The 144,179-nt window shown below is 40.9% G+C and overlaps 3 protein-coding genes and 2 long non-coding RNA genes across 5 annotated transcripts; 3 read left to right on the top strand and 2 right to left on the bottom strand.

Annotated features, from left to right (window-relative positions):
• Positions 1 to 12,809: 12,809 nt before the first annotated feature.
• Positions 12,810 to 55,296, top strand: drd2a (dopamine receptor D2a). The gene is made up of 8 exons (XM_069668281.1): positions 12,810 to 12,927; positions 34,870 to 35,175; positions 42,896 to 43,005; positions 48,909 to 49,045; positions 51,341 to 51,549; positions 52,583 to 52,669; positions 52,931 to 53,318; positions 53,798 to 55,296. Exons 2-8 carry the CDS (start codon positions 34,903 to 34,905, stop codon positions 53,992 to 53,994), a joined length of 1,401 nt encoding a protein of 466 aa, XP_069524382.1. The 5' UTR covers positions 12,810 to 12,927; positions 34,870 to 34,902; the 3' UTR covers positions 53,995 to 55,296.
• A 21,195-nt stretch (positions 55,297 to 76,491) lies between these two features.
• Positions 76,492 to 84,856, bottom strand: ankk1 (ankyrin repeat and kinase domain containing 1). The gene is given in 11 exon segments (XM_069669136.1): positions 76,492 to 77,623; positions 78,678 to 78,918; positions 79,417 to 79,450; positions 80,758 to 80,879; positions 82,821 to 82,976; positions 83,415 to 83,464; positions 83,794 to 83,945; positions 84,064 to 84,346; positions 84,520 to 84,719; positions 84,721 to 84,757; positions 84,759 to 84,856. Coding segments are annotated over 11 exon segments (2,403 nt in total). The 5' UTR covers positions 84,854 to 84,856; the 3' UTR covers positions 76,492 to 76,590.
• Positions 84,857 to 110,138: 25,282 nt separating this feature from the next.
• Positions 110,139 to 126,344, bottom strand: ttc12 (tetratricopeptide repeat domain 12). Its single transcript, XM_069669072.1, has 21 exons — positions 126,287 to 126,344; positions 125,691 to 125,845; positions 125,411 to 125,432; positions 123,888 to 123,965; positions 123,648 to 123,769; positions 123,471 to 123,530; positions 122,962 to 123,033; positions 122,557 to 122,617; positions 121,373 to 121,561; positions 119,093 to 119,162; positions 117,038 to 117,126; positions 116,486 to 116,654; positions 115,947 to 116,042; positions 114,980 to 115,043; positions 114,723 to 114,857; positions 114,451 to 114,543; positions 114,027 to 114,095; positions 112,228 to 112,329; positions 111,816 to 111,915; positions 111,337 to 111,565; positions 110,139 to 110,313 (listed from the first exon to the last, which is right to left on the bottom strand). The coding sequence occupies exons 1-21, from the start codon at positions 126,336 to 126,338 to the stop codon at positions 110,244 to 110,246; spliced, it is 2,097 nt and encodes a 698-aa protein (XP_069525173.1). The 5' UTR covers positions 126,339 to 126,344; the 3' UTR covers positions 110,139 to 110,243.
• Positions 126,345 to 133,094: 6,750 nt separating this feature from the next.
• On the top strand, positions 133,095 to 133,875 carry LOC138597454 (uncharacterized). The gene is made up of 2 exons (XR_011308603.1): positions 133,095 to 133,256; positions 133,432 to 133,875. It is a non-coding gene; the product is annotated as an uncharacterized lncRNA (long non-coding RNA).
• A 3,802-nt stretch (positions 133,876 to 137,677) lies between these two features.
• Positions 137,678 to 139,168, top strand: LOC138597215 (uncharacterized). Its single transcript, XR_011308599.1, has 2 exons — positions 137,678 to 137,939; positions 138,114 to 139,168. It is a non-coding gene; the product is annotated as an uncharacterized lncRNA (long non-coding RNA).
• The last annotated feature ends 5,011 nt before the right edge of the window (positions 139,169 to 144,179 follow it).

The following is a 144,179-nucleotide window of genomic DNA, read 5'->3' as shown; positions in this document are numbered from 1 at the left end:
GCAGAGGGTGTTTTCACAGTAAATTCTTAATGCTCTGAGGCGGCAAATAACTCCAGTCCAAGCCTTGACATGAAAGGCGACAGGCCGAAAATAAGAGCCGTGTTGTAATGCAAGCAGGTAAGTCTAAACCAGCGTGTGCAGCCATTACACTGTCATGAAAATCAATGTGTGGCCTTTGACTCGGACTGTGCATGCTTCAGTTACACTCCCCGCGTTGGAGCTGGATTGTCTGTGAGGGACCGTGTCTTAGACACGGTTCATTTCTCCATCTTTCATGCGTTTCTTGTTTGCTGACACATTCGCAGAGGTCCGTGCTCCCATGCCGTTCAGTTCATTATTTTTCCTCAAGAAATGCACAATGAGACCTGTTTCGTCACACTTTCCTGGCTTTGATAATTGCAGGCATAAATTAATACATTTTCTCAAATAACATCCCGTATGGAGCTCCAGCGTGACCTTCACTAGCAAATAAAATGTTTAGCCGGAGCTGTGGATCCACTTTTAACTAATTACAGAAGGCCACTGCTGTCAGGTGGAGAGATCCGACAGCCTGCGGGTCGCTCAGCAGTAAAGGGCAAAGGCCTTAATGTGTGAGATAGATGGCCATGAAACTATGTTTCAGTACCACATATTTATTGATGAGCAGCTTACTATTAAAAATAATAGATTGGCCGTAACTTATTTGTCATTAATAAAGTAATTAAGTTACTTTCCTAATAGTTTAACAGTGTTACTTGTTACATAATTTCTTTTCAACCGGGTTCAAATTACAATTCTCAAGACTGTTGACATGTGGTGGATCACGTTTGGATTGACTTCTTCCTGGCACTGCACCAGGGGCATGTCCAGAGTTTTTGGACTGGGGTGACCCAGTTGGGCCACTGACTTATGCACGGGAGGCATTAAGAAGTGTGCGCTTTTATTTCCCTGTTCCCGGTGTACTAATACTAACATCGAGATATCATACAGTTGTTGCAATCCTGTGTAAAGGTGTTTAATTAAAAATAATAACAGCAGCAGACTGGCAGCATATAAATCTTTGGTGCTAAATTTAAGGACTCAAAAAGATGTATATCCAAAAGTCACAGTAAAAGTAGAAAACTAACAGTTATATCAAAGCCCAATGAAGCAGTTGGAACCTAAGCCCCGCCTTTGACCGGAGCAATAGCCAATCATACTTCTTGGGGTGGAACCTGGGGTATAATCAGATTTCAGGGGTGGCCCATGTGCGGATCATGAGACAGCGTTGTGCAGCCCTTAGCAGCATGTTCGAGTCATTTGAGTTACAATTAGAGAAGGAAGCAGAAGCCCTGCTGTCTTAAAATACTCACTTCATTTGGTCACTGAATGGTGAGTTCCAAAAAGCTTTGCTATGCAAATTGTAGTTAGCAGTTAGCATACACATGCAGCGTTAGCTGAGATGCCCCCATTTGTTCTCAAAGCTAGGAATGCAATGCTAACAGCTGGCCATGTAGCATTAGCTAGTGTTATAATACTACTGAACTGAACTCTCCCTGCCACCGAAAATAGATCATCAACAGCCCACTCTAAGCACAGGCAGCTGAAAAATAGACAACCACAGTGGACACTCAACAGCTTCACACATCAGAAGTCACCTGCAAACAATGCTAAAGCTAGGAGAAGGTAGCCTAATAGCTGCTGTGTTTCTGTTTCTGTAACTGATTCACGTAATTTGTGGATTAATTTCAGTTAAATATTATATATATTTCCAATTTGGGCTGAAAACATATTCTAATACTTTATAGATACGTACTATTGTGTACATAAGACCCTAAACAACTTGGAAGCTAATGTAGATTCGGGTTTCCAGTGGCTTTAAAAATAGCCCACAAGGTAAAGCAGCAGCACTGCAGGCCCAGCCCTCACAGTGTTTAAGCTAGCGTCGCTAACGCAAGTAATCCACTGCTGCATTTTCTTTCAGTAATTACCCTGTTTTAAAAGTTTATCTGAATGTGACGTGCTGCAGTGTTGACTTCAGAGGAGGAAAAGGTACCCAATGCAACAAGCTGACTGGCAGTGGTTTCCAACTTCTGTTGGGGTGTTAAAAGCCACACTACTCATCCGACAAATTAAATTGGCACACAGCGAAAGCACATCCCTTTGATCTGCACTCAGGCATCCATCTCTCAAACACTATCTAGCTACTGCCTTCACCAGGTAGAGCAACAGAGCACCAATGGCCCCATTTCTCATGTTGCCATATAATCCAGCACAGGAAGCACCAGGTGCTCCCCACAGCGCTTTCTGACATAGATGAATTGCATCACTATAGCTTTACTCCTCGCAGCTTAGAGGAAGCAGTGTCAGTGTTTGACCTGGATAAATCAGATTATTCTCTTATTTCCCACCAATTTAAAGTTGGACAGTTACCTTCGCTCTTCATCCATCTCTCCTTCAAGCCACTTGTGCTTTTGCACTTTGGTACTCTTCAGGTGTTGTGCCTAAAAATGTGTGAAAACACCAGCCGTCCTGCTTCCCAAGGTGCTCAGGAGGTTGTGTTACTGTTCCTCCCGTCTTTAAAAAGCAACTAAAACCACTTCTGCTCTTCCATCTTCAGCTTGGTTGACCTTTTGCGCAGATGTTTTGACATCGTGAGATTGAAAGGGTGAAGCAAGTCCCGTAGAGCTGATTGATTAGTTCTTGTCACATGGCCTACATTGTTCCTGCTGCAATCGAAGAAGTTGAAATTTTTCCTTTTCAGGGCGCCGTTAACACCACAAATGCGCGGCATGAAGGCATTGCTTTCTCTTTTAAGTGTTTGTCCTTTGCGTCCACTGAAAATATTGAATTTTTGTATGAAAAGAATGTAACATTTGAAGGCCCCTTTGAGCTGATCTCACATTTTTTACTTACTTGTTTCGCCATCTCTGCTCATTGTCCCCTCTCCTTCTCTCTCCCCTCTCTCACTCAGGAGGAAACCTCCACACTTGTGCTAATGATCACATCATAGACTCACTTCTCTGCACTCACTAGCTTCCAATTACAGTCAAGAGTTGGCTTCTTTAAAATAAAGATCCTTATCCTTCTGATACCAAGGGCACTTCAACTCCTGCCGCCTTCATTACCCGAGGTTCTTTGTCCGTACGCCAGCCTATCTGTCCCATCTGCCTCTCGTTTCATGTCTCCCTTTCCTTTGTTGTTTGTTTGTTTCTGACTTTCTTTAATGGAAGAAACTTTTTCTGAAAACTAGAAAAGTCTGATGCAAACTCTAGCCCTCTTCATCAAGTGATGCGAAGCATAGCATAGACCATGACTCGCATAACTTTTATTGAAGTTGTCATCAACAAAAAAAGTCATTTCTCATGCGATGTAGAAGAAAAACAACTTCTTTTGACTTTAGCTTTGTTTCCTACCTGCCATAACGATGGCTCAACACATGGGACACGATTTACGGCAGTGATTTGCTGAAAAAGGGAGCCCACCTGAATGCTAATAAGCTAAGCACAGCTGGGAGGAGAGAAATTTGGAAGAATTAACAAGCTTTTTGTTCGGAAACTTTGGAGCTCAATCATTGCGGTCAGGCCTGTATGTTGTATGCATTTTATTGCGTAGACTGTTGGGAAAGACTCTCCAGCGTATATTTCCATCAGCCACTGCAGCTGTAAAAGAAAATGAGGCTCTTTCAGACAGAGGTTGAAAATAATGAGTCAATCTGGGCTTTAAAAGGGAGATAGAGGGCATTTGGAAGCAGCACACTGCTGGGGTTAAAAACGTTCAGATTAAATATTCAGCAGAAATAGTTCATGTGTGCACGTTTTTCACTAAATGACAGAACTTACTGACATATAGATGACTAATTCATGATTCTCACAAAAACTGCTCCATTGTGCCGTTGTGCATTACCCTCCAAGAGAACTAAACGTGGTACATTCAACTTTTTAAAAGAGAGGCACATGCTAGCTTTCACTTGACATTTGTGAAAGCTGAATGCGGCAGAAGCCATGTTTTTATTTATTTTTTGCCACCACAGTGATGCAATGGACCTCAGAGGAACAGACGCCGAATGTAAAACATGTTCCCATTCTTAACTTTTTTACGCCGCTTTGCTTCACACAGAGTCTCTTTATATTCATTCTGCTCTTTTCTCCTTTGTCCCACACGCTCTCCTTTGGATTGCAGAGCACATAAAAGACGAGTGTGAGTCTGTGTGTCTGTGTGGTTAAAAACCACGGGACGTCAGGCTTCGTCACTCTGGGAAATCAAACTGTTGCTTGTTCTCTTGTCTCAACAGATGTTACCACAGAAATATCAGAGTGAAGGTAAGGCTCGAGCTGCTGTGCGACTGTCCTTTTTATGTATGAAAGATAAAAAAGCTCAAACATAAGCTGTCTATTGTTAGGATCAAGTTGGACAAATTTGTGCAGTGTGTTCTTTTTGAAACAATACATCATGTTTTAACAAGGATGTGATGGGTAACAGATGGCAGATAGTGTGTATGCTGCTTTATACGTTATGATTTGACTACTGTCATGCGTTTAGCTGTTAAAGTGATAATCGAGGATTTTCATTTAAATTCGAAACAAATTCGACGCTCAGATGAAGGCAAACAGTCTAAAAAGGAAAACGACTGTTACGAGGAAAATGAAGAGTTACTACTGTGACAAAGGGAGCCAACTGTCGACGTCTGGTTATGACGGAAGTGTGCCCCCGCAATTACCGTTTATGGCCATAAGGCGCTAAAGACAACAAGACAGAGATCTTCAAGATTACATTTTTAAAATTCGTTTCGGAGAGAGAGTAACATGTAAAGATCAATACAACTCAGAATTCTTCCTTAAAAATAAAAATGGATCCAAGAGATGGTTAGCTTAGCTTTCCCTATAAAGAATAAGAACTAGACGATAGCCTACAGCTAGCCTGGCTCCTTCTAAAGACAACCAAATCACCATAAACAGCAGCTCTGAAGCACATTAGTAACACAATTTATGTGCTGATTATACAAAAATATTTAACATTTTAACTGTTAAGCTTTAGAAGAACTGAATAAAGGATTTTGTTAGCTTTCAATGCGGCCTAGCTAGCGGTTTGCAAGTGTTTCCAGTCTTTAGACTAAGCTAGGCTAACCAGCTGCTAGCTTAAACTTCATGTTGTTCAGACAGTAATGCAGCACTGATCTTTTAACTCTCCTCTTACAAAACCTTCCTGTAAAACTAACTCAGAGAAAATTACCCCGCTCATACATTAGCTTTATTTTAAATTCTAACATGACATGCGCTCCACTGTGGTATTTTTTTGACTTCCTAAATATGTAGCTGGCACAGTATTGATTAAATTCATAGAGATATTAATGTGGTGAGGAGAGGATGGTAACTAAAAGTCATGTAATATAATATAACATGCGTCTGCCTCTGCGGTCTGGGGTCCACATGGAGCTGATTAAACCACCAGTGAAGCAATGCTCCAGCCAGTACCGCCCGTCACATGCTGCACAAGGTTGGGTTTTTTTATACTTGTCCTTTTATCTACTGTTTATGTGCAGAGGAGGCTGTCTGCTCTATCTTGATGCTCGACTACGATTAAACCATTTGCCAAATGTGCTTAGTGATGTCTTTGCCGTTTCTCTAATAGAAGTATACAAGTGAGAATTCTATTATAGGTTTATCTCTTTCCCATCATTTAAAAGATGAAACTAAAAACCTGGGAAAGCAATAAATACGCAACACTGTACGCGAGCAAAAATAAAGTTAAAATCTGACAACAGGAAGTGCAGACAAAAGGCAAAAAGTACGAAACTGTTTTGGGCTCAATCAAGCTGCTTTCCTATTTGGCCTCAGGATTGTGCATAATCGCTCCAAACTCACCGAGGGAACAGCTTTTGCAATTTTAAATCAGTCCGCAATCAGTTCCGAGCAGACGGAACAGGATACATGAAAGCATCGTAACAAATTCATTGCAGGCGAAACACTCTCTGTACTCAGTCAAAGGCGGCCATAAGGCTAACAAGCTTGTTTGTGAATGCAAAGGCAACTCCACTGTGCCCCATCACACTGTCCGCATGCTGCTCGACTTGGCAGCTTCAGCGACGAGTGACCTTGAAGATTCACAATTACCAGACCGTTACTGCTCTCTTCTCCGTCTCCATGTTCTGACAGAAACCACAGCCTGCATGCGATTCTCCTCGTGGACAGAGACTCATCGCCCCGGCCATCATGAAGCGATAAAACTGCGAGGGATAAGATTTGAAAATTTCCAGCATGAATTATTTACCTAACAGCTCCTCCTCCTCCTACACTTATATTTCATTCAGGACATCTCTTTCTTTCGCTTCCTACCTACCGTGCTGTAGCATCGGATAAAATGCAACAATGAAATTAGATGGAAAGTTGCCATGGCTGCTGTTATGCTGCACTCTGTAATGGGTTCAATCTCTCTCAGCACGGGAAATGCTACAACTAAACAGGCTTATGAAATAAACATAAGTCCTGCCTGCAGAAGGCAGAGTCTTCCTAGTGTTGACGCCGGTTCCATCTTCCCTCCATTTAGTCATCTAAAGTGCATAATTACACTGCCCGAGCAGTAAGCATACAGCACTTTTCTATGGTTTTCAGTGATATATCGCTAATAGAAGTAGATTTGACTATTTAAGTTTCATCTGTATCCACATTTTATAGTTATAGTTAGTTAGTCTAATTTTCTCTCTCCCCTCACTTTTTGTGGTTATCTCCTAAAACCACAAAACAGTTTACCTTTGTTTTATGTTTTCAGGAAAAAGTGGCAGGTTATCCAAGTTGTTGCAAAGCACTATACGAACAGGACAGAGACTAAGTGTGGTTTGTTTGGTTTTAAAGCTGTTTGACACCAATCTAAAACATGTAACAAGTTCTTAGTGCGCCTCTCAGTGCTTCTCTACCATATCTGTAGCACTCAATCGAAAGCCCATTTGTTCCTACTTTAGACGTTCCACACATGTTAAATAAAAAAATCATGACAATTATACAGTATATACATTAATATTTAAACAACAGCAGTGCATGTGAGCTTTACTTATGCACAATAATATTGAGCTAATGCCTACATGTTAACATGTTTACAGTTAAAATGTGTATATGCGGATAAGAAGCAGGAATAATGTTCACCATCATATTAGTTAATAGTGTTAGCATGATGGTATTTGGTACTAATAGCAATTGAGAAATATGAAAGTATAGAGAGTTTTACTAAATTTGATCATAAACCCAGGTACTGGAGATCTTAAAACTTTGACCTGATACATCAGAGGGTTCAGACAAGTCCTACACATGATCCTGACGGGATAATGAACTGTTCCATGTTTCATTGCATTTTATCCACAACTTATATCTCTTCATTCTACTCGTTACCAACAACATCAACCTACTGGTGGCCATAGAAGGAAAGTCATCCCATTAGAACACAGATTGTCTTTAAGAAGTGGATGCCACTGTGGCGTCAACTATTCATTTTTAGACAACCACTTTGAAGCTTTGAATTATGCAAATTGTCGTCCCCCATGTTTTTTTAAGCAAAAAGTGACCATGCAGCTGGAGAAGGCCACGAGATGAGCAAACCTTAAGCAAAGTAATACGATTTTCATGTAAATAAACGCCTGTTAAAGGAAAGGTTCTGTATTTTTAAACCCGGGCCCTATTTGTACAAATTTGTGAGTCGAAATGACTCATAGGAACAAAAACCTTCAGAATAGGAACAGCAGGTATGGCTTCCGCTGTAGCCGCGATACGGACTAGGGCAATTGCGCCCGATCAAAGTATGTCCACTAAAAAGTGTTTGTTTTTACCACTGACAGTCTCAGATTGTTACTCCAGGTGAAATGATCCCAACAAAGATTGTCCTTTTTGTGGAACCAGAAATAGTGACATTTCTAGGTAAAGAACCGAGACGCATGTAAATATGTTAGGACGACTTACATGATAGAAAGTTGCCCGTTTGGTCCCTGTGGTCTTGGCCGCCTCCTCTTGTTCATTTTGGGAACATGAAACAGCGTCTGCAGCACAGCCTGTTGATGAGAGGGGGAAATCCTCTGACGTGGTTACACAGCATTGTGTAGCGTCCCAGGTTTCATCCCTGGACACCCCTGGCCATCGAATTCAAACTCCTCATCTTCATCGCCGAAATCAGGTCAATATTCAGCCATGGCTTTTGAAATATATTCTTGCTGGCAGTCCTCTACGTGAACAAATCCTCTCCCCAACTCTAACTCACGTTTCCACCGTCCTGTTCAGGTAACATCTCACCACCCATGGGATTTCAGAGCGAGACAATCTTTCCGGTATTTGTAGAGATAATAAGTCTGGACCAAATCTGTGATGCAAACAATTGTCTGACTAACTGACGTCCTTAAAGCCAAATGTTTTCGCTGTGCTTTAATTAAGGATTATTTTAAGCCACAGATTAATACAACTTTGTTGAGCTTGTCAGTGGGACAGACTCAAAGTATACCACAGTGTTTATGGTAATGAAGGAACATGTCGACCAGGTGGCTCACTGATTTGTTTTAAAAAGTTTTTTGGACAAATACGGAGTTGTGCAGCACAGAGGAATAAGCTTCACCAGGCTTTGGCTGCTTTTTTACGAGGATTGGCTTAAAATAAGAAAAGCAGAAAATATTGGCAGCCTTATCCTTCAAATACCCGTCTTTCCCTGGAGGAAATGGAGCTGCTAGTAAATCTCTTATATCCGGATATCTCCTCTGAGTGTCTCTCTCCTCAACTCCCCTCCGTGGTTCCTCTGCTGTCACCATCGTCTTCCAAGTGTACTATGTCAGGTTACAGTGCGTGTGCCAACAGGGAACGAGCCTCGGCGTCAGGAGAAGTCTGTGACACATGCTTTTATGGAGCGAACCAGTGGTAATGTCATAAATTAGTTATAGGATGAGATCATCTTAAACGCACATGGAGTGTGTGTTGCATGTGTTCATATGAGTTCTAAAAAAGAAAGTGTGACTCTTGTGTGTCACACTTACGTCCTCCTTCCTGCCAGGTCTGTGCTTTCCCCGCCTCACCTCAAGTCGGCATCGGCTCACTGGCGGTGGCTCTGCGACTTGGCCCGGCTGAGAGAGCAGCATGTGTGTGTGTGTGTGTGTCTGTTTCTCCAAGTCCTGTTAAAGACGAGGCTAAAACTGAAAGCCAATTACCCGGCTACCCTCTGACATTCAGATTAAACGCAATATTGTGGATCTCGGCTGAGAGAAACCCTGGGTGGACTGTGGAACATTAGATTAGCGTCCCACGAGAGAGAAGCTGGTGTGAAATAGCATGAACTAAACACCGTCATCTATGATGCTGTGATTTATTTAGCATTCTGCCAACATCTTCTCATCAGCTCAAGTTAATAGAGGCCATATCAGGCGGCACCAGGCTGCCTTATGGCAGTCAGCGTTAGATGCGTTTGCCTCCCACACCAAGCCTGGGGACTGTACATGTTGGTGTGTTCACTGTATGGGCGTATGCGCCTCAATGTTAGTGTGATGTGCCAATAAGTGAGAAAGTCTAAACTGTGACTTGGCTCTTTGCGAAAGTGCACGAGTCCCCACAAAAGCACAAAAGTGAGAAAAGCAAAGCCATTACTTGTGAAAATGACACGCGGAGGTTGAATCATTAAGTAGCTCTCTTTTTAGAACCACTGACTCATTTTGTTTTGATCCGTTTTAGGGATTTAAGATGCTAATTTTTGTAATATCTCACCTTCTTCTGCTTGTGTTGCTCACTCTCCATTACTCGCTTCCTACATCTCCCAGAATGCCTTTTGGCAGCTTTGAGGAACACCTCCAGACTTGTTGCATCCAGCTGGATTTGAAAGATAAACAGCAACAACATGAGATAATATCAGCGGCTTTAGAAGGGAAACAATACAACAGTACATGGAACACAATATATCTTGCAGTTGAGTGGAGTCATGGGGGTTCAGCGTGCAGACATCTGTTCCTGCTCGGGTGAGTTTCTCTCTTAATTGGGATTTTTTATTGTCTTTAATTAAAAAGTTTTTGCCTTTATTTGATAGGACAGCTGAAGAGAGACAGGAAGTAATGTGGGGAGTAGAGAGAGGGGGAAGACATGCACCAAGTGATCGGCAGATCAGGAGTCGAGCCTGAGATCAGTGCGTTGAGGATTGTAGTCTCTGTACATGGGGCGCCCGCTCTACCAACTGAGCTAAACAAGCGCTCCTATTAAAACATTTAAGTATGATCTACTCTTCTATTCTTACTGCACCAGAAAAATATCTTTAAATAATGCCATGTTTCTGTGGTTATCAGCAGGAATGACTCAAGTGCCAAAAAATTGCACCCAAGAATTTAGAAACTTTACTTATAAAAGTATCAATATCAAAACGTAAATCCTCCAGAGATGTGGACTTGAGACTTAGTGAATTGGACTTGAGGCATGATGACTCGGATGACTTGCGTGTGTTCACAAGTTTGAATGTTAGCTGTTAAATATAAAATGATAAAATTCAATGTTGTCAAGCTTCAGTCTAACTAACAAGTATGTACGCAGCGCAAACTGGGAATCATGATTGGACGACTAAAGCTCCCCAGTATGTGATTGTCATGATTGGATGACTGGCTGTCAGTCAAACTCCTCGCTATGGCAACACGCTACATCAAAGCCCCCTGCTACCTGATGTTTTTTCCCCAAAGAGAAGCCTCATCAGTCAATACTGTCTCAGAGCAGACCATCATCATGGCTGTGTCTGTGCCAAGGTAATACAGATACAATTCATTGTCATACTTTTTGAACAGGTTATATAAATTGGCCAATAATATCATTATTAGACGGCCTACTAATACCTTCTCTTTTCTCTTTATAGAGACCGGATACTGCAGGTAAGAGTGCTGTATCTTAGGTGGGAAAAAAGTGACTTGTCTTGGCACTTGACTTGCCTTAACTAAGGACTTGACTTGACTTGCCCAAGAAAAAATGACTCGATACTTGCTTGAGACCAAATGATTTGAGACTTACTTTGGACTTGAGCAAAGATGACTTGCTCACAACACTGTAATCCTCTATTAAATCTTTTGATGCACAGACAGGGAGGCATTAGCTATACAATCTACTCATGTAAAAGTGCTTCTACTGAAATATGAGTTTGTAAATGCTGAAAGTAACAGAGCAGGCTCCAAATACATTATCCTGTTTTTTGTTATCTGATGCAATTTAGCATAGATTTTAAAAGATCCATTATGGCGTGTAGCCGTGAAAAAGTAAAGTGCAACATGAAAAAATAAAACATAAAATACTTAAATCAAAACCTTCTTAAGTGCAAGACTTGATTAAATGTTCTTACTTTAAACATGAAAATCAAAAGCAATGTTTCTCTCCCCTTTTGCGTCTCAGTGTCACACAGATATATGAGTTTAAAGGTAAAGAGCAGGTCAGCTAATCTTACTGAGAGGTCCTAAAGGTACCCAACTGTTTAGTGCTCTCCCACATTGTATCTCCTGGTAATGAGAACAAGGTGCTCTATTGATTACACTGTGTTGTAACATATGTTAGCCAGATTGCGCTTTGACAAAAACCCTCATTGAAGTCGCACCTGTGTGAGGAAGCAAAGCTGGCTGATGAAAAAAACACTGGGTTTTTACAGTCAACACATAGTGTATAACTCTCTGAAATAAGGAGATTTGGAATCAGCACTGTCACTGCTTCTTTCCAGTAGGATGCAGACACAACAAACTGGTAGCAGAGACTCAACATGCAGCAACATGTGTGTCTAAATTGAAAATGCTGTTTCATTCAAAAAACTATTTCTGTATCCGGCTGTCCTTGTATCCTCTTGTAAACATCTCTGATACACACTCAGACTGCCGGTTTCACGGTCAAAAATGGGTCCAGATGCAAGAAGAAATTAAGTGAGTAGCCAAACTGCTCTTCTCTTTAGATGCACACACTGAATCAGGTGTTCTGTGTGCGTTTGAGTTGGATGCATCTCAGGGTTTAAATCAATCAATGATGTGAAATTTGTGTTACGCTGTTTCTCGATGGTTGTCCTCAGGGCACAGAGCACAACTGGCTTCTCCTCCCAGCTAGTTAATTGCATTCACAAAGCATCCCATGTGGAAACTGGTTTCTGATGAGGTGAGGAGAGCCAGCAGAGATCTGAGGAATCACGTATTAAATAAGGACAGTGTGAATCAATAGATGAAAATAAAATATAAATAATTCAAATCAGCCAACCAACCACCACAGTCCGCCTATTCTGTCTTTGATTTCCCTCTACATCACAATCCCCGTCTTGCACTAATGCACTCAGTCCATCACACGCCCTTACATGAATATGTGCTCATTAATTAGAAAACGGTCCCTCTTCCAGATCTCGTGCTTCATATTAGAGATAGAAAACGTTATATTGTTAAATTGAACCTCTCTTTCCATCACTTTCTGATTGATAAAAAGCGCAGCGCGTGGCGCAAAGTAGAGGGAGGTTAATGTAAGGTGATGTAAGGTCTCACCAATTACAGTGACACTATAGGAAACATACGTTCCTGCGAGCGTTTAAACAGATGTAACCCCGCCTTGATTTCCCTCACTTCTTTACAGTCGCCGCGTCTCCTGCTTCCGTCAGTGCTGAAGGTAACTCCGTGCGTAAAGCTCCTCCACACCAGACGGACCCCGCGCAGTTACAACCTCTGCCTATTTCTCTTGACAGAAACAGAAGAAAATAGTTCCTCGAGGTTTTTGCGAAACAACCAGGAAAGAAGTTTGATTTAAATCAGTTATTTTATTGTGCGAGGGTTTTTGATGCGGTTTCCCCCCCCTAACAGCCGGTACTGATGCCTCGCACACGCGCCGCTGTCACCGACTCGATTCATGTATAAAAAGTAAACAATGTGAGAAGCAAATGAAGGATACTGTGGGAGCGGACTGTGGATGCTCTTGGATTTAACAGCCGGTGCCTGAAAAACAAAGATTCGGTCAAACTTATGGCGTGAAGGTAAGACAATCATTTCTCCTGTGTGACGCGCCGAAAACAAGATGATGCCCAAAAACAAGATTATCTTTAATTTCAATCTGTTTAAGCCCTTATGTTATACTAAGGTGTGTGTGTGTGTGTGTGTGTGTGTGTGTGTGTGTGTGTGTGTACACAGCATTACTAACCAGCAGGAAAAGGTGGAGCGGATCAGCCTACCTAATGGGAGATTCAGGGTTATACAAAGTGATTTATGGGCTCTGATTCTCGAGATACTAACTTTCAAGGTGAATTGCCGTGGCTCTTGGCGGACCATTTACGCGTCACCTTTCACCCAATATTTGTTCATTTCCAAATGAACACCAAGAGTCTGAGTGTGAGAATAAGAGCGCGCGCCTTAGCGCTCGAACTATGCATGTGTCACACACACACACACACACACACACACACACAGCTATGCACTACAGGGAGGATTTACGAACATGTCGATTGTTTACTGGAGACTATCGATCCGGGTTTGACTTCGATGTAAAACAACTAAAAGCAAACATTTGCTCTTCTCCGGTCCAGAGAAGTGCTCCGTGTGAGCTCTAGTGTAAATCTTGAAAGGTGGCAGTGTGCCTGTGTCAAGCTGTTCCTCCCAACCCACGGAGTGCTGATTTTAGATCTGTTTGTGCTATCCAGTTTGCAATTAGTGCCGGGTCCTCCAGAGGCTGCGCGTCCTCCACACAGATCTGCGCGCAGGGCAGGTGCACCGGCTGCTCTGGTGCACGACCTGTCCTGTACCCAGCTTTAACAAGTTACAAACAACGGGCGATGTGAGTGGAGGAAAGGCCTAATGCAGTTTTATGCCTAGTTTATCATTTTGAAGATGAGAACGAGAACGATGATAATGCTTACAATGATATCCAACTATTGTTATATCACACAAGAAGAAGAAAGAGAAAAGAACAATCACATGACAGGACTGACATTTTAGTAGCTCTCCTGTAAGTCAGCAGATGTGAGGAGCTCAACAATGTTCACACCCGGTTCCCTTATTGTTTGCTGTCAATAAAAAGGATACCGTCAGGTTTAATTTGACAAGAGAAAGTCATGTCAGCTCTCCTCGATGCTTTAATAATAGAGAAAAGTGAACAGCTAATCCTGAGAGAAAGCATGTCTACTGAGACTGGATGTCGTGTGCGTATTCGCTGTCCGTCCATGTGACTGTCTTCAGACATATTGTTCACCCATATGGATCCTGCTCCTTCCTGTCGCTGATCTGTCACATCTCGTCGAGAGGCAGCCTCGCAGAGCAGCCTGATGCCGCGCGTGTCAGGTCCAGCTGTTTGACACAGACAGCTTTATTGAATCAAATCACCTGGAAGCTCCAGACAAAGCGGATATTTCTCTCAGCGTGAGTTTCTTGAAATGATATCAGGAGAAGGCAACACTAACAAGGACTCAGATTCCAGAGCAAACCTTCAGCAGGTCTGCTTTGAAAGACTGGATTACATAGGGATATTTACTTTACAGTGGTTCACAGGTTTTCACAGGATTAGGGACATTATTAGCACAATAATTACAGGGTTTAAAGCCAAATCGCTTGATGCAGCTGGTCAGTCAATAGTGACATTTGGATTCAACATGCAGCTCCCAGGGGAGATGACAGGGATTCAACAAAAACAACAGCGTGTCGCTGCCTGTGCTTATTAAATCCAGTTACACACCGAAACAAATGTTTGTTGACGCGGCACTGGTGCCCAAAATTGATGCAGTCTGTGGAATCACAACCTCATTTAGTACATCTGAAAGCCATATGACAACATAACCTCGTAGAAGACTGACAGCAGCATTTCTTAAATTAGCGACGCTGCACACAGGAGGCAAAATGTCCTCGTGTCTTCACCTTCGCTCTGGACAAACATCTGAAACGTGGGGGTAATGATGTGAAACCGTCATAGACTTGTTAAAGCACTTAAACTACTTGGTTAAATGAGGAGAAAAGATCATGCAGTTAAAATAAGAATGATACTTAGTGTTACATCAGCTAGCTAGCATTAGTTAGCTAAGCTTTGTACATGTTTTAGGTAACGTATTGTAACGCTGGGTATAGTTCCTGTTTATGTTTGCTGTTGTTTTGCAGTTGTTTATTGTGGGAGGTGTCCACCTTAAGCACTTTTTCCACTGGTCAAAAAACCCACTAACACCCGGCTTGTTTGCTTAGTAGGAAAGGCTTCAATCGGCATTCAGACCCGGGTCAAATGACTCTGCAGTCAACCCGGGTAATTATTGCCTTGTTTCGGATCGACATTGATCGGAACACAAAACACGTGTCGACACGCTGATCTCCGCCCCCCTCTCTGGCGCGATGCTATGCTCTGTCGGTAACTTCTGCGACACCTCGTCATCTCATATACAAATTCCGGCTGTCTCCATCCCAGCAGCGCTCGATCGTCGTTCAGAATTTGTGGGCGGCAAATTTGATAAATAGACTGAATGAGTAATGGATACAATAAAGACCAAACCACCGTAACATCTTCACTGTTTACTAACCCTGTCTCCAGTGCGTTTGTGACGTCAGATGGTGACGTGGCAGAAAAGAGACCGACAGGAGTATACTCCACTGGCAATGGGAACAGAGACAATCAGCATCTATAGGCGGGCCTTCTCGGGTCTGAAAAACCCGCGTCAGCGCTTTAATCCTGGTGGGAAAGGGGTATTAGTGGAAGATGGAGTTAGCCAACCTGCTTGTCGTTTTTCCAGGGACACCTCAACCTCGGGTTAGCTCTTGCTGAAACAAGGAAATAAATCTGGGCTCTGATGAGCTAGCAACGCAAACCGCCTCTTCCTCATTCTTCCTTCATCGGTCTAGCTACTCCACAAAGCTACAATATGTAAATGACATTAAGCAGCTTTAAAGAACTCAATACTGACTCTTGGTTTTGAAAGTCCTGTGTCAGTTTGACTCTTTCATAGCCCCCGACCAACTAAATCGTTCTTTAAACTACTTGACCGGACATTCTACTATTTGCATCTTGCATTCTTCGATGTTCAGTTAAACCCAGAATGCAGTGGTCGTTTCCCACAATTGTGTCAGCGTAAGCCATAGAAATAAAGCTCAGAGGGAGCATTGTTTGGACCAGAATAAACAGAAAAGGCAGAGGAATGAACACCGGAGCTTCAGTGACCTTTGCGTGTGGTTCTGTCGGAAACATGAGTGAGCTAAGATGAAATAAAAATAGTTTGCAGCTGAAGCTAAAACACTCACTGGAAGCTCAAAATGGCTTAAAAGTCGCAGACACTGTTAACAAAGACTCCTCTAATTAGCAGAGGGATTATTGTATATCTTTATAACAGTTCATGGAGCACATGTTACAGCACACCATCTCTGAAAACACACCCCCGCACAGCTCTTCCATTATGTCTTACAGAATGAGTTTGTGGTCCAGCAGCCCCTTTGTGTTTTGACAAGTAAATCCTTTAATTGTATTGGATGTGTGTGAAAGTATCCTGGCCTACATTCTTTCTCTCTCCCTCTCTCTGTCTATATACTGAAACCCACTCCCTAACATGTCAAATACGTCAGCACCCTGGGGAGCGGCACCATCAGTGAAAGGGTGGAGGAGCCAATTAGGTCCTGAAGCCAATAGGAGATCCATCAAGATCTGGTTATGCTCCAGGTTACAGTTATATGCTGACAAAGTTATGTCACATGGCGGGTCGGTCTGAACATTAATGGTGTGTCCATGTTACATATCCATCCTTGCAGTCTATATCAGCAGTATGGTGCTTTCTGTAGGAGGAGTGTTTTGTTGCAATGGTCCGCCTGTGATTGTTGTTGTGTTTTCACAATATTCATCTTTTTAGCTCTCATTATATATGCTAATACACCTACAGTATTTAAAGTGGTACTGCAGTCTTGTGACCAAACAGATCCACAAATTCATCTTTAGATTTAGAACACATGCACATATACACATTTAAAAGCTGCCAAAGTGACTTTCTTACCGTTAAAAAGAAGAGCAAAATAACTTCTACACGCCTAAGGCTCTGCTGGTCAGACATGCTCCATATCACGCTTTTAATTTGAAAAACTGCCAGTTGGTGTCAGCCTTTTGCAGCACGAGCACCACGCAGTCCAAGCGCAGGGTGCGTTTAAAGAGCAGTGAACCTTCCCATTGGCTCTTTCTCCCTAGAACTACGCACAATACTCCCCTGAGAGGTGTGTGTGCGCGTGTTAGCTGCAGTTAGGCAGTCGGAGTGTAACAGGACAACGCACAGTGTGTGTGCTTTGAGACACACGTGCATTGTGAATGTCACTGGACAGGGAGTGTCGAAATATCAGAGGCTAGTGGCTTTAAATACTACTTCCTGGCCGCCTTTGAACCTAGCAGCAAACAATGCCGACCACCTGGATGACAGACAATGTGCAACGATTGACAGGGTGACTATTAGATCTAAGTCCGAGGAATGAGGATTAATAGCAAAGGAAGATGAGAAAAAAGAATTTCCCAAGAGAAAGATCCTCCCAATTATCTCGCTGTGTGGCGTCTTTGGTCTGGAACAGGACGTGAACGTGTAGTCCATTCAAGAGAGCCTCTCTGTGGACTCGAAATTAGCAGCACTAGTTCCAGATCATTCGAACTCCGGCAGATGGTGCCTGACACACACAATGCCTCAAGGTGTGGAAAGAAAGATTATTTATACCGCTCTCTCTTAAGCTCGTCTTTTGGCGCTGAATCTCAGCCTTTAAAAAGGATGAAAAATTAAAAAGGTGAAAGTAAGCTGAAGTAGGGTGATGCCTCTCTTGAGTCAAGTCCAGAATCAAAGCTGAGGTCTGACTAAACAGCCTTTCAGTCGTAGCTTCCTTGACATTTCCTTCAAGTGTTTGGGAGTCCTTTGTTTGCAGAACAAAGCGAGCATAGATGCTGCTGTCTGTGTGACCTTTTGCTCTTTTGCGCTTTGATAGATTATTATCCAATCAAACATTTCCTGTAGCAAATGCTAATCTCTGATAATATCAAGGCCTACACAAACACGGCTTTGAACTAATCAGCAGCAAGGCCTCCAACAGATTACACAAATGAGAATAGTAAACAGGGTGTTTAGTATTTCCTGTATAAAACCCCATTAACCAATATTTATATTATTAATGTTGAATCAATTACCTCCGGTTTATGGAAATGGTTGCCCACAGTGGGAAACCCACTGGGAGTAAACAGTTGCAGCTACTGTCAGCTCGTTCTGTTCTCCACTCACTGTGCGCTTGTGTTTGCTCCCTGATGATTCCCCCTAACCCCCCCCGACCAAAACAAAAGGCAGCCATTTCCAGCAGACCATCTCAGATTAGCAAATGGTACACTTCCTGCCCAGCATGAAACGGCAGAGAAATAAGAGGAAGTGGTGGCTGCTGAAGGAGGTCATCGAGCATTGATTATCCTGACATGTTCCTCAACACATTGTAAGTCAAAGCAGGGGGAAAAAAGCAGTTGCTTCTTGACTCAAGGGAAGGTTTTACCACATTCTGTGTGGATGTCCAATCAGTGGTGATGGTAAATGTTGTCAATTGAGGCAACCAAATCCTCAGCTTAAGCTATGCTGACAGAGAAAGCTTAGCTCTCCTGATTGCGGAGCCATGTCGACAGGGCCTACAAGAATGTACTACGCGCTAACAGCCTCGGCCTTGCTAAGATTTTTCCTCGTCCACAGCATCCTCTGCACTTGTCGATGCTATTTTTGCTGTTCATATACAGCATAGTTACACAGCTAGTTTGCAATACAAGGAAAGTCAGCGACTGTTATTCTTCAAGGCCTCCAACTACATTAAATCACAGCGCAGCATAATGCTCAGCTGGGCCCGAAAGACTCGAGGAACATCTGCAACAACGGCAGGCAATTATCACACCATAACCCTCATTCAGATTCAGAGCTGAAAATTGGCAAAAATGTCTCTTTATGTACATCAGGTGGCCAAAAATGTCTCCTTTGCAGGATGCTCATGTTGCTCTATGTCTGTAATAGGTGATCTGTTTGTAATTATATGAGGATTTTGTTGGGTTATACTCGGCTGCAGACACTTTTAGCTGCCAGGTAAGGTGAAATAGCTGCTCTGTATCAGCCTTGTGTGTGATGTCAAGCACAGATAAGGACAGACAGGTGTTCTGGTAGTGTTAGGAGCCTATAATGAGGGGATTTTAGGGCCGATCTGACTTGTAAATTAAATGTTAAAGCAATAGGCTGATTCATAGCACTCACTTATGAATCAAGCTCCTTCATAACTGAACCCTGCAAACCACCACGTTTGAGAAGTACCAGGTTATTTTACTGGGTGCAGTGATGATTCTGATGATAATCCTTGTAGTCTTAAAAAATTTATCGGTTTTTCTATCGTGCACACCTCTCAGTGACCACAAGGCAAACCCACATCTCTGCACTTACCTGGTTAAAGCAGTTTCCATCGTCTCAACCTATCTGTCTCGCTCGTGACCTTTTTGCAGGATCACTTGTTGCATCGTTAGCTCTACTGTGTTTTCTTTTTAACTTCCTGGTGGCAGAACCGGTGGGAGCAGCTACTTTAAATTAGATTTTAACAATCTGGGCGTAAAGTATCACATATATATTTATATCCCATGTTCACAAAGAAACAACAAGATATTCTTCCTTATTAGCTTGCAGCATGTGACAGGGCACGCCACTGACACGAGCCAAGCTGTGATACTCTAACTTTTTAATTAGAAGGAAGACAACTTTTATATGATATGAAGTAAGTTACCAGACAATTTAGGTGTCAGCTGATATTAGGAGATAAAACTAAAAATAACTCACAAGTCACTGAAATGTGATTGGGTCATGCTTTTCTTCCTCTCGCTTTGAAAGCAGGCCTGTTTTTCTACCATTAATTAAAGCCACCAGCTTTGCCGCAAATATTTCAGCTGGGCACAGTCTCATTAAAAGGACAGGATATGCAACAAAATATGGAACATTTCTTGTATGCTCGGTCTGTTGTTTGGCAACTGTGTATATTTAGCTACTATCAATACACTGCTATGAGTCTGCCAAGCACTAATGCAAAGAATCTGCCTCCATGGTCGACAGCAGCATCCAGGTCAGTGCCGGGCTGCAGGATAATAAACTGCCTCAGATGACTGTGCAGGAAGCTCAGGCACGGATCAGGCAGGGAGAAAGCCTGACCTCAACTTTCTTTCTAATAAAAACAACACAGGGCCCGCAGACAGGTACAGTGGGGCATGCCACTTGATTTACCTGGGGCTTACTTTGTAGAGCAGGCAGGGCGTGTCAGGAGAAGGCAGGAGCAGAGACCCCGTGTGTGCACCTGCATCCATTCCTATGTGTGTTTGTCCGTGTCTTGTAATGGAAAAGGAGCCGTGTGTGTGTGTGTGTGTGTGTGTGTGTGTGTGTGTGTGTGTGTGTGGAGTATGCAGCCTCACAAGAGACAAGTCTGGTTGTTAGGTTGGAGCTTCCCTACGACCTAATGAGGTCGATGGAGGCTTGTTACCAGCCTCCCCTCTCTTCTCCGTGCAGTGGGCGGGTGCTCCACCAGTCTTACTCTCATGGCTTGATTTGAGTGTGTAATGGCTGAAATCACCAGCACCAGTAACCTTTATGTCTCACGGTATCAATAACCCTGATGCGTAGGTTGAATTCGTACCCCGAGGGCCTTTCTGTTTGTGGATGCTACATTAGTGCTGCTTTTATTTAGCCCTTTATGTCCCTCTCTCTTCCCGTCTCTAAATGTGTCTTGACGCTTCCTGGATGGTTTCCAATATTTCATTTGGTTGTTTTTCACGTCCGTGTGACAGCGTCGCTACAGTGAAAAAGTCCCCTGTCAGTGTTAAAATTTGCACTCAGGATGCCATTTCCAGAGAAACAGGTTATTGCATATGTCAATCAAATAAATGACTGAGTGCCCTCGTTGGACTTTATCAAGTGAGGTTGCAATACTGAAAACAAATTTCCTCCTCTTATTCTCTTTATTTTTCAGTGTCAATATGAATCACATGTAAGCCGCCTTCAAAGATGGATTCATCGCATAATCAGTTGTAAACACCGTCTATCAATCTGCAAACGTTCGACTGTACATGTTTTATAAAAGCTATTAGTTTACCTGTTACAGAACAACAACACAGCACATTATCTTTCCTAATAAACGGTGGAAATACATCATTTCCTAATAACCATCTTCCACCTTTCCCGTGTCTAAATTGTAACTATTTATTACCTCTCTCAGGAACTAAATCGAATGCAAATGCACCTTCACATATGAGGGATGCTGAGAGAAAGGGGCCATAATTGCAATGCCAAGATAATGACACAGTAATTGCTACTCTGGATGAGCAGGTTTATTTTCAGCACAGCAAAAGTCGAAGCAGCTCCCACCTACACAGCCCGTCTGCAGAACAGGGCCTTCACAATCGTGATAACTTGCCTCCTCTACTCATTCAGCAACAAAGGGGAGCTATTTTCCCGGGGAAAGGGAATTCACAAGATAGTCATTGACTTTACCGGCATCAGTGATTCAGACCTGGAGTCTAAGAGGGCTGCTGGAGATAGAAAACTAATTAGGATAGAGGCTATCGCAGGGCGGAATCAAACACTTTGACAGTATTGACAGGGCGGTATCAGCTGGAGGTTTGGCTTCCTCTTTGCATAGACTGGGAATAAGGGAATAGGTTTCATGCTGCAAACCCTATTTGTAACAACGGAACAGCATATTATAATACAACTCTATGAGAAAATGCGGTGTGAATAATTGGCATAGTCACATTGGGGAAGACAATTAATCATGCAAACTTGATGAGTGAATACATTAATCAAAGACACTTGTCAAACAAAGCCTGAAGCTATAAAGAGAACATTGGGATTTGGGATGGGATTTTTTTTGTGTATTGTCAGGTGAAAAAAGGGCTGTAGCTAATGTGTGTTTCTGTTTGTGTAACTTTCTGCTACATCCATGCACGGTATATGTTCTTTAGTGTGCGACATGTATGTAGCCGTGTCTGTGCATGCTCGTGTGTTTGAGTGAGCTGCACAATCAAATCCCAGGCCTCTGTAACCGCGGTGATTCAATACAACAAAATTATTGATTAAATGCGGCTCATCGTAAGATTAGCTCCGCAGTTTATTGCGGGGTTTAATAAGCTGACTCCTGCATCGCTGCCTCATGATTGGATGACATTAGTACTCAGAAAGGAAAAAGGCCTGATTATTAGTTTTCCCTCTGCCTGATGCCAGCTCAAAAAAAGCATTTAAAATTATATGGGAGGTTCGGCTGCAATTACAAAACGGTCCCTTTAATGGAAGCGCGATAAAAGCAGCTAATTTGAGAATAGCGGCATCATTATCTAGTTGCAGCGAGATTAAAGGCCTAAAATCATGCTGTAAGTGTGCTCTAATTAAAATAAGACAATACTACAACTACAAAGACATAGTTACATGGAGGCAAAAGAAGAAAAAATGTGTGTTAATGAGCATATTAGAAAGAAATCATGCTTTTTAATTAGGATGAGCCAATGAAGGCTGAATAAAGTTATGCCTCTTTCGCTCCCAAACTAAATCATTCTATGTTGTAATTATGATGCGCCCCTTTATTAAAAACATTATCAAACTATAATTACTGTTGTAAAACTGTAACAAACAAACACCCTTAAATTGAATCTGTTGTTACACACCGTTATCTGATGAGAAACCCTACATGGAGGACGTGTAGCTACTGGATACGAGACAAACACTCTCACATGTGCGTCTTATCTGTTTCTGGTGGTCAGTGGAGGCCGCCGAGCTCGCCGCTCTGCAGAGAAAAGCCCCGTCACTACTGTGGAGATCCAGGAGAGCCAGATAATGCCTCTTGCTTTCATAGATCAGTGCCGGGGGTCACCTGGGAATAGGAGGACGCGGTTAGATGCAAGACTGAGGGATTGTGGGTAGAAGGTGAGGTCAGGCTATTTAAGGATTACATCCAGGACAGGTCAACTGCTCACAATAGTGAGGTCGCCTGGTTGGCTGCAGCACTGTTTAGCCTATTAAATGATGAGGGATGGATGCAGTGTGGCTGCTGCTCTGTTCTCTATCCGCTGAATAATAAAGAATGAGAACACAGGTGTGCGTACATTTGTGACTGGCTGTGCTGCATGTGAAGGTACCGTCACAAATTGATTAAACTTTTAATATGTTTTTCTTAATAATGCTGTACGTTTATATGCATCGTATTCCATCAGTTTAAAGACCCTCTGTGCCCATTAACAGCATCCCGCTTCTCAAAGGAGCTGATTTGGATCTTATGAGCCAATTAAATGGCTGTTATCAGTTGTGTTCATGGGTTAAGATATAAAGTAGTAGGGCCTGCATTACCTCCTAGTTGTTGGTCATTATTAACTATAGAAGTGTGCAAAGACCTAAAGTTATATATTTACGTGTGGGCACAGTAATGATGAAGCATACTAGGGTATACAAGGCTATTACCTCACAGCATAATGATTTTAATAAAAGTTATCTGCGTTGACTTTGGCCATTTACCCCGATCCTCGTCTCTAAGTACCTCAGAACTGGACAAACTCATAAAGTTGATGGATGTTTTCATAAAAACACTGAGTGAGACAACAAACAGACATATTACTAAAAACATTAGTGTGCTCCTCTTACAGCCTTTGGAGTATTTAGAACATTTTATGTCTTAGAAAGTCATTACATTTTATTATCTACCCACAGCGTTGTTCCAAACGACTCTGCCCTCTCACCATGCAGTATTGATAGTTTGGTAGTAAAAGTGTATTAATGTTGTGTCCTGTAGCTGCTGCAGACAGTTTATCTGAACAAATGTTAAGAATGGTAAAGTCCAGACTGCCCTTTTTTATGGCTGCACATTTTGCAAGACCATCATTTCTGACGTTATCATTTAGTTTTATTTCAGAAGGACGTTTTGTGAAATAAAACTTGCAGCACTTCATAAAAGAAAGTCTGGGCTTTTTTGTAAGAAGAAAGTGAACCAGTCTCCTCCTCGCAGCCTTATAATCATAATTTGTGATCACTAGCATGTAGCATGCTTGCAACATAACAGTGTAAATCAATTACATGTACATATATTCATGGGCACTTTTTTAATTTTCAATATGCTATACTTACTGAAACCCAAACCATGATTGGTGTGCATACAAAAGTGATAGATTGTGTAATTTTTCTTAGCAAGCTTTATTTTGAAAGTCTAAGTGGATGTTGCATGTTACTTGTTTATTATTGCTACAATAGCTTGTGGCCTGACCACTGAATCCTGCGTGTGCCAAACTGGAGATCCGTGGATCTCAACTGGTGGGTGGGACTCAAAAATCGGTCTCAGATATGTGCCAGTAGACCAGCACAAAAGCACTGTAGTAGTATAGACCAGTGGCTATCTAACTGGTCCAGCCTCAGGAACCACCACCACCTCCTTAATGACTGTTATTTAGTGACAAATGGTGCAGTTTGAGACGGAACAAAACATTAGTTGTGTGTCATCATCACAAAATACAACAGTGTAATGGTCAATCAAAATGACCAGCAGGTGGCAGTGCATCAGAGAAAAACATTCCCTCTGCAATTCATTCAATTAAAAGCCTTTTTTCAACAGAAATGAACTTAAAAAAGTGCAACATAAATGAAACAAAAAAAAGGGCTCATCATGCTTCAAGAATGTAGCGGTAGCTGGGATTACCCAATCAGTGCACGGAGTGTGAATAAACTACACAACTACTGTATGCTTGTCTTGGAAACCCATCTCCTTCAAAATAAAAGCGCAGCACATATCCCCAACCCACTGAAAACAGCTCCGCGTCCCACTTTTGGGTCCCGACCCTCCAGTTGAGAACCATATAACATCATATTTTTAAGCTTAGGTCCACAGAGCAAGCCGACGTATTGACGACTTGGCAGTGAGAATGCGTTGAAAACACAATGTCCCACAAACTGTCCGACAGTTGAAGCCAAAATAATTGAGGCACACGGTCCCACTCCCCACTATTTTTCTACACATCTAATAACTGATGCAACTGGTGCAACAGTTTTCACATCATTCCAGCAACAATAGCCTTTTTGACATTTTTTAGCATTGCTTTCACACTTTGTGTCCTATTGAATAAAACTGGCAGGCAGCAAAGACCCCCCGCTGGGCCACTTTAGTTTCTGTTTGTGATTGTTAACTTTGTTTTGAAGTTTAAGCTCCCGATCGATTCCTGGTTATTTTTATTTTTTATCTCAGTATGTGTGTGAGAGTTTTCTGAACCAGCAGCATATTGACTGCTGTTTATTCACACTCCACGGACACAAAGTGGCTTCTGAGCTGAGAGGACAATGGTGGACTGCGACACCACTGACAGCTGTCTGGCACTGCTTACTGCGGCCCCAAAGACTCGAAAACAATAGACGCAAAATTTTCAAAGAGGCACATTTTCATAAAGGCAGTGAGCATGATGGCTAAACACTGGAGAGCTTCAAAAGACTATACAGCTAAATGGACACTTAAAGTAATGTGCTGCTTGTTTTTAGCCTTGTCTTCTTTGTTTAAAAATTGAGAAGGGGATATGTTTGTTTGAAAACAGAGTGTTTTCAAGCAGGAAATCGCAGCACTCAGGAAATAATTACAAAGAAACGGGTATTGATTAGCAATACAGTTGAACCTTTGCATACATGGAAAGACCAATTTGTGCTCTGAGAGAGTCAAGCCTCCATATATTGCACCTTTGAGGTTGTTATTTTGGTAAAATGACTACATTCATCAATGTTTGATTCCATTTTCTAATTTGTGAGTCCAATTGCTCACCATTGTTGATGTTGTTTCCATGCATTAATGGTTGTCTATCCCTTCTTCATTAAAGGGAAAAAGTTGTTTAATCTTATTGCACTTGTTAAAAATGGAACAGAAAATGTGTTTCTTCTAAGTTGAATCAATCATGTACAACAACATACAGTACATTAAAACTAAACCTCTGTAGTTCCAAGAGGCAGTTTATTTAGCTTGCATTTACATTCTGCTCATAAAGCTCCAACAATGGGACAAGTATTTAAAGTAGCTATAGGGAGTTTGCCATAATGAAACGTATATGGTATTCAAGCAATTGAGACCATTTGAAACTGTAAAGTGGAGTTAATCTCTCTAATCAGTTTGCTTTGTGCGATGTGAGCTGTGTTTCACATTGTTCTTGTCGGCACAGTGCCATGAACCAATCGCAGACAAAATGACCGCAGAGAGGGCAGAGGGCCAAATGCTCAGACATTCCCTGTCCAAGTGTTTGGATTTTGTGGCCAGCTATCTATTTCAAAATCTTCGAAACTCTGTGCTTTGCTTAAAAATTATTACCTTGGGATAAAACCGATTCCTTTGAATCTTAATATATCTTTACTGAGCAAAATCCTTACTTGACCTCGTCTTAGCCTGGTGTAAAGAATGCATCAGCTTTGATCAGGACTGCAGACTCTGATCATCACTCCATTTGGCCCTTGGTAGACCATCTTATTCCTAATTCATAGAAGAATTTATTTGGAGGTTTGATCTCTGACCATGTTAGTCTATCTGGTGAGAATAGTTGGTGACTTTAATATTCACCTATAAAGGCCCTCTTTGCTCTAACTAAACCTGTTCTGGCACTTCTCTGTACTTTTGGTTTTCGCTCAGTTTGAGCATGAACTCGCTCACCGCTCGTGGTCTCTCCTTTGATTCTCTTTTCCATCATCTGCACTGGCAGATCACTTTCTTATTAATTTGAATGGACACTAACCTGCCCTTTTTCTGTTGGTGGTGATGTGTTTACCATTTGTCACATCCTTCAAACTTATCTTTACTTGATGGAGAGTGGGTGGGTGTGCGGGTGTGTGTGGCAGCTCAGTGACATCCCCTCGCCAACAATGGAGAGCGACACAGAGTCACAAGACAGATATGCCACAGAGAGCTCTTTTGAGGTGGAGGACTTCTCCCCTCCAGAGTCCCCTGAAGAGCACTTCAGTATGGTGGAGGACCGTGGCGGTCCCGAGCCCTATCATTAGAGCCGTTGGCTCCAGCCCCACTAATGCCTGAAGCCGGAACTTTTAGAGCTGAGGCAATGCAAGGGCAAGAGAGAATGGACGCAGTCTCTGAGTGGTAACGTAACGTTAGCTAGAAGGCTAATGTACAATGTGCTAGCAAAAATAGTGTAATTTTTATTTTATTTTTTGTGTATTTTTATAAATTTGGTAAGAATTGTCAATATTAACACCAGCATTGATGCTTTCATCACAGTACAGCAACATTATTTAGATTACAGCTCAAAAACATGTTTAAGTGTGCAGTTACTCTTTAAACACTGCCCTTTCTGGTCTCCTAGATTCTGTTGCAGCTTTTTCCAAAACTAGACAGTCTACACCCTGGTTCACGTCAGGTTGAGCCTATGTTCTTGTACATTTTGAGAAAAAAACCCAGCAAGTTTTCCACAGTAATAAAACTTTAAATTGTTCTTGTGTTAAACATGGAGTACCTCAGGGCTCGGTTCTTAGCCCACTGCCTTTTCCTCTTTATATTTTACATCTTGGCCAAATCATACAGAGTCATGGTATTCACTTCCATTGCTACACAGATAATACCTTACTTATTAAATTAGAGGCCTGCTTGTTTGCTGTAAACGAGATGCCACAAAATTCCCTGCTCTTACATTTTTGTACAATTGAGATGTTGTTTTTTGGCTCTGCTCTACCGAGACGGCATTCTAATCAAGTAGGGCTTACTCTCAACAGGAATGATATTTTTGTTTGTTGGACAGCTAAGAATCTTGGCGTTACATTTGATACTACTATCTGTTTTGACTGCCACATTAAAGAAATCCCCAAGTTTGCCTATTCTCAGCTATACATTAAAGCCAGAGACCCTGCTTTACGTCTGTTTAATCCAGAATTGATCACTGTAACGTTTAATACTAGGACTAAAGGTCTTCAGAACAGACATTGCTGCAGCTAGAATTCTCACAGAAACTAACACATCCCAACCATTTTACTTTCCCTTCATTGCCGCCCTATACTTCAGACTTTCAAGTACCTCTGATGACTTGCGTAATTATAAATGGGCACACCTATCTGATCTCCTTAAACCTTATAATACCTTCCCATGCTCTTTGCTTTCAGAATACAGGATTCAGGTTGGTCTCTAGAGTTAAAAAGAAATTAGTTAGCTGCAGGGCCTTTTCATGCTTCTCTCCTCCAAAATAGCCTCCTGTTGCCGTCACACATTCTGACTCTGTTAAGACCTTCAAATAAAAATTTAAAACTCTTTTCACCCTAACCTTGGGTTATGTATTGTTTGATTTCAACCTCTCCGTCTCAAATTTTTCCTGATAAGGAATCAGAACTTTCTGAAACCCACTGGCTCTCTCTGTCCCCGTGTTTCTTTGCTGTCCCACAAGCACATGGGTATGCAAGCTGTGTGCCTGCTTCTCTCTCCCCCTCTCTCTTACTACCCCTCTGCTTGTCGTTTCTTTTCATCCTGGCTTCTCTGTGCTGGACCATCGGCTGTCATGGGACCTCCCTCTCTCTCCCCTGGCTGTCAGTGTCTTGTGCCAGATGTTTTGAATGTGAACATTCATCCTCCAGGAGATTCAGCCCCTCCTTTTGTATCTGTCTACCCTGTGTATTTGCTTCCTTTCTTCTAGCTTTGTGAATTGTGTGCTTGAGCTTTCCTTCTCGAGTGTTTGTCCAGCCTGTCCACTTGAAATTCTCCCTGGACTTCCTCACCAAGAAGTTGCTTTACTTTCTTCTGTATCCCTATTCTCATAAATGTGTGGTCACCTTGCTTGTCCATACAGCAATTTAACAATGGTCTTCTATTATGTACAGATAAGACTAATGCATGTCCGTTTGTCCTGATAGACAGTACCTTCTCTGTTGCTCTTCCTGATGGTTCTTTAATTTTTTTTCAGGTGGTTTGGAATAATTTTCCTTCTTTGAATTGGGTCTAAGGATAGAGACTTTGGGTTATGCAAGTCAAATTGACTGGACGTTGCTTGAATCAACTCTCTTTCACAGAAGTCATGGTAGTACTTGCAATAATCAGTTAGGCTGGATTTAGGGCATTATCTTATCTGAACTGTGTTTGTAACGGTTAAAGTGAATATCTAACTATTCATAATTTAATCCACATAGTGCACTCCAAGCTGTGTGACAGTAATGCTAAGCTTCCCAGCTTATTTTCTTTAATCCCCCATCATGGTGATCAAAGGAGAAACAAGGATAAGCACTAAAGCAAGCACCACAGGGGGCACTTGATGAATGAAACTTTTTGTACTCTGTTGGGTCACAGCAAAAACATTTTTCTTTTGAAAAATTGCCAGTGATACTGCTCTGCTTTGTCATGGTCCAATTTTTGGTTGTATCAGCGAGTCAATGTACAACAGCCTCCATACATCACCTGTGTTGATTGCTTTGTCCATGTTTAGTTTGTTTGGATATTAGCTCTGGTACAGATTTAATGAAATTATCAGCCTTAGTCACAGTTGAGGTAAATGAGGTATTTGGTTTGGCAAATTCTCCAACAAAGAGAAAAGCCATGAACGGGGGCCAAAAGAGTCCTTTGAATCAAAATTCAGATGTTGGCAGATATTCAGTGTTTTTTGGCAGCGCTAGCAAAACCCTACTGTCTAGTAATAGAGTTAAAAACCAAACCCCCCCAAAAAGCAGAGGACCCTGCACACTGCCCTGGGGAACTCCACAACGGACAGGCATAGCCTTTGACAAGAGCTCACCAACATCCACTTGTTCCATAATGAAATGCTGATATTCACAGAATTAAAGTATAATATTGTAAGTCAAGTAGAATTGAACAGTACATAATTTTCCTTCTAAAGAAACAAGACAAGAGAAAAGTTGAGCAAGAGTTTCCAAAACCAGAAAGAAAATAATAAAGGAACATACAGTACGTCTAGTAAGATCAAACGATTTCTAAAGAATCATTCTGAGTTAAGGAAATAAACAATCTTTGCTTTGAAAAGATCTTCTTGAACCTCTGACTGGCATTCAGCGTTTAATCACCTCACCACGCCACACATTTATTCTATCAGACACAGATACAATAAAATCAACAGTACTGTGGGATCTGTCACAAAGAGACGCTGGTTTGGCAATCAGTGTGGTAGGACCAAATCATTTATGCAAATTTGCACGAGCACTGTTAATCATACGTTGTAGCTCCCAGGCGTCGGGTGGTCTGCTTGTTACAAATATCGAATTATGGAGAAAAAAAAAAGTTATTTATAGTGTACAGTTTACAAAGGATAGAATAACATGCACAATGTGTTTGAGCCCTCAGAGCAGAGCCAGTGACTTCGCCAGGTGCTCCACTACAACCACCGTACTTGTGGTTGGGAAGCCTGTAAGGTATTAGCATAAGCCCATCCTACTGGATGGTATGAGCCTGTGTAAAGATGGGATGGAACGGGTTCCATAAAAAATGACAGAAAAAACAAGAAGATTGCCATAATATGCTGCATTTTAAAGGATTCACGTGGGTTACTGGTTAACGTTTAAGCATTCAGAAAGGTGTCCTCTGTGTTTTAACATTCCTTGTGCGAGACCCTGAATCTGTTTTTGGTCAATGACCTTGGCCTCTTAGGAGAATTACATGATTATCATCATCATCATCATCATCAGACACAGGCCACTGGGGACAAAATTTAAAGACTAGGAGATAGTGAAGGCAGCAGGAAGAGAGCAGAGGGATGTTTGTATGACCTAGCAGTGAGAAACAGTCTCAAGTACTGTAAGTAAGGGTGTAGGGCGGACAGATAAATACGATTAGACAGCACAGGGCATCTGCAGGGTACACACACAGACGGATGCCCCCGAGGCAATGCTTACACTTCTTACCAGGAGTGCTCCTCCCTTTCTTTATTCTATTGCAGCTTCTCTCTAAACCCTGCTTCTCCCTGCACGGAGGCTTTCCTCTGCGCTCCTCTGCTAACTTTTCTTCTCAGACACGGCAGATGCTCAGTATTTGTACTCTGTGTTACACACATAAATGTACTGCTTGCACACACACTATGGACTTAGCACTGTTCCCTCTGCACAAATCCAAAGCTAAATACTTTGAGTTGTGTTCATCCTCCAGTTATGTAGCCAGCCTGTATTCAGCTTTAGTTTGCCCTTTCTTAACATTCAGTCGGTGTGCAAGTCTTTGTGCAAGTGTAAGTTAATCTAATTAATGCAGTGACATTCAGATGTACCGTAGGTGAGATGTACCCGACCCTAATAATAAATTCACAAATTGCTAAGACAATGTCCTTTGCGAGGGAGACGTGTCCTGAAAATGTCTGAGGTCTTGAAAATCAACAGCGATTATGAGTGCTCAGAATAAAAACACTTCAAGCTTGTATGAGTTGTGAAAGGGCACAAAAGCCTGTTTAAAGCACTTAGCCTTCACAAGTCAATGGTTTGGCAGGTTAAGAGAGTGAATTTAGAGATATAGTATTGCTGTAACACTCAGTACCAGAGCATTATACTCGGCTTAAGGAGGTGGCAGGAATGTGTTGGTTATGCTCACACGTCTAAAATAAAAGAAAATCCTGTATGTTGTTCAAAGACAACACGGAGGGGGAAAAAACACTGCCTGGAGAACATAAAAGGAATCAAGCTTCACATGTCAGGTTTGCTACAGATAACCTGGATGTGCCATACTGCCTTTGCCTTGGGTAATCTATACATAGATAAGACAAAAGACAACATCTCAAAAGGAAGAAAACACTTCGCATAGCAACACCAGGACTTAAAGGATATTCACATTTGCTTCAGATCCATCTCAGTATGTACTTGCATGGCCAGCCAATATGAGGACATATCGCTTTCAGGTAGCTGAATAAAGACACCTTCCTTTGTTACACCGTATAGAACAGGAATCCTTCTGTGTTTTCATAGATAGCACTGTTCCCTTGCTTGGCTGAGGGACAGTAAAATACAGGAATACTTTATCCGTTTCTTTTGATTAGTCTTACTCAGTCTGCTGAAGCCTTTTTTAAATCTAGTAAGAAATATTTTCTCCCTTATCTCACATATTGGAATCGCATAAGGAAGCAATCTCTTCCTCCCCTGTATGGAGAGCAGGAACAACTACTACATAAAACTGTTTCGAGTGTCCGTAAAGGCAAGTGAGTGGGGGTTTGACTTGACTTGGTGAACTTATATCATGTAGCATGATGCAGGGAGAATCCCGAGTTTGTTTGTTTGGTGTGGAAACCCTTTAGGGATCAGTGAATTTTGACATTTTCAGCAGGTGACTTTCAGGGTAACAAGTGCAGAATGAAATATACAACAAATGCAGAAAGAGGTCAACAACAGAGAGGCCTAAAATTAATACAACTAGCAGTTATGAAAAGCATATTCTGCGTGGTTCTTTTACTTTGTAACTTTGTGAATCCTGATTTAGCAGTGATGCTGTTGACTGTAGACAGAAGATAACACTGATAGATAACTGTCATGGCAACTACAACCAGGTAAATTATGAAGACAAAAAAGATCCTCAGAAACAATTACAGTGGTTAGAAAATAATTGTGCGGTTGAAGAAATTAAATTAGTTGCAGAGATAAAAATAAGTTTGATGGAGATAGGGATTAGAAGTCGGCAGGATCAGCCTGAAAGCCTGTGAAACCAATTAAGACGGGAGTGCGCGGGGAGGAGCGAACATGGAGATGGGAAAGAGGAGGATGACATAAACATTAATCTTGACAGGTGTGAGAGGAGGGCACAGTTAAGGGGTTTGTAAAATAGGATTTGTCTGTATTTTTTGACACTTTCATTGTGTTGAAATGGAAAATCAGAGAGCAGGATACAGCCTGTAATCAGTCCTGTTACAGCGTGTACCTTCTGTAAAGCCAAATGTAGGTTTTGCTTTAAACAGAATATAACTGAATCTTTTAAATGTAATTTGGTGAGGAGAATCTCACATTGCAATCAGCGCACACAGAGATGTTTGATTTGTTTCTGTCTGTATATAAAAGTCTTAAGATGAGAATTGATTTTGAAAATCAAGTGAATATCCGTGTCGGCTCCGGCGTGTCAACAATAAATGAGCATTTGCGCTCTTCATTTTGATCAAACTAAAGACACATTTAGTCGCCTCTGATGGCGTGCTTGTTCGGCACAACGCCACTAATTGCCGTTTCCCAGCATCACAGTGATCTGTCTGTCAGGGGACGAGAGCTTCACTGTTCATTTGCGTCTCAAATGCTGACACATCTGACACCTGAAACAGCGTCATTGTTTCTATGTTTGTTTTTAAAAGCTCTAATTACACTTTGCACAATTCATTCTATATTGAAGGCGTTGGAGGAAGACGCCTTGTTGTAGAGGCTTTGAATGTAGTGTTTCTTGGTAAAATAGATTAAATTAAATTGCACAAACTATTGGCCTTCCACTTAAGTAAACCCTGCAGAGTTTTTGAAAACAAGAACATTAGCAAAGGAACAATATCTTGATGAGTATGTCCCCATACCCCATTGCATTTGTCTCATGCTCTGCTAGCATGAATACAATGATGCATGTATGCACTAACCGGCACACAGTTGGTCAAATACCTGCCAGCTGCAGAGGCCGTAAGATAAATGTGTGGTGAATGCGAGAGGAACTTTTCCACCCATTATCAGTTTGTGAAGGTAATGGGCCAAGACGTGCAGCAGAGCAGCAGCAAAAGACAGGAAATACGGAGAAGGCTACAAAATGCAAACTGGATGTAAACAATGCAGCTTTACACGTGTTAAAGACCTCCTCCAGTGAAAGTCGAGTGTTTAACCTTGTAAACATCTCCCTGTGGTGTTCTTCATGTGCTATAAGACATATCAAGGACAACATAAGCAGTCATCTCCATGGCTGGGCCTGTCTGCTTTTAAACTGCAGTGTACCAAGGACAGTCTGAACAACACGTTTTCAGATTTGCAGGTTTGAGACGTCACAAACCTAAGGAGCCAATCCTGTTAATGGACGGGGTGACGCTATGCATATCATTATGTGTAACCTATGGCAACCACTTGCTTGTAATTTTTGCAAACTCACTACTGACTACTAACATTAACACTGCTAATTACTACATTTCAAGCAAGCTAAGTTTCAACAAGTTGCCAGTAAACGATGGCAGAGACGCGTTTTGTTTCCAGCTGTAATTTTACGAAAGGAGAAACGTAACACATAGTGGGCGGGGCCTATGCAGATTGGGGAATTTTTAATGAGGGAGAAGGAGGAGACACTTTGAAGTAATAAATTGTGTTTAATATGTTTTTTCTGCAAAATACGTTTAATTACCTTGTAAAAATCCTCCCAAACAGAGCATTTTATACGTCTGAAAACATGCTTTTTATGTTTCTGTGTGTTGATGTGAAACGTGATGGAAACTTGTTTGTTTACAAAAAAAACTCCACCTTCCCACAAAAACTTCAATTTCCTGACATCTCTTTTACATTCCACCTTTTCTTTCTTAAAAGAGTAAAAAGAAGAGCACATGAATATTTACAAAGGGTGTTTACTCCTACTGTGGTACAATTTCATGAATAGTTGTAATGGAAGAACTTTCTGTGCTGGGGGAAATACATAACTTTAACACATCACAATATGTTGTGGAGGATGCAGGCTTAATGCGTTTGAGGAGCCCGCCAGCAGCTACAGGAGCAGACTGAGATTCTGCCAGTTCTCCAAATTAACCACTTAGTCTTAATTTTTCCCTTTAAGCTCATCATGATGTTAGGGTTTTAATAGAGTTTGAATTAATGGAAACATGGTGGATGCTTTCTACATCACTTTATTCACATTAGGAAATCTCTCATTTAAAATGAAGATGGACCCATTATTGGGCGCAGCAGGGTTTAAGAGATAAAAGTTGCTTCTGCAAAGCAATTACTGCAGGAACACAGATTATCCTGAAAAGTACAGTTTTCGTCAAACTGTTTACATGAACATAACCTCATTAAAATGCAGTTTTCTCTCTGCGTGTTTTGCAGGGCCCACTTCCAGGCCTTTGTCACTCACAGCTAATGGATGTCTTTACCCAGTATGCCTACAACGACAGTTTCTACGACAATGGAACGTTCAACGAGACAGATCACGAGCAGAAGCATCCGTACAACTACTACGCCATGCTGCTCACCCTGCTCATCTTCGTCATCGTCTTCGGCAACGTGCTGGTGTGCATGGCTGTGTCCAGAGAGAAGGCTCTGCAGACCACCACCAACTACCTGATCGTCAGCCTGGCGGTCGCCGACCTCCTGGTGGCCACGCTGGTCATGCCCTGGGTCGTCTATTTAGAGGTAGGAGAGCAGAGATGTACACACGCACACGTGTCCTCTCTCTTAGGCTATACCCCTTTTTATCGCTTTGTTTATCTTGCGTCACTGGATCAGCATTAGAAAACAAAGTGATTTTAAGACTTTCAGTAAATGGACTAGAAGAAGATTCCTGTTTTAATATTACATTGCCTTGTACTGAACAAACCCCTTGTCTTGTGATTGACTGGTGATCAGTCCAGGGTGTAGCCTGCCTCTTGCCCAATGACACCTGGAATAGGCCCCAGTTCCCCCGTTCCCTGAACATGATAAGCGGTATAGATAATGGATAAATGGACATTTGAATACCTTCTAAGCTTAATCCAAAAGGGCAGCTGGACTTGGTTGAAGTTCTTGAAGACGTTTCACCTCTCATCCGAAAGGCTTCTTTAGTTCTAAACTGACTGGTTGACGGAGCTAGAAATATAAGCCTCTGTAGGTCATTAGTATGCTAGAGCTTATTAAAACTTCAACCAAGTTCAGTTGCCTTTTTGGATTTAGCTTCAAATTATCCTGACCTGGATGACTGAGAACCTTCACTGACACATTTGAATTACCATGTAGTATTTCCCCCTCACTTTATAGACTATTTTTGCTGCTCCTTTCCATACAAGCCTCTGTGGGCCCTATTTACACGGCGGAAGGTGCATGTCATATGACACAGTCTGTGAAAATGAGGACTGTGTCGGGTAGGAAATAGCAGTGACACTTGCTTTGGCACTTTGCGCTGGGTGTTTGATAGGGACCTAAAAAAGCAAGTCAGACAAACAGTGAAAGATTCATCATTATTTTATCTATTTATACATAAAGGGATTTTTAATGCCTGTAACAGATAGTACCGGGTCATTGTCAGACAAAGCGATTTACAGCACACAGAATGGAAGTGCCATTATTAATATTTTCTGCTGAAACATTTACAGGAAGAAAGGAGGCAGGATGAGGATGAGGACTCCTTAGCAAAGAGATGAGACGTACCACTTTGTCCAGAAGGGGTCGCCAAAAACAACACACCGAAAGTCCCTCGTAGTAGCTTTGATTTGCATTTGTAACACGATAAAATATGGAAAAGTTCAAAGTGGGGTGAGAACTTGTGCAAGGCAATGTATCTTCAATATGACAAATTCGTACACAATATATATAAAAATATAAATTTCCATTTTCCAACAATAGCAGAAAGCATATTATATACAGGACAAAATCTGGTGGCAGTGAAACACAGGTAAAAAAGGGATTGAGTCAAACAAGCTGGCAGCAGTTATCAGCAGGTCAGAGGCTGAAGGTAACTCGGGGGTGAAGGCTTGAATGTCCACATCATCATTGTAAACATCAGTCCTGCAGCGCTTAAAGGCCTGTAACGTAGCAGCAGCATGTAACAACATGAAAATGTCAGACCTCTCAAGTCAGTTAGAGGTCAGACACTTATGAATTATTCCTCCTAATTCTGGAATGCATTCGCCGCTGTGCTGGATAATGCACACCTGTGTTTTAAAAAAGCACTTATGACACATGTAGCCTGCTGAACAGCCTGCGACTACACTCAGGTCCAGCAGAAAAATCATCTCCAATCTTCCAAATCAATTGAGAGCAGGATGTGTGCTATCTTTCAGAAAACTCTCTCCTCTCCATCTGCGGACTGCTGCTCATTTCTCGTGTCCCTCCCCTCGGCCCTGAGGGTTATTTCTGACCATCAGGCTTTAGGTCACGCTATGTGATGTAGAGAAAGGCAATCTAAGACTACAGGGACTCTAATCCTCCTATGTCTCTCAGTGAGTCATGTTGATTAGCACTCTGATCAGATTACAGAGTGGAAATCCATAGGATCTCTGCCTGAACGTACAGCACAGAGGTGACAGGAAATGTGTCACTTTGTTACACTAATCTGACCAGATTATAAATACTTTAACCTGCGTCAATGGTGATTGATTACTAATCCAATACCATTTTTTCCCCATCGTGATTATTATTCACATTAATCACCACACTTTGTTTGTTTATCCATAAATATGCAGACTGCATCCTGTTTGTTTTTATCAGCATTGTTTACTTGCTCTCTCTGTTTTTGTGGGCAGCTGCGTACACACGGCGGGAACCCACATCAAAGCACCTCATGTGGGAGTTGAATTACAAATCGGTCACATATCAAAGCTCCCAATTATAGCAGAAAACTTTCACAAAAAAAAACGTTCATTTGGATTTAACAAATGAAGTGAGTCTCTGATGGTGTAAACTGTTTAAGTGATGTTTGACGCACTGGAATCCCTCTGAAGTCTTCATCAAATGTATGCACGTTTTTGATCAGGAGTTTGAAAGGTGTGTGACTTTTTATAAAACAGCATGAGGTGACCAGAATGCTTTAAGGGAGTGGGGGTATTATGCTAATCTCAAGCTTCATATTTCACCCTGTGATACCCATGGAGTAGCTTAGCATAATTTGCATAAAAAAAACCCCAAAACTCCTCTGCCTCTGCCTGAAACGACTCAGTCAGCTCTGTCCCTTTAAGAAAACCCGCCCCTGCAAGCCCACTTTCCTCTGATTGGCCAGCTCTCAGAAGCCTGCTGAGGCAGCACTTAGTGACGCCACAAAGTGCAGTGCGTAGATAAACCTGGCGTTTACACAAGCAGCAAGCTCCAGTGTTAAAAAATGAAGCCAAGTGCAAAAAAACTGCAGTTCCTCGAGGGGCCACTTGAGGCTGGCTCCAGAAACCAAGAAATAACATTACAGCAGGTGGGAAAATGCCAATTTTTACAGCATGAATAAACATGTTTACAGCCTGGTACAAAAAACAGTTTTGTTATAAATAGCTGATTTTATTGGTTTTATTGTTATTAAGATAACTGATAACTTTTTTTTATATCACACCCATTTTAATTATATTACGCCATATCACAGGGGCCGGCTCACTTGATTGTCTGTGTTGATGTCTAGCAGACAGCCAGCCACACCAGGATCCACCTGTCACACAGTCACTGAGCTTGACTTCACCTGTTTGTGTTGTTGGACCTTTCTGGGGATTTTTTCATTCAAAGTCAGGACAAATAATCCGTCTCTCTCTGTGGGATTGATGGAACTTTATGGCCATGTAAGAAGTCTGAGCTCCAGCTTTCCGGTGGGTTAAATGTTAGTGTTATTGTATTGAAAAATTTTAGCACTAAGTAGCAGGTATACTGTGCTCGCCATACCTGGCTTGTTAGCCTGTTCAGTGTTTTAGCCAGTAAATAGGAGTCAGGAGTTGTTGGCTTTTCCCAGACAGGGATTACGGCGGACCGCAGTGATGAGAAGACCGGTTATTTTAAGTTTCCCGTTACGTGTCAACTCGCCACTATCTCACCGGATGAGCAAACAGACAAGTCCGCTACTTCTGTAACATTATATATATATATACACGTCTTAAAATGCGAAACAGTATCATACCCCCTCTTTAAATAGGAGAAATATGCCACTTTAATACAGCTATGTCTTCAGGATTTGGACGAGAAGAATCCAAAATGGGTTAAAGGGATCTTCCACTGATTTATCACTGCAGTTCTATTACGTTGTCATGCCCCCTCTCTCTCCCCTGTTTCCTGTCTGCCTATTCACCTTCAACCTGTCCAATAAAGCCTAAAAAATATAGTCTAAGCAGAGATAACCTTGATGCTTCACTATGACGTGTGGTGTGCGCTTTAAAGGGAAAAAAAGACGGCAATATGCAGTAAATCAGGCAGATGTGAACAAGAATTTTTATATTTTATCCTCTGACATTATTTATTGGTGATAAAACTTTAACCAACCTGCTGTTTCTGATGCGTTCTGTTGGAAGATCCCCGAGATCATTTGAAACTGGATACATGCACAAAGGATCAATAATGGATCTATAGAAGCGTGTTGATATAGCTGACTTATTTATTTGATGGGTAGATTGAGAAACATTTATCTAAGGAATTCTGTCTGAAAATTTTGAAATTCTGAATTATTAATTAATTAGACTTAAGTGCTTTCTTATGGTTTCCTTTAGTTACAATAACATGAAGAGCAGGCCCATTTAAAGGCAACACTCCAGCCTCCCTGCTTTATGTGTTCTACAGACATGTATCCCCTGCACACCAATAACAACAATTTGAGTGAAACCTTCCTCACATTATAAATATATTGGAAACAAAGTGCTGGCTGTTTGTTTGTCAGAGTCAAACTGTATTACGCGGCGTGTGTTTGGATGCTAAACTGATCTTGGCGTGCTCGTCGTACGCCTTTGGGCTGCTGCTAATGTGTAGAGGGATAATCTGAGACAGGAGAGGAGGAGTGCTAGAAATCCTTGTAAATAAGAAAGTATGTAAAGAAGTGAGAATGATGTGACTGCAGATTCTCTTCACAGTTGCAGATTATCTCCACATTTTAATTTGAAAGTGAAGGCGAGCTACATTTGTTGTCTGGTTTCTATTACACAAAAACAAGCCCTTAAACACCTGATTTCTTTATCTCTGTGCAGACAGTGAGTGTTCATATTTCAGATCGCGGCTGTGACTGAGTTCATGTTGATGTATCAGCATGTACTACGATGAGAGCTTAGTCACACAGTGTGGGCAGGCCATTCAGCTTGCCCTTTATTATTAAATGCTGGATTAGCATTAATTAGCACGGTCCTCGCTTTCTGCCATGTGTGACTGATTTAAAGAGCATATGGAGGGAACATTATGTAAGACTCCAGGTCCAGAGTTTGTTTAATATTTAAAAGGTGAATTAAATGGCACAGGTTTACTGAGGGGGAGTATTAGAATATAAGACTGTAGTTATAGCCTTGGTTGAATTTATAAGGCGCTTATAGTCTTCAAAGGTTTGTTTTAAAGGTTGTTTTTAATTAATTTAATTAATGTGCACACTCACGCTGATGAAAGGGAGCTTCCACACAAGGTGCTGCCTGACCATCGGGAGCAATTTGGGGTTGTGGACAGGAGGAGGTGGGACCACCACAAGAGATATTCAAACTTTTAAAATCAAGCTTAAGTTTACAGTTTATTCTATTGAAAAAGTGTAGACAACGAAATCAATGAAACCACTTCTGTTAAGATTAGTCAGCACTTAAATTTCAACTTGTCAGTTACAGCTGCTTTGGTAATAGCCCTTAAAGTGTTATACTCTAAGTACCCCTCTAACATGTGTTTCATGCGCAGGGCTCAGACTCAAGAACAATGTAACATCTAAAAATACTTTTTATAGTAAAGCGATCGAGGTAGCAATCATACATATGCACCAAGGGTAAGACTTTCAAAATAAAGTCCTCTATTTAACAATAATAAATGTGCAACATCCTGTAAGACTTTCAAAATAAAGTCCTCTTTTTAACAATAATAAATATGCAAAGTATGGTAAGACTTTCAAAATAAAGTCCTCTATTTAACAATAATAAATGTGCAACATCCGGTAAGACTTTCAAAATAAAGTCCTCTATTTAACAATAATAAATGTGCAACATCCGGTAAGACTTTCAAAATAAAGTAATCTATTTAACAATAATAAATATGCAAAGTACGGTAAGACTTTCAAAATAAAGTGATCTATTGAACAATAATAAATGTGCAACATTTGGTAAGACCTTGAAAATAAAGGAATCTAGTTAACAATTACAAACATGAATTGTCCAGTAAGACTTTCAAAATAAAGAGATCTATTAAACAATAAAAATATGCAACCATCGTTAATGATATAAAATGATACATCAGGCAAGACTTTCATATTACAGCAATCATAAGCAATAATAAATAATCAAGGACTGTCCATCTTGTTAATAATAGATATGCAGCATCCTACTAGACTTTCAAAATAAAATGTTCTAGTTAGCCATAAATGTGCAACGGCTGGTTAGAGTAGTATAAAGTAATAAAGTGAGCAATTATGCAACATACAGTTAGTTTCAAAATAAAAGCACATTTTAAGACATTGTGAAAGTTATGAAACAGTCGGCAATTTAGGCACCAGAACTCTTAAAACCATCGTCTTCCTGCAACAATTAACCTCTCCCAAAGCATTACAACGACACTTCCACTTGAACACGTCTCATGTTATCTGGGATCTTACCCTTTAACCAAAATGTGCATCTCTGTATGGATCTTTCCCTTTCTGTTGTCAGACCCAGAGAACAATCTGAGCCTGTCAGAGGCAAATAACAGCAGTGGCACTGCCGCCAGGCATTATGTTGCAACTGTTGCAGCCTGTTTCACAGCTGTTGGATGACGATCTACTGTTCAGGGATTTTTTTCCTATTATACATTATGACCCCTCCCAAAAAGTATATACTAGCAGGATTGTGAATGGTCCCATCTGAGAAAAGTTTTCATGTATTACATAAAGCTGAGTTGGGATGAAAGCGCGATGTACATTTGATTCATTTCAGCCTGATTCTAAGCGACATCCTAAATTGCACTTTAAACTCCATCCTCAGGTCTCCAGACCCCATTACTCTATTTCCAATTTCCCAACACCTTACCCTTGCAAATAAGATGAAAACTGAGACACATTGAATTATGTTGGCATATGCAGTGTGAAGTATAAATTAAGTCTGAGTGGGTTGAGAAAGTGTGTATGTCCCGCAGTCAGCATTTCACAGCATCTATCCCTTTTTTAGCAGTTGTTTTAATTTCCTGAGACATGATGCTGTAAAAAGCCATAGAGACACCTAATGGTTTTCAGCCCTTGTGAGGCTTTTACATTTGTTATCGACTGCAGCACTGATGAGGATGTAAAATGGTTGTGTTAGTGGAGCTTGTGTCATATAAAAAAAGAGCAAGAAATAGAGGGATGGTAGCGAAGGAGAGCAACAAAAGCTGGTTGCAAAGAACAAGAGGAAGGAGCAGAGATACTGAGAGGACAAATGTCAGGAGCAAAAGGTTGGGAAAATGCAGGAGAAAAAAGGAGAAAAGAGGAGAGGTTGGGAGGGAGAGGGGCACTCATTAGGCTGTCAGATCAGTCTGCAATCACCACTAGTGTTGCAGACACCAGCAACAACATACGGTTCTTTAAACTGCCGCTTAATTTCATGAAGACACGACCCAGAGGCAAAGGTTAATCATCCACAGAGAGGTAGGAGCAGCCCCCCTGACACGTACATCTCTCTTCCCCTTTTCCGAGCCGTGGGAGGAAGCAGGTGGGATGTAGTGTCAGGCGAGGTGGGTGGCATCGGAGTGCTCAGACATGTCAGACAATCACTGGTGATGTGAGGTCCATGATGGGGTTTGAACAGAGCAGCAGAGGTATGAATACAAAGAGGTTTCGATCAGGTGATTGAAGGCCACCTGGGGCTGCAGACAGAGTGAACGAATGATTAACTCACCAGCTTTGCGATAATCTATAACGTTTGATTCGTCCTGTTGGGAGGGAGTCATGAAGTCGCTAAACAATCAAATCAGATTTTAATCAGAGTCTTTTTCCTCTATGACAGGTAACTCATCATCTATAGTTAACTGTGTACTGATAGATGTACATGACAGCCGTCTTTCACGACTCAGAGCAGCCATTTGAACATTTTAACCTTATTTATCCTCTCCACTTTATGTTCAGTCTCACTTTCCTCCCTTTGGGGAAATATTATGAAGAAATATACACAAAGAGTTTTGACTGTCAGGTTTGCCTTTTGTTGCAGAACAAAAACACATCATTTCTGCCGAGTGCAGCGCCTTTGTTCTGTCGACTGTTTCCTGTAAGCTGCCATTTGTTGATGTTTTTCTCTTCTAGGTAGTGGGAGAGTGGCGCTTCAGCAAGATCCACTGTGACATCTTTGTCACTCTGGATGTGATGATGTGTACGGCCAGCATCCTCAATCTCTGTGCCATCAGCATTGATCGGTGAGTTTGTCGCTGCGGAGATTGTTTAGCCCTGCCTCTCATGCTTCCTGCATTGATTTTCAGCCAAAATCTTTACCCTTTTGAATAACAAAGGAGAACTGCTTCCTTTAATTGGTTATTGCATCACCATCAATGGCCATATGTCTACATACAGGCTGAATGCCTCTTTTAGACATCACATAACAACGCCTTTATGTTATGTAAATACATACGAGTGCATACCTGTCCTAATTACTGGATTCCAGATGTTACAGGAGACACAATAAGGAAAAATAAGCGGAATCCAATTAACACCTTGAATTAAATGTCATGGGAAGGTTGTGGAGTGTTGCATATTGTCAGAACAACCTTCATAAGTTTCATTCCTAGACTTTTATCCCGACTCACACTATTTTCATGAACTTCTTCACAAACAGCTGCAGACTTTAACAACCAATTGCAGAAGTGCCTGGGCAAAACATGAAACAACCTAAAATTATAATACAGCCAACAATTAGTGTAAATGGACAGTGAAAATAAAATTACATACACAAAAGGACTCGATAACTGATCTTATTAAAAAGAGAGGTGAAACTAAGGTGCTTTATGAGGAACAGTAATTAACACAAAACAGCTACTAATATGCACGCCTATAAGCAACGAGTTATTAGTTAATATGTGTACCTTAAAAGGGACATGTTTTAGCTATGCAATCAATTTTCTATTATTCTAATATGTTTGTGAATCATGTTGGTGAAGTGTCATTTAAAAAATTGTTTACATATTTAATTTAAATATTTTTCGGAGCCTCTACTTCCTCCTGAAAAGAACAAGCCGTTCTACCATTCAAAGGTTAGACCTTAGCCACGATTGGCTGACAGTATTTGGAGTGACACGGGAGCAGCCGCCCTGCACTGTCACTCCAAAGATGTAGAAAACATGGCTGCTCTAGGATCGGTTATTCGGCCTTAAATGTACAAGCCAGAATCGCCAGGAGGTATCAGAATGGTAAGTTGAAAGACTTGACTACAAGCTAGTGCAAGAAGGCAGCCTGAGGTGAATGACGGTGAATGACGACAAAGCGAGGTTCTACGTAGAAACCTGCAGCTGTTCAGAAAGACCCGTTTCAGAGGCGACCTTTTTTAAAATGTCATTCTGGAAAAACACTTTTTCACTGTGAACAATAAACACCCAAAAATGTGAAACCCATGCAAAATATGAGAATATCCATTCAAAGGATATGGGCCCTTTAATAAAGTGTTACCAGTGTTCTATTTATCAACACTAGGGGAGAGTTTGTGTTCAGTTTAGTTTAATACCCCCCAAAATATATTTTCTTAAGCTCCCATAAGAGAGTTAGAGAACACCTAAATGTCAAAGGTCATCCTTTGCAGGCATGAAGGCCAACATAAATATTTAATACAGAGGTAAACATTATTTAAAAAGGATAATATTTTTATATCACTTTTTGCTTTGAGGCAAAATACTTGTTCTGTGGACCTCCTTGATTAGCTGAAGTGACTCCTGGATGTGGTCAATACACTGTGGCATACCTGTTTTTGCATTTTGTCCCTGTTAAAGGGCTTTTAGGGCAGTTCTTTATTCAATAGTAGGGGTCTAAGGACAGAGGCGGGGGCACTTGCTGTACATACTCAGGTTGACTAGATTTGACTGGAGTGTTTACAACACTTCTGACTGCAGGTTCATCTGTGATGCTGAATAGCCGCAGGTCAGAAGTGCAACCGCTTTGAAACTTTTCAACCAGAGGCAGTGAAAAACACTTCACAGCGTGGTGTGAAGCTGCCCATTAATAATGAGAGAAGGTAAATCAAACAATAGCATATTTACAGATTCAGCCGCTTTAAGCAAAATAAACATTGATATAAAGCTGTGTTTATGGGCTTCTGTAAAATATAAAGATAAAATGTTGCTGTTTTTAGTTGTTTTGATCTTTTCCAACACCTGCGGAGGGTATGTGGACCTACTAAATACTCCACTTTGCTCACCAGCTATCTGTGTCTGTTTGTGTAAGTGTAAGTACCTTCCAGTGCAGTTTTAGAGCTTTTGTTGGAAACAGCGGTCTGCTTTGGCTGAAAAAGATGCTATAAGAGCTGTGAAAGTGAATCGAAACCTTTGTTCCGGGCCTTATAAATACAACAATGCACAGTGCTATTTAAAACCCAAGTTCAAGACAGCGACTGTTCTGTCACAATACCCCCTCCTGGGATACATTAATGCCTCGTCCAAAAAATCCACGTATCTATTTGTGTAACCGGCCTCATGACTGTGATAAATGACAGTGTTGCTATTAAAGTAGACGAGGAACTGCTGATGGAAACAGAAACACTAAAGCTGGTCTTTGAAAGGCATGTAAAGCTCGAGCTTTTAATAAAGATAGCAGGAAGTAATCATGTATTGTTGACAAGCAGAATATGTATTAAAGTGGTTTATTCTAAATACGACGCGTCTGAAGAATACAAAAGACAAAACATCACACCTTTTTTATAGAATTCTATCACGTTTACATTTGCATGATTTTCTGCTCGGCTGCATTTTCATCTTAAATCCACATGAGAAATAAATAGTCGCTACGGATGCAGTTCAAACTCTCATTGCAGTGATTGGATGTGAATGCAAATGTGTCATATGTGGAGAAAAGCTTATTAGCATGACTGGTCCCATGGTACTTAGCTGTATGTTTTTCAAATGAATGTTACAAGCAGCGAGGAGCAGCATTAAAATTAACATTTAGATATCATTTATCCGCCTGCCTGTGTACGCGTGGAGACGAATCACGGAAATGATGAGTGTGACAGAATCGAGACTTACTTCCGCCTGTGATTCATTTCAGGGTCCGGGTTGATTTGTAAAAGTTCAGATAAGAGTCACAGACAAATTTCCAGCTTTCTTTTATCTATTCCGCAGCTCCAGGCAGGATTGTGGAATATTTACATCAAAGGATTGTTTCTTTGTCTACTGATTCAGCAAAGTGGATTAAACTGTGAGGCGGTCATATAATGGGCTCTGTTTTGTGAATCTGGGTGTATGCACTCAGGGTGCACGCACACACGAGTGACACAACTCCCAGGGCAGAAATGAGGGTGGTGTCTCTTATGTTACAAAGATGAAACATAAATAGCAATAAGAGTTAGGTCGCCCTCCAACAATGGCCAAACAAACAGCTCCTCACATCCTCTTCAAAGCAGAAGGCTAATGGGCCTAAGACATTGTGTTTGTGTAGGAGGTGAGATGAAGATACACAAGCCAATGAGCAGAACTCCAATTGTGTTGCCAAAAAAGAATCACAAGACACGTCCCTTTCATAATGTCCTCAGGGAGTCACAATGTGGACTAAAATATATTACAAGACAGTCATGAGAAGTTCGCTTTATACTTTAGTGACGCATAGCGAGGGGAGATGATTTTTTGCGTTTTCTATATATTATTTTTTTTTTACTTGAATGTGTTCACATCAAAGACTGTATAAAAAGATGGATGACATGACAGCTCCCTAAAAGTGAAGCCAAAACATATCTGGCTGCAGTATTGGTCATAAAGCCCGCCTCCTCCATGTTAACAGATGGGACATGAGTCAAACTATAAAATCAAAACACACGCCAAATACATTTTCATCAAACATGGTTTCTGCCATTATAGCTAGTTTTTATCATGCTGATTTACGTCCAAGTGTTCATTTTTCTGAAAAGTTTATTTTTAATTAGTCATTTGATGCTGTAAAAAGGATGATTGACAGCTCTGTTGACAAATACGGCTCCTGCAGCCGATCTGTTCCAGAGTAGAGGAGGAACGGCAAGAGGAAATGTAACTAAAACAATCACTACAGTCATTGAAGTTTACATGTCTGTGAACGTTAACCTCAGACCAACACAAAGAAGCTGTTCTGCTGTTAAATACGCCGGCATGCAGGATCCTTGCCGGGTTTTTTTCGTTAAGTTATGTGTGTGTTTTGGTTAGCGGAAGTGGCAATGGCGGCTCAACCCACCGATCTCTAATGTGCAGATTCTGGGTCCAAATGACGTCACTAGCTCAAGATGGCAGCGCCTATCACGGGGGATATTTTGGCTTCAGTTTTGTACAATGAGAGCAGAAGGAGACGTGTCGTCCATCTATATAAACAGTCCTTGGTTCACATAAAAATAGTGTGAGAAAAAAAAACTGTTTACACAAATGCACAGCTTTCCATAGTCATCTTCTCAGTGTGACACAATATATGATCATGATAATCCTGCTTTGAGGAAGGACGTTCCGAGTGTGTCCTCTATCTCCAGTGATTTGAGCTATGATAATACAAATGTAATCATTTATTGATACTGTTGAGTAGAAACGCAGCCCTTGAATCACTTTAAAATTATGTTTTTTGTGGATATAGATGTCCTTAAAAAGGAACCCTGTGAACATTGTGACATTCAGTGTTTTTCTCCAAAACACATTGTGTGTAGCCTTGAGGCCTAACAAAAGTCTTTTATGTACTTTCTTCCTCAAAGAAACATTCACTGAGCCGACTTAATAAACATTTTCTGTTTTTTGTGCTTGTTAAGGAGCTTGTGTTGTTCTTTTCCACTGTCTCTGCTGGTACATTTCATCATCTGAGTTACCAACTGTTGGCCAAAGGAGTAGCTTAAAGCTACAGTGAGCAACCAAATGGGGAACAAGTTACAGAGCAGGAGTAGTGACTAGGGATGGGCATTTCCAGTCATCTTAATATCAGAGTAATCTAATTACACCATGAATGAGTAATTGAGTACTCGCAAATTATATATTTTTAAAAAGACATACGTCTGACACGGACCTCCCGGCCCGGAAATAGTAGGCTATATGCCTGTAAGAGAACATTACTATCCAACACTTTTACATTAATGTAAATAAATAGCCAACAATAGAAAGCAAGTGCAATTTTAAATGCATTGAACAATCTTAACAGGCCCTTTAATTAACATTGTAACATTTCGTTGTCAGATGTCACAGCGGTAGCGGACTGTATGGACTTCTGTTCTGTGTTGCTTAACACGTAACTCACATTTTTTCCACTCTCGTAGCTGTTGTCCGGCTTGATGGTGGCTTGTACTCCAGCTCAACAAAGATCAACATGCACATGGCTGGATGTGCATTTCAAACTCCCTCCTTTATATCATCTGAACTTTACCATTATCATTTCAGTGAAGCCAAGAATATCATTACGATACAGGGGCATGGGAAGACTAGATCCTCCTTACAATGAAAGGCTCATTCGGAAATGCGCATATTTTTAAGCCTAGCACCAGCGCTCCACATTATAACTGTGGAGACAATAGGAGGCTTTTCAATACCCAAGGCTTATTTAACTCAGGTACAGTGTGTTGCACAGTCCATGACAACATACATGGCATGTATCATGCTCGGGAATACTCAAAAAAGACTGCGAGAAGCAATTAAAACAGAATAAAGGCTTACGGTAATTGAGGAGTCCTTGGGGAGGAGGAAAAAATCAAATATCCATTTAAAAAGTTCCATAAAAACACTAAAAGTATGAAAAGTTATCCACACGAGAAGCAAGGTGTAAACACAAAGGGGCCCAGAAACACTGGGTAGCTGAGGCTAATCAGGCACAGGTGAAGCTAATCAAGCACAGCTGAGAACAATAAGGGGCGGGGCAAACAATCAAAAAGGCGGGAAAACAGACAAAGGCAGGAAGTAAAGCGACATACACAAGAGGGGAGAGTGAGTTACAAAATAAAACAGGACATGCTAACTAATTATTAAAGTCAATTACATACAAAACTTAACAACAGGGATGATTAAATATATATATATATACAAACAAAAAATGTTGTCTAACTTGTCAAACTTTTACAGTCTAAAGTAAAAAGTTGTCATGTTTTTATCCATTCAAACTAAAGTGGCTCTTTTTCCTTCACCCCTCACAGCTACACAGCAGTCGCCATGCCAATGCTGTACAACACTCGCTACAGTTCCAGGAGACGGGTCACAGTAATGATCTCTGTGGTGTGGGTGCTGTCGTTTGCCATATCGTGTCCGCTGTTGTTCGGCCTGAATAACACAGGTAAGACAGAGTTTGATTCACGTCTCCCATACGGTCTTTGATACAGAAATGTCTGACGTAGTGTGTGATTTAATTGGCAGAGTGTTAGTGGTGCTGTACTGCATTATTAATGGCTGCTTCCACTGCACAGTACAGTAAAGTCTTTACATTGAGTGGGACTTTAGGTTGCTTATTTCACAGAACAGGGGGTTTAACGGAGGCGTACAGTTGAAGCAGGTTTCGATTAAGAGCTCTTAAGGCTTGTTGCTGACCAGCCCCTGCGGCTCGCTTCCTGTATCTTTGAAGCTCCACTCATCCCTTTGAGTGCTCCGGCGTGAGGTCGATCCTGCTGGGCCTCAGACCCTCAGTTATATTTGTGAACCACACAATGGCTTTCAAGTGAGCAGCGGTAACAGCAAGCAGAAGTGGGCGAAAACACAAAAGTAGAGGCCACAAGCAGGATCAACTGTAACTGGAGCAATAAAGATTTGTTTCTAAGCTATAGCAACGCATATTTGAAATGTTTCAATTTTTTGTTAGCATTGGGCGAAGGTCTAGAGCTGTGTAGGGACAGCCAGTTTATCAAAAGTGTCTCTGCCTTTTAAAATGAAGAATATAACTGCCTCAGAATTGTGTAGTAAATGGACAGCATTCTATATAATGCTTTTAAAGTGCTTTACAGTGTACCTCTCATTCCCTCATGCACACACACACACACACACACACACACACACACACACACACAATGTCACATGTTTGTGTGTGCATTTTTGCTCAGGGTTCATTGACGTGCTCAAGGCCAATTCAACACGAGCATAAAGGATCTTAATAAAAGGGACATTTCAGCAGTTAAGTGCCTTCCATTAATGTGGGTGGCTTGTCAGGGTCACAATTAAGACTAAGATATCCAGACTTTCAGTCGTACTAGAATGGATCAAACTCCCAAAAAATAGATCCTACATTTCCCATAATGCCTACTTTGTTCAAACCCAAATCCCCAGCTAGTAACAAGTAAACAGAATTTCAGATGTAAAATTGCGTCGCCCCAAAACCGCTCTTCCTCTTGAGCCACAGCCACACAGTTGCACATCGTTTACATGAACCATGCAATCAGTGGCATAACGTGTCAGCACCAGGCCCCAATGCAAGGCTAAAAGTGGGCCCTGTCAGTGACAATGCATCATAATGTTCTGCCTGCTCGTCGGTTTGCGACGTGCCTCGCCTATGCCTCTCCCCCGCCCTTAAGCACAGATTGCTCAGTTACAATAACATCCTCACTCTCACATTCAAATTTAGTCTGAATAAATTTGAAAGAATATCATAAACTTGAATGTTAATGACTGTTTCAGATACCTGTTTCTGCAAGTTAACAAATTCAGCACCAGGGACAGCGCCTGAAAGCTCAGCAGTGCTGTTCTCATGTTTTTTTCCCCCATCATGACAAGTGAATACAGCATGACTAATGCATAGATTAGCCATCAGTGGCCCTTTGCGCTGCTCACCAGCAGCGACTTCAATTCCACAATATCATTATCAGATGTAACATAACGTCAACGACGTAATGTCAGCAACGAAGTGTAAAAATGCAGCTTTAAAACAGCCCGTCCATCCGATTCCCTGCCGTCTGCTGCTGCGGGCCCCTACGCAGTTGCATTACCTGCATCAATGGTAGTCACGCCGCTGCATGCAATAACAGAGACAACTACAGTATCCATGAAAACGACTACATTTTTGTGAAAGCCTTTGTGGCAACAATTGTGGCCTTATCTGAAGCTGCCTTTAGGATCTGAAGTTTACTTGTTCCTTTTTGGTTTTGGAGTCTAGAAGTTGGACAGACAGGACGGTTCTGTCTAAAGACTGCTGCCTGTGTGTGTGTGTTCTGCTGTGAAGGGAGTTAAAAAAGTCAGAGACTTCAAAAGTGAACCAGTCAAATATAAATTATCATGCAACAAGTTCAGGGACTCAAATCTATATTTGGCACCAGATGAAAGGCCCTAGGGAAGCACATTCACTTAGTTATAAGGCTGGTTTGAGTGAGGTAGGTGGGAATAAAAAGGATGCAGTGGTCTTGGCGAATGGGGTGGGGGAGAGTAAGGGGGAGAAAATTGTGAGTAGAATGACCTCTAAGTGTGAAGAGTGTATGAGTGGTCACAGTTTTGGATGAATTTTCAAGAGATTGACATAAATAAGGTTCTTAGCTGCAAGGTCAAACCAGTCTACCTATTTTAATGTAGAAAGAGTCACATTGACTTGAACACTTGAACAAAACTATCCCTACAATAAAAAAATGAAGTGTCCCTGTGCTTATCTCCACAGCCACTCGTGACGAGTCCCTCTGTGTGATCGCCAATCCGGCCTTTGTGGTGTACTCCTCCATCGTGTCCTTCTACGTCCCCTTCATCATCACTCTGCTGGTTTACGTGCAGATTTATGTGGTCCTGAGGAAGCGCAGGAAACGCGTCAACACCAAACCGAAGCAGCGCGTGTGTCAAGCTGCTGACCCCGATTTGGCCACCTCTCTGAAGGTGAGCTGTAAAAGCAATATGGCTGCACACTTTTACGGCTGCAATGTGAAGCTGAGACTGATTTACACGTTTATAAAACCGAAGCTTTTTATCTGTCTTTATTTTATGATCATTGTAAAAAGAGTGTATTTCAACCAGAACATAAGAAATCTCCTGCCCTTTGAGCTCACTCGTTTCTTCATGAAACTGCAATCAATAATTTTCTCGACCCAATTCTACTCGATGGTTGTATGGACAGGCATTGTATTACGTAACAACATACCATAAAGGGAAACAACACGACGAGAGGAGGATTGATTTTCTCTGGAAAAACAACAGACAGAGACATTAAAGGGGCACGGCTCGGTTACAGCTAAAGCATTTCAAGTGTTTTCTATCCCTCTGTATGTAAATGAACTAACTGGTTCCAGTGAGGAGACCAGTTTTAATCTAACTGTTTCATTTACTGGCACGTTTTGGTGTCAAAAGCCGTCACGCAGCTTTAATAATGGCGGCCCTCAAATGACCTTTTGCTATTCTGGTTATTGATTTTACTGACACAGTGAAACTCAATGGGCTCTGCACAGGAAGCCAAGTAATGCTTTTGATCCAGTGCACTACATTACTCCTGTTCATGCACGGCTTTACAATGTATGTGTGTGTGCATGAGTGTGTGTGTTATGGAATGAGGTCAGGGACAACATTCATAACATTCATAAGGAAATATAGAGCTCAAATTACTGGGCCCCCAACACATTAATGATGTGTGAAATCCTTATATATTGCTGCATATTGACGCCGAACTCATTTAAATAAAGTTTCACTTACAAGTGTTGGATGATCATGTCATCACGATGAGCTCACACTGTCACGTTAATGGACTCACAGATGAAGTTGCAGGTCAGATTCTTGCTAAACATCCTTTAAGTGCCAGAGCTCCATGTAGCCTCGTTTGACCGGGCAGGCAGCGGGACCTGAGCTCAGACAGCCCTTTCGTCAGTACTGCTTTGACACTGTACTTCCTCCCTGACTGACAGAGCTGTTTTCATTGCAGGATAAGTGCACTCATCCAGAGGATGTAAGGTTGTGCACCATGATTGTTAAATCTAACGGGAGTTTCCCTGTCAACAAGAAGAAAGTGGTGAGTGCTATTTCCTTGTTCTTTTGTTTGCAGTTTATTTTGCCTAAAAAATACATTTGTTTTTGATTTCTCAGTCAATAAATAGCATGAAAAATCCCTTTTCTGCTTCTACGAGCGCAACAAGCTTAAATTAAAGACTCAATGCGCCTTTATTTGCCTTTTTATTGCCTATTATTTTAAATGTCAGCCATTGTGCAATAACCCAAATGAAAAGATTACCATCTGACTCCATGTTTTCCCGCTCAACCTTACCCTGCTCAGATATTCATCAAAGACGGAGTCCACGAGGGGGAAGATCTGGAGCTGGACGAGCTGAACAACAGCGGCTGCAGCCAGAAGCAGAAGCAGCAGCCGCAGTGTGCTCTCGGAGACACTCCAGCCACCAGCCACCAGCTTCTGATGCCCAACAAGGCCAACGCTAGCCCCACCTCCACACCTCCCACTCCGCCTGAGGACAGCCACAAAGCAGAAAAGAATGGAGATCCTACCAAGGAGGCCCTCGGGGATCCGGCGCCTGTTGTGACGAAAGCATTCCAGACGCAGGCGTTACCGAACGGCAAGACTCAGAGCTCCGTGAAGACCATGAGCAAGAGGAAGATCTCGCAGCAGAAGGAGAAGAAGGCAACGCAGATGTTAGCCATCGTGCTTGGTAGGTTGATTCACCTGTCACTGAATTATTGAAAAGATGAAAGTTTATGTTGTTTTATGTGAGCATGCACTCAAAGTAGAGCTGGTAGAGTGACATTTAGCAATAACTATGTTTTCTTATCATCTTTGCACATGCAAGACAACCCAGGGACTCTGTTAAAACTTAGCAAGACCAAATATTCATTCCTGCATTCAAGCTAATCCTGTAATTTACACTCAATAAAGCTGTATTTCTGTGCACAAGCTCCCAGCTGTCAAAGGGCTCTAGCTGCTTCTGCATTTTATTTGTACGTCAAATTTTTCTGGCACAGCCTCAAAACCCGAGCCTGAAAACAAGTCAGGCAGTGATGCAACGAGAAGAAATCTTCTCGACGCTCATATTTTGGAATCCAACTCCTCTAAATGTCCTCCATAATTGAGTGTTTAATATTAGAACCACCTTCACCTTCATATTTCCTAATATTTCCATTTTCTCCTCAGGTGTTTTCATCATATGCTGGCTGCCATTTTTCATTACGCACATCTTGAACACCCACTGCACCAAATGCAAGGTCCCCGCTGAGATGTATAATGCTTTCACTTGGCTGGGCTACGTCAACAGCGCTGTCAACCCCATCATATACACCACTTTTAACGTGGAGTTCAGAAAGGCGTTCATTAAGATCTTGCACTGCTGAACTGTGTCTGATCAGACTGAGGGAGGAGCGATGAATAAAAGCATCTCTTCTCGGGAAATACCTCATCCTGTTTAAGGAAAAAATAAAAAAAACGCACCGCAGGGGGGAGGAGCAAGCTTTTTAAAGTCATGGAGCTGAGTGACTGAAAAAACTGACAGTGTCTTATTGACGGGCGTGTTGGCTCTTAATGTGAAATGTTCGTGGAGTCCCTGTTCTCCAAATCGCTGAATGTACAACAAGAAATGTCTGTAACAAGAGAAAAGAGAAACTGTACCATTGTTCTATAAAATCATTGTGCTTGTCACGTAAGGGGCCATCTGTGTATACCACACACATACAAGTTGCTATTTATTGTGTGTGTACGTTCTGTTTTCGATGCTGAATATTTTCTGCAGATCTTCTAGATATCAAGTCAGTGTTCACTGCAGTGTTAGGACTGATACGTGAGCCCTAATCTGAAAACCTATCAATGATCCGAATGTGTATTAAAGAGACGATGCTGTATAATGTGGCTATGCCAATATACACATATTTGCAATTTTATAAATTGACAAATCCTATATTATTATTATTGAGATCATTATTAATATTATTATTTGCTGTACATAGAGTTTCTTAATACATTTATGTGATTATATGCCTGCAATGGAAATGTGATGCATGCTACACTGCTCCTCTACTTGACTTCTCATGAAATGTATGTTTAACAAAAAATGACAAAAGATGTCCAATAAATGAAGTGATGAGACACTGAGGTGCCACATGAATATCAATCAGTGTTCAGTGTGTGTTCACACACACACAAATGATGGGTCCGTATTCAGCAGCCTCGCTCTTGTTTCCAGCTCTGGTTTGCAGTTTGAGTAATGTTGTTTACTGGGAGTCACTCTGCAGTGGAGTTGTTTCGGGGCAAAATAATGACCTGTATGTGGGCTGTGCAGCTTCCAGGTATAATCATGTGGATGTGTGTGACCCCTGAAGCAGCTCCACGGGGTCTTTTGTTAGAAAGAATGAGGCAAACTTGGCAAAAGTGAAAAGATAGTTGGAGCAGAGCATCTGTGTGTGTGTGTGTGTGTGTGTGTGTGTGTGGTAGGTGTGTGTGTTTGATGGCAAGAAGAAGGCAAAGGCAAACCTGCAGTACTTTGAGTTCTACAAAGACATTATTATCAGCAAAGGTATGGTAATGTTTTGATGAATATCAGCCATAGAGTTCTATTGCTAAAGTTAGATTATAGATATGTGTCATTGTAAAGTCCTATATTAAAATCTAGACAAGAAAATTAAGTCTTTTATTGAATAAAAATGTTTTTAATGACCAAAACACATGCGTGCTTGTTTGCCCCGATGCTGATTCTGTAAATTGTTTGTGGTATTCTGTTTTTCAAAATGTATAAATAACTACGGTGGCCAACAAAGGGCAATCGCGCTGCAGCTCCCTAAACAGTTTCCATTGAAAGAAACACTGCAAATTCAAAAACAATGCAAAGGGGGGGCGCTGTGGAGCATCAAGGATGTAAGACACGTTTCCCCATTGCTCCTGAGAATGTGACTTAATTTAAACATTACTGCACAGTTTTGTTCCAAAATAGTGAGAAGACTTAGAAGTTATACTTTAAAGTCCTTGTATGTAACCTGCACTATCCAGAACGACCATAATGTCCGCTGCTCGTCAAAAATCCGACCCACAGAAAGGAGGCCGCTGCAAAGCCTTACCTGCAACTACTCAACAGGTGGATGAAGCTAATGCTGATAACACACTCAACGCCGAACTTTTGCAATCCATGATGGACTCCCTAACAGATGTCATTTTTGGGAAAATTGACTCTCTGTCCTCCAGTCTCCGCTCTGAGATTTCTTCGGTCCGGGAGGAATCAAAAGGGTCTATAGAGCCATTGCAAGAAAAAGTTGAGAAACACGGGCAAATTATGCTAGAGCTTGAGCTAGCGGCTACAGAACACAGTGACCGGATAACGGAGTTGGAGGCTACAGTTAGCAAGCTAGCGGCTCAAGCTAAACACCTGGATGGCCGATGTGAAGACCTGGAGGGGAGATCCAGGAGAAATAATATTCGGTTGGTGGGTCTTCCAGAGGGTTTGGAGGAGCCCCGACCAACTGAGTTTGTTGCCCATAAATTCTTCGCCTGGATGAAAAGCAGCTGCTTGATCGAGCCCATCGTACGCTGCGGGAGAAGCCCAAAGAGGGAGAGGCACCCTGACCGTTTGTCGTGAGAGTTCCTTATTTTCACATTCGTAATGAGATTCTACGTTGGGCCGGGGAACTCTCCCCTCTCCTCTACCGGGGTAAAAAGATCTCCATCTTTGCTGACCACACATCCACTGTCGCTAAAAAGCGGGCGGCGTTTGGCAATGTAAAGCGCCAGCTTCACTCATGTTCGGGAATCAAGTTTGGGCTGTTGTACCCGGCGGTACTCAGAATCACCCTGCCGAGCGGAGACACACACCGGTTTGAAGATCCTGCCACTGCAAGTGACTTTATCAACAAAAGATTAAAAAAAACAGTCTCTCCAAACAATGGGTGAAAAGATTAAGGTGAGCTAGCAGTGCTGGCTCTTGGACACTCTTGTTCTGTTGCTAAGGGTATGCTTACTTTGTGCGTGCTTACAATATTTTTACACAGTCACTGTCACTATTCTCTCTTAGGTAGCTGCAAGTGGGTTTTAGCTGTAAGCTATGATGGTAGTAGCTACGAGGGAGCGTTTAAAGCGTGTCTCGTTTGGAACTGTTCTACTCTGTATTTTTTCTTTTCTTTTCTGTTTGTCTGCTTGGTCTATTAACATTGATTACACTAATTTGGCACATTATTCACTGATATATATCGTTATGTTTTTTTTCCCCTACCTCTTAAGATGTTACTATGGCTTCACCTAAATCAACACAGCAGGATGGAGACGGCCTAAAATTTTGTAGCTGGAATTGTAGGGGCCTGAATAATCCTGTTAAGCGCAGCAAAGTGCTGCACCATCTCCAACTCTTGGGGGCCCAGATAATATATTTACAAGAAACCCACCTTAGAGTCTCTGAACAGACCAGGTTAAAAAGTAGTTGTCGTCCAAACCTATCACTCTTCATTTCATGGTAAATCTAGAGGAGTAGCTATTATATTACACAAGTCAGTTCCCTTTGTATGTCCAAAAGTGACTGCAGATTCAAATGGGAGGTACTTAATTGTTAGTGGTGAATTGTATAACATTCCAGTGGTTCTTGTTAACATATATGGTCCAAACTGGGATAATGATGGTTTTCCTCTCTGCCAGATATATCCTCACATTTCCTTATTTTTTTCTTACAAGCTGATTTTGAGGTGTTAGCTATGGATCATACAACAGAAATGCTACTGAAATCCAGATATACTCATTACGAGCATGGGGATAAGGCAAGCAAATTGATAGCTTATCGACTGCGACAGACGGAATCATCTCACCAAATTCCTCAAATTCGGACATCTTCAGACTTAACAGCTGACCCTAAAAAAATTAATGATGAGATTAAAGACATCACTGTATACTTCTGAAAACACAGCAGATTCCTCCATCTAAATAGTTTCTTTAATTTGCTTGATATTCATGTTGTTCACCCTGACTTTAATAATGATTTTGAGCGTGATATTACTTTACTTTACTTTATTATAATGGGGTAAATGTCCAGGACCCGATGGCTATACAGCTGAATTTTATAAAAAGTTTTGACATAAATTAGCCCCAACCTTAATTGACATGTTTAATGAGTCTTTTGAACATCTTAAACTACCTCAAACCCTCACACAGGCTTCAATCTCCCTTATCTTAAAAAAGAATAAAGATCCTTTGTCCTGTGCCTCGTTTGGCCCCATCAGCCTGCTGAATGTAGACTTTAAATTACTGTCCAAACTCTTAGCTTTGCGCCTTGAGGCTACACTTCCATCTAAAATTTCTCCTGATCCAACAGGTTTCATTAGGAAAAGACATTCCTTTTTTAATTTAATTTAATACAATTTACAATTCATCAACTTCAACTGCTTCAGAAGCACTGATATCACTTGGATTAAACTGCTCTATTCCTCACCTCACTCCTCGGTTCGAACAAATAATACTCAATCAGAATACTTCCCTCTACATAGGTCCACCAGAGAAGGTTGCCCTTTGAGCCCCCTGCTGTTTGCCCTTGCAATCGAGCCCCTCGCCATTGCGTTGCGCGCTAACCCCAACATCACTGGAATAACCAGATATGGTACAGAGCAGAGGGTATCTCTTTATGCTGATGACCTCCTCCTGTATGTTTCAAACTTATCTGGGTCTATTCCTGCCGCACTTGCCACGCTGAAATCATTCAGTTTCATATCTGGATATAAACTTAATCTAGGTAAAAGTGAACTATTTCCAAAAAATGCAGCTGAACGTAAGTACCCTCTGCACAATTTCCCATTTAAAATATCTCTGCATAGTTTTACCTACCTTGGAATCCAAGTTACAAAAAAAAATGTAAGGCCAATTTTACACCTTGTTTGGCACGTATGCAACAAGACTTTGAACGCTGGTCACTGCTCCCACTAAATTTGTTTGCGAGGATCAATTCTGTGAAAATGAATGTACACCCAAAGTTCTCCTATTTATTTCAATGTATACCTATTTTTATCCCTCAAGTATTTTTTAAAATAAATTGACAGTCTAATTTTGGAGTTTATTTGGAACAAAAAAAATCCAAGACTACGCAAGGAATTTTTACAGAGACCCAAATCACTTGGTGGAATGGCCCTACTAAACTTAAGGTCCTATTACTGGGCTACCAATCTTATAATCCTACAGTATCGGCTCAGATTTGATACACTTGACCCTCCTCCTGCTTGGTTAGCTATGGAGTCTTTTTCCTCTAAACCTGTGTCGTTGACGGCTCTTTTACATTCTCCCATCAACTGCCCCATCTCTTTCCATGTTAAAAATAGGATTTGGAACCAGTTTAAACATCATTTTGGTCTACAAACTTGTCCTACCTCTGCTCCACTAGTTTCAAATCACGCTTTTCCTCCGTCTTTATCGGATGGCGCATTTTCCATATGGTTCAACCTTGGACTTAAACAAATGAAGGATTTGTATATTGACAATGTATTTGCATCTTTTCAACAGCTCTTAGACCGGTTCTCCCTTCCTAAACATCATTGTTTTAGATACCTGCAAACTCGCAGTTTTGTTAACCTTATGTTTACCCAGTTCCCTAACCTGCCAGATGATACCCCATTAGATATTTTTCACCCAGCTTCCTGAGATGAAAGGCATAATTTCATGCATTTACAGTCAAACCTTGTCCACAGTCTCTTTAAACTCTGTGAAGGCTCTTTGGGAGGAGGAGTTGGGGGAGGGGATTTCTGAAGAGCTTTGGGGGGATATTCTTAAACGTGTGCATACCTCATCTGTCTGCGCAAGACATGCATTGATTCAATGTAAGATTGTTCACCGCACTCATTGGACCAAAGCTAGGCTCTGCAAAATGTATGACAGTATTGATCCTTCTTGTGAGAAATGTCATCTAATACCTGCAAACCATGTAAATATGTTTTGGTTGTGTGGTTCTTTGTATGCTTACTGGACTGAAATTTTTAAGACTCTCACCGAGGTAACCGGCACACTTATCGAGCCTGGCGCTATTACTGCTTTGTTTGGTATCTCTCAATTATCTTTATTGAGGCACCAAGAAGATCTGATAGCTTTTGTAACACTGTTAGCTAGATGTGTAATATTAATAAAATCTCACAGTCTGTGGGTAAAAGACATTTTTAATAATTTGCAGGTTGAAAAACTCCTTTACACACTGAAAGGTTCTTCCCAAGAATTTATAAAAGTGTGGGGCCCTCTTTCTGCCTTTGTAAAGAAAATAACCTTCCCAGTTATACTGGTTTACTTTGTATTTAATTTATTTATTAATTTTTAATCTGACCTGAATAGTGAGGCTATACTGTAACATGTGAAATAGTACCAAGCTGTCATTTGGTCCAATGTTTAATTTTGAGCTACTAAATACATGTTTTTTGTTTCGTTTTTGTTGTTGTTGTTTTTGTGGTGTTTGATTTGTTTTGATTTGACCTTATTCTAGGTCCTTTGTTTTTGTTTTTCTTTACTCTTTTTTCTTTACTTTCTTTGCACTGTCACTCACTAGTACCTTAACTGCATTGCCAATTTGTGCTTAAAAATCAATAAACATAGTTCATTCAAAAAAAACAATGCAAATTCAACAACACGTGCAAAAGTCCAAAACAAATGACAGAAAAATTCTGCAAATGAAAAAAACCTGCTACAAAAAGCCGAAACAAGCATTAACATCAAACGTGCTGCAAATACAGAAACTATGCAAAGTCAAAAACCCACAAACCCAGAAAACAGTCATCACAACATAAGTGTTCCAGGCCTGTAGGGGGCGATCAGGAGAGCAGCTAAGAGCAAGAGCTAAGTATTGCTTTCTAAGTTAGCCGTGCGGCTAGAGGTACTATTAACTGACTGCCCAGTGTCAGACTAGCTGCATGGCTAACTGAGATCCTTACCTAACAGATGCTAAACTTAGCAGCAGTTACTTTCGCAAAGCTATCTGCTGATCAGGAGCCATTTCTCAACAGAAGTCGGGTGATTTCTTTGCTCATGTTATTAGGTTGTGTTTTTGCACAGCAGTCAAAGGTACATGGCCAACAGAGACACTCCAGCTCCAGCAGTGTCTATTGTTACAAGGTCTGATAATTAATAAATTCACTGCCTCGTCTCCCTCTCTCTCCCGTCAATAATAAACCTATTACACTAAGCGCCACTAAGGCCTGGAGCACTTCTGCTGTGATGACTGAATAAGCAGCGTTTTTTTCTTTTGCATGTGTTTTCTGGGTTTGTGTGTTTTTCACTTTGCATCGTTTCTGTATTTGCAGCCGTTTGATGTTAATGCTTTTTTAGCAGGTTTTTTTTATTTGCAGTGCATTCCTGTCGTTGCATATGTTATTCACTTTTGCATGTGTTTCCAAATTTGCCTGTTTCTTCTCATGGAAACCATTTGGGCTAAGGAGGATGCTTGTGTAGGAGTAGAACAAATGCTAAATGATAATAAACAAAAGCAGACCTAACATTATCTGTGCTGTAATGTAGACACAGAAAGTGTATTGTCTTCGCTGTGACTGGGAATTTGCAGTTTTGACATTTCTTCTACTTTATCATGTGTTCATTCTTTGTGTTTACTAGAGTCAGACAGTCCAGCATTGTGACTTTCCAGGAAAAAATGACGTGTATTACAGAAAGCTAACATACAGGGCAAAAGCCAGCAGCAGCAACAACAACATGGTATTGAAGTTCCTGTAATCACTGACTCCAGCCCCGGTGAGAAAGCGAACACAAAAGAAAAGTTCTCGCTTTTCACGGCAATTCATCACTCCTGAGTGCTGCTGGCAGAGGGGAGTCTCAGGAAATGCACACTTCACCTTTTTCTGTTGTGAAACTGTGCTTTGAAGTGAAATAAATTAAATTGTTTTAAAATTGATGAATGGATGCCAGAGGACCCAGCAGTTTTCTCCAATGGAACACAAGTAAATAACTAGCTGCAGTGTAGAAAGCAGAATATTCTTTAGGGGCGAAAAGAGGTTATAGGTTGCGTTTGCTTTCGCAGGCTTTTATTTTGCTGTGAGTAAGATCCAAAGCAGGCTTTGGTTGCATGCAGGAAAAACAGTCCATGTGAAGAGCAAAAGGATAGGAAGGCATACGGCTGTAATGCCATCCCGGCTCCCATGTGACGTTAGTTAAGCTTTTTTTTGACAGATATCTGCATGCAGGTGCAGCTATCAATCCATTCTTGGACGTTGTATCTCAAATCCAACTCTGCTCTCGCTTCTCAAGTTGCTAGCCTGACTGTAACAACGCAGCTCGCGGAAAAGGAATTCTTAGCTGGGAGCCCATTATCGCTAACTGCTAGCTACACTGGAAGCCCTAAAAAGTTGGCCATCACTCCCAGAGGCTATATTGCGATGGGTTCAGATCATAGTGTCTATTAAAATAGTGTTTTTAAAGGTATCAGTAACAGCCTCTCAATGTTGACTCTCCTGCTCTTGCATACTAAGTCACCTGGCTCCCTGCAGTGCTTTGCTCCCATCATTATAACTATAGCCTCCAAGCGTCCATGCCTTAATGTAATTATTGGTTGTTTTAACTGACTAATCGATGATAAAAGCTTACTCGGCCAACCAGGAGACAGAGAAGGACCCTACTATTACTACTACTATTTATACCTCCAATCACAAGTGATAACGGTCATTTAATGGCAATGATAACACCTGAATCTGCTGTGTGTTAAGTCTTTATGCTAAGCTAAGCTAACTGTCACCCGGGGTCAGTCTTATATTACGTAGACAGATATGAGAGTGCTATTGATCTTCATATCTAACTCTCTGGAGGGGATTTAGTGTATTTCCCACATTTTATAACCATTTCTTTATTTAACAAAGTTTTTTTTAACAGTGTTGATCTAGATCAACATTTTGTAGCACTAAGCACTCAGTATGAGTTACATTATCTTTAATGGTGTAATAGCAGCCTGTAAAAACATACAGTGAATAAATAATGTACATAATTGCCTGATCTCTTCTCTGTGTGGAACAGGAACAGCATCAGGAGGAGTGTGTTTTGTCAGTCTCACTGAGTCCCTTTAGGCAGCGGCTGACTGATGTGATGTACCTGGTGACACGGCTTAATGGACTTCCAAGGAGTCCTCGGACATTTGGATTGTATTTGCCCTCTAGCAAACACTATAAGAGAACAGATTTTAGGGAAGAGCCAGGACATAGATTGTTTTGATGACAACGAAAGGAAGACACTGTAATCTCTTTAACTAGAGCCAGTGAAATCTGATTGTGTCTTATGTCTCTGTATATGTGCTCCAGCAGGTATAAAAACTTACAGTCTGTAATATGAATCATAAAAAAGCATGTAATACTGGGCTGTGCTCATGCAATTTTCTCGCAGCCTGGTTTATGAGTTAGTTTTCCTGGCACAGATCCATATATGATCCATGTGAACTCTCTGCTATATATGGATCTCCCTTAGTCCTGTGTGACATGTGTATATATGGTGTTCCCATAATATAATCCCGAGGGGGGAGTTTCCCACACCGACGTGCTGGACCAGCACCAATCATGTCTGACACGTTCTGTGCGTTGGCACTCCTCCTGTCTCCATAATAGCTACTGAATCATTTTAATTAGCAGCTGCACTTGTTAAAAAAGCGTGCAAGTGTTATTATTTATGAAATTCTTGGTCTGTCAGTTCGCTTAAATCAATCACAGAGAACATGTATAACGTCATTTGAAGAACTCAATTTAATTTGTTATGCTTTTGAATGTTCTTGCAGTGTCTTGAAGTCTTAAAAATTTGGTGGTGTCTTTTTTGGATACTAAATTATTAATGAGTTACTTTGACATTCATCTGAATTCAGTTTAAAATAAGAAATAGTCCCCGGAGATTGAGCACCAGCATTGCATCTGAATTCATGAATAATTAAACCCTTTTAGCTTTTTTTGAATGAAAGAATCACACGGACAATCCGAGACAAAGACCACACATTTACAATCATGCTAAGTGGTTAGCCCCCACAATGCTAATGCAGTCTTTTTGTACTCATTCATTCCCGTGTACTCAGTCTATTAACAGCTGTGTTTTTGATCCCTCTTTTATCACGGTTGCTGCGAGGCGGCTCCGTGTTTCTGATTAAATTTCTGATTACACCAGGGGAAGTCTCTGAACGCCGGCCAGGCTGCCCCCCCCCCGTGTCACTCCCCCTGATCTCCCTCGGGCTCTGATTCAAGCATCACTGATATTCTGAAGCTCTGAGGATCACTCTCTGAGACCAACACACCCTCGCTAGTACCTGTCAATCTCCAGCCTGTCTGCTAATATGGCATCTGAAATGACACATGACCAAGCCGTGGCACTCATCTGTGATTTATAATGCTACAGACCATTCAGTCTGATTCTGCTGCATCAAAGATGTCGTCAATAACAGAGAAGGTAACCTTAGAAGTCAGCTGTGCATGACAGGAGACGCTGCAAATTGAAACATGGGGTCTCTGAGGAGAGACTTCTTTACGTTTGTCCTCACCTCGCCTCACTTCCATCTCCAGTGGGTGTTTCCCCTCGTCACCTCTGTGCTGTCTGACAGGCACGTCCAGAAATAGCCCCCGAAGATGAAGATGGAGAGTTCAGACAGAGGTGGGTTTGTGTTGGCTGCATGTTCAAGCAATAAGGACACTTTTAATTAACTGAATCTTGATAGCCTACATGCATTATTAAAATAGCAGGGAATGGAGTCTATAAGTGTGATTACTGCTGGACTATCAACATGCAGCTTTTATTGTCTGCACAGGCCCTAAAGGCTAACTGCTCAGGGAGGCAAAGTGAAACAACATGGTGATACCTTTTGGAGAAGCTGCTGGGGATCCTCAAGAGTCAAACTGCTGCAAACTTGTCAGCCTGCTCAAGAGAAAGAGGAAATGTAAAAAAGGATACTTAATCTTCTGGTTTGAGTCGATTATCAAACTTAGATTTGGTGAAATTGACTCATGCATGTTTGCTTGAATTGATGCAATGTTTTATGTCACTTTCATATCCTATTTTTAAGCCATTTTGTACATGATTTTTGGCTGACCGCCGGGGCTGGGGTCTCCGTCTGACTGCCTGAGTAACTGACTGAGTGAGTGAGTGATGGAACTTTCAGAGCTGTAGAGAGAGAGAGTTGCAACATCACAATGGCAGATCATGGAGCACATTGGACCTCCACTGACGTGACTCTCTGTCTATACAGCTCTGGATACTTTGTTTGGGGAGTAGGCAGGGCTGCTCGTCTGCTGTCCTCACCTACGTCCACAGCGTGCACCTGTTTTTAAACACGTTGCCATCGGCCTCATGAGGACAGTCCTTGTAACACATTGCCCACAAAAGCACAGATTGACCTGATGCGGTCAGCCACATACTGGGTTTTGAAAGAGTCTTTTTAAAAACACAACTAATTCCAAAGTGCTTAAAATGGGAGGTGCACTTCTGCCATTCCCTTAGCATAGTTGTTAGTGCTGAAATTTCAAAGAAGACCTCAGATTTTGGTTTCTTGAGGTGAATCTGGTTTGTGTAAAGTTCAAAGGGACTGGGTGAAATTTCAAAGGAAGTTTGGTTGGGGGCCGGGGTAAAAGTTATTTCAGGCCATAAAGTTCTGCTAATGCAAAGAACTCCTCGTGTTTTAAGCTGTAAGAGATAAATAACAACTTGAAATAACAAGTATTAGCTTTTAGTGGTGGACCCAAAATGTTGTAATGATTACAGAATGGATAGGGAATGAAGACATTAACTGCTTGTTAACCATTAGTTAATGAGTAACCCCTAATCAAATTATAATGTGTAGTTAATGATCGTTTAATGATTGTTTAATTGTCAAATTAGTGAGAAACAAACCAGGAACAGGTTGAATATTGATGATTTGTTAAGTACTTCACTTACAGAATGATTCCTAATGGAGGACTACATCGATAATTAGATTAGTAGATAATGATGAGTTATTGGACATACTGAGGTAACTGTAAAGGAGTAACTTTCCCATGTGCAATCTGGACTTGAATGTGAGCTTGTAGGCTAATGCCTACAAGATCTATGCATATGCAATGGGTGCTTGTGTAAGAGCTGGTATGACATTTGAAGCAGGCCCTTTTAAACACAGCAGCCCTGCACTTGTATCATCACTCTGGCTCCAACAGCACTCTTAAGGGCTCTTATCAGGACCTCTTTGAATTGTTTCATCTATCACAGTGGCTGTCCAACAGCTAGAGCACCACTCCAGGATATCAGCAATTATTAAATCATTACATTTATTTGGTGTTTGAATTAAATGCCTGTTAAAGTAGGAATATTCTCCCCCTTGTCACATCGCTTGACTGTGGCAGTTCTTGCACTATGAAGCATTGACCTCACGATTCTCAAACATGTTTGTGTCTACTTTCTGTAGAGTTCAACAGGGATGAAAAGGAAGAACTAACAGGAAGAGGGAGCTTTGTTCAGCAGTTTAAAGAATGTCCGTCAATCTTGAGAAATAACTTTTATGTCCTTCATTGAATTCTGTTTTCTAGCATTAAATGCAGGAATGAGATATAAATAATTATTAGAGATAACAAAAGGAGAGGAATGCAATTCAGTGCATGGATGGATTTTTGAATGGGCCTGCTGGAGACATGGTCAGGGGCCCAAAGGGTCAGTGATCCCCCCGGGTCACAAACAAAATGTCACTTAAAGATATAATCACTTAATTAAATGTCTGTTAAGTCACTATCTATCACCGAATGAGGTAACACAATGGTGATTGAGCCTATGGCCCACTGATCAAAGCCTTTGCATTTGCAGTATATAGTATTTTTATGGGCTGGGTGTCACAAGGGGCGCCCAGTTAGTGACATGTTTTCCATCACCCAGCAGTGGTTGGTCTGTAAACGGTGAACAGTAATCTACTATGGCTGAACAAACAAAGAAAAGATCGATGACTACAGATACAACTTCAAAAATAAGTGAAAATCCAAAGAAAAAGAAACAAATTCGACGCTCAGATGAAGGCAAACAGTCTAAAGAGGAAAGCGACCATCAGCGAGGAAAATCAAGGGTTACAACCGTAACAGTCGGAGCCAACCGTGGACATCTGGTTATCTGGGACGTATGCGCCCGCAATTGCCTTTTATCACCATCAGGTGCCGCCAAACAGAACGAAACTGAGAACTTTGAGATAATCGCTTTAAAGAGAATGGGCTCGATGAGACAGAAAAAGACCAGAGAGTAAAAAAAGATTTAAAAAACGGATATAAAATGACTACAAAAAGGGCAAACTACCACAAATAGACAAAATGACCAAAAAGGGAAAGGTACCCCCCTCACCGTTACATTCAAAATGTCACTCAAACAGCCAAATACGACTACAAAGCTGAGCACGAGGAGATGCAAAAGGACAAGAAAGAGACACAAAAGAACTACAAAATGACATATTGACAACATTGAGATAAGAAATGAAAATGAGCAAACATAATGAGCCTGATAAAAAGAAACAAAATGACACTAAACTAAATAGAGACACGAAAATGCCCACTAAGAGACATTTGATGATGACGTCTGTTACACGTTTGAGCCCTTTTTGTCTCCTCCTATATCCAAATGTACCAAGTTCTCTTACTTTAAAAGTTAAAAACTACCGTAGGATTTATGTCGCCATTTACTGCTTAATAAACAGGGTACTTTTGGAATGGTTTCAGTCGTGTGATGTTCGCTTTCATCTGCATTCACACTGCATCTTCAGAAGAGATGAAGCTCTGCCAATCATGATGTCATTAGGGAGGAAGCGGCCCCTCTTCCACCAGGGAATCAGTGCACGGTGAAGGCGAGTTAAAAGTGTCAAACAACAACGCAGTAAATCTTCAAAACATGGAACTTGTTTAATCTTAAAGTTCACCTGAGGGGGGAAAGTAGTGCAATGGATATGATTGGACTGCTTTGATATGCTTCCTGTCTAGTTTCCTTTCTGAGTCTGCAAACTCGTCTTTATATGCCCGACAGTGAGATGTTGAAAGCAAATGACTGAAGTGAAGTTGAGTGAGCTGCTTCCCACTTCTGTCTAACCAAGTGATTCCACCTGGCTCTTCTCTGCTGTACTGGAAGGTCTGTGAAGACGGGTCAGAGTCATTTGTGATACTTATCCCCCCCCGGCAGAGTATCAATCTAAATCTTAGCACAACCTAGCAAATCAGAAGGCAGGGATCGGTGCAGGACGAGGGAATGTGTTGCTAATTGTGCTGGGAGTTAAAGTGAGAGATTGGAGAGCTCTCCTGGTGGAGATTGTCATAATCACATTCTTGGTGAGACGAGTCCTTCCTCTCTCTTTCCCTCTCTCTCTTCACTTGAGACGTTTAATGTCTTCCTCTTTTGCGCTTCGCTCCCCACAGTCCTTTCCTCTCTCTACTCTCCTCTGCAATCAGAGACAGGAGACGCATTCAAGTGTCACAGCTGACCCAGAAATGTTGGAAGACATCTGTTTTTTTATTTACACATTTGCTACTTTTTTTTACCAGTTAGTTCATTGGTTAGATTTAGCTTTTGGGAAATTGGACAGAGGCTGGCTTTGACAGACGTAGATAATGTAATCGGTATTTCTTATGGGGATTACTTTCTTCTGTATGCTTAAAATGCCGTATGCTGCTAATAGCTGGCTGAAAGTGGCACTGACAAGTGGCTTCAACTTACTATCATATCTAAGGGTCGCTCAGTGGTGGAGTCAAACATCTCTCAATCGGACGGTTGGGGGTTTGATCCCTGACTGCTACAGTCTACATGTTGAAATGTCCTTGGGCAAGACACTGATCCCCAAATTGTCCATGTCCATAGATCCTGATTAGAGATTGGCACTAAAAAGTTTGCCATCAGTGTGTCAAAGGGTGAATGTGACATGTAGTGTAAAAGTGCTTTGAGTGGTTGGAAGACAGTCCATAAAGTACATTTGATTGCAATTCTTTCATCACAATGGCATCAACCGTTGTGCAACGAAAACAGTAAGATAATAGCACCTTTGTTTCCATGGTAGCCATTGGTAGCAATCCCCAGGTAGCAGAAATTGTCAACAAAAGCTGTGAAGAAAAACAGAGGTAAAACAAGAATGGTTCTGAGACGAGCCTGCGCTTCATGGAGACAGCTTGAGAAGGTTTCACACCAGCAAACATTTGGCATTCTTTCTACTAGATCAGGAATCAACTAAACCTGCCAACTCTGTGTTTTACTCTGCCATCATAATTGCACTCAGATCAGGGCTTCTAGGTCAAATTGGGATTCTAAGGGCTGTTTTCTTGCTTTGCACACGAGCCAGGCTCTTAGTGTTCACAGATGTAGCTCCAAATTGCAAAGCTAGAGAAGGGATTGGAGACTTCAAAAGAGATTAGCGATTCTTGGTGAATTTAGGGTGAATCCAACAACTTCAAGGACTTCTTCCTTTTTTCTTTTGGCAAGCTGGTAGTGGACGGAGCTCATCTATTAATCAGCTGGCCCAGGTGTAATAAGGCTTCTGGGTAGCAGTCTTGACAAACAACGAAAGCGAGAGACGCGACTGGCATGCAACTTTTGCCTTTGGCCTTGGTATTCTTAAAGACTTCTACCTCCAGCTTTGTTTGTCACTTTTGGACCAACCACCACCAAAAAAGAAATCCTTTAACAAGAATCTGCTGCTGACTGTCTGAGATTGCCGGTCTCTTGGTTTGAGCTAGCCGCTGTTGCTGACCGAATGTAAACCCACTGCCAGTCTTCCCTTCCGAATGAACCTGCCTAAGACAAGCCAGGAACCAAACTCTTAATCATTCTCTTCACAGCAGGGCATGAATATCTGTACCAAGCTTAGTGCCAACCATTATAATGCTAAAATATTGCACTTGTTACAATTTTGTTTCTTTCCCTAGTCCACTCTTCCCTGTTACATTTGAGTGTGAGTCACCAGGAGATCACCGATCTCAAAAGTGAGTCAAGCTAACAGCAATTATTCCTGATTGATTCACGGATCACAAAGTAAACAGAAGCCGATTAATCAGAGTTAAAAGCGTTTGCTACCCTGATTCAGCTGTTATATGATACCAGAAAAGGTTCCTTATTCTATCAGCGCTTCAAAGAAAGTAACATTTGGGTTTATGAACATCCTTTTGACTGTTTCCTGTCCTCCCAGCATCTCATGCCTTCACTCTATTGTTGGCTGTTTACCCAAGAGACCAAATCTACATCCCTGCAGCTGAGGCACCACAGATACTGTCCACAGTCATAAAGAGTGAGTAATTTACTTTGACACAACTGTCACCTCGTTATGTGTGTAAGTGACATCGTGATACAAGAGCGAGAAAAGGAGAGTCACCGCTTATATCTGAATGACTCCATGTGAGTGTTTATGAAATGGTGTTTCTACAAAGAAAATGTCCTTATGAGCACTTGTGTAACATTAATCATAAACAGACACGAAATACATTGGCTCATTACAGGTTTTAGGCCCTTTCCAATCGTCTACGACCCCAATCTCACCTTCATCAACACTTGTACTGAAGGTATTGATCATTTTCTCCTCTTGGTCCAGGCTTAGTGTGGTGGCGTGAAGATGGCTCATTTCATGTTTATACCTTGCTGCAGAGACTGAAGGGGTTTTCAATGCAGATATAGCCCAATTCTATTGACACTTGAGATAAAGCATGTGACCTTTTTCAGGATTATAGATGAAGGTATTATAGGAGACTACAGTGTCATCAACACAGCTAAGATAAGCCATTGTGTGCCATTAAGAGCTGGTGAAGCAGTAGGCTCCAAAAAATGTCTGTGACCAACGAACAACGAAACCAATGAAGAAATATGGAAATGAAGCTGAAAAAGTAATGGCGATGTTCTATAACTGCTCTTACAACAAACACAACAGCTTCTTCTTTTTCAACAGCGTAGAACTATTTGCTGTGTCCCAATCCAGGGGCTGCAGCCTTTGAAAGGCCTTTGATCTACGGACCAAGTGCCGCTCCCGTCGCCTAGCAACAGGTAACTAACTAGCATAACTAATGTCACGTAACTTAACCTATTATCTTAGAGATAATTTGTTTTCATTCATTTTTTTTTAAAACATACAACGCTAGCTATTAGACTGAGTTGAAACCAAAAAACTTTTACCTTTAAGAGCAGCTACCGTCAACTTACACGATATAAGGTAAAGTGGGGGTTATTGGATAAAACCTACAACAGTACAACAGTGGAATACTTTTGCTGTAGAGTTTTATTCCATGAAGAGCTGAGTGCATGTTTCTGATCAGAATCTTAAACTCACCTCAATCCTGCTGTGTCATCATATATCTTTCATCTCTCACCGTCCCGTCTCACAGTGCAGTAACTTTGTGCGCCTGCTGTTTGACACGTCTGCGTGCCGTTCCTGACTTGCACTCAATAATGCATATAGTAAGTGACAGCAGAGCCTGTTTAGAGTGACAGGAAGAGAGCAGCAGCACTAACTGATGGTTGGAAGTGTCTAGTTTTAAAGGAAGGAGAGGCTTGAGATGAAAACAATTCTCATTCATCTCTAGAGGTTGGATGTAATCTTTACTGAAGCCTGAAGGACAAGAGGTGAAGCCAGGAGGAAATGAAACATACACACATCTGAGTGGTGTTTATTTCACTGCCGGTCCTCCTGGCAGCTCATCCAAGGACAGAAGTGTTTGCAAGTTATGATATTGCGATCTCAAATGCACTTGCTCTACAGCAGTAATTTATCTTTTTTGTCATTAATCTGCAGAATGAAACTTTTAAAGACTTTGGTAAAAGTTACTAAAATGTCTTGCACAACTTTTTCTTTATTTATATATAGAAACAGAACTTTTTCTAATAGGTCATGACATGAAAAGCCACTATTCCGCCCCTGCAACCACCCCACGCGGCCCTTGAGGGCTGGTCACTGCAATGCGAGACCCCAGTAAACACATACAGCACACTCATCGATTGGTTTCAGTGAAAACGTGCTATTCTTACTTGTTTAATGGGAATGGTAAATGGACTGCACTTATAAAGCAGTTTTCTAATCTTCAGATCACAATATCACAATTTCATTTAGCAGATGCTTTTGACCAAAGCGACGTACATTTCAGAGTTAATACAACACAAGCAAGGATCAAGACAGGAGGGAACCATGGAGTCAGTGCCAACAGACAGCTTCAAGTTTGATCGGACAAAGGTGCCACTGATCACTCAAAGTTCTTTACACTACATGTCAAATTCACCCTTTCACATACGCATTCACTAATGGCAGAGGCTGCTAAGCAAAGTGCCAAGCCACAACCAGGATAGAACTACATTCATGCACATTAATACACTGCTGGCTATGCAATTTGGGGTTCAGTGTTTTGCCCCAGGACACTTTGAGATGCAGACTCTAGCAGTCAGGGATTGAAACGCAAACCTGATTGAGAGGCAACCAACTCTACCACTAAGCCACCCCGGCCCCGTTTACGATGAACTCACGTCTTCCAATTAGGCTATGTGTTTGAAGTTGTTTGTCAGCATGACTATGGGGAAAACACAAGCTGGTTTAACACTTGGTGGAAGGGTGAAGCACAGGCCAAGGAGGAACCCTGAAACAAGCAGTAATAGTAGCCCCTTTTACACTGTCGGTGCAAGGTGGGATTATTACACCATGGAGGTGTAATGGCCGACAGAGACAGACGTAACAGAGATGAAACGGGCTGTTTGTTTACACCTCGCGCACGTTTTGCTTCAGGAACGGCGGAACGCTATTGAAAAACACACACTGGGGTGCCTTTAGGCCAGCGTTGTGAGGTCCAATGTAAGCGGCATAATGTAAGAGCATTGCTACAGCGCTGTGGCAGAACTGCAATATAAAAAGGGCTAGTGTATCAGACTCAAAAGCATGCGTTAATATTGACCACATTTATGGAAAAGTGTAGTTTATAGTGAGATGCAACCAAATCACCTCAATGTAGAAACAAATTGAACACATAGTGGTTGGACTTCCAGATTTACATATAACAACTGGTCATTTGTCAGGTCTTTGTTCTCAGTGGACCTTTTTGGTTTTTAAACTATTTTAACTCATCCAAACAGGCTACTTATCATTAAATATCAGTTACAATCATTAAACTTTGCACAAGCCTCTGGCCTCTTCTCAATCTAGAATCAAGAAAAAACACTTCAACCCACAAGCCCAACACATACCTGATATCAGTGTTTCAGATATTGATTCAGTTGCAGTATCAAAGGGCTCCCAAATAACTATGAAATAAGCAAAAGAGAGAATACATGTTTCATACTAAACTGTAAATTGCTTTTTTATTCATTCATTTTAAAACATATTCATTATATTTGATTCGGGCCTTTGAGACAGAACATAAACATGCATTACAGGCTGTGTTAATGCACAGGCGCTGTGCTGCATTATAAAAGCAGACACCAAATCCTTGGTAGTCGAGTATAAAAGCACACATTATATAACCTTACACAACAGACAAGCAGTTCCTACTTTCCTGCATTTCTTTCAAAATTACTCCTTTCACTATCATGAGTTGATTTAACGAAAAACACTCATAAGACTGCTCATCTTTATGGCTGCTAATGGAGTGCTAACTCAACATCTTGATTGTATTGTATGGAGATGAAAATTGCTGTTCCTGTTAATTAATTCAAGGACTCGCTATTCTTTGACCCACTAACAATTTTAAGGAATGTGAAAGGCGAATGCATGCGTCAAGCTTTAATAATGGATTAGTTATTATTATAAAGGATCTGAATGGGGTTCTTTTCTGGGTGAAAGATAAACTAAAGGAGAGAAAGAGGGGCCTGATGCATGAAATTAACACACATACTCTCGATTTCTACAAACCAGGGGGACATGCTTTCCTCTCGAGTGTGAGATGCTGCTCAACTATGCAAAGTGTACTAAAGGGTCGGTGCTCTGTGCTCGGGAGATACAGTAGGAGTTAGATCAACCATTAATCATTTTACAGGAACATGACAACAGCAAGGAAAAGGGAGCTGAGAGGGGAAGAATACACTGGAGACAACAAGGGCCATCCAATAGCTGTGTGAGAATAGATTATCATTTTAAAATCCCCCAGATGATAATTAAGAATAATTTCGCTAAAGTCAATGTGTGCTGTTTCTTTATACAGGTTTTATAATGAGAAAGTCATTTGCAGGGCTGACTGAAACTCTTTCACTGAGGTGAGAAACAGCTGAAACAACCATGGGGATTAAGAGAGGCCGACCTGGGGTGTTTTTCCTCCATCAGACTGCAGAGTGAGAGGTCGCTAAGAGATGACAGGGGCAAAAAAATGTTTTCCATATTACCTCTCTGGAAAAAAAAATCAACCCCTCTGGAGACATGATAAATCACTTGATCAATTATTGTAGCAAGGACCTGAGACGGCCCGCTCGGCCCTGCTGAGGCGGCACACCTTGATCAAAAGGCACAGCTGCATCAGTCATGATTGAAGCTGCTTAACACCACAGGGCACAGCTCAGTGCTGAGTTTAACCCTGCCAGTTAAGAGGGGCTCTGCGGAGAGCGTGTAATGGCTCTCCTCTGAGAAGCTAAATATATCAATAAGTGGCCAGATTACAACCCGTCATTAAGATGAGAGCTGCGTGTGTCAGACGCCTTGGTGCAACAAAATCACATTTTGAATCTGTGTTTACCCTGGTGAATAAAGCCTATGTCAAATTAAAAGATTGAATTGAAATATGCTGAACACTATAGCAGCTCATTTGCAGCATGCATACATCCAAATGATCTAATAGCGTGAGTTGAAAATATTATTACGTATGCAAATTGCTCCAGATGAGTTTGACAATAAAGTCTTTAGAGCATTTGAATGCAGCAGCACATCTTTAATCTGGGTAGGTGGGAAAACAGGCGGGTGAGCTGTATTCTATTAACGCTGTGAAGCGGTTCAGTTAAAGCAATTATCAGGTGAAGTTTCTGTTTAACTTTTCTACAAGCTGGTATTATTGCATTGAATCATAAGCAAGAGCACAAGGAGGAGAAGCATCTTTAAGGTGTTTTAGGCTGTATGTGATATAAGTTAGGAAATGTAGTAAAGACTATCCTCATATAACAGCCCTTTTCTTTCCTAAGCTCTTGTTGTTTGTGCTACAAGCAGCTTACATGACATTATCTTGTTCCTGCTTGTCTCCCTATTAGAAAATGAAATTAGTTTAGGGGCCTGCAAATGCAATTACCCGCCAATATAAGGTATCCGATGTTTCACCGTATGTGTAAAAAGGTTGGGGCAGCACCATTGATTTCAGTCGGCCTGATTAGATGTTGCAGGAAAAGTGAGTTTAATTTTTCAGGAATAATTGTAAAGTTACAAAAAGCAGGTTTTATTTGATTGTAGGAGGACAGATGTGTGTCATTCCCATCTGTTCCACTGTCCTCACACTGTTTGGATAACAATCAAACAAATGTGTTGAAGACATTGAAGGCATTTCAAATGGGAGCTGCAGAAGTACAAAGGACTCTTTCAACTATAAATCATCCTGCAATCTGAAATACACCATCCTCTCTGGAGGGCTTCTTTTCATAATGTGAGAGCTGTAATGTTTGAATGACGGTGAACGCAGCAGATACTTCACTTTGTCAGGCTTCTGATAAAAAATAAAACAAAAGACATCTAAATCGGAGGCAGCCAAAGCGAGCACGGCTTCCTGATAGCGATCTATGATTGGAAAATAAATTGAACACAAATATGACACAAGCAATTCTATCGTGCTTTAAATGTAAATAAATGCCTCTGGTTGCTACTTTTAGAGTTTAGTGTGAGGCTTTTATTTTGAAGTAGCCTCGCCAGCTTAGTTAGGCTTTAGCTGAGGTCTGAAGTTGATGTGTTTGAGCATGTTTGGTCAGAGGATTGGTTTTACACAGCGCACTGGTCAGGTAAAAAGCACAGGCAAGTGTAATTTTATTAAGACTTAAACCTCCAACACACACAGTTTGACGTTTCTAATACTACTAGGATTAAAGGAGGATGGATGGATGCTTCTGTGTTGTCATTAAGACATCAGAAATGGCTAACACTAGGGTACTACCCAAAAAAGCAAACACCGAATATACTTAAGGTCAAACTTCTATGAGGAAAAAGAACAAGTTTCAAAATAAAATAGCCATTTAAAAAAAAAACTATAGTCAGTCTGAGTCCAGTAATTTCATGCAGCTCAACTCCCAGCCCTCCATCACATTCAGTCTCTTGTGGTTCCAGGGAAAACCCTGTGAATGTGCAGGTCAATACAGCCCCTTAATCCATGCATTTCATTTGGATTTAATAAGATGTCACTGTGGTAAATGAGTATGGCAGAAGCGGGGCAGTGCTGCCCTCAGTCTGCAGGGAATGACTGATAATCAGACTCTGCCTTGTCATAAAGCACACATGTATTTATGGCTAAGCGAGTGAGACGGAATTAATGCCAATAACAGTGAGCCACCAGTTCTATTGTCATCTATATTTTTTACTAGATTATTACACACATAAAACCTTCATAAAGTCTGACAGGTTTAATCAAATGAACGCTGCTATAAGTCATAACAACAGCAGCTCTTTTTAATTTTAATTTTCATCTGCATGTGGCAGCAGGAAAAGCTCGCAGAGGGATCAGCAAGGTGATTCGAAGAGGGAGATCGATCGTGTTTTGTCCTTATAGGGTACTTCACCTCATTCTGACCCCGGGGATTGGCTCCCTCTCATTCTCCCCTCTAATGTCCCTGCAGGATTTACAGACGTTTGTGTCTTTATTTGTTGCATTGGAGCCTAAATTGGCATCAAAACCTTATGAGGTACTTCTGTTTTAACTTAAATAGGGGTTTTGTGAAATAACTGTGGAAGAATTTGAATCTATCCTAATGCATCTTGACAGATTAAGACAAGAAGTATGTGTGCATTTTACTCATTATTGTGTTTTGAATTTAAATATTATTAAATATTCGTTCTAAAATTGATAAAACATACAAAAAAATCTGTGAAAATCTTGCTTTGAGCTGGTTATTAAAGCCATTTGTATTGCTGTCACTTCCTACTCCTCCAGTAGCTGCACTATGTCCCATTTCTCACACCTTCGGGCCACATTCAGAGCGCTGGATCCAGAAGAGTCCAGCAAAGTCCTGTCTGCTCCGTTCAGCAGCAGAGCCTTTACGATAGGCGTGCAGCCGTGCTGCACAGCCAGGTGTAAAGGTGACACCTTCCCTGAGTTCAGTGCATTGACGTCTGCATGATGTGAAATCAAATGTAGGACACTTGGGAAGCTGATGCTGGTGCACGCTGTGTGTAACGGCGTCCATCCTTCACTGTCCTCTGATACGTTTGGGTCTGCTTTGGCTGCCAGGAGGTTTGCCACCACCTCAGGCTCACTCTGGTGGCAGGCCAGGTGGAGCGGGGTCCATCCATTTGCACCTCTAGCGTTCACACAAGCACCCTGACTCTCCAACTGGACCACCGTGGCTTCATGTCCCCTCAGGGACGCCAGGTGAATGGGAGTCCAGCCCTGCAGGGTCCTGGTGTCTGGGCTGGCCCCGTTAGACAACAGCTGCCTGCATATGCCCGTGTGACCCCTCAGAGCAGCCAGGTGGAGTGGAGTGTACCCTCTGCTGTCTGCACTGTCAGTGGTCACGTCACTCTTTAGTAACTGTCTGACTATTCTGTTCTGGCCTTCATCGGCTGCTAAGTGAAGAGCGGTGGACATAGAGCAGTCGGTAGCGTTGGGATCTGCTCCCTGAGAGAGGAGGAGTTTGGCAATGTTCAGATGCCCGTAGGCGGAGGCTAGGTGGAGCGGCGTCCTCCCCTGTGCTTCACGTTCTCCGATCGCTTCCTCCGACAGCCGTGAAAGCAGCAGGCGCACCACTGTTTCATGGCCGTTCTGGCAGGCCAGGTGGAGAGGCATCCAACTAGCTTTTTCCCGGGCATCCGCCGCAGCTCCTCTGTCCAAGAGGAGGCGAACCGACCTGTCATCGCCGCTCTGTGCAGCAAAATGAAGAGCAGTCCACTGGTCCTCATCTCCAGTGTCCGCTGCCGCACCATTCTCCAGCAACAGAGAGATGATGTCATGAAGCCTGTAGAAAAGAAGTGTCAGTCAGTCACCATATTTACACAGCGGCCATTTTCCTCTGACATCACACTCAGGATGGGAAGCTCTAATGCTGTCATAATGTTGTACTACAGGTTATAAGTCATAAAATCAAGTGTCAAATCATTACCATTTCATTTCACAGCTTTCAGATTGATCGGCAACTTAAAGGAGAATGGATAGTAAAAATCTGAAGGGACATCAGGCCATATTTCAAGTGAAAACAACGTATTTGATAAACAATCTCCAACAGCCAATGTTAGCATTCAGCCACTAAACAGCTAATCTCACAGTGAGGTAGAAAGAGGCTAAAAGCTAATATTACTGTTTAGTAGTGTTACATAATAGATGAAGAAAGATGTAAATTCCTAGCTAACGTAACATAAGCTAGGAACGTACTTCCTATAATGTTAGTTAGAAAGTTGTTGAAGGCTAACATTAGCCGATGTCTAACGGAAGCTTATCTGGCCTTTTCAAAGCAAAACAACACTTTTAATAACCCATTAGCTTCTGTTAGGTATAATGTTAGCATTCAACCACTTTCAACTAACAGTACTTTAGCTTGGACGGTAAATGCTAAGCTAACATTACGTTCACTTGGAATTTCCATCTTTTCTATCGTTATGTAAGACTACCAAAGAGCGATATTAGCTTTCAGCTTCTTTCTAGCCAACTGAAATATTAGGGATAGGTGGCCAAACGCTAACGTTAGCTGTTGTCTGACCATACGTAATAGGTTATCAAAAATGTTGTTTTTACTTGAAATATGGCCAGACGTCCCTCCAGCTTTCTACTGTTCATCGACTTTTCAGTTCCTAATTGTTCAGGAAGCAGTGACATGATAACAATTGTCGAATTCCCTAAATGTATGTGACTGACAACCTGGAACACAGCAGTACATCATTATGACAGAATTTGAGCTCCCCACCCTGAGTGTGACATCAGAGGAAAAAGGCTGCTGCATGACTATGGTGCAGACGTTATGAAAACAGCCCCTTTTCTTTGTGAAACTGTTTTTTTCTTTATATTTTTATACAAACCTTTGCAGCACAGCGACAATAAGAGGAGTGTAACCTCTGGCAGTCGCGCAGTTGACTTCAGCACCCAGACTGAGGACATGCTCGACACTCTCTGCATCCCCACTGACCACCGTGTAGTGGAGGAGGTTCTTGTCACCGAGAAACTGTGTGTGTATATGCTCTCTTTTCACAGTTTTTCTGAAGCTACCAAAGTCCTTTGTGGAGAGCAGAGAGAGTATTTTGGCCTCGCCATGTTGGTCATCTGCGAAATGAAAGCACAGGGCGTCAAATGAAGAAAGAAGGTGCATGAATTCTGATTATAGTGAGTCATAGGAGCTATTTAAGATGAGTGTACTCATGTATTTGTGTATAAAAGTGCAGAGGGTTAAAGTTTCTGGAGGCCGTGGAGCTCAGTCAATATTAGCAGTGAGTGTGACATGTTTACCTTTGGCATTTGAGCTTGGATAAACATACTTTAGCTATTTTATTTTAATAGAGACTTGAAGTATAAAGGGTTAAGTATAGTTTTGTGAATCATCTCTTCAGTGATAGAGTAAACAGTTCAGAGAAAATGATCTAAGCGGTTGCATGGATGTTTTCGTTTTGTCCCTCTTCCACTGATAGTTGACTCTTCTTTGCTGTACCAAAGGTAATATTCAAAATGTGACAGCACTGTAAATAGCACTTTTTAAATGTCAGCCCTCCAGGCTTTGTACTGAATTGAGCATGATTTTCCATCCTCCTCTACCCATGTGTTTACCTGAGGGAAGGTCAGGCAGCTCAGGCAAAGCAATCTAAAATGGAAAAGAAAGAGGATACTACAAATGTTATTAGCCGTGACATAAATCATCACAAGTGATAAATACACACATGTATCAACATGTGAGCATGGCTTTTAAAGGGTATGACTCAACAGTTAAACAGCTAGCAAGTTTCTGAAGAAAAAGTATATCAGTATACCATTCTTCTTTTACCCATGATGCCTAGAGGAAAAAACCTAATTACATTGTTGACTGGTTTTTTTATCAAGCGCAAAAGAAATTACATTCCCAAAAGCCTTAATGCTAGCACGCTAATTCTAAACTAACTTAGTGAACATGATAAATATTAAGCCTGCTAAACATTAGCATGTTAGCATTGTCATTGTGGGCACCTTATAGTGCATTTGTTAGCACTAATTCTGACTATTTTCACAATGTGTCAAAAAACAATATGGAAACAACATGACAATGTGGAAACAACATGACAAAGTGGAAGTGGTTGCTTTTTGTGGTAAAGCAACTAGCAGAGAATTAGCATCCAAATCAGCAGCTGCCTCGGCTTACAGAGCAAGTTTCAGCTCCTTATTTTGCTGCACAGCTCACAACTTTACTGTTAAGTTTCACTCTTGCCACTCACATGCTACAGCAAGCAGCTGATCTTTGTGGAAAAGCTCTGAAAGCTGACAGTACATCATCTGCTCAGCACCAAACAGCAGCCAGCGTTAGCAACTCTCTGGTGAACATATTGGAGCATTTAACAACTGCAGACCAAGATATCTCCCTCAGGTGTTAGTAGAGGTGACTGATAATGTTGCTCTCTAACGTCTGAACTGCATTCTAACAAGTTTGCCCAAATAACAAAAAGGTGATTATACTCTAAGTCAGAGTTTTCTGCTACCCCAAGTGGCCAAATGTTTAAAGCAGTGCCTGATTACCATTTCACAGAGCTGCTAGCATGGATGAGGATTTGTTTCTGTAGTGTAAACTACATTACCTTATCCCACACTCCTCTTTATCTTTACTGTTCACTCACTGGCTTCAAAGTAAAGCACAAAAATGGTAACAAGACAAGCAGAGGGGCTTACTGTGCATGCATTTTAGAAACAAATAAGTGGTTCTGTAATAACAAACAGTGGGGATGGAAGAACTTAAATGCTAAAAATGATTAAAAATGAAAATGATTTTTCCTGTGCTACTATAACGTTTTTCATATTCATAAAAAACAGGATGTGAAAGTTCCCGAACCATGCATGCGTTTTCATTCTTCCTTAAAAGATACAAACCTGTGCTGCTCATTAAGCCCAAGATGCATTACAAACCAAGTATGAAGCAGATCTCACCTTATGTATCGGAGAGATTAGCAACGGATACTCTGATTTCTGTCTGCTGTCACTGTTTGACATCGTGAGTGGTCCGGGGATCTTCAGGACTTCACTCAGAGCCTCAGTTTTCCTCACAGTGTCTGCAGAAAAAAGAAGTCAAGTAAGGGACTGTTTCTGAATTGTCCTTATCTATCAAATATATTCCTACACTCGAATCTCGAAAGAGTTTTTTGTGATCATCACAAATTGGAAAAGCTGCTGTTTATAAATAAACATGACACTGATTTTAATTCATTTAATTTATTCCTCAGGCCATAAGTGCTTGTCTTAACAAAGGTGACCCACTTCCTCTTGTGTCAATGTGTAAAATCTCATTTGAAAGTCTGAGTTTCACTTACGCACTACATGAATGTGTTTTCTATCAACATGTTGCAACAAATTGCCTGTTGACTTGATAATGGCATACAAGGCCATTGGGGACAATGTGGTTGTTTTCTTCTGTGCATTATTTTCATAGAGAATGTGGAGGGAAAGAGGGACGAGTGCCAAATTGATTTCATGGCAGCAGAATAAAACATGATTGTTTCAATATGTCAAAGTGTGTGTTTAAGCATAGAGCTCATCCATTAGTTAAGCAATATCACATGAGAGGGAGCGTTGTTGTAGCTACTGAATATCATCACGGCTGTGATTCAGTCATAGATGATGATATTCAGTGTAACCTCACGACCTTGAGTGTGATATTGCTTTTATACAACAGTTATACAAGCAGTAAAAAGTAGTAAAAAGTAACAATAAACAACAGATTAGTTTTTACTCCACCAACTGAACTAGTTCCACAACTGAAACTGAACTTTTGTTGCCAAGCAACCCAAACATTCTCCATTCCTGGTTACCACAGAGCAGCTACTTTGTATGTTGTACATTCATTTCATTTCTCATTAACCAGTGAAATAAGAGTTTGCTGTGAGATTCAGAGGTACCAGCTTGATCAGCGTAGACATACATGGTCTGCTGTACCATTAATTAACAGTATTCAGAACACGTGGCTGAGGCAGAGTGATACAGAAAGTGAAAAATCCCTGTGATGTTATTTTCTATATCAGCACTCATGGAATGCTTCTTATCCAATCAGATTACTTTGTTAGAACGAACTGTTGTATAATATACTACAGCTGTGCTAACCTTGTTTTTGCTTGAAACACCTTTTTCCTTGCAAGCTGTACAGAAAAAATTGACCTAATGTTGACTTCCTCACTAATAATGTTTCTGAGTAGCCTATCACAGCTTTGTTCACACTAAAGTGTTTGTGCTTGTTAATGAGATGAGATACAAGGATAAAATCAATTAAACACAACACCAGACAAATTTTAAAAAAGTAACAACACAAATGTTACATCTTACTGGCGTGATAGTAATTAAACCAGTCTTTGTACATTTATTAATATAAATATGTCACTCTGTGTCTAGAGTAAGCAGATGCTATCAAGAACAGACCAGTGATAGGGACTCATATCTGATAACATGCTCAGGAGGACTAATCGTAATCATATCAATCTGCAGGAAGAAGTCTGGTAATTTTATGCTGGTCTGCTTAGCGTGGGAGAAAAAAGAAAAGAGACGTAAACAGCAGAGAAAAAGAAAGAGAGATTATAAGACACAAAAAGCCGTGGGCTACAGCAGAAATCGACAAACTGAAGAAGGCAATCGAGCAAACACTAACACTGTATTTAACACGACAGACAAGAAAATCATTACAAGACAAAAAAATGGGTCAGATTTATGATTTTTTTTGTGAGTAGCCATTTAATAAGCAGGATAATGTACAGTAATGTACCAGCTCACTGCCCTTACATTATATAATTCCTTGAGCTTAGGGAACTTTAATGTGTTTTGATTGTCATGTATGGAAGTTTTTATGAATGAACAATGGATCTTGGATATGACTTGTTATAATTCGTCATCTATAAGAGAAAATACTTTTTCATCATGATGCATTTTGCTGTTTCTGTTAAAGTATCAACCTGCTGCAGTTCTGTTGAGAACTTTAAATACACATTACTTTTCTTTGCACTTTGTACCTGAGAACTGCGGCCTCTTCCTGTGGTCCTGGTCCCAGCACTGCGTCATGATGCGGACCATCTCATCACACTCAACCGGCTTCGGTTCAGGTATTATCCCGATACAGGGTCTCTTACCATGTGACACCTGTAAGAGCACCGTGGTCACACTGCACCCTGGGTCCAAAAAAACAAACAGATGTGAGACACACAATGTTCACGCAGCGAGAGATCACAGCAGCAGAGCAGGTTTATTAGTTTCACATTCTTCAACTTCCCATGTGTACCTGTGAGTTATGTTGGCGGAATAGTTTGACAAGACATGCATTGTTTTTGTACGGAGACAGACTGGCTGTTTACCCTTATTTCTAGTTTTGAAGCTAAGCTACGCTAACCATATCCAAACTGTATCTATATGTTTAATGGATAAAATAGATTTTATCACATTTAAAACAACTGTATAAAATAGGCTTTAGAAACACAGAGATGAAACTGTCTTCCGTGTTGTGCTGTTTAAGTGAATATGTTGAATATTTCAAGACTTACTGCTTAAGTCACATCTAAGAATCTGTTTAATGTGGAGCTGTGAGGCATTCGATCTGAATTCATCCCTACCTGCAAAAGGTTTCTGCTGCGTCAGAATCTCCCAAATCACTACTCCAAAGCTGTAAATCCAAGCAGAGGGAGGCAAATCAATCTGTCTTTTTCATACCCTGCATTTAGTGAAAATTGTTCCAGTCTCTATTTTACGTTAAAAAAACACTGTTTAAAAATGATGCTCTACAAAAAAAACAACTTTTTAAGGATAAGAAAACCAGTGAATATAAGAGCGAAAGAGAGAGTGAGTCAGCCATGAGTAAAATTTGCAATAGAGTAAAAAGATATACAGTAGAGAGAAGGGTTACACAGTGTGAACTGTGGATTTTGCACTGAACCAGGGAAGAAAAGCAGTGACTCTGATGGTGTAATTTCAAAAATGCCCTTGGCAAGTCACCTGTAAACATCAAACGCAATTCCTGGAGGATCAGGACCCTGAGTGAAGGTCTCCGGAGGAATATAACTTATGTTCCCTCTCGCTGTCAGATTCTCCATGAACAACTTCTTGCTCATGCCCTCTTCCCAGTGGACTAAACCAAAATCTGAAATCTTGTCAGAAAAGCGAGGATTCAGAGTTGTACAAGATTAGTGTTAGTTGCTCTGCAGAGCAAAGAAACATCATAAGATAAATGTAAACATCTAAAGTATTTTGCTGAGTTTCACTGACCTTGACATGCAGATGATCATCCAGGAGGATGTTGGAGGTCTTGAGGTTAAGGTGGAGGAGTGGAGGATTCATGCTGTGGAGGAAATTCATGCCCATGGAGGCCTCATGAATCATCTGGAACTTCTTTGGCCACATGAAGGTGTGACTGGCCAGGAGATTGTTCAGCGATCCATTACACATGTGCTCCATCACCACGGCTGTCACTTCGCTGCACAGTCCATAGATGGGCACGATGTACTTGAATTTCACTTTGGCAATGATGGACATCTCGTCTATTATTCTCCTGTGATGGAAAACATAATGATCAGATAAGTGGTTTTTGAATTGTGACCACAGGAAACAGACACTCAAGCATTGTAGGGTTGCAGAGACTAATGAAGCTAAGAATCAGCTGTAAACTCAGACAGTCATTTATCTGACAGCTTGTGCACAAAGGCTTCATCATTTACATCCCACCTGTAAAAGTTGTTTGCATTCAAGGTTGTGTCAAAGCTTTTCAGGGCACATTTTAACCGCCAGAGCTTGAGCTTGACCTGGAACACCTGACCAAATCTGTTTTCCGCCACTTTGATCCAGTCAGCCTCGAAGTCGTTCTTCTTGAAGTTCCTGAACTCCCCGGGGGATCCATGAAGGTAATCCATGAGAGCAGGGATCCGCTCTGACACAAACCCCCTCAACACACTGAATGATTAATGCTGGGTTTATCCTCCAGATCAGCATCGATCAGCGGCACGGCAGGAGCTCGCGTCTCATGCAGGGAGAGAGAAAGTTGTAGAACATGGTTACACATTCAAATCAGTGGCGGCTGACTGTGCGAAAGGCGTGTGGAGTCACATTTATACTTGGCACAGTTGATCAGTGGGTGGAGCTGAGATGCAGAACTTGTTTAGACTGTAATGTTGCAAAACTGGTTTTTAGACTGCTGACTAAGCTGTCTTCCCGGCAATCTTTATGACTTCTTACATTCTGACAATACCAAGACTGACCCACATTCCTGTGAAAGAAAAACTAAGCAAAGGGATTTATAGATCCAGCACAAACAGAGAATCAATTATGGTAGTTTATATGACAGAAAGAGCCATTGTTATTTTGGTGGGTATACAGTAAAATAACTGCCTAATGAACCATCCACTTCTATCAAACTGCACTTTAAAGGCACTTAACCCCCAGCAGCTCCAGAGGAAAGGCTCAGCAGCCTGCAGTGTGAGTTTAGGGATTTGACAATTCTCCTAGGGTTAGATGGTGTGTGTGTAGCTACACTACAAACCAAGCGCTGCCCGAAATGTCAATTTAACATCACTTGATTTATGTATAACAAAACCAAACAATAAAACTAGTTTGTAAAAAAGGCATATGTCCAATCAAATTTTTAGTGCAAGCTTGGTTTCCAAACTCATTAAAGGACTAGACAGAGCTAGATGAGAAGGCTAATACCAGTCTCATTTTTTATGTGAAGCAACAGCTAACAGATGGTTAGCTTGGCTGAGCAAAAACAATCTGGAAACAATGGGAAACTAGTTAGCCTGCCTCTGTTTAAAGGTAATAAAATTGACCTACCAGCAATTTATGAAGCATTTTTGATTTTCAAACTCATTAAGGGATACTGAGTGGTATTACAAGGTCGATACCACTCACATTTTTTAATATGAAGCTACAGCTGGCAAATGTTTAGCTTAACTTGGCTAAGCTTAGCGAACTAGCTAACCTGGCTCTATCAAAAGACAATAAAATCCACCTACCAAGCTCTATAGTTGTACTTGAATAAATGGCACACGGAGGTCTGTGCTAAGTGTTAGCATAGCATGATTTTATATAGATTCTATGCCCTGTGTGAGAAAAGCACACAGGGCCTGCACTGTAGATATTGCTGCACGGGATTGTTGGATTTTTTCACTAAAGCTAAATAAATTCACTTGGATAGTATTTGGGGAATTTTTGAATCTTTTTGGAGCCTTAACCACGAGGCCATCTTTACACTCTGGTCTTTTTTCGCTGATCTGTAGTGTTTCTTAGCAGGGCACAGTAACTTCCTGATGTCTTGATTTATGCGTAAGTGTACAGAAATGTAAATAAAGCTTATTCATGGAAAAAACGTATGTCCTATTTCACCTATAAAGCAGACTTGCGTTCCAAATTTATCAAAAAATAAAGTTAGAGTTACATTCAAAGATTGATTGCACTCTCGATTTTGAATATGAAGCAACAGCAAACAGATTCTAACTTGGCTTAGCTTAGCAAAAAAACTGGAAACATGGGGAAACAGCTAGCCCAGCTCTGGCCAAATGTAACAAAACCCGCCTACAAGCGCTTCTAAAGCTGTGAAGTAGTACTCGGGTCTTTTGGCCAATCTATAGTATATAGCAGAGCACAGTAACTTCCTTCAGACAAAGCAAAGCAAAACATCTGGAAACATGGGAAACAGCTAACCCAGCTAAGTCCAAAATCCACCTGCCTACCATTATGTGCTTGCTGGCTCCAGCTTAGGGGGGTTAAATTAAGTTCATGAAATTGAATTGAACTTTAAGGGTGCTGTTAGGTTGTTACCCTTTTACATAACCAGGCTGTTTAACTCTGTTTCCAGGGTCTATGCTAAGCTACTTTGACCAACTGCTGTCTGTTTATTCCAATGACTGTATATGTATGGAAAAATTATTCACTCTTTTGCCCTACTGGTTCTGGGTAAATTGCTCTTTATGCAGCTTAACTTTTAAAATTGTTACATTATACTTTGTACCAGGAAATGCAAAGCATTACCATAGAGCAAGGAGCAAAAAGGAAGAACAGTTAGCCCAACATTCACATCCACTTAAAAGGCTGTATTAGCAACACATACACTTTAGACACCTAGCATAATGGCTAGCTTGGTTAGTAGTAAACTCTTCACTTTTAACAAACTCTTTCACAAAGTGTAGCTACAGGTAATTCAAGAGGAGCATTTAGGTTTTAATAACATTAGTTTTTTTTATGTTTATGTGGTCACATATGTGGCAAATGGCTTATTGTATCAAGGTCAGCTAAACTGCTTTATCACTGAGCTAGCAAGGGATGCTACTAGCAAAACAGTATTCAACAGAAACTAGCTTCAGGCAGCAGATTAGCAATTCAGAGATATTTTACCTCATCTGTTTAGATATGGATGAACCTACTTTAAATCAAAGTCAACACATATAGCAAAGTTAATTAAAAAAAATGACATATCCAGGGAAATCAAATATATATGCTGCAGCTTTACTACACAAATAACTTAAATTCAAAGTTAGCATGTCCAGCTAAAGTTTATACCAAACAATATGTATATATCCAGGGAAATCAAATGTGTAGGCTCTGATTTATACGTAAGATGTATATTTAAAAGGTTTCTAAAGAAGATAATACGCAGGATTGAACAGAAAAAGGAATATATTATTATTTTACAGTGTTTTCCTCTCACAAGACACCCTGCACCTCTGTTGACTGGATCCTGACTCACCGTGTTACTCCTCTCGTTCACGTACCTTGCATGTTTATAATTCTTTTTATACAGTCTATGGTTTATTCGTATTTACGGCAAGGACATAAGAGAGGTATTGATCTTCCCCATAACTCATCTACTCTTACAAAAAAGCAAACTAAATGTGAAACTATTCCATTAGTGTTAATTGTGAAACTGTTTTGAGTAGGTGGTGATTGCTCTCTGAGAAAAATGAGCTCTCTGGTTGGTTTGAAAACTGATTTGAATACCAGCTGGTTTCCCAGTAATTGGTGGTGATATCAAAGTAATTCAAAAGGAAGTTATCTTAATGGAGATTTCCGAACCAGTGAGCAATCGCTTTAGGATTATGTTGCGTGCAGCTTCAATCCAAGGACACTTCAAACAATGTTCTATTCAATACGACGATAATGGATTAAAATTAATTATTGAATTTGAACTTCATATTCATGAAAACATTTTGTACTTTCTTATCATTTAAAGACGTATAAAGGTGGGTTAATTGTGCCGAAAAGCTGACTCTTTAAGCTCGAGGATTCATTATGTATGAATAAAATAAACATCTATGAAATGTTTACTGTGTCGACAGACAAAACTGAGCTTAATCTCTCTAATCTTAATCACATACAGCCAAACTGGCAGGTTTTTCCAGCTCTGTTTAAGACACAGAGACACAGTAAACAAAATGAGATTAAAAGCTTTTGAACTGACTTGTGTGCCGAGGATTATTATTTTTAAAAGTCAACAAGGAGGAAATTATTTCATTTGCATAAAACTTTCCATCCCTGTGTTCTCTAACAATGTTTCCAGTTTTAACAATGTTTTAAATGAGTCCAAAGCTGCAAGCTGACTTTAAGTTTCTTTCCTGATGGTGCACGGACTGTGATTTGTGAACTGCAACCTTTCCAGTTCCCAATGTGTCAGGACATTTACTGCCTTCTACCATGACTTCGTATTAGACCTCGAAATCATGCATTTCATCTTTCTGCTTCGTTACAGCAGGGTGTTATTTGTGAGAAAAGATATGCAGTCCCTTGTTTATGAGAGGATTTGGCTAATAGGAAGCTCATTCAAGAAGACGGGGAAACAAAGATGTCCTCTTTCACCTTCCTGCTAGTTCCCACCTGCTGTTCTGTTTTATAGGCTCGTCAGTTATGTTTTATCACCTCTCAACCTCTTTATGGCTGAATTTATCTGGGGACATGAGGTATTTTGCTTCAATGTTAAAGAAAGAGATAAACACACACAAACACATCTATACAAATTGCTCCTGTGGTGGGCAGCTATACACTTTGGCAGTCTTATAAATATTTGGGCCATCTCCCTTGGGCTTCCTTCTTCCTAGCAGATAGCACATTTAGATTCAATCTGGTTCCTGCTGAGTGCATGACGCAAATCTCAAATACAAACTCACAATTGTGTGCAACCCTCACCAGGCAACCCGCATCGTCTCTGTCTTTCTGTAGTTGTCATGACCTGTACATGTAGATGTGATTCATTGAGGATTTCAGACTATTATCTGTGTCTCATAAGAGAGCAGCTACAGTATTCTTCAATCGTATCATCTCCTCTTCTTCTATGCTCTGAGGTGGCTCTTTGTTCAGGCTTTCCTTTCGAAGAGACACAATTTTTTATTAATAATTCTAATTCAATAGGAGTTATCCCGTCCTGCGCCTTCAAAATCTGCTGGCTCACCCTGCAGGGCTGCAGGAGGGAGGGGATGCACCTCTGTATGTTGATATGTCTGTGTTGAAATTAGGCCACACACACCTTAAATTGGAAAAGCTGTAAACACACTATTACTTATTAAATACTTTGTAGCATATAAATAGACATTTTTATGGTGGGCTGTCATACCGTGTTATGCTGATATATGAGAAGACATGAGCAGAATAATCAATAATAAATCAGTGTAAAGATTACAGGCGAACGATTTTCTGCACACAGTGCATTAAAACCTGTTTTCGGTACACATTGAACCTGCACTGCTCGCAACACAGTGTTCTCCCAAACACCAAACACTTCAGCTCCTCCCTCTCAATGAATGCTGGCGTGGTAATAGATGAATTTAACATTCACTGACAGCCATAGTTTCATGCTTCACTTACTCAAACTATTATCTGGGACAGACTCACGGATTGATGTTTCAATGAAAACAGGCGCTCGTGATCTGGTTCCTGATAGGCTACCTGAGGGGAGAGGCCTATCTCCGTTGATGGGACCTATGTGTCGCAGATCAGCCGGTCGCATTAGCAGGCTCCACCACACCGAGCGAGCTAGTGGTTTTTCCTCCGCCCCTCATGTCCTCTGGTAACTAACAGGCTTAACTCCAGTGTCTCTGAGCCATAGTCTGTAAGCAGAGGAGATCTTAAGCATAACCAAACAAAATAAGAAAGAGTGCAGAGCAATGAGGTGAGCAGGTTGTCGGATCTCCTGCGTGCTGTGGTAAATGCTTCAGTATGTAAACTGTGTCTGAGACTAGAACATTAATTGGTTCCCGTGTATCTCTCAACAGCATTGAATGTTTTTTAATTCAAATCCTAATCTTATGCAGATATTTTAACATGTGTAGTCATGCAGAATTATAAACATGCAAGGTACATGAGAGAGAGGAGTAACACGGTGAGTCAGGATCCAGTCAACAGAGGTGCAGGGTGTCTTGTGAGAGGAAAACACTGTTGAATAATAATATATTCCTTTTTCTGTTCAATCCTGCGTATTATCTTCTTTAGAAACCTTTTAAATATACACCTTACGTATAAATCAGAGCCTACACATTTGATTTCCCTGGATATATACATATTTTTTGGTATAAACTTTAGCTGGACATGCTAACTTTGAATTTAAGTTATTTGTGTAGTAAAGCTGCAGCATATATATTTGATTTCCCTGGATATGTCATTTTTTTTAATTAACTTTGCTATATGTGTTGACTTTGATTTAAAGTAGGTTCATCCATATCTAAACAGATGAGGTAAAATATCTCTGAATTGCTAATCTGCTGCCTGAAGCTAGTTTCTGTTGAATACTGTTTTACTAGTAGCATCCCTTGCTAGCTCAGTGATAAAGCAGTTTAGCTGACCTTGATACAATAAGCCACATATGTGACCACATAAACATAAAAAGCTAATGTTATTAAAACCTAAATGCTCCTCTTGAATTATCTGTAGCTACACTTTGTGAAAGAGTTTGTTAAAAGTGAAGAGTTTACTACTAACCAAGCTAGCCATTATGCTAGGTGTCCAAAGCTTATGAGTTGCTAATACAGCCTTTTAAGTTGATGTGAATGTTGGGCTAACTGTTCTTCCTTTTTGCTCCTTGCTCTATGGTAATGCTTTGCATTTCCTGGTACAAAGTATAATGTAACAATTTTAAAAGTTATGCTGCAAAAAGAGCAATTTACCCAGAACCAGTAGGGCAAAAGAGTGAATAATTTTTCCAAAGGTCACCCTCAAACATGGGGTGATTAGCTGGCTGTCACTGAGGTGGGGGTGACAAACAATACATCCATTATGAGCAGTCTTTCCTGTAAATAATTCATAGTGTCACACTCGGTTCTTAACAGAAAAGGTGACAGAAAAAGTTGTGTATTGTGTGTAAAAAAATATATATATACTTTTTCATCCTAGCCACACCTGCTTGTCATTGCACGAAGTGGGTGTGAATGTCGGATTAGCGTTGTTTCAGCTGAGGGGTTGAGGGGCGTTCAAAGCCATTCTACTATCAACCATCTGACCAGCAGTTTTGATGCAGGATACTAGTTACCTCAGTCATCATTTTTGTTACTTCACGTATTTTACACTTTCAGAGGAACTCTGATCTATTAATTCTGTTTTTCTTATTTGAAATCACTGTCATGAATTTGTTATCCAACTCTGTTTTTACAGTTTTACAGTTACTGCCTGGGAAAATCTCAAAGGCATACTGCTGCCTTCAACCTTTGTTGGAAGTGTTAAGCTCTCTGCACAGGTGTACACCTACACACAAAGTGAGGAAAAGTGTTCTAAATAATTAATGATCTTTCACTGATTACTTAAAAATGGATGAAGCTTTATGATGTAGACAGTTTTTTACCGGTTTATATTTTTTCATTGTGATGATTAAAGATTCAGCTCAGAGAATCAGAGCGAGAATTAAAGTCTGAGTCAGTAATGATCAAGAAATCCTCCTGAGAGACAGATCGGAATCAGTTTCTTTCTGGGTAGATAAACTGTTTAATATGTGTTTATTCCATCATAAAATGTTAAATAATGATATATGATGATATCTTATAAAATACATCAATGCAATATGATATCTTCTTCTTCTTGTGTGTTTTCAGGCAAGAATATATTAGGTTGATTTTCCTAACTCAATGAAAGACATTCTCCCTGCACAGTCGATCACAGGGGTTCAATATAACAGTCAGGAAACGAATGCATACATTATACTAAAGCAGCATTAACAAGCTATCAATCTCAAAGTGGGCTACAAAGAGTATTGATTTGTTGCCACTGAGGGAAAATAAAGGGATCAGAGCAGCTTTTCTATTTGGGGAAGGTGTTTATTTTCAGTGAATGATAATAGACTGTTCATGGTTAAGTGTGAAATTTGACTGCAACAGCTGTGTCACCTATGAGAGGAGGTGTGAATTGGATTGCTCCTCATCGTCTAGTCTGGCCTATACCGCCGGATACGACCGGCCGCCTCTGCTCTATGGATAATATGATTGACTGCTCCTCTGTCTGTTGACTAATGTAATTGTCGACAGCTATTCTGGTGAGGATGTGATCAGTGTAATTGGCAGAGGTTCCTCCTTGGTCACGGTAGGATCAAGTCTCCTCCTGGGCGCAGACAGCCACAGCAGACTGGTGGTGGAGCCGCAGATTGGAGCAGCCAGATTGCCCTCCGACGGTAGGCCAGCCACACCAGCAGCAGCGTCACCGTGACAACAGAGGAGCCAACCACCAGGCTGACGATGACAAGAACCAGGTCCAGCTCTGACGGGTCTAAACAATAAAGGTTTAATGGTACATGAGTCTACAATCATGATGTGCTCATCCATCTACCGACACTTTGCCTGTAACTGAAGTGTAACTTTTTATTTTGGAGTAAATTCTGTCTGTTTCACTAAATCTGCTATCCCACAGCAGGAACTTCAGCTAGGGACCAGGAACTTTTGGTTTTGGTTAGTGCGTCCCTGCAGGGACCAGGGTCTAAATATGGACTTTATCTTACCCACCAAAAGGTCAGTTTTCTGGGAGTATACTTTCCAGAAGTATAGGAAGGGAGAAGCCTTGCAGCGCTGAAAATTCCTATTGGTCGATCATTTGGTGGTTTGACCTATCTAGATTTGTTGCTATACCATGCTTTTGTATTGACGATGTTGTCAAGACGTACTTGCTGTCAATTAAACCAATATACACCTTAGTAGGCTTAGTATTAAAATCAGTGCACGGGATTATATATAGTTTTAGATGCTGACTCAGAGGCGGACCAACCGTTCTGCCTCCATGCATTTTACAAAGAAGACGAAACATAACAGAGGCGTAATAATCCCGCCTTGAAATGGCAGGGTAAAAGGGGCTAATGTCTACCGTTACAAATAAGTGGCATTGGTGTTACTTTTATAAATCTGTAATAAACAGGTGTTACTTTTCATATCTCAGCAGCCATATTTGCCGAATCTTCACTGGTCTTTTGGTGGAAATGCCTTTAGCCCCTTTAAAAGACGCTCCTGGAACTAAACGTCCCTTACTTCAGGTGTAAACTGCTGCAAAGGACTCACAAGACAGTTGAATGTCCCCTTTTTAACTTAGTTTCTCTTTATTTAATTTAGAAAGACTACTATGTTTCAACCCCAAAGGCACAGAGGCATCCTCTACCTGATAAAGAGTCAATTTGGGCTCAGAGCGTTCTGCTTTTTCTAAATTTTATAAAGAAAAAGACTTAAAAGTGGGAATTCTGCAGTGTTTCAAGCCCTAAGAAACATGAAGTATCTACAAATTGAGTTTTGACTCCTGGAAAGAAAAGGTGTGATTGTGTTTTAAAGTAGCTTTCCACGATAAACCCGTGGAGAGCTGTATGTATTAGGACACAGAGAGCCACTTAATAATATGGCTCTTTTCCTCACATGCTACAGATAAATGGCATGGCCATCTCTCATTTCCTGTCCTGCAGCATCCCCCCCCTTCACGCTCTGTTATCTCAGATTGATCATTTTAGTTTTAAGGCACAGCCAATAATTACCTATCTCCTCCGGGAAGCTAGAATTGTTCACTTCTTTCAACATGGGACCAAAGGATATGCGATTTCTGAGATTGGTGACAAAAGCCTCTGGACCCTCCGGGGGAAACGCACTTCTCTGCTGGAGGCACTGCTTTAAACAGACAGGGGAAATATGTTGCATGTGAGCATGAAAAATGATAGAGTTGCAAACAGGTAATTAACTTTTCGGAAGAAGGATAGTGTTGTTGTTTATCATTAAAAATAGAGGGGAATGCACAGAAATAGTAAATGAAATCATGCAGGTGCAACTGTCTGATAAATATATCTAAAACTGTTTTTCCTTTGTGGTATTTTTCATTTGGATAAAAGGGCAGGAGCACACACATCTATTTCAAACACAGAGCTAGAAATATGATGTTGGCTTGCAAACACCATTCATTTTAATCTAAGCTGTGCACTACGGCTCAGAGCAGTTCAAACAAGCTAAAACATGGAGTCTAAGTTTAATGTATATAAAATGTTTGCAGGGGAAAACGGAGCCCGACATCAAGAAAAAAGAGAAACAAGGCAGAAAAACATCCATAGATGCACTTTGAACAAAAATAAGTTGTGGTGTAGGTGCAAAACTTTGAAAGCTTGGTTTGTGTGCAAACACTTTTTGAAGTCTTGTTCAAGCGAGGCATTTGAGTATCAGTAAACAAGTCCAAATAGCTGTTGTGAATTAAAACGGACTGTATCCTGCAGCAAAAAAGAACATTTAAAGGAGACACTAGAGACGTCATAGCAGAGCTAAAGTGGTGCCCTACAAAGGCAGACATTAAAATAAGTCTACAGTCCTTGTTTCACCTCTGCCCTCGAACGTGTCCTTGTCAGATGATGCCATTTTCCACATTAAATCAAAGTCCCTGCTCCCATGACAGCAGGAGACAGCTGTTGGTATCAGCGCTCTCTTAACTCTGTACGTGTGACTCTGTAACTTTGCGCGGACCTTACCTCACCTTCAGAGTGAATAATGACATGACAGATGTTTTAGTCTGTCAGCCTCAGCCTAAGTCAGCTCATCTCCCTCTTATGGCAGCATATCTTAATCCCCTCTTCCTCCCCTCCTGCCTATTTACATCCCCTCGTTTCCTCCTCGTCCGTCTTCCTGTTTTCACAGTGTCGCAGCCCGTGTCACTAAATTTAAACCACTCTCCGCTGCTCAATCTCTCGTTCTTTAGCATTCATTACACTGCAGCCTTACCCTTTCACAGTCAGAGCGGTTCCTCAGGCAGACACTGAGATCACAGTGCAGGTACGCGACGGAGTAATTAATCATTTGGAAGAGACTGATGGTGAAGCTGGCACTGGTTGGCAGGGCAGTGGGCAGCAGCGTGATCCCTGCTGGCTCTGCAGCTAACCTTAGAAAGCAAAACAAACACACAGTGTGACCTCAGCTGCAGTTGCTTAGTCAGTTCATTCACCTTCAAAGAAAGAGTGAAAACTCAAAATGAAAAATGGTAAACAAGAGTAACCAGCAGCTTATCAATAAAGCAAAAGCAGAAGAAAGCACAGAGCAGTGAGCTATCAATATTTTATATTGAACTGAGGTGAGAGCTCACGAGAGAAGAAGTAAAGTCAGGTAAAGGTCAGCTTCCACTCTCTGGTGCTGTCAGATTACTATCATTACTCATGGCAAAAAATCTTTATAAGTTATGAAATTCAATTCAGCATTATCATCTATAATAAATTCACCAGCGTGTTGGTTCTTTTACTAAGCATCTAGGAAAGGATTTGTTTGGATTTCAGGGTGCTTTAAGTTTTTCTTCATCCCCCATCGAGGACATTCGTATTCAAAAGGTTTGTCCCGGGTGGACACACTTTCTATAAGTCTTCTGTTCAGACAGTAAAACTCAACAGCCAGCCCATTCACATTTTGACATACTTTAGAGGCTTTGGATTTATACGGTTGCCTCCCCAAGTGTGCAGGAGTTTGCTGTATTTCCATCTATCAGAGTGATGCTGGCTCAGAGAGATAACACCATCAACCTACAGCAGTCCTCTGTTTACTGGGCTGAGAATACTGAGCTCTAAAATATGAACCTGGATTTGATAGAAATTGTAGTAACTCTGTTACCCAGTTAACATGTTTGAAAGCACTGGGAGTCTGGCCAGTTGAGTAAAGCCTCTTAAAGAGGTTCTTTTGTTGCATTATTCATCAATGTATGCCTTTTTTTGTAGATAAAGCAAAAGTCTGGTTTTTGACATTTATTTAAAAAAAACAGTTTCTTCCATATTAGGCGTCAATTCAGCTCAGGTCAATAGGCTTGATTACCAAAAAAAAGTTATAATAATAATGTTAAGGGGTGACTACAAAGGGGGGTATTATGCTAATTTCAAGCTTCATATTTCACTCCCTCTGCCTGAAACGACTCAGTTAGCTCTGTCCCTTTAAGAAACCCCACCCCTACAAGCCCACTTTCTTCTGATTGGACAGCTCTCCGAAGCCCGCTGAGGCTGCACTTTGTGACGTCACAAAGAAAAAACTGTGTGAAACCTGGCGTTCACAGCAGCCTGCAGACTGAGCCGAGAAGCCTTGGGGTTACTCCAACAGACTTTAGATCTGAAACTTCACCCATGTTTAGTATGAACATCCAACATTGTAACATTATAATTAAATTTTTTTTTTTTTTTTAATTAAAATGTGAAACAGCATAATACCCCCTCTTTACAAAAATAGAGCTTATCATCTGACATAATGTCCGCTTTTGTATTTAATCTTGTCTATTAGAAGCATTAAAGCAGCTACAATTAAAGAGGACGTCATTTTCCTTTCATGAAACATCTAGATGGCTGCACAGGGGTCACTAAATGCACTGTAAATTTCCAACTGTGCAACTGCTGCATTTGCTGAGTCTGCTTTCCTATTATAAGTTTTTACACTAAAGGAAAAAAGCTTCTCTGGGCAACTTTTTTTCTTACAATTGTGCCCGAATTAAGCCTTTTTGACCTTGACATAAAATCTCTCTTAAATCCACCTTATATAAGACTTCCCTGTGTACCTGGAGAAAAGGCAGCAGGTGGAGTCAGTGAGGTCAGGCTGGCTGGTCGGGGACAGGCAACAGGAGGTGACTTCAAGGTTTAATCGACTGTTGTTTGTCTTCAGGTTGATGACCACTCTGAGGTTCCCCCGGGCCGGCACGGCATCACCGGGCTCCACATCTCTGCCCAGGCTCAGACTCATCTCTGCTGTGTAGTTCCCACTGCCGCACAGCTCGTCTGACACCTCTGTTACACTACAGAAAAATTAACATTATTACAATTTGCACAACATAATGCACTGTCCATTACGTACTTATATTTTGACCATACCAACCATAGTAGTATTTTCATTTTTTTAAGCCATAAAGTACATTCCCATTTAAACATTATATTACTGCTGACTGTGGTCTAAAAAGTTTTTGCAGGTTTGAGATTGATTCCTTACCTTCCAGGCAGTCATTTTTTTCATCCTTTTTGCTGTAACTCAACTTTAGAGAAGTGAAACTTGCTTGAGATATCCATCACAGTGACTGATTACACTGCTTTTATCTTTTGTCAAAAATGAACAGGTACTGCTCAGAAAACTGTCCTGCAGCTCAGTGTCGGTGGATTGAAGGGAGCTCTGACAAGGATTCAGATAAGCTGCCAATCGGCATCCCATTCAAACAGTGACTCCACAGTCAAACACCACATTAGTGGATCTTAAAATGCACAGCTTTGCACAATTAAATGGTAAGTATGTGAACATGCTCTCAATTTCAATGCTAACATTCTGATAATTAGCAGGTCTAATGTTAACATGTTCACCACCTTAGTTGCATTTTTACCATCTTTTTTTAGAGTGTTGGCGTGCTAACATTTACTAATTGGCACTCTACACAAAGTGCACCTGAGGCTGATGGAAATATCATTACCGTTTCTTATGTATTTGACCATAAACCTAACTGCTGCATATAAAACACTGAAATCATGACGACATTGTGTGAACAATTAAGGAATTGGCAAGGCTATCGACAAACAAAATTATCGACACTGGAATGAGGCTAAAATATGACCAAAGTCGACACGAATGATGTGACTTTTGGTCTATTTTTTCTTCTAGGTTTGATCCTCCATCATCATACATCATAACTGCAATGTTTCCAAGCTGTTGACTCCCTAATATTGGTTTTCCGAGTGGCATAAATGCATCACCAGGAAGCGTCTTCACACCTGACTGCTCAGGTACTGCCTAACCATGTGATGATGTTAATTTATGGAAAAATAAAACAGTTCACTGTGATGGATTTTCAACCGTATAGCCTAACTCATTACCAGTACATGTCTTTAATGTGTTACCGCATGATTCATGGATCATGTTTAAATAAAAGGTTGCACTATAGGATTACCCTGATAGATACAGATGAGTTGAGCTCCTTCTCCTGTGTTTCAGCCTCAGCAGCTCTGCTTCAGACGCTGGCTCGGGAAGTAACAGCCTGCGCCCAGACTGCTGTAATGCAACCAAAGAATGCGCTGACCTGGTTGCATTTTGCACCTCAGATATCTCAGCTTTGGCTGCTCTGTTTAATATTGTTTTTGTAGTCATTTCATTGGGCAGTGTCTGCTCAGTAGCTTTTACAATGGTTGCTTCAGGTTCAGATAAGGCGACCTCTGTGGCTGCAGAGGTCTCTCTGTGAGACAGTCTTTGTGTTGCATTCTCAACATTATCCAGCTCAAGTATCCCTTGTCTCGTCTCAGTTTCAACAAGTGCTCTCCACGTTGAAGTTTCGTGGATCATACTGTTGGCATTTTGTGTCATAGCCTCATCAACAGAAGCACGGCCAGATTTGCTGGCAGCTGCATGGACGGGGTTGGTGGCATGTGGTGTCACATTTCCAGGTACAGGACAGCCAGTGCTACAGCTGCCATTTCCTGGTCCTGTTCCAGGAGTGTGTGATGCATTAACGCGATCTCTTCTCGTGTGTCCGGCGTGTGTTTTATACATTTTCTCTCGAGCGGGGTGATTAGTCTCACCTGCTCTAGTTGTTTCGTCACTAGTCTGGCTTGATTTAGCACATCCAATTGTCCTACAGCCCGTTTCATGAATAATCTCTGTAGGTAAGATCCACGTAGGTCCAAAATCAGTTGAAGGTCCAACTATCATTTGGGTTATTGAGGTCTTTGCAGGCTGGTCTTCTCTGTCCGGTGCATGCGCTGTAGGAGTCCTCTCATGTGGAGGACGTTTGGCTTCAAAAGCACTCTCTGTCGTCATGGTCGTTTTGATGTCTTTAAATGATGAATATTCCACTCTTTTAACCGCAGTAGGTGTTGCTCTGTTAAACAAACGTGTCTGGACGTCCTGCAGAGGATCATTGATGGGACTTGTCATTGCAATAATACCCGACAGAGCATGCTGGCTTTGTTTGATATCCTGTACTGAAATTTCACGCTCGGGCTGCTCTTCATTCCTCGTTTCTATCGTGTATTTTCTGTTCACAGCAGGGATGAGTTTACCAGAAGTGAGAGTTACGGACTTGATATGATTACTGGACGGTACTGAACGCTCAGCATGTGATGACTTTTCAGTTACAACTTGCTCATTAGCGGTCAGCGCTGATTCGTGAGCTTTTAGGGACGAGATTGGAGCATTTATGCTATCAGCTGGTGTCAGAGACACAGAATCGTTGGTTTTAGTAGTGGTTATCTGAAATTTTGGAGTAACAGTCATTATCCGGCCTGCAATCTGCTGCCTGGATATAATGGGGATTTTAAGGTCACTCCTGAAATGTATGTGAGTAGCAGTGAACGTGTCTTGTGGTGTGGAGGGATCATGTTGCTTTTCAATAGTCCTTTCTGCAGGGCGTTGTATGTCAGAAATAGCGCTGTTAGTCACATCATTAGCCTGGATTATGGGTATTTCTGGCCTTCTATCCGCGCCGCTGTCAGTTCGATCATTTGTGTCACGCACAGGTGTAGCAAAATCCTTCGAAAGAGGCACAAAATCCTCATTTACTGCCCGCTCAATCTTGCGGGTGGTCTGAATTGCAATTGTGAAGGGCTTAGCACTTGTTTCATTATACCCTCCTAACTGGGAGGGATGATTATTCTGGAGGGCAGCTTTCACTGGGTTGTTTGCTTCGTGCTCGCCTTCTACACTGAACAGGTCATTGTGGTTGTTCTCATTAGTGGTTTTTACTGCTAGTTCCTCCGTCTGCTTTATAGACAAAGAGTTGAATTCATCAGTGTTACTGGCGTGGTGTTTACGCCTGCCAATTGGTTGCGTTGTAAAAGGGTAACCGTCCTTTTCATTTCTGCTCCCTGCCATTTGCTTTGTGGCTACATCTGAATATTTTACCGCCAAGGTCACCATCGTTTGCTTGCTGTCGTACTCCTCGGTTTGATTTGTCTCATCGGCAGAGCCAAACGAGGACTCACCGCGGCCGCCTCCACTATTTGCATATTCAGCGTCTCTTTCTGAGGCTGACCTTGTTAGCTCCGTGAGGCTATAGGTGCGAGGTAAACTGTCACTTCCAAACAGCACGAGATTTAGTGGTGGTGAAGTGCCGCTGAGAGGAAATTGATTGTTTCTTGCTTTAGGGCTCATTGATGACATTGGGGCCTGTACAGATCTCTGCTCGTTATCATCAACAGGAGCATGCAAAGCATCCGAATCGGTTGTCTGTTTGGACAGTTTAAATGAGCATGGCTGGCCTGAACTCATGTCAAAGGAGGACTGAGTTACCTGAGGGGAAGACTGACCTTGGTGAGGCTGCAACTGGCCAATGGAATCAAAAGCTGCGTCTGTGGGTGGCTTGCTAGATGAGTCATTTTGCATCAGTGAGAGCAGAGCAGGAGTTACAGAAGTAGATCCATTTACTCCTTCAATCATGTTAGAGGTTAAAGGGCCCTTGACACTGGATTCAAATATGGTCGCGGGTGTAATCCGTTCGGCTTGCTCTCCCTCATTCGCAGTCTCTAAAAGTGAATTTGCCTCCAAACCTGAAGTACTGAATTTCTCTCTTTCATCCAAGACGCTGTAAATAATTGATGCGCTGAGAGTAGAGCTATTTGCTTTAAAGTGGGGCTGAGCTCGCAAGAATCCAGCTGTGATTGCCAAACGCGGGGTGGTGACTGACAACATATTACTGATACTGTTTGGTACACGGGGAGCTGATTCATCCTGGGAAAAGGTTGGCTTTAATGCATCATTAAATTCAGATGTGCTGACTCCAAATGTTTGGGAGAGTTTTGGGAGAGTTTTTGGTGTGGAAGGCACAGAAAACGAAGCATTTACAACTTTTATCTGGGCACTTTCTTTGGTGAGTGGAGACGTTGATCCGTGGTTTGTAGGGATCGCTCTGTGTGTAGATGGATGGGGTTTAATCTGCGTGTACGGCTCGGAGGGAGAAGATGTCATACTTGATAGTTTGGGGCTCTGAGATCTCAGAGTTGAGTGAAGTGCTCTGTGATTGCTTGTCACTTTGTAGGAAAATGGCTTATTTTTCATTTCCACAATTTGTGCAATCTTTCCGCCCAGATGTACGCCCCCATGCTCCGTGGTTTCCAACTGTTTAATCAAACAGTGGCAGGACGACAGGCTTGTAACAGGGTGCCCTTTGTCCCTGTTAAATTCCTCAGAATTAGTATTACGTCCAGTGGGGGAGTTTGTCGTGCCCTCTCTCCCAATTTCCCTGTTGTGTTGAAAACCTTTCTCGTCTGCTGTTTCCTCTGCTCCTTCCTTCAAAGCCTCGCTCTGCTTTTCAGCAACATCTTCAGTTGAAGTGTGTGTTTTTATTTTAGTCACGCCTTCTGCATCAGCACCTTCTTCGCCCCTTACTCCCTCTTGTCTCAGATCTTTGTCTTGTCTTAAAGCTACGTCCTCTTCTCCAGTGGTCCCTCCACCTTCCTCTCTATGTGCCTCACATTCTTCTTCTTTATCCTCCAGGTCCGTGTTTTGACTTATCTCTTCTCCACTTGTAATTATGTTTTGTACTTTCCCATTTTCCATCTTACCGGATATAAACAATTCTTCACTTCTGTTTCCCAACTTTTCATCTTCCTTGTTTTGCTCTTTTTGCTGCAACTTCGGTATCTCTTTGGCGTGTGTAATTTCTTTGTTCTGCCTGCCCTGCTCTTCTCCCTCATCTTCTACATCTACAGTCAACACCTCCATATTTTTATCACCTGGTTTAGGATTGCGGACTCTTGGTGCATCACTGATAACATCCCCGCTATATATTCCAAAAGATTGGCGTGTTGCCACATGGTAATCATTGCTAACATCCAACATCCTCTCTTGAGTGATTTGTGATTCCCTCCCTAAAAGTCTCCCCGTTGTCGGCCTCTCAGAGAAAGACTTGCTTGTTTGTGTTGTTGGAGTCAACGTGGACACGTCCTCATCAAAGTCCTGTCTTGCTTCTGAAAGCAACAACTTCACGGCAACAACATTTCTTGTTGCAAAAGTTGGAATTTGCGGATGTTTCATAACTGACCCTAAGGGATCAACAAAAGACTGTTTAACAATGCTGTTTGCAGTGCTAAACGTCTGAGAGTCTTGAGAATCTGCGAGCTGTCTCTTTGTGGGTATAGATGCAATCTTGGAATCCTTCAGTAGCAAAGTCAGTATGTGTGCTTTTGTCTGAGAGGTTGCTTTAGTTTGCGGCGCAGAGACTGAAGAATCAGCTCTTCCTGTCAGGGCGTGAGAACTTCTGGCGGCGGTTGGCCGACTAAGGCTGAAAAGTGTTGCTGCGCCACGAGCATCAATTAACGCACTGTTGTGATCATTACCTTGGAGAAGAACACTTGTCCTACAGCTGGCCGGCGCGTCAGTGATGGCGGGCGTCTTGATTACTGAACCACTGCTGAAGTCCAAGATGGTTGAGAGAATTTGGAAAGCATTTTTATCATCTATTTCTTTTGACTGTGGGTCCCCGGTGCTAACCGTCTTTCCAAACATTTCTGCATTTCTTAATGGTTTCCTTAAAGTTTGGAGTGCCTTTGATGAGCCGTAAAGTACTGTGATCGCTGAAATTGGCTTCCTTGTGACAGAAGTTTCACTTGAAAAGGTTTTCTTTGATTCTTTCCTGGTGTCTTTTTGTGTCACCGGTGATATCTCAGCATGAGACTGTGTTTGAAATGCAGCTGTTGAGAGAAGATATCTGATTTGGGAATCATTCAAAATGCTTAAATTCACAGTCGTATTGAAGGATAAGGAAGGAAATGTCAAACTGTGAATCGATTGTCCCCCCACACTGAAACTAGAGCGCTTGGTGATGCTTTGCCGACTGATTTCTTTGTTCAGTATGTCTTCTTGTTTTCCAAATGACCGTGAATGTAAACTGGGTAATGAGGTTGTAAATTGATTGAAATCTAAAGCGAGCCCCTCCGTACTCAGAGAGTCTGAAGAGCCATCAGGTGACAGTTCAGGCTGAGCCACAGATTTCTCAGTGGACGCTCCTCTTCGATCTTTCTGGCAGGTCAAACACAAGTTTGTCCCAGTGTTTCCTCTCACTGAATCTTCTGTTGAATCACCTTGGAAGATGGATTGCATCGCGCCCGATAGATACTCGTCCATCCTTCCCAGGTTTGAAATACCCTTTTCATCCTCGCCTTGAGGTCGTTTGTCATCATTGTCATCACTCGGCGCGGCCAGGTTATCAATTACACGGGGATGAGATGCAGATAGGATTGGAACTCCGGGCCCTCCGTCAGCAGATGTGAGAGTAATAGAGTCTGTGTTTCTCTGATTTCTGTTATCACGCAGAGTGTGAGGCCCAAGTGAGGCTTTCAGCACATCCGCAGACAAGCGGACCTCAGGCTCCAGGGTGCCATTCATCATCGATTCAAATGCAGCTTGTGTAGAAGAGAAAGAAATCATCTCATTATTAGAGATCAATTGTTTTTCTGATTCAGTGTGAATCCTCATACCTGATGTGAGATATTGGCGCCCATTTCTCGTAATGAATCGTTCGCCACTTGCTGAGGCAATTACAGCCGATGCTTTTATGTTTTGTGTCGTCTCATGAGGTGGCGTTGGTCCGGTGTCAAACAAGACCGCCCCTGGAAACTTGGCAGTCACTGCCACAGCGGTGTGTTGATGTGGATTTTGTTGAGGTATTGCTTCTGTGCCATGACCGATCGTGTTCTCCTTTCTCAACAGCAGATCTCCTCTGACAAGTGTGCCTTTTGTTTGTTCTGTGCGGTAACCTTGGAAATCTTCTTTTTCTGCCCCGACTGCAAAGAAAAAGAAATCAATCAATCGGCTTTCTTTCCTGAAAGCTGTCCTGTAACATGCTGTGCCATCACTTTTACCACATTTAAAGAGTTATCTCGAGATGTTGCTGTTTTTGAGACAATAAAATATTATCAAATAAGTCATTGTTATTTTAAAGGTATCCCCAGGGATGCAGGAATCATACAATTCATAGTTTATAAGCAGATTTGTATTCAACACATATAAGTCAGTTAAGTCCAAAAACTACCAGTTAACTGTGAGTATATGGTGTTTATTCCCGACACTGTGTGGATGACTGAAGGGAGCAGTCCTGCCCTCACTTCACTCGGGCTGCTCCCCGTCAGTGAGATGAAAGAGGAGAGTGTTAGGTGATAAATTAGGATGGTGCCAATTAGGCTGTATTTTTAGACGTCTGCATCCACGTCAAGCATCACAGCTACACAGCTAACGCTCACTGGGAGACGGTGAGACGGTGAGTGATTATAGCTAGGATAGGGAACTTATTTAACAGGCATTTTGTGATACATTTGTTGAATCACATGCTGACATTTATCATTAAACTAAATGCTCTGCCAAAATCAATCAGATATCAGTTGCTGTTGCAGGCCTGTAAAAAAGGTGACTATTAAACTCTTCCACAAAGCTAAGCAAAACTTAAGCCTTTGCTTAGAAAGGTTCCTAAATAAGTTAAACAACCTGAAAGTAATTACAGGGCAGCTATAATAAGATATGTTTGAATTCTGGAGCTGCATTGTTTCATTTATCATCTTCTTTAGAAAAGGTTACAAGACTTCATCCCTTAAAAAAGGAAAGAAGATAGTGTCCCAGGATTCATTGCATCACCAGTGATGCACCATTTGACCATTCATGAAAACAATCAACATGACAGTGGTAGGTTTGTATGGAAGCCCGAAGTAGACATGCATCCATACATACATTATATTTACTCTGTTTTCTCGGGATAACGAGTACAAGTCATTCCCAGTTGTTTTCTCGAGATCTTGATTTATTTATCTCATTATCTCGTGATAACAGGATAATTGTCTGCCGATCTGGAAAACAAAACAACATCTTCGCATTAAACTGTTTCCAGCTACAACGTCTCCTATTTACAATATGTTGCTAACGCTTCGTCACAGACACGGACTGTCATGATCTCCATTGTAGCCGCCACCGTCACAACAATCAACGTTACCGTACGCTGCCACAGCGGTACCACACCAGTAGCTAGCATTATTGCAAAGTCGACATGGCGAAAACAGATGGTAGGCTGTAATTTGTGTGTGTTTTGAATGAAAATAAATTGAAATAGTGTTGAACTAACTTGTATACACGTTTTCATAGATAGCTTTTTGCCACTGGGATACCGAAAAATAGACTGCGTCTCATATTCCAGTGCGACTTATATTCCAGATTTTACGGTAAATAAAGTGCATGTCCACTTAGGACTTCCCCAGGCTTGTAAGCTTTTTTTCAGGAATTAAACACATATTTTCTTCAAACAAACAAATTGGTATTCATGTAGATAAATATGAGGAGAGGAAAGGAGGGTAAGAAACTATTTCTTTCTAGTTTTGGTGATCCGTATTCATTTTCATTGTTTTACTTTGAACCTTTAAATCTAGATTACTCTTGACGGCTTCTCAAAAGAGGCCTATCCTAGCTTTAGGGTTAGCTTTAGAGAAATGTTGAGTGGATGAGTGTGTCCACATATCATTAGTATCACAAGGACTGTAATAGCCACAGAATGGGCACGACAGGTTTAATGTGCATTTATGCCTCTCTGCCGATGTGTTCGTGTTATTGTCGTAACATGCAGCGAAGGAATCGGTCTATATTTCCGCTTAGCTTATTTTATCAGTTGATTGGTGTGGGTAGTAAAACGGCACATGCAGTGAAATGTGCAGAACTGGGACTTGGGAAAGACAATTTAGTGACCCGAGCTGCACAGTCAACCTTCTTGTAAGCTCCACAATGTGACAATACTTATATAAGGTGCCTACATTTCCAGACATTTCCCATAGTGACGGTTGGTAATAAACAGTTATAGACAAAAGGAGCACATGCATAACATTACAAATACATTCATGCACGTTAGTTTGTTTTCTGCAATAGTAAATGTATTTGACATTTGTTAAAAGTAAGCAAAACTAATGGCTCCCATTCAAACCTCCGCAGGGTACCTTTAATAATTTGAACCCTGTTGTGGCAGATACAAATTCAAAGTCGAAGAATGATGTTGACGCCCCTCGGTGTGAGTGATGGCTTAGATATAAAATGTTTGAGTTGTACTCTTCACTGTTTGTTGTAGCAGTATTAAAAAGCAGTTTTCTAATTCATTCAGATGTCATCATGTCAGTTTATCATTTAAAATAATGACAGTAACAACACCTGTATTTTAGAGGAAATGATCGAATGATGAGATAGTGTGGGAGACAAAAGAATCTAATTATGAAACACTGCTGATGGTGTTTTTTCTGCACTGTAAATGAGGATAAGACAATGCGAGGTAGACCCATTAATTTTAATATTTCACTGAATGTTGTTAATTAACACATTAGGTAGAAATTTTAAGAAAACCTCTTTTGTTTTTCTTACTTTAAAAGCATTATTTAAAGCTATCCAGCTGCTCCTTGTTTCTTTAAGTCCGAACTGACAAACATTTCTGAAAAGAGATTTTTGCTTTTTCTTGGCTTTGATTAAAATGTATATACAAAAGAAAATTGCAGAAAAATGTTCTCAGAACATGAGTCCCTGCAAATAAAGTTTACAATATTTATCATCAAGGTCAAAACTGAAAGCTGTAAAAGTATTTAAATGTAAAAATGTATCCATTTGATTTTAATCAGATTTCAGCAGTGGTTTAAATAAGCTGGCACACAATAGAAGGAACTTTTGTGCTGTACCTTAAAAAACACCAGAGATGAGTACATACCTGTCAGCAGGAACAATCCTATAGTGAAACAGTAAAGCCTCCTCATATCTGTTCAGTCCTTTTCAGCCAATTACTCAAGCCCCAGTGAATGAGTGTTGTTATTACAGTTTGATCCAACTGAGCAGACGGTATCAGCTGTTTGCAGGCACACACAGATGGTGTGGTACCTTACAACGGAGCTTTTGTCCTCTGCAGTTCATCTACAGATTCGATTTCTCAGTAACCTTTCCTTGTACAGTCAGTGCCGATGAAACGTCCCAGTCGGGTCCTAAATATGAAAATATGACATGACAAGGAAATACAAAAAAGAAATGGGATCAAAATTCTAATTTTTGCAAGTAATTTATGGTTTAACTATGAAATTAATAGTCCGTAGTTACGTAAATACGCCTTTCCTTGCATTTACACCTGTATGCTTGAAACTGGGACCTGCCTGGTGGTGCAGTGGTTAGCGCTGTCGCCTCAGAGCTAGAAAGTTCCTGGTTCGAATCCCAGTTCAGACGAAGTGGGCCTTTCTGTGTGGAGTTTACATGTTCTTCCCGTGCATGTGTGGTTTCCCTCCGGGTACTCCGGCTTCCTCCCACAGTCCAAGGACTGCTCATTAGGTTAAAATGGCTAGTATGCGGGAATGTGGGCGTGAAAGGTCGTCTGTCTCCGTGTGTCAGCCATTTGATTAACTGGTGATCAGTCCAGGGTGTACCCCGCCTATCGCCCAATGACAGCTGGGATTGGCTCCAGCGGGGTTCAGTGTCTTGCCTAAGGACACTTCGACATGTAGACTGAGGAAGCTGGGGATCGAACCACCAACCTTCCACCTGAAAGACAATCCACTCTAGCACTGAGCCACAGCCGTCCCTGAATAACTGAACTCAGCCAAGCTGGAGCAGTTCATATCCATCTCACTTCTCAGTGTGGAGGGGACGATCTTCTTCAGCATCCTATCCAGAAGGATGTCCAAGTTCCTCCTAAAGAATGGATACATGGACGCCTCAGTACAGAAAGGTGGCATCCCAGGAGTCCCAGGGTGCCTAGAGGGGAAGGGAGACCTGGTTGTGATTTGGCTCGACCTCGCCAATGCATACGGCTCAATGCTCCACAAGCTGGTTGAGACCCCCTTGGATTGGCATCATGTACAGAGCAAGATCTAGGACATCATCCTGAACTACTATGGAAACTTCAAGCTTCTGTGTGCGACCTCTGGGAGCTCAACATGTGACTGGCACTGGCTCGAAAAAGGGATGATAACAGGATGTAGGCATTCTATCTCAGTTATTCTCTTCGCCTTTGCCATGAACATAGTAGTCAAGGCAGCTGACACTGAGTGCAGAGGCCCGCTGTCCAAATCTGGTATTCGGCAGCACCCGATCAGGGCCTTCATGGATGACCCGACTGTCACCACTGCATCAGTGGCTGGGGGCACAAATATTCTCCAGGGCTGGGAAATTTTATGGTAATGTGTCCATAGAGATATGGAGATATTTCACCACAGATGTCACCCTGGTGGTGGCGTGGAGGAAAAGTCAGGAGGAGATAAGTCATTAGGATTCATCTTCTAAAGACCATGAATGTCTATGCAAAATGATTTGCTAATCTGTTTTATAGATATTAATCTATGATACATTAAAACTTGAAACTGGAAAAGGTCAGGGGATCACCACCTCTGGCTACCGTATATCTGTGACAAATTCTGTCTGATCATCCCTCTGATTGGAGAATCACTCTCCTAGAAAACTCAATATGGCCTTTTGTCCCCTCCTCAGGTGTTACAACGCATGTAATTGTCAAGCGTTAAAAACATTTCTGATACCAGCTTTTCCCCCATGGCCATCCGATTTAAGGCCACAGCACACCCACAAATACACTCTCACCTGCCTTAATCCAAATCCTCCACACTATTAAACTGTTTCACAACATAGTGCAGCTATAGACTACTCGTCTTGTCTCTCCCAGTAACACAACTCTACAAGCCATCACAGTGTGCAAACATTATGCCAGCAGAGTTATAGCTCTGACCTTCTTGCAGTGGTGTGGCTGAACACTCAGTGGTGCAATGGTTATAGCTGCAAGACAAGTTGCATGATAAATTATTGGGCCGCGCACTTCCTGTGAATTTACAAGTTATGCTCATAATTCAAATACATGCAGATCTGGCAGATCCCTAACTCAGTCAACCTGCAAACTCTTTAAACGCATATTTTAAGATTTCGAGATGATTTGTACCTCTATTACTGCCGTCCAGAGAATCCAAACACTCGGGGAAAAGCTGTTTTTTTCATCAGCAATAAATACTAAAGATAAATGTTAAAGCCTGGCACAAGGAAAGTTTACCCACTAGGGTTGCAGTTTTTTAGAACTTGTAATCATGGCCACATTGGTGGATGAGACAGCCAGTATTATCAGATGTTAAGCAGGCTGTATGCTGCATTATTCACATTTAACTCACAAAATAATGACACCTCTTTAAAAGGGATGCAATGTTCTAATTATTTACACACTTCCAATTCCTATTTATATTCCTAATACCTATTTAAGTGGTGTATTCTGTCATATATTGAATGTATTTTCTCAGTACAAAAGTATTCAGGAATTTAGTTTAATGTTATCCGCAGCCTCACAGCTGGGGCCTTCCTGTGTAGAGTTTGCATGTTCTCCCCGTGCATGCATGGGTTCCCCCCGAGTACTCCGGCTTCCTCCCACAGTCCTAAGACATCATGCTTCTTAGGTTAATTAGTGACTCTAGAATTGCCTGTAGGTGTGAGTGTGAGCGTGTCTCTGTGGATCAGCCCTGTGATTGACTGGCAATCAGTAAAGAGTGTACCCCGCCTCTCGCCCACTGGCAAGGCTCCAGCCCCCCGTGAGACCCAGAAAAGGATAAGTGGTATAGATAATGTATGTATGTATGTATGTATGTATGGAGAGACATATAAAGGAGGTTAAACAAACTGCACTTAAACTTCCATCCACACGTCTTCATGGTAATTAATTAAATAAATTCACATGGGGTTAAAAAACAAGGACAGCCTGGATCAATATGAATGTTTATGACATTTATGCAGATTAAGCAATTAGGAGCAGAATCTGATTTAAATGCAACAAATATTTAATCTACCACAACAAGTCATTAGCTTTTATCTATATATATATATATATATATATATGTATATATTTAAGTCAGACTTCTAAGCAATGAATCGTGTTTATAATATAATTAAAAAAGTTTTATTTTTAAGGCTGTTTTTCTTCTTGGGAGGAGTTTTGGTTCCTCACACAGAATACAGAAGAGAATAAGACTGATTACAAGCAATTGGATTATATAACATGTCTCTGTTGCGTGTTCATGTGATGAGCTTCATGCAGGAGTGCAGGATCTCAAGGCCGTGTAGTTCTCGAAGTTCATTCATATATCTGCAATCAACAAAAAAATGCATTAAGAGAAAACACAATGAGAGTGGGTTCAATGTGTTGTCACAGTTAAATTTACACGTGATTTTCTTAACTAAAACTAAACATCAGCACAGTCCCAGCACAGCTCTGTCGCCTTCAGGCTCAGTAAACATGTTCCTAGCAACAAAGAGACGATGTTTGTTGCTTCCATCTTCTACCATTAAAGATAATTGCACCAACAATTACCCTCACATAATCGGAGGTGCGTAAGTGTAGAGAAGATGGGCCACAGCACAAAACCATTGTTCAGGAGAGGATGCACTCAAGTTTGATTTTACTCACCTCGGAGAGTGGAAATGAAAGGATATTCACACTTAAATTTCAGGATAAAAACAAATCATTTGAAATACTGAAGAAAGATAGAGAGAACTATTGTAAATCTGGAGGTAATATACACTTGCAGCTGTTTTATAATATTTCCACAAGATACTAACTAATGTGGACAAAAAACAATCAAGCAAATATAAAAACCTACAGCCAAAACCAAAACAAGACTTGAAACCTGTGACCAATATTATAAAGTTAAAACACTTTCTCTATGACAGTCTTTCCCCTTTTCTTTCCTTCCCTCTTACAACAGTCAGGGAGAGTCTAAAAATGCATTCAGTGCAATAAAGGCTGTTGGCCATTAGCCCGTCCATCATGATAAGGCAGTAAACCGACTGCAAGCATTAAGAGACGGTAAAGCTAATGTCACGCATGAGCGTAGTTAGCAGATCATCACATCAAAGAACGGTCATATTGGTGGGTGTTTGCAGGAAAAAACAAGACAAACTGAAATCAAGACATATATTGAACTATTTGAAAAACAGTAAATCAGATGCACAAATAAATATACTACACAGATAATCTTTGCCGGACCCATAACGTCACATTAGCTCTTTGTCAGAGTGGCATTTAATCTAGTCTAGTGAATTCTCCTCCAGGCTACTTTTGCAGATGTAATCAACAGCATGCGGTATATGGAATGAGGTGAGAGGGCACCTGGGCTCAGATCGACACAGCTTCCCGAGAGCGATCGCTGCATTTTGCTTCACAGCTGTCCTCTTAGCGTCCCCTGCAGCGTGGCGCAGAAGTAGCGGCACAATATCAGTGCCCAGCAGGCTGATGGCAATTCCCTCCAGCTCGAGGCAGTGGGCCAAGCACAGGGCTGCGTTTCCTGTCACCATGTCATCACAGCTGGCACCCAGCAAACGACGTAAAATGGACAGGTCTGTGTGGAACAATACATGAAAAACAGATAGGAAGGGAACTGCACTTTAAAATGTGTTAAAAGAAACATGTTATGGTGTACATCTGCAGATAAACTGCAGAATGCACTCACACACATACAGTGTGCATACAGCCCCGTTTACACTTGTACACACACACTTAATTTGCATATTAGGTCAACTTTCAAATGTTATTCATGGAGTAATGAAAGAGCCTGTAAAAGTTGTTCCACTATGTCAATCATTTCTCACTTTTATCACACTTCACCAGCTCCTCCCGGGCCAACTGACTGGCAGCAGTGCACACTGTCAGAGTCTTAATGGCATACTTCGTAGCAGCCTGCCCTGTCCCCTGAACAGGCAGACAGAAAAATAACAATTACAAAAAGTAAAAGGACTGTATATATAAAAAAACACAGGACTATAAACTATAACAGTTCATCAGAATGTTTGATTTAGATTTGTTATCTGGATTGTTTTTTTATATTGATTTTGAACTATACCGCATGCAAATTATAGCATATGATAGGACTTCCTTAATCATGTCAAGATTTTATTTTGAAGAACGACAAATCAATTTAAAGATAATTGGAAAAGAGTGAGAGAAAAGGTAAGATAGTGCCGATGTATTCACAGAATATGTACTGTATATACAGTACTACACCTTGAGCAGCCTGCGCATAGTCCGGACTACGCCACCCTGAATAACGTGCTGCAAAGCCTCCGAGGACTGAGGCAGGATAGTACTCAGCACACCTGTGGCTCTCTGCAGGATGAAGAAGGATGTCGGCATTAGAACGGGAGATGATAAAAGAAAGAAGCAGAACAAGAAGAAGCAAGAAAACAAACAGGAGAACCGCTGTTTCAGGAAGTTATATCAGCACTTATGCAGCAATAAAGTAAAGAAAATCCATTCAAAAAGGAGGTGAGAAAGTTGCCTGAAAACACGTTTGGAGAGCAAGCATTAGAGAGAATTAGAAAAGGGTCACACACGGGTGCCTGCTTTGTGTTGCATGCAGGATCTGTTGAAGGACACATTATTGTTGCATAGAGAAAATTGAGGGCACGGCTCAGTAATTTGAGGTCACAAATGAAGTCATTTTACAGTGTAAATCTCTCAATAAAGGTTAGACAATAAGCACATTAAGCAGACAAATTTGAGAGATTAATTAGTAAGTCAAGGGCGCAAAATTACTCAGCTGAGTGAATCAGTTATTAAAAAAACATTTATCTGAAGAGATTTTGATTAACTTCCGTTTTTACAGCTGTCATTTGATTATCACTGGAAGCCATTTACACAATAAAGGCTCTAATTAGCCCTCTACACACTGACTCTACAGCACCAAAGGGAAGACTTAGCCACAGACCCAGATATCTTTCACGGGAAACGGAAGTAAGAGGCCTCCAACATTAAACTTTAATTTGGCCAGAAACACCAGCTTCATTTAGATGATAATGCATCATGTGTGCAATAAGGAAAAAGGAAACTTTTTTGCTAACATGCTAGCATTAACAGCTTTTCCAGGGAATAATATGACTGTGTGTCTGGCAGCTTGTTTCTGACTTCTTCAGCCCCCTAGTGGCCAAAAACAGAGTAATATGGCTTTAAAAATTCTGGAGGAATGTTTTGATAATAATTCAATGACATTTTTTCTCATGGTTGAAGCAAGTTGATAAAAATGGAAGTTAATGGCATGGACAAACTCGTCAGTTTCTAACTCTTGTTAGCTCTCACACACACACATATTTCTTACACCTATTCTAAAAAGGCTAAACGTAATTGTATATAAGTAAAAACACACTGTAGAGTCATGCTTTAGGGCTATTAACTGCAAACCTACCAAGATGCATTAGGGGCAGAAAGTGGGTGAAGTCGAGACATGAGCAGAGAAAAATATAGAGAAAATAAAAACAGGATGTTGACACCAGGCGACAAGGAAGAAAGAGTGCCAGCCAGGCAGTAAGTGAGCATTAAAATAGAGTAAAGAGACAGGTGGCTGAAAGTGTGGGACTCGAAGGGCTTTACATAGGCAGTGTGAAACTGCTATAACAACCATTAGCACAGACAACAGCACCTGGAGCTAGAGTTTCAATCAAATGTAATGATATGTATACAGGAGCCTAAGAATATTGTGGATTGCTGTTACCACCATTTGGGGCAGCAAGCTCACAAGCCCTTAAAAAGGACCATTACTCAAGACTAATGTCTTTTATTTGTGTCTAGTTACCTGAAAGTCAAGTTTGGAGAAACCAACATGAAGAAGTTTTCTGCGAGAACCTTCAACAAAGTATTTTCATGTTTTAAAACTCTCTGGGTCAAATCAGACAAACATGAAAACCTAAACCTACAGGGACTTTTGATGCTTTGAAGCAGCTTCATATATGATGTGTTCCTACTCATAGTCTTCTTTATACTATAGTGTACTGCCAAAGTAAAGTACTGCAAAAGTAAAGTTCACTCACAGTTACGACTCCTCCGTCAGTATGCCTCAGCAGGCCCAGACAGCAGTCACACAGTGAAACAGCATGCTCCTACAAAAAGGGGACAGAAAAAGGGCTAAACCAATTTTCACATACATTTCACCTCTGATTAGGTGGCTGATTAGGTCACACCACGGTTCACACAAGTACTCCTCCTTCTGCTTCCCATTCCACTGGCTTTTTTTGTTTTTCTTAAAATGAAGTTTATTTTCATCTTTTGGACTTCAGTGGTATGGGGGACTTTTATAGAAGATAGTCGCATCATATCAAAAAACAATAGTGTCCACTGTTGAGATGTCTGCAGATAAGATACAAAGTTCATATTTTCCCTCATAACATATCAATGTATGACTGAAACTCAACATAAATATCATAAATCAAACGCATCACACATCACTGGCTTTACCTGAATGACTGCAGAGGTGATAGTTGACAGGTTGATGATCAAACCAAGCAGAGGGTAGAGTACCTCTTTGTGATCATGCACACTGCACTGCTTCTGCAATGACAGCCAACAACTGTAGACTGAATAAAATCCCAACTGTTTAAAAAACAGGTCAACATTTTCATAATATTCACCATTTCTAATTTTGTCATTCAGACTATACTGAGGTGTTTCATGCTTGTGTTGTACAACAAACACCTGAATTGTACTGAACAATCAGTAATGATACTAACAATGGCCACGACAAAAGCCTTCCAGCACCCCGGATCATGAGCAAAATTGCGACGGATGACATCATCTCGAGCCAGACGGCCAACAGCTGATATCAGTGATGGAAGGACATGCTGATTGGATGCGCTGATATTTTTCTGAAAAATAAAGCCAACAAATGCAAATTTGCCCAGACATACACATAAAAACACACAACTATACATATTCAGTGCAGTTCAGTGCTGTATATAAGCTGAATCTTTGCATCTGTAGGTCTTACCAGTATTGCTGTGAAAGGCGCAATGACAGAGTCTGTCGACACGCTTCTTAACTGTTTGCAAAATCTGTAAGAAAATATGAAAACACGTCTCCTAAATGTGAGTTTTCACTGATTATTTGAGCTGCAATTCAATTAAGTGCTGAAAAAGCATTGATTGTCACGTCTCTGAACCACATTGAGGCAGAATAAGGCAGACGGTTTTGCTGCACAACTGCACAGCATGGCCAAGTTGCTTTGACTTATGACTTAAATCTATAACTTAATATGCTGTAAGCCATGTATAAATACTGTGATTTACAGAAGTGTATGGGCAGATTAGGAGTGGGAATCGCAGGGTAACTCACGATACGATACGCAATACTTGGCCCACTATAACAATAATATCACGATACAGCTGTTCTGTGATAATTGATATGTTGCAAGACAATCATATAATCAAACATCAGGATATTTGATTAACTGTCATGTTAAGTCATGGAGTAGTGGCGTAGTAAGCTTAGCTTCTATAATGAAGAGACAACTCTGTAGGATATTTCTCTCTTTGAGCTATAGACAAGAAAAATTGATCTCCCCATTTCACTGCTTGACGCCTCGACTCATTTCCTGCTGTGTTCAACAGCCTGAGTTGTCCTTTCATGTCTATTTTCATGAGGCACCAGAGAGGGAAACAGGCTTAGAACGGCCTTTTGCCTTCAAGTGACATTAGCACTTGGATAGCACATGTTGAATTATTGAACATGTCACACTTTCCATTTCTCACGGGACCCCTCCTGACGTGATGTGAAAGTGCTTTTAATATACATGGATATGATGTATGGGAGGATAATAGACTGCTTTGAGGGTCATATTCTGAACTCTGCGGAAGATCTGAAAATATAGATTTCCTCATGCAGAGATAAAATTATTAGTTTCTAGCATGTGAGGAGGATAACTCTGTTTGAGCAGGCTGCTAATCAGTAAGTCATACTTGTTTTCTGCCGTTAAGTTCTCCAGAATATCGACTGCTGTTTTTTCTTGCCGCTGCGATGGCTCTGCGATGCACGCCATGAGGTTCCCCGCTAACCTTTGGATCCAGATTAAGAAAGATAAAGAACCAGAAACAGAAGAGAAAGACAGAGAGGGACACAAAAAATAATGAGTTTTACTGCTATCACTGAATATTTTGAACCCAAATAATGAAGTTGTCCACCTTTAGACTAATATATTTGATAACAACACCAAATGGAACGAAAATCCAATCAGCTGCAGCTCAGATATAATCAGAACTAAATATAATATGAAGTCACTTGGGCCACAATTTTTAAAACTATTTCCCAGAGCAATGATACACAACATTTATGAAATCTCATTAATGGTCATGGAAATTGGACTGAAAATCACAAACAAATATGGCTCAGGGCTGACCTAAAGTAACCCCAACCCTGATTTAATGTAGGGGGAAATATGAAACACTACATTGTTGCTTTCATCAGTTGTGTCTGAAGACAACATAAAGAAATGTCTTACAAGTGCACATTCAGGTTGTCAATGGCCAAACATCTGCCATGTGGCATCTGTGAGAGCAGATCCAGCAGTGCCAGACATTCTGTCTGCACATCAACATGCTCTGATGTCACCAACAGAACGACGGACTGTCTGGTGAGCGCGCATGTCATCAACATCTTCTGGTTTTCATCTGAAAAACAAAAGAAACAGGGCATGTACAAAGAATGAGTTCACTGAACACAGTACCCTCTTATGTCCCCAGTGAACAAGCACCCAGGCTGTAAACCCAATAACACGATCATCAAGTCACTTTACTTGTAGTAGACACATTGGGAAAAGCTGCAAACTGTAAACAAATTATATCAGTCTATGTGCTGAAGCCCACGTGGCCTGTTTGAGTAGGAGCAAAAAAAGGCTGTAAAAAGAGGGAAGGCCTGAGTATCACACTGACAAGTCATAATCGAGCATTAGTATTTCATTATTTATTTTCCTCTATTTCCTGCTAACTCTGCAAGAGCAAATGGCTACATGGACAAATAAAGAAAACAAAACGCAATTCAATTACCAACATACCATTTCCACAACAAATAGCCCTCCATAATTTCAGTACAGACACACACATCTGCTGGCTGTCTGGATCCTTTGTTTCCTGCAACAGGCAACTGTGGAAATCATAACGTCAGTGATCTTAGCTTGGTTCTCTTCTTAATGACATCATACAAATCAAAGGGAAATATTACTGTCACATAATGAAAGTGTTGTTTTTATGAAAGTATGCCAATAAAATATAATTAACACAACACAAAGCAAATAAAGCGGAAACTAAGGGTATAAAAACACAATGTTACACATGACAAATGTCCAATATTTACTTAATGGCCAAATATTAATTGATAAAACCAGACGCAGGCTGTAATTTACATAATGAGCAAAATGTAATTTAATTTCTTATTAACAACAAAAGTTCTTGATGCAGCAGCAAGCTTTTTTTTTTGGCTTTTTGCCTTTATTTAATGGAACAGCTGAAGAGAGACAGGAAATGTTGGGAGAAGAGAGTGAGGGATGACATGCACCAAATGATCGGCAGACCAGGAGCTGAACCTGCGATCAGTGCATCGAGGACTGTAGCCTCTGGATATTGGGTGCCTGCTCTACCAACTGAGCTAAACCAGCACCCCAGCAAGCAGCATGTTTTAGATACCAATTGGCACTCTAGTATCAAAAAATAGTAAGAAATAGGATTATTTTAATAGGGCTATAAAAAGCAAATAAAGTACAAAAACGTGCCATAAGCACAAAAACAATGATTTATGTATGGTAATGATATTTAAAGCTCGGTTTGTGTTGATTTTGGCGCCCCCTGTGGACAAAGCTGTACCTCTTATTTCTTTGCTGATTTTGTCCTGTACATGCAAAACATACAAAACCTGCCCTGGAATAATAAACAAAGGCAGCGTGCAGTTGATTGCTTCGTCTGACACCTAACCCCCGCCAGTGGTTTTCAGGGACGCACTGCCGAGTGCCGTAGATAATCACAGCTGTGCTAATATTCAGTACATCATCACAACCTTGAGTGTGATATTGTTTTTATACAACAAACAAAGTATTCAGAACATGTGGCTGAGGCCGAGTGGTACACAGAGTGAAAAGTCTCAGTGATGTTGTTCTCTATATTACCACTCATGGAATCAGATTACTTGGTTGGAACTAACTGTTGTATAATACACTTTAACATCATAATTCACTGAGTCCTTCCATTTATGTACATTTGATGTAGGTACCTAGGGTAACATAGCAACATAGTAATCATTCACATCAGTGTTATCCCACTTAGACCTCACCTAACTCATCACTGTTGTCTCTACTTTGAAGAACCTTAGTCGTTACTAAGCCATCCCAACAACACTTTTATCTCCTTAATGTATACTTTTTGTCCTACGTTGCACTGTTTTTTGGGACTTCTATATTTTCAATATCATGGAACACCCTTGTTTACTTCTTTTCCAGACCCCTTCCCAAGTTTTACTCTTCAAAAAGAATTAAGGCTCCTTATAGCAGTGCCAAGAGGACATGAACTCCTTCAGTGCTCCTTCAGATTGGGATCGGGACAGGCAACAAAGCATCGGCCCTCTTTGCTACAGGGCCCACATAGGTTTCAGTCGACTGTATCTGGCTGACAGCAATATCCTTACTGGCTATTTCCATCATGCTCAGACTGCAATTTCTTGGCGCTGTCTACTTTCCGGACACTGTGTTCTAACAGGAATAATGACAGCGCCAACAACGGACAAAATGGGAAGTACGTGACAAGTTAATAATAATCTTACTGAACTGACACGCAGGAGTCATAATTTGCATCTTGTACAGAACAACCTCGCTTCCTAGGACAAAACACAGAGCTTTTACTTATTTCAGAGCTCATATCAATCTTCAGTGCGATCATCTTTTCCTCTTTGGGTTATTGCACAAACAACCAGTGAGAGATTGAAGGGGGAGAGAAGGAGGAGGAGAAGGGGGAGTGATGTCTCTAGTTTAGACCATCATTGTCTCTGTATTCCCCTGTCTCTGGGTCCATCTGTCAAAGTACCACTGAGAGCTGACAGCTACCTCTCCCTCTGGCCTTCTTACCTCCTCACCATGTCATTGCTGCTGATGATACTGAAGCCATTGTTCAGTCTGAAAAGGGTCTGGTCTGTACCTGTTGGAAGAGAAGAGTAGATAGTGTAAGAAGACAGAAAACCATACATCATCGCCAAGTGGCCTTGAAACACAGCGCCTCTCAGTTTTAGTTTAGCTTGTAATTGTTCACTGGTTTACAAGGCCAAGAGAGAAAGAATAAATAATATGTTGATAGAGTCAGGCACAGCGAGGAGTGGTCTATTTCCCACTCATGGTGAGCATACAGAAAGTAGAGCAGAGCTGTGAGGTAGTACTTTTAGAGGAGAAAGCTTGTAATGTCAGCCCTGCTGCGGTCCTTTCAGTTGTGAGTTATGTAAGTTTTGCCCTTTTCCTTTGAATGGCACTGTGAGACAGGCATTATATCATTTGACAGTAGACTTTTATTCATCTGAATGATGAAAAAAGAGAGAACGGATAAGGAATGTTTCCCCATTTGCAGTGGACATTCTGCAGGGTAAAAGAATATGATATATGAGTACTAGAAATAGTGATACAAGGACAGAGAGCTAGCGTTACACTGAGGGCTGGGTTCTAATAGCTGTATGGTTCGATTAGGGACCAGCTTCAAGCTTCCCTCTTTTATTCAATCAGCCTTGGGTGTGTGGTCAATGTAAAAGAACTGTAACAACAGGGTGGAGTGTGTCAGAATGTCTTGTTTCTTGGCTGGAATATAACAAAAGAAGAACTCCTCAGTGTGCCATTAACCTTGATGAATTGTTCGACAACGCTGTTACACAAAAGCTGCAGTTTCTGCCTTTTGGCAACAACTGAAAAAAAGTTACTTTATTAACTGCCGGCAGTTTCAAAGTCATTTAAAGAATGTTGAAAGTATATCAGCAGCTGCAGAGTAGGGGGGGGACAACCTGAGGGAGAGCAACTGCTGTCTGTGTACAATGGCCCCCTTTTCATTTAGCAGGGACAGATTTAAGTAACTTTGTCAACCTGATGCAATCATTATCAAATGAGTGCATGCAATGAAACATTTTCCTGCCGACAACTTTCCCAGCAAAACATCACAATGTTGTTTCTGTGCTGAGGAGAAATTAGAGCTGTGAGGGCATGTTCTTTTATTTGAAGCCCATCTAAAGCTACAAGCACCAGACTATAACAATACATCCCATCGAATGCAGTATGGGATTGTGTGTGATATTGTGGACCAGAGCTGTTCACTGCTCTTTCTTGATCAGAGAACAGGCAGGAAATGTTTTCTGTGCCCTGACAGGATCTCATTCTTAATTATATATAAGCATTGATAATCCCAGGCATGTTCCAGAGCCTCTGTTCACCTAGAGGACCTCAGGCTAGGCTGTCATAAATGTGCAAAGCCAAAGGACAGGTACCACCCTTCACTGGCTACGGGCTCTGACAGGATTGAGTGCAGGTATGCCTCTGAGGTTGTGATGGACACCTGCTATCACAGGTGTTTCATTAAACTGCACCTGAGACAGCTCCAGAAGGCTTAATAGTGTTTGCAGCCAGCCAATAACAACCCCCCCTCTATATTTGCTCTCAACATTGCCTACACGACCCTGTACCTATGCTAAAGGCTATTAAACAATGTTAATATAAGTGATTTCATTTAAACAGTTTGCTACACCTTAAAATATCACTTGAATGATGGAACAGCTGACACTGCTGGCTTGGAACAGCCCACTCAGCAGCTCGGCAACTAAATCACATCATCATTTATGCATCAAGGGAATATCTTATTCTGCTAATAGAGATGATCACAATCAGATCATGCCATCGCTGGAGGTTTCACCCATCTCTGAGCATTGCAAATAGTATAAAACTCTCTGTCACTGATCTGATAACAGAATAAACACGGAAAAAATGCTCTACACAGCAATTTCCATGACACTGTTTAAGTGTCATCTTACAGTGTTATGTAGTGTTTTCATGTACATATACCCGTCCTCTGCTCAGCGGCCCACCAGGCAGCAGTGAAGTGCTGCTGTTACACTGTGGATTTACAGTCTATATCGGAAATGTGCTCAGTATGACAAGCAAATGGAGCATGAGGAGAAATCAGTGATGGACAGCATAAAGACTTACCTCATTCTAAAGTATTGCATCAACTCCCTTTTTAACCACCCCAGGCTTACCAATACTGAAGGCCATTTTAGCCATACAACCAGGACAATAGGTGAATAAGTGACGCAGGTTTTATGTGAAAGAGTGAGGACAAAGGGGTTAGAGGATAAGGATAATTGTGTGAAGCTCACTCACAGTCAGTGACTGCTTGTGACAGAATCTCCACTCCTCCGCGATAGTAGAGGGGCATCTGCCCGGGCTTTGACAGCTTCTCCAGCAGCTGGGGCACTCTTCTTGCCTTCCCTCTTCCCTTGTCAAAGTCTTGCATCGCATTTATCTCCTGACCCTCTCTCTCCTCTTCCAAATGTACCTGTGTCAGGTATTCTGAGGAAAGAAAACAAAGGAAGGAAGAGAGGGAAGACGAGAGGGCAGACTCCCATCTGACAGGAAATTATTTCATAGCAGTAAATGTAGTTTTACTGTCACAGAAGTGAGAGAACTGAAACTCTCTTCTTGTGCAACAGACAGCCAGAGATTACCACCCATCCTGCCTTTTGCTGCTATCATTGACTCAGATCGAAGTAGGTCTGTTGCCAGTGTATGAGATATAAAATGCTACATAGCATATGACAATAGCTAATTACTGCAAAACAAACGCATGTGGGCCACAAAGTAAAGAAAGCTTTATGATTGCGTAAGGTAAAAGTGCTTTTTATGCCCTGCCGTGTTGGGAGAGCAGGTACTGAGTGAGTGAGTGATTCAGTGAGAGATTCGTGTAACTCGATTCAGACCTTCTGCTCAGGGGCAGGGAGCGAGCTCCAGGCGCCGGACTGCGGGAGCGAGTACTGAGTTGAAACAAACGCCAAAGTGGTTGCTTTTCTCACAGGGCCAGACTTATACAGTGGTCTCACCTCCCCCCTCCTACCCCTCCTACTAGCGGGTAGGAGGGGTAGGAGGTGGTAGTGGAGATGAAGACTCGTGACTACTGAGACAGTAAAAAGAGTCGTTCCTTTCACTAAAATATGTAAAGAGCACCATATCAGAGTTTTCAGGTGGAATATTTTCAATGCTATGTATTTAAAAAAAAGTATAATTTAAAACACAAAATTCTTTTATGGCAGGGCAACAACAAAGTGACATCAAGCTTAAGGTTGTAATGACAGCCTTACAACTGACTGGGCTGCAGTCAGTGACACATCCCCACTTCACTAAAAAACAACTACACAACGACTGTATTATTAATAGACTTTACTGCAACTACAGTTGTACCCATATATGGCAATACTCTTCTCCATAAAAAAGATGCAGGCAAAATAATGGCATGAATTAAATCCTCTAATGTTTTTCTAACCTAACCCATGAAAAAAAGCAGTCGTTACCTTTCACCATCTTGTCCATCTCAGGTTCCATTTCCTCGATTTTTTTAAAGCAGTTTCTGGCCTGAAAAACAGAAGAATTGGGTTCATCACTGACATGAAATCCATTTATGATTCTAGCAACTCAAAAAGACCACAGCATCTCAGCATAAGGGTCTGATACATAGAACACTGTGATACACCTATAAATAAAGATGTTTACCAGATTCTGTTGTTCAATTCAAGCATATTTCACAACGAATAGATGGAAATACAAATAGATCAGAGTTTTGAGACTGCGTCTTGCTTATACAACCCAAAATATATAGCCTTTTTATAGCTATAGTCAGATTAGACACCAATCTGTATGCAAAAGCAATGTGTAAAAATCTGGTGTGATTAGATGTAATGAAAGGTAATCATTCTCACCTCATTATATTTCTTCGATGCCAGATATGCTTTCCCCATGAGTAGATAAGCCTTTATGCAGCTCTCATTACACTGAAAAAATGATCAGGGGAGTGTATTAGTTAAAGCACTTCATCAGCAGCCCGTCATCAGCAACCCGTCATCAGCAGTGTAATGATGATTTAATGTTTGTGCATTGAAAACACTACCAGTTAGAGAGATATGTTCAATCTGAACCACAGAGACATACTCCGCTCCTGAAAGCTCAGTACAGTGACTTTTTGTAAAGAAAAACATTGATCATGTTTTTTCTTCAGTGAGCATCCCTGCACGGTTGGTGACCTGTGTCCTGGATCTATTACTGTTGGATAAGTGCAGTGCAGACAAACCACAACTTACTGTTAACCTATCCAACCTATTTCCAACCAAACATATTTCCACTGAGGTCCCAGGTTCACAAAGAACGATGCCTCACATGACATAATGACTAATGAGGCAGCAACTGACCCCACTTTCTATCCAGGCCTTACCTTCAGGGCCCATTCACAGTCACTGATGGCCTCCTCGTACTTCCCCAGCTTGATGAAGGCCTGCATAGATTTAAACATTAGACAGGTGGTAACTTAGCATCAATAATTTTAGATATTAGAAGGGATAGATAAAAGAGATTGGACTAAATGCCAAAAACATAGGTTGAAGATATTCACTTGTGCTCGGTTGGTGTACAATGGCTGCATGTCCCGTAGCTCAGCCAAGCCATCACTGTAATACTTCACAGCAGTTTCATAGTCTCCCTGTTTATAAGCTTCATTCCCCTTGTCTTTGAGTGCTGCAGTGACACAAACAGAACGTTTAAAGGGACTGCTCTGTTGGAAGCACAACAGAGCAGCAAAAACAGCCAACTTTTCACTCTCAACAACATATTTAAGAAACAGAGAATCACACACCAGTCGCCTTTTTCTCTTTTGCAATCCTCCTTAGTCTCCTCTCTTCAGCATCCCTCTCCATGATCTTCATGAAATTCTCTGGTTAGAAGAAAATGAAAACTTTTAAGCATAAGTGCTACAAGGAGGAAGGGAACTATAAAGATATTGTCATGAGGTCAGTCAGAAAAACTACTTTTTAACAAGGTTTTAAAGGTTGTGTTCGGTGAAATCCCACAGGGTTTTCACTGTGTGGGATTGTTAATGCAAAAAATGTTCTCCCAAAGACAGATTCAGGATTGCTCCAAGTCCAGTGTAATAAATATCAGTGGGGGTAATTTAAAAACTGTTTTGCTGTCTCCTAAGCCTCGAGCACAGTATTACTTCTCTTCCGCATTTTATGAATAGAATGCGTGATGTGTCAACTTCAATATTAGTATTTTTCACACACAGAGGTGTAAACGGCTCACGCATTTGCAGCGTTACAGTTTCTGATGAGTTTTATCCCCGGAAGAATTGAAAAGAAGGTTTGATTGGATGAAAAGTTGTTTTATATGTGATTCCACTTTCAAGTTGGTGGGGCTAAAAGGATGTGTGTACATGAGGAGATGTTGTAAAAAAAAAGTAATACCAGCTTTTAGACTCACCACTGGGACTTCTGAGTATGTTAATGTACTGCATGTTCAATTAGGGCTGGCTCCAACTTGCCAATTATCAAATGTTTAAGCACACAGATCAATAATTAGAGCCTGGGTATTTTTAATGGTTAATACTACAAGACTCCTATCCACTAAGAGGCCTCTGAATTAAAAAACAAACAACAACGACAGAGAAATTATGTCAAATAATTTAAATTCTGTTATCCATAGCTGTGCCCTCCTCACTGAGACATACTGACAGTTTGGTACGGGTGTCCACATCACAGCTATATCAAACCTCTGCCAACTAAACTGACAAAAATAGCATAAAGTGTGAGGGCGTCTGAACTGGTCTCAGCAGACAAGTGACAGATAGTACAAAAAATAGTCAACCTTGAGAGGAAAGATCCCAAAGGGTGCTTCATTGCTTCATAAGGACACACCTTGTACCTCTCTCCTTCTACTATGGCAGATGGTGAGTCACCTATCTGCCAGACAAGCGCAGTTGATTAAAACATCCCACTGCGCCTGATAAGAATAGGAACAAAATGCACAACAAAGTACTTATTGTACAATGAACAACAATCAGATGTGGCACAGAATAGGTTTTAAGTTTATAATGTGGATTAATCAGAAAGACTGATTGACATTTTCCAAGACCTGAAGCGCTTTATAGTCAAGGATGTCATTAAAAGCGGCTACTGAACTGGACTGTGTCTTTTACAGCTGTGTTTGTTCAGATCAGTGTAGTAACGCACATCATTCAGCAAAAAAAAAAAACAGTCAACACATACTGCTTCATTAATATAGTATATTTACTGCTGTGTTTTCTTAGTTTTTTGTTTGGCTATTTATGCATTCACAATTAGGACATATAAGTTTGCTTGAACAAAGAAATAACCAGCTCACCTGGACTCTCATTCTGCAGTTTCTGTAAAACAGAAAAAAAATACTTTGAATAGAATGTTAACAAAAACCTTCATTGTCACATCTGAGTACATCGCAGTACCCCTTGTTACCTGACAAGACTGAACAAGGCCAGCAACACAATAAGATAAAGTGTGTGTGTATTGGAGGGACAGAGCAACAAGAGTGAGAGAAAGATAGAGAGATGTAAAAACAAAGTGAAAAAAAGACTGAGACAGAGAGAGAGAACAGTACTTTGGTGACCTTGTGTGCATGTCTTTACCAATGAAGGTTGCTGTGGTGGGTTTGTGTTAATTGTAGTCTTGTTGACTTTTGTCCTGCAGGGTTCATTCAAGGCAGCTACGAAGCAATCAGCTTTTTCCATTGCTTTATGCTGGACATCGACTTCAGAAGACTTAAGATCCTGCACTAGCTCACCTGAAAAGAAATACAGATGGATTTTTTGGTTTACAGCGATGTGTTTATGAAAACACATACTATATGTTGTCAATTGTGCATGTAATGTGCTTTGTGTATACTTGTTATTTATTTTGACACTAACTAAGTTCTGTACAATTCATGCATATTTAACTATATGTGTTTCTCACAAAGAAGGTTCATATTTCATATTAGTGGTGGCGTCTAACCTTTGGCATGATAAAAACAATGGACTGTCCGTTTCTGTTAGCTAACGCTATATGGTGCAACATTACTATGTTGACTAACGTTAGTAGTGTAGCGTTAATTTACAACCCCTCATCTGTCCGTTTAGCCAACAAACCGACATAACGTAAATTTAGCTCCCCTTGGCAGACATATAACAATGTTAATTGTAAGCTAGCAATTAGCATTAGTAAGGTTAAAAAGTATATTACTCACTTATTTTGTCAACATTCTTTAAAAAACTCTCGAGGTCTTCGAGTTTGTCCATCTTGCTTTTGTCCTTTTGAGCCTGCGCCTCTTCCTTGTGAAGCTTTGTGGCTCTATCACACATTAAACAAGCTAACGCTAAATTTTCTTCACGCTCAAAGTTTTCCTCTAAAGTATCAGCGTTGAGTTGCCATAGTGACGGGATGCATTTAAGACCACTCGTAAACTCCCACACCTAACTTGAAACAGCACACAAGTAACGTTAACGTTATTCAATATTACTTAGTTTGAAATAATAATAATAATAATACAAAAATAAAAGACCATTAGAAGTCAGTGGAGGTCGTTTTTAACTGCCCCTGGTGGCACATGCAGAACGGAGACTAATGAAGGAAAAAATTAAAAAAAAATAATAATAATAACATAGCATAGACAAGGGTTAACTGTTGAATTGCTATCCGTTTCCTGACTGTGTTGTTCAACAAATGTCTGACTTGTCGCTCATTTCATTTTCACGAAAGCCTTAAAAGGCAGCTCTTCTTACTTTGCATTTGGGCGGTCAAATTATTTGCCTCAATCCAAAACAACATAAATGTCAAATGTATTTATGTTAATGAATCCAAATACATGATTTAACGGCTGGCGTGCTATTTGATATTTTATTCTTTAGACTAAAGTGCTGCAGTCACCCCCTTTCTCTGTACACAAATTCTGTGTATGCTGCCTGTTCAATACAGAGTGGTCAAAGACAGCTACTGTATATCTCTTCAACACTTCAATGAACCTGCTTTTGGAGTGGCCATCTCTACATGGAAGCGTTTTCCAGCTTGAACTCCTGCTTTCCTTTTGGTGAGCAACAGATCAACACTGCCCCCCTGTGGTTAAAGACACAAGAAGACACACAGCTATGCAATGACATGTTCTACAGTACATGAACATTTAATGTTGCCATAACTTTGGGAAGCAGTTAGAGGTCTACATAAATGTCTACATGTACACTTACAAAGATTTTAACATAATCACAATACACACAATACACAATACACATAATAATGATTAAATAATTATTAATAATAATAATATAATCATCTGTATTTGATGCTGGAAAGTTTGAATTTTGATTGACAAGACACATTTGTTATAGAGTGAACCAGTTTTGCATCAAATTGTGAATTCCATAAGCAGAAAGTTGCAATGCATATCTTCACAAGTTTATACTTCCACAGCTCATAGGATGTGGTTACAATAATTGCAGAGGCTTCGCATACCGCGTGGTGGAGGGGCCCAATGTGGTATCCTTGGTTTTATCTCGGGTACTTGTTGTTAAAGATAACATCATCATGTAAACACCAAGAACTGCTATTTTCTTTATCTGCAACTGAAACTTGAATTTAACTTTCCTCTTTCAAAACATAAACTAATAACTGTCTGGTATGTGTTGCACATACAGCATGATCGAGTAACTAAAGAAGACGTGCTATCATTTAAATTCCATTATTGATGCAATTGTTTTGGGAATTCTCCCCAATTAAAGTTGTGGACGGCTGTTCGATGAGGACAGGCATTGAAACCAGTTACTTCTTGTGTGTAAAAAGGAAAAAAAAAAAAAAAAAAGGGGGAGTGACAGTACATGACATCACTTGCTAGAACTGGACATTCTCAATATGTTCTGAGAAAAGAAAGAGAGCATTGAATTGATCCCTCCAGGGCCACTGCTCACTGCTCGATCCCAGTCAAAAGGCTCTTTATCTTCATTTGCACAAAGCAAATGAGGATAAACACATTCCTGAGACACGACTCTTGCGTTTTATTTTTATCTTGTTTGGTCAAAACATTAAGTTCTAGTTTTGCATCATCGATCTGAATTGTTGGTATCTTTTAAAAAGTGCTGTGTAGTACATCTTGCACTTTCCACTGTGACAGGCTTTCAAAGTCTAAAAATTAGAAAAACTAGAAAGCGCTTTCACTACCAGGATTAAACACATGCACGAACAAAGTTACTCAAAGATGAGAAGAGAAATGAACAATTTGCTCTCAAAATATAGCTAACATGTAGTTTAATGTGCAGCTGCTGCTTATGCATCGTGTGTGTCAGAATAATTACCAGAGCTTCTTTGTGCATTCTTCAGTTCTAATAATAACAGCAGATACACCGCAGTAGGCTTATCTTGAAGCCGTGCAGAATGTAGTGAATGAAGTTGTCGCTGTGATGGCTTACTGTGCAGACAGTACAGTAAGCAATGGCCAGACTCCAACTGCAGCAGATGCCACAGTGTCGTGTCTCAGAGGTCGACAGATACAGGCAGCACAGTGCTCTCATTGATTAAATTCTTTCCTATTATCTGCCTCTAGGCCTTACATCCGCTCATGACTCCAGTCTTTCTTCTGGGGTTATCTCAGAAGATGAACCCCACTTCAAAATGCATTACAGGCTAAATCTGATTCCAGTAAGGCTTGCAAAGGTTTTAAACCAATACAGTAAAAAGACCGTTTAACTGACGAGCTGGATATCTGTTAACAGTCTTTTTAATTAGGTTTTACAACCCGGTGTTACACATAAAAGATTCAGCAGTTGATCATAATGTCATAAATTTTTCTTCTTCCTCCTTTTGTAGGCAAATATGGATGCCAATTTTAAGAACACAGCTTAGATCCCATAGTTGACCTAAAGAAATAAAAAATAAAAAATTAGTTTGACATATATAGAATAAATGTGCAAAAAATCACAGTAACACATACATTGATAAACATGTTAACAAATTACATCAATAGACAAATTTACAGCCTCTTTTATGAGAAAAAATGGAAGCAAATGCAAGAAAAACAACAAATGGGGGCATTACAAACTAGACATTATAATTAAACAGTATTAATTCTGTCCTTCACTCCTTTTAGATAACATATAGGACTAAAATGGGGGGGAAATGGGGAAAACAACAAGCGCTCTAAGCATTGCAAAAAAAATCTTGAACCTTGTGAATGCCCGTCATTGTCTTACAGTCAGTGTCCGCCCAACAGATCTCCTTAAATATAAATATACAACTCTTAAAGTGATTCAAAGCTTGTCTTGCTCATTTCACATACATAACATTAGATACGTATGTGTAGACCAGTCAACTTAAAAATGGAACACAAAATAAGATGAATAAAATTGTTAAGTCAGATTTGTCAGGTTTGACTTGTGATGGTGTGAAACGCAGTGGAAAGTTTACAGGTTGTTTACCGTGAGAAAAGCAAAGTGAAATACTTCAGAATTTACGTCACACAGCAACTTCAGAGGGTTTGATGGAACACTTTGGTTTTTGTGGGCAGCAGCTGCTAACTGCTGCTGTCTGCAAGAGGAAGAGGACCATCAGCACTGTAAACTAATGCAAATCTATCTTGTTGACAATGATAATATCTGTTCTTTAATTGATAAAAGAATGGACTTAATTGGAACTGGTTGTGGAATTGTATTGTTGTGTAATCATTAGCTATGTTGCTGATTTGATGATGATGATGACGAGAGAAATCACTGGAAATAAAAAAATAAAAAAGGTGGTCATACTGCTGCAAAATGTTTATGTGTTAGACTGCAGGTTCTGAACGAATGAAGAACTGGCATGGAAATAGTGGACTTGTGATCATAATCACTGCATTATTCTGTTTTTTCAGATTTGACATATGATTGCCAGTAACAGGAAGCAAGTTAAGGAACAATTGGTAACAAACCCCTCTGATTAAATGACCCAGTTCCCCTCATACAATAAAAAATAAACCACCATAACGAATCAGTTTGCATGCTGATGATGACAATCTACCTGCAGAACATCTGCAGGAGACGCTTCATGTTGTGCTGAAAAGGCGCTGGAAGTGGAGAGCATTTAGATCTATTACTTTAAATTTAAAATGTAATGCGATGTAATATTCAGGAGGCTCTGTGCAAACTGTTCCTGATGTGAAACTGATGTGAGTTTACTACTGTAACGCAAACACTACGTCCATCAACATACATACATCTATCCATCCATTCATTTTCTTTCGCTTATCCAGGGCCAGGTCGCGGTGGCAGCAGGTTAAGCAAGGTGACCCAGGTGTCCCTCTCCCCAGCAATGTTTTCCAGTTCCACCTGGGGGATTCCGAGGCGTTCCCAGGCCAGACAGGATATATAATCCCTCCATTGAGCTCTGGTTGGGCCCAGGGGTCTCCTCCCAGTTGGACGTGCCCAGAAAACCTCCAAAGGGAGGCGCCCAGGAGGCATCCTAATCAGCTCAACTGGCTCCTTTGCGAAGGAGTAGCAGCTCTACTCCGAGCTCCCATTGAAGAGGTGTGTCAGCCAAGACAGCCCAACAATGTCCAGAGCCTTTAGCATCTCAGGGCAAAACTCATCTACACCAGGCACCTTGCCACTGAGGATCTTCCTGACTACCTCTGCCATGAATAGAGATAAGGCTTCACCTGGACCTTCGGACTCTGCCATATCCCCAGTCAGCAGTTCATCCCAGCTGAAAACAGCTTGAGCCAATCCCTGCTTCCCCCTCCTGAATTGTCTCGGTTTGCCTCTGGAGACCCCTGGGGAGACCCTCCTTCTTCAGCCTGACAGCTTCCCTTACCATCGGTGTCCACCAACGGGTTCTAAGGTTGCCGCCATGACAGGCACCGACAGCCTTCTGGCCACAACTTCTTGTATCCACTTCCACAATGGAGGCTTTGAACACGGTCCATTCGGATTCCATGTCCCCAACCTCCCTTGGGATGCAAGAAAAATTCTTCCGGAGGTGGGAGTTGAAGACCATGGGACAGGGGCCTCTACCATACGTTCCCAGTTCACCCTCACTACACGATATGATCCCAAAGTTGATCATTGATCAATGGCCTAGGGTGTTCTGGTATCAGGTATACTTATGAACAACCCTATGTTTGAACATGGTGTTTATTATCGCCACTCGGGTTCAGATCAGGCAGGCTGTTCCTCCCAATCACCCCCCTCCAGGTTTCTCCATCATCTAAACAAGCGTTAAAGTCCCCAAGTAGAACTATGGAGTCCCCAGACGGGACCCCTTCCAGGACCCCGCCCAGTGACTCCAAGAAGGCTGCATACTCTGAACTGCTGTATGGTGCATACACACAAACCACAGCCAGAGCCTTCCTCTCCGACTTGCAGCCACAGAGAGGCGACCCTCTCGTTCACCAGAGAAAACTCCAACACAGTGGCGCTCAGCCGGGGGCTTGTGAGTATCCCCACACCCGCCCGGTGCCTCTCACCCTGGGCAACTCTGGAAAAGGAGATAGCCCAGCCCTTCTCCAGGAGATTGGTTCCAGAACTAGAGCTGTGCATGGATGTGAGCCCAACTATATCTAGTTGGTAATGCTCCACCTCCCGCACCAGCTCCGGTTCCTTCCCCGTCAGAGAGGTGACAGTCCACATACCAAAAACCAGTCTACGCTGCTGGGGATCAGCACGCCGAGGCCCCCACCTTTGCCTGCCGCCCGGTTTGCAACACACCCGGCCCCTATGCCTGTCCCTGCAGGTGGTGGGCCTACAAGGCGGCGGCTCCACGTCTCTCATTTGGGCTGAGCCCAGCCAGGCCCCATGGGCCAAAACCCAGCCAATACACGGTCGCCATCGAGCATCCCACCCAGGTCTGGCTCCAGGGGGCAGCCCTGGTCTCCATGATCCGGGCGAGGTAGCTGTAATACGTAGTTGCCTCTTCACAGGAGTTTTTTGAACCGCTCTTCGTCTGGTCCCTCCCCTGGGACCAATTTGCCTTGGGAGACCCTACCAGGGGCTAGTGCCCCTGACAACACAGCTCCCAGGTTCACAGGGACCCGCAACGCCCTCCACCACATTAAGGTGGTGATTCGTGTAGGGGGCAAAAACTACAATAATGTCAAAATGTGTGGATTTAACTGTATTTTTTTTAACTCAGCTAAACTTGCACAGGCACATCTGTCACTTTAAAGTTGTGAAATGTTGTAGAACTATTGTACTCCAAAACTATCGACATTCACTTTTAAAGTTTTTATAGCTCCATTTATTATCTTAAATATTGTACGATTTACTACACAGGAGAGGAGAGAAAGCCATACGAATTTTCATTGTAGCTTGGTATAGTGACAATAAAGTTAATTCTATTCGGACCTATATGTCCAAATCAGCATAAAACCTGTAATGAACTATAATGATTTTATCCCTCTGTTGTTGAATTTGTCTTTTATTATATGTAGTGTCCTAAATAAAGAAATCACTATTCTATTCTAATCTGTGTGTGTGTGCCCAGTTATATGTTGAAGTACATCACCTTCAGCTATAGAAACAGGCTGGTGTAAAGATTCACTGGGGGATTAAATACTTTTTATACCATTTTAAAACATAAACTTTTATTTGTTGAGTTTTGGGGAGATTAGACTTTGTTTTTAATGTAATATATAAGAAGCTTTGTTCTTGTTCTTTGTTTTTGATGTTTAGAAGGTTAATTATTTAACAACTATAAATGAATAACACATCTAAGTGCTTCAGTTGAATAAAATTGTTGTGCATTACAGATGTGTCATCAGTAACCATAGGTGTTAAACTGAATGTGAAAGCAGGATTTCAAAGTTATAAATAAGCCTTTCAGATGTTTCCCTTTATGTATGGTTTAAACTGGCCGTTACACCCAAAGTTATGAAAGATTCCCAAACAGTCCCCATTTCCAGTCATGTATTGAAAGGGTTTTTTTTTTTTCAAATGGTTACTTATATAGCTGTTAGTCTTATACACCCCTTTAAACTCCTCCCATAAAGAATAAAAGGGTGCGGGTAGCAAGCCCCACTACCCATTGGATCCTGGCTGTGTCCAACACAGCATCACTTCTGTCCACTTCAACTGAGACGGAGAGCCAGTATGGAAAGTGGCCAGTCCCGTGCTGTGGCTCCATCCTACTTGGGATGGTCCATCTTTAACACATTATGCTGTTGTCTTCCTCTGGGGATTGCTGCCATTGTCTGCTCCTGCCGGGTAGGTCACTTTTTACAAGCGTCAAACTATTTTTAATCTGCTGCTTTCTACTTTTGAATTCTAAGACACGCCCTGAAATCAAAAACTTTTTTTCTGTTTTCCACTATTGTACAATTAAAAAAAAAAAAAAGTCTGTAAGTAAATTGAAACTTTTTTTAACACTTGCTTTTTAAAGGCACAAAATGCAAACGACCAGGGAGATACAACTGCAGCCATGGATGCATCAAGGACGGCCAAGATTCTAAATATCATCGCGCTCGTCTGTGGAATAATTCTCATCATCATATATATCGCACTCAGTGCCCTTGGAAGTAAGCAACACTGAAGGTGCCTGATGTGTTGGAGTCTCAGCAAAGGTTTCTTTACCATGAACTTCCCCTCCTCCAAACAAAGGACCACTTAATGAAAAACAGATGTCTGTCTGTGTGCAAACATGTAGCACACATGTGTATGTCTGTGTACTTCTTTTCAATAAGTTGATCCCAGGAAACCCATTCTTATGCAATGCTTGTGGTGGAATAATTCCAAATAACATGTAATTTGTAAAAGGAGAAAGTTGCCTCGAGTATATCATGATACGACTGTTTTGTTTAAAAAAAAATAAACAATACAACATGAATGTTTTTGTATTCCCTGATTATAATAATTATAGAACAATGCTCGAAGATATGGCAAAAAAAAATCAACGAACTATGAAAAAAAATTAGGTAATTTGATTTGATGTAATTTGTTAAACTTTTCCCTTTTTTTCCTGACAAATCAATTCCAATAAAACAGTGAACAGATTAAAAATAAGTCCAACATCATTATTAAACTGCACAGGCACATCTGTCACTTTAAAGTTGTGAAATGTTGTAGAACTATTGTACTCCAAAACTATCGACATTCACTTTTAAAGTTTTTATAGCTCCATTTATTATTGTACGATTTACTACACAGGAGAGGAGAGAAAGCCATACGAATTTTCATTGTAGCTTGGTATAGTGACAATAAAGTTAATTCTATTCGGACCTATATGTCCAAATCAGCATAAAACCTGTAATGAACTATAATGATTTTATCCCTCTGTTGTTGAATTTGTCTTTTATTATATGTAGTGTCCTAAATAAAGAAATCACTATTCTATTCTAATCTGTGTGTGTGTGCCCAGTTATATGTTGAAGTACATCACCTTCAGCTATAGAAACAGGCTGGTGTAAAGATTCACTGGGGGATTAAATACTTTTTATACCATTTTAAAACATAAACTTTTATTTGTTGAGTTTTGGGGAGATTAGACTTTGTTTTTAATGTAATATATAAGAAGCTTTGTTCTTGTTCTTTGTTTTTGATGTTTAGAAGGTTAATTATTTAACAACTATAAATGAATAACACATCTAAGTGCTTCAGTTGAATAAAATTGTTGTGCATTACAGATGTGTCATCAGTAACCATAGGTGTTAAACTGAATGTGAAAGCAGGATTTCAAAGTTATAAATAAGCCTTTCAGATGTTTCCCTTTATGTATGGTTTAAACTGGCTGTTACACCCAAAGTTATGAAAGATTCCCAAACAGTCCCCATTTCCAGTCATGCATTGAAAGGGTTTTTTTTTTTTCAAATGGTTACTTATATAGCTGTTAGTCTTATACACCCCTTTAAACTCCTCCCATAAAGAATAAAAGGGTGCGGGCAGCAAGCCCCACTACCCATTGGATCCTGACTGTGTCCAACACAGCATCACTTCTGTCCACTTCAACTGAGACGGAGAGCCAGTATGGAAAGTGGCCAGTCCCGTGCTGTGGCTCCATCCTACTTGGGATGGTCCATCTTTAACACATTATGCTGTTGTCTTCCTCTGGGGATTGCTGCCATTGTCTGCTCCTGCCGGGTAGGTCACTTTTTACAAGCGTCAAACTATTTTTAATCTGCTGCTTTCTACTTTTGAATTCTAAGACACGCCCTGAAATCAAAAACTTTTTTTCTGTTTTCCACTATTGTACAATTAAAAAAAAAAAAAAAGTCTGTAAGTAAATTGAAACTTTTTTTAACACTTGCTTTTTAAAGGCACAAAATGCAAACGACCAGGGAGATACAACTGCAGCCATGGATGCATCAAGGACGGCCAAGATTCTAAATATCATCGCGCTCGTCTGTGGAATAATTCTCATCATCATATATATCGCACTCAGTGCCCTTGGAAGTAAGCAACACTGAAGGTGCCTGATGTGTTGGAGTCCCAGCAAAGGTTTCTTTACCATGAACTTCCCCTCCTCCAAACAAAGGACCACTTAATGAAAAACAGATGTCTGTCTGTGTGCAAACATGTAGCACACATGTGTATGTCTGTGTACTTCTTTTCAATAAGTTGATCCCAGGAAACCCATTCTTATGCAATGCTTGTGGTGGAATAATTCCAAATAACATGTAATTTGTAAAAGGAGAAAGTTGCCTCGAGTATATCATGATACGACTGTTTTGTTTAAAAAAAAATAAACAATACAACATGAATGTTTTTGTATTCCCTGATTACAATAATTATATAAATGTCAGAATAATGCTCGAACATATGGCAAAAAGAAGAAAATCAACTATCTAATTAGGAACTTTGATTTGATGTAATTTGTTAAACTTGCCCCTTTTGTCTTGACAAATCAATTCCTAAAAAACAGTGAACAGATTAAAAATAAGTCCAACATTATTATCAAACTGTAAAAATCTTTGAATTTTGTGTAACAAACCCATCTGATTAAATGACACAGTTCCCCTCATACAATTAAAACTGACCCGCCATAACGAATCAGTTTGCATGCTGATGATGACAATCTACCTGCAGAACATCTGCAGGAGACGCTTCATGTTGTGGTGAAAAGGTGCTGGAAGTGGAGACTAGTTACAGTAAGTACATTTCAGACAGCATTTAGATCAAAGAAGTTCCGTTACTTTATAAATATATAATGTAATGTGATTTAATATTCAGGAGGCTCTGTGCAAATTGTTCCTGATGTGAAACAAATAGAGTTTGAATTTACTACAGTGTACTAATGTAACGCAAAAACTACAATAATGTCAAAATGTGTCTATTTAACTGTATTTTTTAAACTCAGCTAAACTTGCACAGGCACATCTGTCACTTTAAAGTTGTGAAATTTTGTATAAGCTGTTGAACTGCTAACCTATCTACATTCACTTTTAAAGTGTTATAGCTTCATTTATTATCTCAAAGTAATAATCTTGAAGATTTTCATTTAAATAAATGTCTGTTAGGTCACTATCTATCGCTGAATGAGGTAGCACAATGGTGATTGAGCCTATGGCCCACTGATGAAAGCCTTTGCATGTGCAGTATATAGTATTATTACAGACTGGGTGTCTGGTGTGACCTTTGCGGAAAAAATCCAAAGCGGCGCCCAGTTAGTGACGCGTTTTCCATCACCCAGCAGTGGTTGGTCTGCCAGAGAGGGTAGGCGGAGCTAAGCAGCTGCTTTTCCGGTCTCTGCAAGTGTTGCGATTAAACAGTGATCTACTATGGCTGAACAACCAAAAATAGGTCGATGACTACAGATACAACTTCAAAAATAAGTGAAAATCCAAAGAAAAGGAAACAAATTCGACGCTCAGATGAAGGCAAACAGTCTAAAAAGGAAAGCGTCCGTCAGCGAGAAAAATCAAGAGTTACAGCCGTGACAAAGGGAGCCAACCGTAGACATCTGGTTAAATTGTCATACCATTTATCATCATTAGGTGGCGCCCAACAGAACGAAACTGAAATCTTCGAGATTGTCCGTTTAATTATTGTACAATTTACTTTACTACACAGGAGAGGAGAGAAGGCCTTAGGAATTTTCATTGTAGCTTGGTATAGTGACAATAAAGTTAATTCTATTCTATTCTATTCGGAACTATATGTCCAAATCAGCATAAAACCTGTGATGAACTATAATGATTTTATCCCTCTGTTGTTGACTTTTATGATATGTAGTGTGTTTTCTATGCTGATATGGAGATTCTATGTGTCTATTCTAAATATCTCTGTGTGCCCAGTTATATGTTGAAGTACATCCCCATCAGGCTGGTGTAAAGTTTCACTGGGGGATTAAATACTTTTTATACTATCTTAAAACACAAACTTTTATTTGTTGAGTTTTGGGGAGATTAGACTTTGTTTTTAATGTTACATATAAGAAGCTTTGTTCTAATCTAAAAATGTTTACAAGGTTATTTATTTAACAACTATAAATGAATAACATACTTAGGTAAAGTGTTTCTGTTGAATACAATTGTTGTGCATCACACACGTGTTATCAGTTACCACAGGTGTTAAACTGAATGTGAAAGTACATTCAAAGTTATAAATAAGCCTTTCAGATGTTTCCCTTTATGTATTCTTTAAACCAGCCGTTACAGCTAAAGTTACGAAAGGGTATTTTTTCTGTCAAGTGGTTACTAGCTGTTAGTGTTATACACCCCCTTAAACTCCACCCATGAACAAATAAAAGGGTGCAGGTTGCGAGCCCCACTACCCATTGGATCCTGACTGTAGCCAACACAGCATCACTTCTGTCCACTTCAACTGAGAAAGAGAGCCAGTATGGAAAGTGGCCAGTCCCGTGCTGTGGCTCCATCCTACTTCGGATGGTCCGTCTTCAACACTTTATGCTGCTGTTGGCCTCTGGGGCTTGCGGCCCTTTACTACTCCCGTCAGGTAGGTCACTTTTCACAAGCTTCAAACTATTTTCAATCTGCTGCTTTCTACTTTTGAATTCTAAGACACACCCTGAAATCAAAAACTTATTGTTTCTGTTTTCCATTTTTACACCATTAAAAAAAATGTCTGTAAGTAAATTGAAACTTATTTTGAACACTTGCTTTTTAAAAGGCAGAAAAGGCAAACACCCAGGGAGATACAACTGCAGCCACGGATTCATCAAGGACGGCCAAGATTCTGAATATACTGTCGCTCGTCTGTGGTATAATTTGCATCAGCATTTATGTCGCAATCAAAACCAATGAAAGTAAGCAACACTGAAGGTGCCTGATGTGTTGGAGTCTCAGCAAAGGTTTCTTTACCATGATCTTCCCCTCCTCCAAACAAAGGACCACTTAATGAAAAACAGAAGTCTGTCTGTGTGCATACATGTAGCACACATGTGTATGTCTGTGTACTTCTTTTCAATAAGTTGATCCCAGGAAACCCATTCTTATGCAATGCTTGTGGTGGAATAATTCCAAACAACGTGTGATTTGTACAAGGGGAAAGTTGTTTCGAGTACATCATGATGCAACTGTTTTGTTTCAAAAAAATAAACAATACAACATGAATTTTTTTGTAGTCCCTGATTATAATAATTATAGAACAATGCTCGAAGATATGGCAAAAAAAAATCAACGAACTATGAAAAAAAATTAGGTAATTTGATTTGATGTAATTTGTTAAACTTTTCCCTTTTTTTCCTGACAAATCAATTCCAATAAAACAGTGAACAGATTAAAAATAAGTCCAACATTATTATTAAACTGCAAAAATGTTTGTGTTCTTGAATTCAAATCTACTGTATCTTGTTGACAATGTTAACATCTGTTCTTTTGTTGATAAAAGAATCGACTTAAGTGGAACAGGTTGTGGAATTGTGTTGATGTGTGCTGTTGCTCCATTCTGGTTTGACATTTGATTGTGTTACATGCAGTGGAAAGTTTACAGGATGTTTCACGTACAAAAATCAAGGTAAAATGCAGTTCAATTCAGAATTTAGGTCACACAGCAACATCAGAGGGTTTGATGGATCGCTGTGGTTTTGTTGGCAGCAGCTGCTGAACAAACTGCTGCTGCTGTCTGCAAGAGGTGTGAACCATCAACACAACAGACTAATGCAAATCTTGTTGGCAATGATAAAATCTGTTCTTTAATTAATAAAAGAATGGTCTTAAATGGAACTGGTTGTGGAATTGTGTTGTTGTGTAATCACTAGCTATGATGATGATTTGATGATGATGATGACGAGAGAAATAATTTGAAATAAAAAAATAAAAGGGGTGGTCTTACTGCCGCAAAATAGGAAACTGCAAATGTATGTGTTAGACCGCAGGTTCTGAACGAATGAAGGACTGGCATGGCAATAGTGGACTGTGATCATAATCACTGCATTGTTCTGTCTTTTCAGATTTGACATATGATTGCCAGTAACAGGAAGCAAGTTAAGGAACTATTGTTAACAAACACTTCGGATTAAATGACCCAGGTTCATCTTTTAAAACAGTCTATGATCTACCTACAGAACATCTGCAGGAGACGCGTCATGTTGAAGTGGAGACTAGTTAAGTATATTTCAGACAGCATTTAGATCTTTTACGTTAAATATATTATGTAACGTGATGTAATATTCAGGAGGCTCTGTGCAAATTGTTCCTGATGTGAAACAAAGAGAGTTTGAATTTACTACAGTGTACTAATGTAACGCAAAAACTACAATAATGTCAAAATGTGTCTATTTAACTGTATTTTTTAAACTCAGCTATACTTGCACAGGCACATCTTACTTTAAAGCAGTGGTTCTCAAAGTGGGGTCCCTGGGGGTCAGAGAAATAATTATAATACATTTATAATAAATTATAAAACGGTGCTGTATCATTAAAAACAGCATGTCTACACATGAAGACCGTTTAGGACCACGATATTAATGCTGTCAAGTTAAATCCACAAGACATTTGAATAAAATGAACTTCTGCATTTGCAAATTTATGGACTGGGTCTCTGGTACGACTTTCGCAGAAAAAATCACAAGCGGCGCCCAGTTTGTGATGCGTTTTCCATCACCCAGCAGTGGTTGTTCTGCCAGAGATTGGTCGGCCAAGATTGTAAATATCGTGCTCGTCTGTGGAATAATTCTCATCATCATTATCACACTCAGAGCCTCTGGAAGTAACACTGCCTGCTGTGTTGGAGTCTCAGCAAAGGTTTCTTTACCATGAACTTCCCCTCCTCCAAACAAAGGACCACTTAATGAAAAACAGAAGTCTGTCTGTGTGCAAACATGTAGCACACACGTGTCTGTCTGTGTACTTCTTTTCAATAAGTTGATCTCAGGAAACCCATTCTTATGCAATGCTTGTGGTGGAGTAATTCCAAATAACGTATGTGATTTGTACAAGGGGAAAGTTGTTTCGAGTACATCATAATTTGCCAGAGACAGTAGTGTGTGAATAACTATTAATGAATAAAACATCTAAGTAAAGTTAAATAAAATTGTTGTGCATCATAGTTACCATAGGTGTTAAACTGAATGTGAAAGTAGGTCTTCAAAGTTATAAATAAGCCTTTCAGATGTTTCCATTTACGTATTGTTTAAACCAGCCGTTACAGCTAGAGTTACGAAAGATGCCCAAACAGCCCCAATGTCCTTAAATAGGGTGTTTTTTCTGTCAAGTGGTTACTAGCTGTTAGTGTTATACACCCCCTTAAACTCCACCCATGAACAATAAAAGGGTGCGGGCAGCGAGCCCGACTACCCATTGGATCCTGACTGTGTCCAACACAGCATCACTTCTGTCCACTTCAACTGAGACGGAGAGCCAGTATGGAAAGTGGCCAGTCCCGTGCTGTGGCTCCATCCTACTTGGGATGGTCCATCTTTAACACTTTATGCTGTTGTCTTCCTCTGGGGATTGCAGCCATTATCTGCTCCTGCAAGGTAGGTTACTTTTTATAAGCTTCAAACTATTTTGCTGCTTTTTACTTTTGAATTCTAAGACACGCCCTGAAATCAAAAACTTATTGTTTCTGTTTTCCATTTTTACACCATTAAAAAAAAAATGTCTGTAAGTAAATTTAAACTTTTTTTTAACACTTGCTTTGTAAAGGCACAAAGTGCAAACGACCAGGGAGATACAACTGCAGCCATGGAAGCGTCAAGGACGGCCAAGATTATAAATATCGTCGCGCTCGTCTGTGGAATAATTCTCTTCATCATTGTTATCGCGGTCAGAGTCTCTGGAAGTAAGCAACAATGAAGGTGCCGATGTGTTGGAGTCCCAGCAAAGGTTTCTTTACCATGAACTTCCCCTCCTCCAAACAAAGGACCACTTAATGAAAAACAGATGTCTGTCTGTGTGCAAACATGTAGCACACATGTGTATGTCTGTGTACTTCTTTTCAATAAGTTGATCCCAGGAAACCCATTCTTATGCAATGCTTGTGGTTGAGTAACTCGTGTAACGTGTGATTTGTACAAGGGGAAAGCTGTTTCGAGTATAACATGATATAATTGTTTTGTTTAAAAAAAATAAACAATACAACACGAATGTTTTTGTAGTCCCTGATTATAATAATTATATCAATGTCAGAATAATGCCCGAACATATGGCAAAAAAAAAAATCAACAAACTATGAAAAGAAATAAGGTAATTTGATTTGATGTAATTTGTTAAGCATGCCCCTTTTGTGTTGACAAATCAATTCCACTAAAACAGTGATCAGCTTAAAAATAAGTCCATCATTATTATGGAACTGTTTTTTGAAGTTGGAGACAACCCTGAACTGATCAGAAACTTGTTTTTAACAGCAATATGATTAATGTTGTCTGTATCTGTTTAGATATTTGGTTTCTTAAATGGATTTTAAAACATACATTTTAACATGCACACTAATATGGAGGTATTCAAGTCTCTACATCATCTCTACAATGGTTTACCCAATGTATTTGCAACTTTCTGTGGTTTCAGAGCTTCGTTCTCTCAGCAGTCTTTCAACATGTGACAGCAGAGATGTTTCTGCATGCTTTTTCTGAAGCTCCTGAACTTCCTGTTAATAAGACAGACAACAGCAAACAGGAGCTAAGGTGGCTCTGGTTACTCTTCAACTCCTAACAACATCTTGGCACTCTTGCAAAGTACTGTCAAAAACAATGAACAACAGAAGTAAAAAATAACGGTAAAAGTGTGACCATCTCCAACACAATAACAAAAGATCATAGTTAGAGGGCATATTGTGTTCTTACTACTTCAGACAGCACTCCTCTGCTTGGTTTGTGAAACCTGTAAAGCTCTGAAAGAGGCCGCTTTAAGCCTCCTGAAGGGGCCCCTTGGTCCTGACACAACACACACAAATTGGCTTCCTGTTCAGATGGGGGAACACCCAGTCTGGCCTGAAACAGCTCCCCTAAACAAGCCTGCAGTGTCTGTGATATCAAAAGCACAGAACAAAATTAAAATGAATGGCATCATTTTTACAGACATCAAACTAACAGTGCAAAGTTCTGCTTTCTGCAACAAAATGTCCCCAAACCGTGACCGATCCTTGCACACTCCCACTTTACCTTGAAGAAAAGCCTCTGGAAAGGAGGACTTGAGTCAGAGCTCATGTCTTTCATTTTGACGTGGGACAGACAGTGAAGCAGCAGCAGAGAGAAGCCTCCAACTGACTGGAGCCGCTGTCGACGGATGAAGAGCGTCTCCTCTGCCTCCTGTCAACAAAGCAGTCATTTACTGAGTGGTATTCACAGCAGCATATTACAGCTATAGATTAACATGCACACTTTACTGATAGAGGGCAAGCAGGGCCTCATATACAGCTTTACATGTATGGTACAAATATAAAGGTTTAGTTTTACCCTTTGATGCTGACATAGGAATAAACTTTAAATATCGCAAACTCTTAACGTAAACTCTGTTTATTAAATGTTTGCCTAGAGTCTGTAACTCCCTCAGTTATGTATGAATCTATCTCAACTCTTAAGGAATCTGACACAGCAAAAGTAACCCTCCACAAGACACAAACTTCACTACCCACAACAAACCCATAGGTTGAGAATTTGCTTGTTATTCACTGATTTGTGAGGCCTTTTAGTGTGACCTCTTTCCCCTGCGAGTGGACGAGGGGTGAGCAGAGACGAAGCCTTTTGTGTCCACTGAACGAGGTGTTCTCTAAAGCTTTTCTCTGCTGGGACCGTTCACTGAATCGTCAGCTTAGCGAGAAGATGTAAACGGCAGATGGACACAGCAAGCTGCTGCTGTGCTGTTGTCTGAGCAGTTAGTATTCAGGTACTGAGAAAGTTTGGTGTGAGTGAAGTTGGTTGTATTGATGCTGCTGGTTGCTTCCACTAATTCACTACTTTCTGCTGCATTTCTGATTATTCCCTTATCTTCTGCTTAAATGTTTCCCCACCAGAGTGTTTGATTCAAATCAAATTTGAAAAGTCTCCAGTCTCATCCTTGTTACTTTCATTTACATGTTTTGAGTGTGGTAAAAGAAATCAGCGCCAGCGATTTCTAAAGCATCTAACAGAAAGAACGCTAAAGCCACTTCCCCAAATACATGAAAACCGCACAGGATACCGGCTACTCTTCCATGTAGAGTCCATCACGTCCACAATGCTGAGGGGCGCAGTGCAACTTCCCTCCTTGGTCATTGTTGTGCAACTAACTTCGCAACTACCTCTTTCGCAGCTAGCTTTGCAACTACCTCTTGAGCAATTAGCTTGCTACTGTAGCTTTCACTTGTGGAGGACGTGGCACAGGGGGTATTTTGGCTACTATTTCGTACAATGAGAGCAGATGGAGACGCATCGCCATTGGACTTACATGACATGTTTATACCTATGTTGAGCAGGTTCAGTTTCACCATCTATAATTGTCCCTCTCAACACAGTCAAACTAGCGGGAATCAATCAAACTGTAAGTACAAAAGTTTTCCAGTGAGGTTATGAAGTAAACATCTAACTCCCTGTCAACAAGTACACACAACATCCATACTCCTACAGTCCAAAGACCAAGAATTACACTAAACTAACACACTAAAGTCCTCACAAGGTTGAACTGGAGAATGTAACTTAAACGTTTTATTTTGAAGAGGAGTGTCTTACATAATACAGGAAACCACAGGGATATTGAATTAGATCCTTTAAGGCGCTCTGTTATCTGTGGCGCGCACGCAAGCAGTACAAATATCGTG

The sequence above is a fragment of the Semicossyphus pulcher genome, unplaced genomic scaffold (assembly GCF_022749685.1).
Source record: "Semicossyphus pulcher isolate SPU_LCO1_2020_fin unplaced genomic scaffold, fSemPul1.0.p SCAF_19, whole genome shotgun sequence".
NCBI classification, from domain to species: Eukaryota; Metazoa; Chordata; class Actinopteri; order Labriformes; family Labridae; genus Semicossyphus; species Semicossyphus pulcher.
This window is presented reverse-complemented; position numbering and strand designations above follow the sequence as displayed.

Bases quoted from the DNA above. Each gene is read 5' to 3' on its own strand.
- drd2a (XM_069668281.1), top strand. From the start codon at position 34,903: ATGGATGTCTTTACCCAGTATGCCTACAACGACAGTTTCTACGACAAT. The intron at 35,176-42,895 runs GTAGGAGAGCAG...TTTCTCTTCTAG, and splicing joins CCTGGGTCGTCTATTTAGAG to GTAGTGGGAGAGTGGCGCTT. The intron at 52,670-52,930 runs GTGAGTGCTATT...TACCCTGCTCAG, and splicing joins CTGTCAACAAGAAGAAAGTG to ATATTCATCAAAGACGGAGT.
- ttc12 (XM_069669072.1), bottom strand. From the start codon at position 126,338: ATGGACAAACTCGAAGACCTCGAGAGTTTTTTAAAGAATGTTGACAAA. The intron at 125,846-126,286 runs GTGAGTAATATA...ATTTCTTTTCAG, and splicing joins AAAGAATGTTGACAAAATAA to GTGAGCTAGTGCAGGATCTT. The intron at 116,655-117,037 runs GTATGTTGGTAA...TTTGTTTTTCAG, and splicing joins GGCTATTTGTTGTGGAAATG to ATGAAAACCAGAAGATGTTG.